The sequence below is a fragment of the Primulina tabacum genome, chromosome 15 (assembly GCF_025594145.1).
Source record: "Primulina tabacum isolate GXHZ01 chromosome 15, ASM2559414v2, whole genome shotgun sequence".
Taxonomy (NCBI): domain Eukaryota; kingdom Viridiplantae; phylum Streptophyta; class Magnoliopsida; order Lamiales; family Gesneriaceae; genus Primulina; species Primulina tabacum.
This window is the reverse complement of record NC_134564.1, coordinates 4262272-4406450: the sequence shown is the minus strand read 5'-3', so window position 1 is coordinate 4406450 and position 144179 is coordinate 4262272. Positions and strand designations below refer to the sequence as shown.

The 144179-nt window shown below is 36.4% G+C and overlaps 9 protein-coding genes and 2 non-coding genes across 15 annotated transcripts; 5 read left to right on the top strand and 6 right to left on the bottom strand.

Moving 5' to 3' along the window:
- The first annotated feature begins 25809 nt into the window (after nt 1–25809).
- LOC142527263 (transcription factor bHLH63-like) lies at nt 25810–28511 on the top strand. 3 transcript variants are annotated; one of them, XM_075632009.1, is made up of 7 exons: nt 25810–26532; nt 26660–26893; nt 27027–27161; nt 27249–27320; nt 27415–27615; nt 27692–27791; nt 28286–28511. In XM_075632009.1, the coding sequence occupies exons 1-7, from the start codon at nt 26116–26118 to the stop codon at nt 28321–28323; spliced, it is 1197 nt and encodes a 398-aa protein (XP_075488124.1). In that variant the 5' UTR covers nt 25810–26115; the 3' UTR covers nt 28324–28511. The 3 variants fall into 3 exon arrangements, with proteins under 3 accessions (XP_075488124.1, XP_075488123.1, XP_075488122.1); XM_075632008.1 differs by having other exon boundaries at nt 25812–26532; nt 27406–27615; nt 27701–27791; XM_075632007.1 differs by having other exon boundaries at nt 25814–26532; nt 27406–27615.
- A 1437-nt stretch (nt 28512–29948) lies between these two features.
- Nucleotides 29949–31781, bottom strand: LOC142527976 (syntaxin-112-like). Of its 2 annotated transcripts, none has more exons than XM_075632993.1 (2): nt 31617–31781; nt 29949–31050 (listed from the first exon to the last, which is right to left on the bottom strand). In XM_075632993.1, the coding sequence occupies exon 2, from the start codon at nt 31045–31047 to the stop codon at nt 30214–30216; it is 834 nt and encodes a 277-aa protein (XP_075489108.1). In that variant the 5' UTR covers nt 31048–31050; nt 31617–31781; the 3' UTR covers nt 29949–30213. The 2 variants fall into 2 exon arrangements, with proteins under 2 accessions (XP_075489108.1, XP_075489106.1); XM_075632991.1 differs by having other exon boundaries at nt 29949–31117; nt 31617–31780.
- A 15544-nt stretch (nt 31782–47325) lies between these two features.
- On the bottom strand, nt 47326–50186 carry LOC142526798 (uncharacterized). The gene is made up of 6 exons (XM_075631398.1): nt 50143–50186; nt 49861–50044; nt 49330–49419; nt 48912–49054; nt 48701–48827; nt 47326–48616 (listed from the first exon to the last, which is right to left on the bottom strand). The coding sequence occupies exons 3-6, from the start codon at nt 49378–49380 to the stop codon at nt 47624–47626; spliced, it is 1314 nt and encodes a 437-aa protein (XP_075487513.1). The 5' UTR covers nt 49381–49419; nt 49861–50044; nt 50143–50186; the 3' UTR covers nt 47326–47623.
- A 4539-nt stretch (nt 50187–54725) lies between these two features.
- On the bottom strand, nt 54726–59271 carry LOC142525806 (uncharacterized). Its single transcript, XM_075630096.1, has 6 exons — nt 58581–59271; nt 56387–57528; nt 56024–56314; nt 55490–55723; nt 55220–55358; nt 54726–55084 (listed from the first exon to the last, which is right to left on the bottom strand). The coding sequence occupies exons 1-6, from the start codon at nt 59269–59271 to the stop codon at nt 54726–54728; spliced, it is 2856 nt and encodes a 951-aa protein (XP_075486211.1).
- Nucleotides 59272–59401: 130 nt separating this feature from the next.
- LOC142528159 (small nucleolar RNA R71) lies at nt 59402–59508 on the top strand. The gene has a single exon (XR_012815640.1). It is a non-coding gene; the product is annotated as a small nucleolar RNA R71 (small nucleolar RNA).
- A 2035-nt stretch (nt 59509–61543) lies between these two features.
- Nucleotides 61544–63603, bottom strand: LOC142526799 (adoMet-dependent rRNA methyltransferase spb1-like). 2 transcript variants are annotated; one of them, XR_012815354.1, is made up of 6 exons: nt 63052–63603; nt 62499–62546; nt 62271–62426; nt 62122–62199; nt 61669–61826; nt 61544–61567 (listed from the first exon to the last, which is right to left on the bottom strand). XR_012815354.1 is itself a non-coding variant. In XM_075631399.1 (6 exons), the coding sequence occupies exons 1-6, from the start codon at nt 63523–63525 to the stop codon at nt 61563–61565; spliced, it is 888 nt and encodes a 295-aa protein (XP_075487514.1). In that variant the 5' UTR covers nt 63526–63602; the 3' UTR covers nt 61544–61562. The 2 variants fall into 2 exon arrangements, 1 of the variants encoding a protein (XP_075487514.1); XM_075631399.1 differs by having other exon boundaries at nt 62122–62168; nt 63052–63602.
- A 24704-nt stretch (nt 63604–88307) lies between these two features.
- Nucleotides 88308–88991, top strand: LOC142525804 (secreted RxLR effector protein 161-like). Its single transcript, XM_075630095.1, has one exon. It carries the CDS (start codon nt 88308–88310, stop codon nt 88989–88991), a length of 684 nt encoding a protein of 227 aa, XP_075486210.1.
- Nucleotides 88992–96447: 7456 nt separating this feature from the next.
- On the bottom strand, nt 96448–98278 carry LOC142527934 (small ribosomal subunit protein eS25-like). The gene is made up of 4 exons (XM_075632934.1): nt 98108–98278; nt 97930–98004; nt 97694–97828; nt 96448–96756 (listed from the first exon to the last, which is right to left on the bottom strand). Exons 1-4 carry the CDS (start codon nt 98108–98110, stop codon nt 96643–96645), a joined length of 327 nt encoding a protein of 108 aa, XP_075489049.1. The 5' UTR covers nt 98111–98278; the 3' UTR covers nt 96448–96642.
- A 2213-nt stretch (nt 98279–100491) lies between these two features.
- LOC142527902 (phosphatidylinositol/phosphatidylcholine transfer protein SFH3-like) lies at nt 100492–105585 on the top strand. Its single transcript, XM_075632895.1, has 14 exons — nt 100492–100696; nt 101248–101376; nt 101770–102031; nt 102226–102325; nt 102453–102719; nt 103062–103139; nt 103264–103365; nt 103463–103512; nt 103639–103738; nt 103847–103942; nt 104028–104126; nt 104517–104631; nt 104716–105113; nt 105307–105585. The coding sequence occupies exons 2-14, from the start codon at nt 101331–101333 to the stop codon at nt 105391–105393; spliced, it is 1800 nt and encodes a 599-aa protein (XP_075489010.1). The 5' UTR covers nt 100492–100696; nt 101248–101330; the 3' UTR covers nt 105394–105585.
- Nucleotides 105586–107864: 2279 nt separating this feature from the next.
- LOC142525803 (bZIP transcription factor 44-like) lies at nt 107865–108326 on the top strand. The gene has a single exon (XM_075630094.1). The coding sequence runs from the start codon at nt 107865–107867 to the stop codon at nt 108324–108326; it is 462 nt and encodes a 153-aa protein (XP_075486209.1).
- An 11014-nt stretch (nt 108327–119340) lies between these two features.
- On the bottom strand, nt 119341–119447 carry LOC142528167 (small nucleolar RNA R71). The gene has a single exon (XR_012815647.1). It is a non-coding gene; the product is annotated as a small nucleolar RNA R71 (small nucleolar RNA).
- Nucleotides 119448–144179: the final 24732 nt, after the last annotated feature.

The window sequence follows — 144179 nt, the reverse complement described above, 5'->3', positions numbered from 1 at the left end:
GTAATTTGCATTGAATTACATTACGTTTCCGCTTTGTATTTAAAAAAAAAATTAGACCCTGTTTATATTAACTGATAATTAAATCCCAAAGATGATTAAGAAGATGATTAGCGTCCGGGTCCCCACAATAATCAACGTGGATTTTCATTAGATAATCTTCTGAAATAGGCGTAACACAAGGTTGAAGAGTGGTTTCATTTGATTTTAAGCAATACGATTTTTGGCTTATGCGTCTAGTATAAGTACAACACTAACTTATGATACACGCATCATAATTTGTTTCTTGTTCGTTTATCTTCAATATTCAATAACAACTTTTCAATATATTAATAATATTTTAATTTTTGTTAATATAATTTTTCTCCTAGGTTTACATGATATAATATTTTTAAGTCAAAATAATTACTTTTAATTATAAATATATATCGAATCAACTCAAAGAGATCTTCTATTTAAAAAATTTATTAATAATGACTTATATTTAAATTATGTCTTTTGATTGTTGGATATGTCAATACTTCATGAGACACCCAAGTCATTATGGTCACTCCAACAACTATTTTTCTATTTAAAATTATTTATGGTTCTCCACTACTTGTCTTCAAAGCAAGATTAAAAAACAACCACGAAGTTTTCAACAACAAAAAAAGAGACCAAATTGATAAGAGTTTCATTTGATTAATTTCCATTGTCGAGTAAAGTTTTGAAATGTGTCATATATGCTACGTACACTTATTTCATGATTTATATACACATCACATGTATCCGACATTACCTAGTGATTTATATTATAAAAAAATACTATGATATCTCAAAATTATAATTCCGAAATTACCGTCTATCTCTCTTATTATAGAGTAACACAAAAACTCATATGAGACGGTTTTACGAGTCAATTTCGTAAGACAGATTTTCGACCTATCGCAGGAAAAATATTACTTTTATGTAAAAAGTATTATTATTCATGATAGTTATGAATCGAGTCAACACGTCTCACGAAAGACATTAAAATATTAGGAGTAAATTTGCATGATTATAGTCAGCTAGCCAGCTCTACTTATTACTTCGCAACATATCGAAGTTTTAATGTCATATTCTTTCCAACAAACAATGGAAAGCAAACATATTCCCCAAATTCTTTCACTTATAATTTATAAAACGAAATCGAATAAAAGAAGAGTTGGTCTTTTGTTAGACTCTCATCGATCTATTCATGTGAAACGGGTCAAACAGAGTCATATTTAAATTGAAAAATAATATTTTTAGCATAAAAATAATATTTTTCATGAATGGATCAGATTGGATATGTTTTAACAAAATTGATATGTAATACCGTCTCATCTGAAATTTTGTGATAAAGGCAATAGTGAGTTTTAATATTGTCAAATAATATTAAGTAGCCAAATTATTTCAAAAAAAAAAAAAAAAAAGTAGCCAAATGAGTTGCTGTTTTCACTCCCTTTCTCAGTCAGTTAGGATTCTCTAAAGTGGGCCTACAAATATACAATATAAAAATTCGAATGTTGACTCCCAAGTTGTAAAGAAATGTTAGGCCCATTTGATGTTTATCCAAATTCACTAATTTGCTTCACAACTAGATAAATTTATTTCAGTATTTTTAAATTTGTATGAGTTTTTTCAGGACAATTTGTATGTGTTTTTAAGGTTAATGGTCGAAGATAGATGCATCTATTGTTATGTAAGAATTTTTTTTAGTAGTTCTTTTATGAGACAGTTTTACAAATCTTTATCCTTGAGACGGGTCAACCCTACTCATATTTACAATAATAAGTAATACTTTTAGCATAAAAAGTAATATTTTTTCATCGATGATCCGAATAGGAGATCCGCCTCACAAAATTGAATCGTAAAACCGTCTAACAAAAATTCTGAGTTTTTTTTGTTGACGACTACACGATCAAGGGAGAAAAAATATTTCATGATGATATATAATTTAGGAAAATGTAGTATTCACTTCAAAATTCCATATTCAAAAATCCAATGAAATAAAACCATTACAAAAATAAAGTTCCATATCAAAAAGCCCAGTTGGTCAAAATCTAAAAGATTTTCTTACTAAATTATTGTTAATTAATATATTCGGAAGTTTTATCCATTTTTTAGTAAAATGCTCTAATCTGGTTAAATTTTTGTTAAAAATAATTATAATAATATTAAAAAAATGAACTAAATTAACCTTTTAAAAAAGAATCAAAATCATATCATACTATAACAATATTTAAAATTTTAATTATTCTTAAATAATCGATAAACTTAACGTAATTTATATGATTTTATTTCATATACACTCAAAGTTAATTTGAGATATTGAAGAAAAAATTGCATAAATATTTTAATGAGATTTATATTAGGTTTTTATGCATATAAATTATTAAATGATTTTTTAGTTCAATTTTCTACATTCCGTATGCTCTTTTTTTGTGCGAAATAATAATAATTTTTACAATATAAAAAAATTTGTATGGAAATTTAATATTTTAAATATTCAATTATTTTTGTGTTCAGAAAAAAAATCTTACATTCTTTGCCGTGCTTGCAAATCTCTTTTAATAATTTGGACTATAGAAATCATTTATTACGTACACCTGGACTTATATTAAAAAATGAGAAATATAAAATTTGAGTACGCTCGATTCTTGCGAGACGGTCTTACAAATCTTTATCTGTGAGACATACCGATATTCGCAATAAAAAATAATAATCTTAGCATAAAAAGTAATAATTTTTCTTAGATGACTCAAATAAGAGATCTGTCTCACAAAATACGATCCGTAAGACCGTCTCACACAAGTTTTTGGCTTCTTGAAATTACTGAAACATAGTTTTTTAAGCGTCTACAAAAATAAAAGATATCAGTTTGTTTCCTCATGTAAAATTACATATCAATTTACTCAATTTTTATGCACAAAATCCTTCAATTTTACCACCAAAACATCACTAAAATATGGAAAATGATGTTGATAACGTACATCTTTAAAAATTGAGACGAGCTCTGAGGTTGGACCGTAACAAACTCATTCCTATGTTAATAATAAAAAATGATTGATAAATAAATATGTAGAAATTATGAACAAAACTTTTGTCCAAAAAATTTAACAGTATTACAAATATTGAGTGACATGTATATTATGTTTAAGACTAAATTTAAATCTAAAAAATTTAAAACATTTCTTAATCACAAAATAAAAATCAAATCCCTTCGTTCAAATTTGATATATCTACACCACCCCATATCTTTGCTTTAATTAATGTAAATATGGTTAGGTAAATAAAACCCATATTTTGTGCCCAAATTTCGGGATAGGTTTCGAGTTCAAAGTCATTTATAACAAACTTTTCCGAGCTAAAAAAAAAAGTAAAATTTACGTGAGACGGTCTCAAGAGTCGTATTTTGTGAGACAGATCTCTTATTTGGGTCATCCATGAACAAATATTACTTTTTATGCTAAGAGTATCACTTTTTATTGTGAATATCGGTAGGATTGACCCGTCTCACAGATAAAGATTCGTGAGACTGTTTCACAAGAGACCTACCCAAAAAAAAAACCCTATCTTTTGTATATCCAATAATTTTTTAAAATTTTATTGATGTAAATCGTTTTCTTAACAAATACATTTGAAGATATATTATGAGTCATTTCAATAACCATTGATTAAAACACAAGCTAATTGTGAAATTAATTAACTACGACCACTCCATTAATTGGTAGTGAAAAAATGTATCTTGACTTCATTCCACGGAATGTCACTAATATCAAGATTTTTGAGAAAATAAATAGTGACATAGATTATTGATAAAATTGGATTTGGATCATGTCTGCGGATAAGCACGATATGTGATGTTGTGTGTTTCTTTTATGAGATAATTAATTAATCTTCTCTTTCCTCTCATATTGTCAGATGAATTTAAAATTTTGTCAGATGAATTGAGATAATCGATTTATCATCTTATTTTAAAAATACACAGCAACACATATTATGTTTATTTCCGTGATAAAGGATCCACATCTGAATTAATATTACATGTCTATAGCTAACCATACTTTCGTGGGAATTTAGGTGCTAGTTCTTCTTGCTATATTTCTAAAATTGGGCAAAAACTTGTGTAAGACGGTCTCACATGTCGTATTTTGTGAGACGGATATCTTATTTGGGTCATCTATGAAAAAATATTACTTTTTATGCTAAGATTATTACTTTTTATTGTGAATATCGATAATGTAAACACGTCTCAAAGATAAAGATTTGTGAGACCGTCTCACAAGAGACATACTCTTCTAATTGCTATGGTATAACTAGTGCATATACATTTTTATTTATAAATTTTTATGACGAAAAACAATAATAGTACATATTGATGAGAGAAATCAAACATATCGTTTGTGCTATTGTACTGAAAGATTTGAGTTGCATTCTTACATCAGTCATAACTTTTGACAAAGCAGCAAAAACTCGATCTAATGATTGCTATAAAAGAAATTCATGTGAATTTCAATATAATGCAATTATTGAGAATGCGATTGTTGAAAAATAATAATATTTAATATAATAATCAAAACATAGAATTTAAACTGTTGAACGATTTAGAAAATTTGAATTATATAATTATATTGGGTTGGTCGTAATTTTTTATGAAACTGACAGAACCTACATTTCAATTTAATTGATAAAAAGATATTTATGCATCTTGCTTGGGACAGAGCGACTAGTCAAATATTGTTGATTAAATAAATGTCCAGTTTCCACCTTGATTTAAATATTGATTTCAGAAATTTCAGCGCCCATACTTAACCTGGGAATTGATTTTTAAAAAATATATATAAAAATAAATGTTTTTTTATATATATAAAAAAGGATCCAAAGTAGCAATCAAAAGCATCCATTCAATTGGATAATAAAATAGGTTGACAGATTTGTTCTATAAATGGAAAGAAACCCCAAAAGAATAACCTAACCATCAAAACAATTTAATTTAAAATATAACAGCACATGAATTTTTGGGCTTTGCTTTAGTTGAATGATTGGAAATGATGAAAAGCATGAGGATAAGTTTGGATCACTTGATTGAATGAATATGTACAATAAGTTAAAACTGAAAATATTACTTTTATTTTTCAATAAATTAAATCACCCATGAAAAGATAGATGTAAGCTTTATTTTAGGACAAGGAGCATCTTAAATTAAATACAAAAACTTGTGTGAGATGGTCTCATGGATCGTATTTTGTGAAACAGATATTTATTTGAGTCATCCATGAAAAATATTACTTTTTATGCTAAGAGTATTATTTTTTATTGTGAATATCGGTAAGGTTGGCTCATCTCACATATAAAAATTCGTCAGATCATCTCACAAGAGACTTACTCTAAATTAAATTGGTAGATAAAAGTCACGTTTCATAATTTTTTTTTTTTAAAAATGAGAGACTGTTTTTATGTTTTAAAATAGTTTCACCGCTCAATCATCCACGTACCACTTAGATATGTCTTGTGGTCGGTCCCCTTAGCTGGCCATTTTAACGGTGCTACAATTAATATAATTATTACATGACTTGAAATATTTGAGTTTATGGTTACTGATATCAATAAATTTAGGTAAAATTAATGATAAATGTCCAACCTACATTAAATATTTTTATTCAAAGCTATAATCTGAAGAATATACACAAAATAATAATAATAACAACAATGAATAAATGGACTATTGTTAGGATCGTAGATAACAGTTTAGAGAGAGTGAATGAATTGTAATAAAATTATAATAAATAATGTGAAATTCAAAATGTGTTAACATCTCAAGTCAATATTCTAATCAGATTGAGTAAAGTAACCTACTGAAATACTTGATTGCAAAAACAACTCAAGTTACTAAGTAAATACGATATATGCAAGTGCAACAGATCAGTTTCAAGTTAGAGAGTCAACGTCACAGATGATTATATAAAAGATAAGTAATACGACTGGAAGTAAATAAGGACATGAGTTTGTTTATGGAAGTTCAAAAACTAATTTTTCACGTCTCTCATTCTTATGTTTTCAGAAGAGTTCACTAGAAAATTTTATTAGATATGACAATTACAGTGACTTCCACAATACTGTGAAACTTGTGTAATCGAAAGATGAGTGATAATACAAAGCCTACAATACGATTCTTAATCGATCTGATAAAACTTGCGGCTTAAAAAATAAATCGTGTTAGAGATGTTGTGCGATATGAGAATGCTTGATGAAGATCACTATAACAATAGTCTCTTCACTTCTGATGCATCCCATTTTATAGGTGTTGATCTCAAACGTTAATAAATATATATGATAATCACATATATAATGGATACCCGGAAATTAAGAATAAAATGTCACATGTCATTCTCATGTTTCGAAAGATAGTAACGGTTAATTCAAATTCCTTAGACACTAAATGAAATGGATAATCAACGGATTTTATTTTATCTTTACTGACAACTCTTGGAATAAACTCGGAGGTAATATGTTGTCTTCAGATAATATTGTCAGATTAGTCTAAAAGCTGATCTTTTATGCTCACATAATAAGTGCAGACAATTTGGTTACACTCGAGCTATTGTATATGCTTATCAGATCGGTTAAGTTGGACGACTTGATTTGTCTATGTGAGTTCGTCCGTTTCATCTTGTGTCTGGTGTTCTTTCATCGATAATTTTGTCAGTTCAGCTAAGTGATTCCTGTATTTAGTAATTTAGCCTAAGTCAATATCAGTTTAATTTGTGATCATCAAAACTTATATTCAAATTTTATCTTAACAACCCTTATCTCAATTGGTGCAGTTATCGCCCCGGTGATATGCGATTGTTAAAATTTCATAGTTAAATTATACTGTGACAAAAGGAACTCCCTTGATTTAACATAATTATCTAAAATTATTGTATATTTTAAAAAGTATAGATGTTAAATAAAACATATATAGTCGTTTGAGTTTTATTGACTCTTGTGTAAAAATAATTGTTTTATGGTTTTACCAATTATAATATTTATTTTATCTGTATACTCATATAAGCTATTTAGATAAAGTTCTTGAATATACAATAGTTAACATGACATCTGTATCTCTACGTAAGATCATGAAACTCATTATGAAGCGTACTATATATATTCTAAATCATAGATAAAATATTTGAATATATCATAGCACTATGAGATCTATCTTGGAATGTATATCATGAAATTTATTAAGACATGTACTGTATGTTATAAATTTATTCCTAATCTATTCAACCACCTAAAATAAGGACAAAGGTCGTTCGAACTTGAAACTAGCATTTGTGATGTTAACATCATGCTTCATAGTCAGGGACACAAATATGTCCAATCATACAGATGGGTGATCATATGATGACTGCATTGAACAACCCTCCATCGAACTTTCCAAGTGATTATCATTTTTCATATGGATTAGCTTGCGGTTATGGTTGCACACCATTAAACATTTAACCTGGGACAACATAGAGCCTCTACGCACTAGTGTTGCACTTTGACTTGTTTACAGACTCCACGATGGCCATCAGGTGACGAGGTTTGGTGTAGTTTCGATATACGTAGGACTCGATGAATTGTAGTCTGGGATTCATGTTAGAGTAGGTGCCCGACAAGCCAACTTGTGGCTCGAGCTTTATTGGCTCTAATGTAAAACAATCTTTATTTTAATAATATTTTACGATTTTATTCGATTATGGCATTATGCTTTATCTGTATACCCATGCAAGCTGCATAGATAAAGTCCTTCAATATACAATAGGTACCATGAGGTCTGCGTCGCAACGTAAGATCGTGAAACTCATTAGGAAGTGTACCGTGTATTCTAAACATGTTCTTAGTCAAATCAGCCGCCTAAAACAAGGATAAAGGTTGATAGAGCTTGAGACTAGCATTTGTGATGTAAACGCCATGTTTCATTGGCAAGGGCATGGAGATGTCCATTCACACAGATGGGTGATCATGTGATGATGCACTGAAAAACCCTCCCTCGTACTATCCAAGTGGTTCCCACTTATCGAGTGGAATAGTCAGCAGTTATGGTTGTACACCATTAGTCCTTTGACCCGAGACAATGTAGGGGCTATACGTACTAGCATGTACTTTGATCCGTTCACTGACTCCATCGAGGGTCATCAGGTGGCGAGGTTGGGTGTAGTTTCGAAATACGTAGGATAAAATGCATTGTAGTCGGGGATTCACTATTCGCCTACGGGTGAATATATCATATGTGATCTGATGAGTTAATATTGTAAGGAGTCTCTGGCCAGAGCAAGAAATGTGCTTTAGGAAAAGGAGTTTTCCTAGTGGCACATGTCATGCCACTATTATTACTCAAAGATAAATCGCATCGTTATCGAATTCATATGCAACTCTCGATATACCAATGGTTACAGATTCGATTGGGATATATGTGTTGAAAGGACCGTACTGTACGTTAACCATGACTAAAGGTTCTTGCAGGCACTATCAGTGATACCTAGGGGATCATGGGGCGATGCTACTAGACACTCTTACTATGATCCGATGGGTGCAATCAGAAATGAGTTCTGACATTCTTGATCAAGGAAGTGATGAAAAGAATGAGGTTAACTAGGGTAAACCCGAATAAGAATAAATGTTATTCTGAATCACATGGAGATGTGAACCCACGGCTAGCTGTATCCCTGAATCATTGAGGGTCACACAAGTATCGGATTTTGTGTTCCCGTTGAGATAGTCAAATTTCAAGGAGTTGGAATTTGGAGACTATAGTTTGATGGAGATCGAACAAGAAGCTTATGAAGGATTTTATGAGCGCTGATTCCATAAGATGGAAGAAGTGGAAGTTAGCATGATTGCTAAATAAGGAAGGAGAGTAGAACTGCCTGTTTTTTGAAGGAGTTCACTAAAACTGGCAGCTGCCACATATGATAACTGCCATATATGGTAAGTTCCAAATTTGGTAAATGAAAATTTTGATCTTCGAAATTTTCGATTTTCATTATATGAACAAGATTTGTATCCTTGGTACATCGGCGCTCTCGGATTGTCGTTCGGGGTTATAATGAGTTCGGAATCATTCTTTTTAGTGAATTTGTAATTTACTAATTAAATTATTGTGCTAGTAGTTGTGACTACTAATATGCACAAATTCCCATAAATATTCTAGAAGAGTCTAGAATTAAATTAACAAAGGAGTTAGGTTATAAATTAAATAAAAGTTATTTAATTTAATATACATATACATGTATATATTTTATATGGTGATATAAAATATGTGTATATGATATTATTATATAATGTATTATTAAAGGTTAATAAATACATTATATATTAATTATGTGAGAGTTTAAATATAATGAAATTATTAGAGTTATTGGGGGAGATGGACTCCTAATTAGAGTAGGAGTCTCACTCTATAAATACACCATTAGGGTTCATTGTTGGTTGATGAATTTTTCACACAAAACAAAGCTTTTCTCTCCTCCATCTTTGAAGTCACGGCCATGATGAGTTAAAGAAATCAAGTCATGAAATTAATTATGGATTAATGATTTGATGAGCTTTCTTAATTGTTGATTATGAATCAATTAATTTCCCACTTTGAAAAGGGTCTCGGACAACACAAGATTTGGGAAAAAACTATTTCGGCCTACTTTGTTGCTTCCACGCCGCGTCGCCGTGCCGCACCATCTTCGGATTTTTGGAAATTCGGACGTCACAGTCTCAACGCAAAATCGTTTGTGATTTCTAGCGCAATCCAAGCGAGGAATATAGCTTTCGATCGTGGACCTAATTAGGCGATCAAAGGAAGGATGTTCGTAGGAAATTACAAGAAGAGCTATATCCGCCTAAACACCGAAATAGTTTGGAGTCCAGCGTTAAGAACGCAAATATATAATTCTTAGAACATCCTATGAATGTTTTTGAACACACGACGCCAAGGAACAAAATTTTCTAACTTCCGCTGCATCTTGGGTGCGAAAATACGATGTCCCAACAATTCACCGTTCACCTATGGGTATGATAGGATATGCGATATGATGATTTAATAGTACAATGAATATCTGGCCAGTGTATGAGTTGTGCTTTAAGAAAAAGAGTTTTCTTTGTTGCACATATGATATCACTGTAATTACTCTAAAATACATCATATTGTTGTCGAATTCATTTGTAACTCTCGATATATCAATTGTTGCAGATTCGATCGAGATATATGTGTTGAAGGTATCGTATTGTATGCTAACTATAACCTATTGGTTTTTGCAAACAATATCAGTGATACTACCTTGGGAACCATGTCGCGATGCTACTAGACGCCATTATCACGATTTGATGGGTGAAATCAGACTTGAGTTCTCACATCCTTGATCAAAAAGGTTAATGAAAAGAATGAGGCTAATTATTGTAAGTTCGAACAAGTACAAATGTTGTTCTGAATCATATGAAGTTGTGAACTCACAGAGAGCTGTATCCATGAACCATTGAGAATTACATAATTGCTTAATTTTGTGTTCTCGTTGATATAAAATTTTACAAGCGTATTCAATATTTGGAATTTGTGGAAGTTAGATTGACTACTAATTTTGTGAGGATGGTGCAATTGCATAATTTAGTGAATGAGTTCTAAAATAGAAAGCTAACTACAAAAAATTATTGAATGAAAATTTTTTACTGAAAATTTTCACTTTTTATTATAATAACGAAATTTGCACCTTCTTCATATCAACGTTGTCTAATCGTCGTTTGAGATAATGGAGTAACAATTATTTAATTAGTAAATCTATAATATTTTAATTAATATTAATTAAGTAGTTTTGATTGCTATATAAAATTCTCATTTAATATTTTATAAGGGTTTAGAATTGATTGATTAAATAATGTTATTTAATTATGTCATGTATTTTCAAAATTTGAAAATACTACGTGAGATCATGACTCAACCATTTATTATTTGATTAATAAGATTGGAGAATATTAATACATCTCTAACTAGTAAGAGTTCTAGTTAAGCAATAAAACCTATTGAAAATTTTTGACAAGGTGAAAATTCTCAATTAAGAGTATCATTAGGATTCTAACTTAAGTGTAATAGTATGATTATAACTTAATCTATAAATATGACAATACATGTTAAATTTACTCCTTAATTTTTTTTCTCTCTTCACATCACACAAAATCGATCAAATCCTCGTTTCTTGAACAAGACCTACGGGCGAGACCAACTTCCACCATCGTCGACCGTCACCTACTTCTATGTAGCCACCACATCACCTCTCACTTATGGCGATTGACTCTCAATGCAAATTTTTCTAGATTTGCATTGAGATAAGATAAGGCCTGATGCAGTGATTATAATAACTATATATGGCATCGCCTCTGTAGAGGAGTAACAAGTAAGGACTGATAAGTATATCATGGATAAAGAGATGAATAACAGTTCTTTGTTTTGACACCTTGTTTCGAATACTGTTTGAATCATGTCTTGATTCATGTTGTGATATGTTATGCGACATTTTATCTTTGAACTTATATTTTATGTATATTTCGATATTCTTATGTACGATTGGCCTTCACATGCCGAGTGTTTCTCCAAACACTCACTCCTTACTTTCTTCCCTAGACAAGGGCAAAGATCAATTGGAAGATGATAAACAACAAATGTTTTGGGGTCGTGATCAAGTTCGGGACATGAAATTTCAAGCATCAATTTTAGTTTAATTTTTCATTACGTTATCCGCATTTATGTTAAGCTTTGTAAAAACAGTCTTTATTATTTATATAATAGACTGACTTTTGGTTATTTTATGTACTACGTAGTTTGTTGTTTCGCGATTTTAAATTGTTAACAAAGCCAATGACGCGTCTCGGTTTCGGGACATGACATTGATGGTGAGCCGGTGACTGTAGTAAATTATTCACGTATAATGAATGACAAAACATAAACTTCGATTTGTTGGGATACAAGCATCTACAATCCCATTTAAAGGCGGTCAATTGTCTATGGTCTCTTTACATGCTCATTGTAAATCTACAATTATTGATAATGATATTTCAGAGATTGATGTGATTAAATATAGTTGACATGTGGTATTGATTTTAATAAAAGGAATAATTTTTTCAGATTATCAAGGATGATCGATCATGCTTTTGTTTTTGCAACTACTCCGAGATATCGATAGAGTGCAATATCACAGTTGGGAAAGTACGGTTTCAACATTTTTATTTCACCATCTTGATGGAGTTCTGCGTTAAAATTGTCAAACTCCACCATTTATTTTAATTTCTAATTTTTTTTTTAAAAAAAACTTGAGATTTGATTAGTGCCTTTCATTCATATAATTTCAACAGGAAAAATGAAATTATCATTACTAAAGTTGATGAAAAGAAGTTTCAGTTAGAGGTGGTGGAGTGGGGTTACGATTTTTAATTTTTTTTAAAGAAAATTAAATTAATTTCAAGAATAATATAATGTGGCAAAACAAGGCACTGTTGATGAGTTCATTGTATTTGGATTTCAGGTCAAAAAATACACAAAGATGGGAAGAATTTGAGCAGCGAGAAGATTAGAAAATCAATAAAATAAAACTAGTGGCACAGATATTTAGTTTTCCTTCTGAATTTGCTGAAGCCCACATATAAATTTAATTCAAGACAGCGTCCCCATCAGACATTTCTTTCTTTTTTTTCGTAGGGTCATGTATAATTGTTTGCCAATCATTTTCCTATATTTTCTAATAAGAGTAGGTGAATAGGTCTCTGGTGAAACGGTAATCTTTATCTGTGAGACGGGTCAACCCTACCGATATTCACAATAAAAAAATAATACTCTTATAGCATAAAACGTAATACTTTTTCATGGATGACCCAAATAAGAGATCCGTCTCACAAAATACGACATATGAGACCGTCTCACACAAGTTTTTGCATTCTAATAATTCATTATTTGTTAATAGAATACACTAAGTTGTGTACATGAATAATATGATTTTTTGTTTTATTTAATATTTGACTCAAATTATAAAATAATTATGATTATCATCATATCACGTCAGTCAAGCGATGTCTTACTGTATTGATCGACATTATCTATTAGAAAAGATCGATTTTCAATTTTTCTACTTCTAAATTATATACATATATTGTTCATGAAATCGTTCTTTGACAATTTAGTTTTGGATTATCTTAACCCTACAATTCAAGTGATGTAAACAATTTTGATTAGTCTTCGTCAATTTCATTACACATATCAATCCTTGCATGATATATTTTATGTCAAGTCACATACAAAATTTACTACGAAATTACCTAAAATGCAAGGCATGTATCTTTCATATAACTTTAATTCCCATCTTTAGACATTAATCTATATGCAACAAATCAATCATATACTTTTTTGCTATTTAAATAAAATGTTATGTCCATGTCACGTTAATTCTCTATTCAAAAATTTGTGTGAGACGATCTCACGGATTGTATTTCGTGAAACAGATATCTTATTTGGGTCATCCATGAAAAAATATTACTTTTTATGCTAAGAGATTATTTTCTATTGTGAATATCGGTAGGGTTGACCGGTCTCACAGATAAAGATTCGTGAGACCATATCACAAGAGACTTACTCAATTCTCTAATGATAACGAAATTTATTCGTTAGTTACTGCTTAAATATGAAATTTACGAGAAGAATTATGGTAGTATTAGACGAATTCGTCTCAAAAAATCAAGTAATTATAAGAACGATGAGACATATTTTGTGTTCTATACTCAGTGAAATTTTTGTCTTTCGATGGGATTTACAAACATGGAGAATGTACAAAGGATTAGTACAAATTCAAGTCGGGTGACCGCCGGAGGAAACTACTTTTGCTTATTATTATTATGATTGCTTAAGAAATGTCTTTTTCTTAATCCAGGATATTTAATTTGTTGCTTAAGTCAGCATAGTCCCCAAAATTAGATATATCTAGTTCAACTTCTAAAGCAACTCTATATTATAAATTTTTAGCTAAAGTCAACCTATTCATTCATTAAAAAGACACCGTAAGTTTTAACTAAACACACAAAATTACAAGGGATAAGAATAAGGGTGCGGAAAAATACCGAAATTTCGGTATACAGAGGTTATCATACTGAAAAATATCCAATTTATCGAAATTTTCGGTATATCAAATATTTCGGTACCGTAAGCATGGTAACGATACCAGAATTTCGGTACAATAATGATATGAAATTTGAAAATTTTCGATATATAACAAAATATCAAAACAATATATAGAAATTTAATAAAAAAATTAATATTTTTAAATATTAAAGTAATAAATTTAAAAAAAATATAATGTTTTTCGTTATAAAACATTATATACAGATATCGTATCGAAATCTTTAAAAATTCGATATAATCGTTATACTAGTTATACGTACTAACCGAAAATTTTGATATGGTTTCGATATATATTTTTTCATACCATAATTTTCTATACGATATATAACTTTCGATATGATACAATACAGAACGATATAACACTCCAAAATAGCAAAAATGCAATCCAAATAACAACAACGACGAAACATTAAGTATTAGGATTAATTATCACAACCAAAAATATATATAATATTAGGAATCAACTTCCATTTAAAAGGTGACTAACTTATAAAAAAAATTAATTAATTAAAAAAAAACAAATGATATCTCGACTGGATTATTCTTGTCTCGTGACAAGGAACGTATAGAAACTACCCCGTGATCCACAGGTCAAATGCCCTAGGAATCTTTCCGTCCCGATGCTCATTTTAATCAGTGAATAAAAAAATTTATCTATATTTTCAAGAGAAATATATATGTAGTTAAGGTTTTAATTTTTTTATGGACCAAAATGAATCAAACCATTAGAAACTTACCACTAATATATATACCAACGATCGAAACACATATGTTTCATTTACAAAAATTACCGATAAATTTGGTTCGTAGATATTTGAGACATCATTTTTTTAGGTCTAAAATTGAAAGGATGTATAGCTGTTTAATTTGGATGGAAATTAAATAAAAAAAGTAAGTGAAAGTTTAATTAAATTTGTAATATATTTTTAATTTTAAAAAAATACGAGGAACGGTTATTGAATTTTAAAAAATATTTCACAAACACGCGAAAAACTAGTTACTCTAAGAGGTTTAACTTTTATTAACAACAAAGATGTGAAACCCCGATTTTTTCAGGAGATAATAATTTTGATGATAAGCCTAATTTTTTAGATAAATAAACCAAGATCTAAGATTTGATATGATACTGATACCATATAAAGATCTATGATTTGATTTGATATGATATTGATACCAGATAAAGATATAAGATTTGATATGATAATTATCCTAGATTTTAAGTTTGATTCAAATTTCAAACACAAGGATAATACACGATCATGATAGCAGCCAACCTGTAAGGCCCGAGAATCGGATTATCGTAATCTGAAATGATTTGGCGATGATTGATGTGATTATAGACGGAAAAGATTAGACCGAAATAGACGGATTAAAACACGAAATATGTGCGAGGACAGAACACCTCGCGCATATGCGAGACAAGGAGCCGCGCATATGCGCGCCAGTGGCAGAAGACCTCGCGCATATGCGCGATACGGGTTCGCGCATATGCGCGAGAGGTCCAGTAGCTAAATGTGATGTCCAGAGAAGTTGGCGCATATGCGCCGAGCAGGGCGCGCATATGCGCGAATGGTAATATGCCGAGACAGTAGGTCTCGCGCATATGCGCGAATGAGAGGCGCGCATATGCGCGAGTCACCGTGAAGCTATGCGCTGAGACTTTGTGTCTCGCGCATATGCGTGAGACGTGTATTGCAAAAGAGTGAGCCACATTTTTATACATGCACGGGATATATATATACATTACCTCCTTCATTCAGAAGTAAGGAAGAGGAAGGAAACGAGGGGAAGAAGCTCCAAGTCCTTACATGTGAGAATTTGAGTGTTACGCAAAATCCGTCTGTCTGATTTATAATCCGAGTACAATACCGAGTTCCTAGCGACGACAGCTACAACAGGACGTAAGTTTTATTGAATTCTAGTATCATTTGAAATTATGATATTGGGGGAATTATGATTTGACTGATATATTGTGTTCTGGGTATACTTGATCAGTATATAACTGAAGTCAGATCGAAGAACGGGCTGTGTATGTAATTGTTATGATTTTCTGAAGTAATATGATCGAGATTGTATAGATTTGATATCATGACCTGTTCTTATTGAAGATTATGATTCCTATTGATATCGATTATGAGTTATGGTATTATTTCTGTGATGTTGAGATTGACGAGGCGATCAAGACTGTATTATTATGCAATCGAAGCATCAGTAGATTGATTGTGATCAGATTCAGTATTGATTGAGATTATATCGTGATATCGTCGATATGGATTAGATTGTATCTTGATTCGATATTGATCAGATTATGTTTGATTTGAGTATTGATCAGAATAGATTTTGAATTGAGTTGCATATTGAGATTGTGCATATGCGATATTGTATTTCAGATTGATATGGACAGATTTGATTTCGAGACTTCGACTTCGTCAGACCGCGAAGACAAAGGTATAAATTTATGTTGATGTGAGATTGCACAACTCGAGTCCGATTGACTTGAGTTTCCCAAAATCACATACTTTACTTTATTGCATCGATATTTGCAATTGTATGAGGTTGATACCTTTGATTTATTGATTTATGTATTGAGTCATTAAGCGGATACGCTTAATTGTAAATGAATAATCTTGTGACAGTAGTGCCGGATAGTGATGGAATCGTCACTGGCACATTGCACATTGTCACATGATAGGATATTGGTGAAAATGCCAAAGTTTGTGACGGTTAGGTCAAGACACCGGACGTTTGGCTATATCTGGATAGAATTGGAGTTTCTTCTATTACTGGTGTTTGATATGGAAAGAACCAAAGTCCGTGAATAAGAACATGCCACCACCCCGATCGGGAATGTAGGTGGGTGTATGTTCTTATTCCGATCGGGATCCCTAGATTAGGACGAGTCGAGTCAGAGTGCATGAGTCACTGAGTGTGATTCAGAGTTGTGGTGATTCATGTGTCGGATTTGATACATGTTATATTCCGAGTTTATATTGATTCATGTTTTTGATTTTGATACATGTTATGAAATGTTTATTTCATGCTTTTATATTGTTTATATGAAATGCATGTATACATGGTTTATACTGAGAATATAATTCTCACCGGAGTTATCCGGCTGTTGTCTTGTTTGTATGTGTGCATGACAACAGGTGGGATAGGATCAGGGTCAAGACAAGAAGAGAGAGAGATCATGATTAGAGTGGAGACTACGGACTTGGATTAAAGATAGGGTTTGAACACTTGATAATTAGTTGTTAAAACTTAGTTTTTATTGAATGTAGATTGTACAGGACTTGTACTTTATTTTATACGAATATGTATATTAGTTCATTCCATTATGTTCCGCATTTAAAGAAATTTTTTTTTAATGACCCAAAGTACTTGAATTAGTAAATTGATCATAATGATGATTAAGAATTGGATTAGCGTCCGGGTCCCCACACAACCCCTATAAATAGGAGAGCCATGCCATTAGAAATTCACACCTCCATATTTTTGAAATTTCCTTTCTAGTTCTCCCTAGGAATTTTAGAGACTTTGCTCTCTTAGTGTGCCGAGTATCGAAGCTCTGAAGCACTCCAGATCCAGGCTCAGTTTTGAAATCCTATCATCACCAGATCTCTTTTTTTTTTTTTTGAATTATTCAAGGTAAGTGGGTTTTTGTTATACTATAATTTGCACACTTTTTCTTCGTAAGTGCGCTTTTGTTATGTATTTTCTTTCGTAAGTGAGTTTTTGTTTGCCACACTTATTCTTTGAAGTGTGCTTGCGTTTAAAGAAGTTATAATTTGTGTATGAATCTTCCTTCAGTTTTTGAAAGTTCGTTCGAGCATAATTCCTTGTTCATGATATATTTTCTTCAAGTTTTGTCAAGTTATTATGTTCAAAGCACCGTTAGGATTCGATTGGATATGGAAAAAGATTTCCGAACTATGACCCTTATACGATGGGATGGTAACCGTTGTACGGCCTCACTCCATAGAGGATTAACATATTGGACATGGCCTCACTCCTTAGAGGATTAACATATAGGAGACTGATATCAGGAAACCATGAAAATGAGATGACTTTCAGTGCTATATGAGTATGCTAAACAAGTATGATGTACGAGTATGATATGTGATGACATGTTATGATTATGAAGTATGTGTATTCGTTATTATTCAAGTTACGATATGCTATGTAAAATTTGAATTCAAGTATATGTATATGTTGTTTCATGTCTCGAACGGGTCCACTTGCTGAGTATTTCCAAAAATACTCACCCCTTACTTCCTCTCCACCCAGATAAGAACGAAGAACAAATGGATGAAGATGAGCAAAAGCAATTTTGGGGATGATAGAAGATCCCGAGTTATTCCAGAAGTTTTAAAGCTTAGTTTAAGTTTATCGCTTCCGCAATATTTAAAACATTTTTTTAATCAGTTTATTTTTGTATTTAAGTTGTAAAGACAATTTTTTTGTTGATTATGAGGAATAAACTGGTTTTGATATATACTGTACTACGAGGCTTGTTGTTTGACGATTATGTGATTGTTGAGCAACGCCGATGTCGACTAACCTCGGTCTCGGGGCGTGACAAAAGAAATATATGAGAGAGGTGAACACTATTTTTGCTAGCTATTTACATGGCTCTATATCGAATTCGTGACAATATTATGGTAAAAACCAAATAAAATTATTAGTGAATAACCAGATTGAAATATAATATCATATGACCATATGATATATGAGATTTTTTATATAAACAAACAAAATAACCGCAAAATAAAATTGAAATTGTTACAATCACTGTGACGCTGTGACATAAACTTATTTCATCATATGAATGATCTATGTTGCTAAAAAAATCCATTCCCATGCAATAAAAAACCAAAATACAAATAAAATTACTCAAACGATGTTCCTAGAATAGGATTCCTACTCTTGAGTGAGAGTATGTGAGACGGGTCAACCCTACCGATATTTACAATAAAAAGTAATACTCTTAGCATAAAAAGTAATACTTTTTCATGGATGACCCAAATAATAGATCCGTGAGACCATCTCACAAAATATCATCCGTTAGACCGTCTCACACAAATTTTTTAGCTTGTGTTATATGGTGACAATTAATGTGATATAAACTCTTCCCTGTTGTGAAAAAGTAAAAATTTATGGTAAAAAGTAAAAATCTCAAACTCTCAAAATTTACCAAACTACACACTTTATAATATTTTTCTCTCTACTCAATTGTGATTTTCTTCACAAATGAGAGATCTATTTATAGAAAATCTTTACAAATAATCCAAAAATAAAATACATCATTACCTACATCATAACACACTAATTTTCAATATTTACAACTCTTATTTTCAACATTCAAATATTCAACATTCAAATATTCAATACACACATTTTAAATATATTTTTCAACATTCCCCCTTGTGATGATGATCATAATGATTGTCTTCATTACGTGTTTTTATACTGCCTTGTTAAAAACCTTACTAGGAAAAACCCATTGGGATAAAAACCATAGCAAGGGAAAAAGAGTGCAGTCACGTAAACTCCCCCTCATGTTGACACGACAATTCTTCACAAATTTCGTAGATTGCGCATCCCAATATTATATATATGCTTTCTGAATATTGACGTAGGAAGCGCCTTTGTGAAGAGATCTGATGAATTTTCACTTGATTGAATGTGACGAACATCAATACATTTATTCTTCTCAAGCTTCTTGGTGAATGCGAAGAACTTAGGAGGAATATGTTTAGTTCTGTCGCTTTTTATGTATCCTTCTTTCATTTGAGCAACACATGCAGCATTATCTTCATATAGTATCATAGGCTTCTCATCAGATGATAATCCGCATGAAATTTGGATATGTTGGGTCATTGATTTTAACCACACACATTCACGACTTGCTTCATGTAGTGCAATAATCTCGGCATGATTTGATGAAGTTGTTACGAGCGTTTGTTTCTGAGAACGCCAAGATATTGCAGTGCCTCCACGAGTAAATACATATCCAGTTTGGGAACGTGCCTTGTGTGGATCAGATAAGTATCCAGCATCAGCATAACCAATTATACTTGGATTAGCATCTTTTGAATACAAAAGTCCCAAGTCTGTCGTTCCTCGTAGATAACGGAATATATGTTTAATTCCGTTCCAGTGTCTCTTTGTTGGATATGTGCTAAATCTTGCCAACAGATTCACGGCAAAAGATATATCAGGCCTTGTACAATTTGTAAGGTACATAAGGGCACCGATGGCACTTAGATATGGTACTTCTGGACCAAGAATAGCTTCATCATCTTCACATGGTCGGAATGGATCCTTTTCTATGTTTAATGATCTAACAATCATTGGAGTACTTAAAAGATTTGCTTTATCCATATTAAAACGTTTAAGGATCTTTTCTGTATAATTTGTCTGGTGAACAAACATTCCACATTCTTTTTGTTCAATTTGTAAACCCAGACAATACTTGGTTTTTCCAAGATCCTTCATTTCAAATTCTTCCTTCAAGTATGACACAACTTCTTGAATTTCTTTATTCGTTCCAATGATGTTTAAATCATCAACATATACTGCAATAATTACGCATCCGGATGTTGTTTTCTTAATGAAAACACAAGGGCATATTGAATTATTTACATATCCCTTTTTCATCAAGTGATCACTTAGTCGATTATACCACATTCAACCTGATTGCTTTAACCATATAATGATCTTTGTAATTTCACAGAATAACATTCCTTGGGTTTTGAACTTTGTGCTTCAGGCATCTTAAATCCTTCAGGGATTTTCATATATATATATTACTATCAAGTGATCCATATAAGTAAGCTGTAACAACATCCATAAGACGCATTTCTAAATTTTCAGATACCGCCGAGCTAATCAAATACCGAAACGTAATTGCATCCATCACAGGAGAATACGTTTCTTCATAATCAATTCCAGGCCTTTGAGAAAAACCTTGTGCAACAAGTCGAGCTTTATATCTTACTATTTCATTTTTCTCATTTCGCTTTCGAATAAAAACCCATTTGTATCCAACAGGTTTTACACCTTCAGGTGTAAGGACTATAGGTCCAAAAACATTACGTTTATTTAGCGAATTTAATTCAACCTGGATGGCATCTTTCCATTTTATCCAATCCTGCCGATTTTTACATTCACCAAAAGATTTTGGTTCATGATCTTCGTTATCATTTATGATGTCGATTGCCACATTATAAGAAAATATATCATCAATTTCATCTATATCTTTTCGATTCCATATTTTTCCAGTATTAATATAATTGATAGAGATTTCATGATTCTCGTCAGTTTGTGGTTCTGACAGAACATTTTCATCATCATGTGTTTCTTCAGGAACACCATTCTCTATTTTGTGATCATCATGTGTTTCTTCAGAAACGTCATTCTTTATTTTGTGATCATCGTGTTTCTCTATGAATTTTCTTTTTCGAGGATTTTTATCCTTGGAACCGACTGGTCTTCCACGCTTCAGGCGTTTAATGACATCATGAGTATCTTCCATTTGTTTCTTTGGAATTTCAATTCGAGCAGGGGCATTTGCAGCATGTATATATGATTTAGTTACCCCTTTTGTGTCTGCAAATGCATCTGGTATTTGATTTGCTATTCTTTGCAAGTGTACAATTTGTTGTACATCTTTTTCACATTGTTTTGTTCTTGGATCCAGATGTAACAATGATGATACATACCATGTAATTTCCTTTTCGGTATGTTTCTGTTCTCCCCCTAACATTGGGAAGATTACCTCATTAAAATGACAATCAGCAAAACGTGCTGTGAATACGTCGCCTGTCTGAGGTTCAAGATATCGAATGATTGATGGACTATCATAACCGATATAAATTCCAACCTTTCTTTGAGGTCCCATTTTCTTTCGTTGCGGTGGTGCAATAGGCACATACACCATACATCCAAAAATTCTCAGATGAGAAATGTCTGGTTCTTTACCAAATGCAAGCTGCAATGGGGAGTATTTATGATATGCACTTGGTCTGATGCGAATTAATGAAGCAGCATGTAAAATTGCATGTCCCCATATAGAAATAGGGAGCTTTGTTTTCATAATCATTGGTCTAGCAATCATTTGCAGACGTTTAATCAATGATTCAGCCAATCCATTCTGTGTATGTACATGAGCAACATGATGCTCAACAATGATTCTCATAGACATACAATAATCATTGAAAGTTTGGGAAGTAAATTCACCAGCATTATCAAGTCTAATTTTCTTGATTGTATAATCGGGAAATTGATTCCTCAATTTTATTATTTGAGCAAGTAATCTTGCAAATGCAACATTTCGAGTTGATAATAAACATACATGTGACCATCTGCTGGAGGCATCAATCAATACCATAAAGTATCTGAATGGTCCACATGGTGGATGGATTGATCCACAAATATCACCCTGAATACGTTCAAGAAACATTGGTGATTCAGTTTGGATTTTGACTGGTGATGGTCTTATAATAAGTTTTCCAAGAGAACATGCTTTACATTGAAACCTATTATTCTGAAAGATCTTCTGGTCTTTCAGTGGATGACCATGTGTATTTTCTATAATTCTTCGCATCATTGTTGAACCAGGATGTCCCAATCGATCATGCCAATTGGTTAATATCGAAGAATTATCAACTACCATGTTTGATTCAATGAGACTTATATGTGTATAATGCAATCCAGTAGGGAGCATTGGTAGTTTTTCAATCACATATTTCTTTCCTGATTTATATGTGATAAGACACATATATTTCTCATTCCCTTCATTCATTGTTTGAGTATCATACCCATGGGAATATATATCATTAAAACTCAACAAATTTCTTTTCGATTGTGGTGAATACAAAGCATCATTGATCAAAATTTTGTACCATTAGGTAACAAAAATTGTGTTTTACCACATCCTTTAATCAAGTCTACAGGACCTGATATTGTATTCACCGTTGTTTTTGTTGGTTTTAGTTCCAAGAAATATCTTTTATCTCGGAGGATAGTGTGCGTTGTACCACTATCGGGTATGCAAACTTCAGCTTTGCTCATAGCATTTTCCATATTTGAACTTAAAAAAAATATGCAATGAAATAAATTACTTGCAATATATATTTAAATATAACACAAATCATAATTATACAATAAAACATTATTCTATGAATACATGAAAAATAGATTATTGTACATTTATATTCTACCATTATATTGTTCATTTTCAGAGAAATCGTTGAGAAAATCTGCAGCATCAATATTGTTCATTTCTATCCCACCAACATATTGATCATTTCCAGAGAAATCATTCATAAAATCACCAGCATCAAAATGAGTTGAATCACTCAAACGGTCACTGCGTTCAGTGAAGTTGGTCTCCTTTTCTTTCCCCTTTAATGATTCTTTATAAAGTTTACAAAGGTGCTCAGGGGCTCGACAAACTTTGGACCAATGTCCTGGAGTACCACATCTGTAACAAGAACTTTCATATCTTTTTGAGTGCTTCTCATTAACACTTGTATTCTCATGATGCCTTTTCTGTGGATGGTTTGGGACGTTCTTTTGAGATGAGTTATAAAAATAACTATCTCGATTATTTTCAAAACCACGGCCTTGACCACGACCACGGCCAATTCCACGTCCACGTCCACGTCCACGTCCACGACCTCGACCTCGACCAAAACCTTGTCTTTGAATTTGATTTTGGTTTCCAGGTTTAAATTCATTTTTACTTACAGCATTTACTTCTGGAAATGCTGTTGATCCAGTGGGTCGGGACTGATGATTTCTCATTAATAGCTCGTTGTTTTTTTTCCGCCACAAGAAGACAGGCGATGAGTTCAGAATATCTCGCGAATCCACGTACTCTATATTGTTGCTGTAGAGTAATATTTGATGCATGAAACGTGAAAAATGTTTTTTCAAGCATCTCAGATTCTGTGACCTCATGTCCACAAAATTTTAATTGCGAGATTATTCTATACATCGCCGAATTGTAATCACTGACTTTTTTAAAGTCTTGGAATCTCAATGTATTCCATTCATCCCGAGCGGTCGGAAGTATAACTTCTCTTATATGTTCGAATCTTTCTTTTAATCCCTTCCACAAAGCCATGGGATTTTTTTCAGTCAGATATTCACATTTCAATCCATCGTCGAGATGTCGACGCAAAAATATCATGGCTCTTGCCTTTTCTTGTGACGTGCATATGCCATTTTCTTTAATGGTCTCGCTTAGACCCAATGACTCAAGATGCATTTCTATATCTAGAGTCCATGGCATATAATTCTTTCCCGTGATGTCGAGCGCAACAAATTCGAGCTTTGTTAAATTTGACATGGTGGTACTAAAAAAAATTACGATGCATTTTATTAGTTAATAATTATTGCAATACAAAGTAACGGATAAACAACAAGTACAAGTATATGTAAAAATAAAGAAAACGCACGAGGAGGATATTCTCCGATAAATACAAGACTCGTGAGTATGACGACCAAAATAATTAAAAATATCCTTGAGAAAGTCATCTTCTTTTTTCTTCGAAAAATTTGATGATGAATAATTTTTAGAGAAGAAGAGAAAGTTGGAGTGATGGAATGTGTTTGTGAGATCATATTTATAGGGCAAAAACTAGCCGTTTTTTACCATTTATGACCGTTGGGGTACAAAAAAAATAAAGGTATGTATTTGTATAATTTTATGGTAATAATATGATATATATAATATTAGACATGTTTAAATAATTATGTATATCATATCATAATATTATAATGAGTGTCATAATTTATTTTGTTTAAAAACCTTATAGGCTTTTATACTTGTCGTATCCCTTACCGGGAGTGTGAGATGTCGTCTTAACATCCTCCCAGGATTTATAACAAGTTTATGAAAAATTTATTTTTATTATTTCTAATAATAACATTATATTGTATATTAAATAAATACACAATAAATAAATAACAGTAAAATAAATATAATTATTTTTGTTACCTTTTTCTTCTGTTTGGAGCTTGGAAAAGTATGTAGGACTTTTAGAGTTTCGTGCTGATAACGTGTTGTGAAAAAGTAAAAATTTATGGTAAAAAGTAAAAATCTCAAACTCTCAAAATTTACCAAACTACACACTTTATAATATTTTTCTCGCTACTCAATTGTGATTTTCTTCACAAATGAGAGATCTATTTATAGGAAATCTTTACAAATAATCCAAAAATAAAATACATCATTACCTACATCATCACACACTAATTTTCAATATTTACAACTCTTATTTTCAACATTCAAATATTCAACATTCAAATATTCAATACACACATTTTAAATATATTTTTCAACATTCCCTATTTATTTAACTATGTAAACTTGAAACGTCAAAGAATATCTAATTTTATATAAATATTAATATTAAAAAACAATATATTATAGATAAATGTGGCAATCCACCTAATCTTAATAAAATAATGGCCCAAAACATATTTGGGCCTTGTACCGGTGTTCATGGCCCCTCGGACATGCCCACGTGGCTAGTCATGTTGATGGGCCCACACACCATGGCTCCATTAAATAATTTTCCATTTGCCCCACACCAAAATTCAAGTCTCTCTCTCTTATTTATTGCGGCAGATTCCGGCCATCTTTTTCAGATTTTCCCGGCACATCTCTCCCCCCAAATTATATTTATACCCAAGATTTCCTCACTCCCTAATCCTTAAAATTGCCATTTTTTCCTCAAACTTATCGAAGAACTCTACTAAAAATAAAGATCGAAACTACTTGCACAAAACAGGAAAACGTACACTTGATGCGAATTACTCATTTATTAGGCCAAGAAAAGTGCTTGAACTTGAAGTTAAAGCACACTTTGCACTATCTGTCTTCTTTCTACACTTATCTGCTAGATTATTGAAAAGGGGCTTGGGAAATGAATAGAGGTTCGCCGGAAATGTTTACTGGGAGTGCAGAAATGAGTGTGCTCGAGAGGCAACGGGCACGTCTCAATTGGCAGCAAGAGAACTTGATCCAACACCAACACTTTACTTATTTCAACGAGAACGAGCACTTCGATGGTGCTTTCTTGATGGGAAATGCCGATCAAGGTTTTGGTGAGCTGCTGATGGGCAGAGCAATGAAGCCCGACCCGGGTTTTGAAGACGGATGGAATGGTTTGGATTATGGGAATGTGTCCGAGTTTGAAATGAGTTGCGCTCTTCCTAGGACTTCTAGTTGCCCGCCGGCGGTGGTGGCTGATTGTGGCAAAGGAAAGGAGGCTGCTTTGAGCTCTGCCACCGGAAAAGAGAGTTTCAAGAAGAGAAAGGCTGATAAGAATCATATTCCTAAGGTGAGTTTGTAATTTCCATAGCGGCAGCTCGAGGGATGATAAAAGATTCAATTTTTATTTCCTATAATTTGAGAGTGTTGGGATGCAAATTTGGAATATGAAATATGGGTTTTTGGGATATATTCAGGTAGCGGCGGAAGAGAAATCCCAGGACAAAAAGATGAAGCGGGGTGCAGAAGAGGACACGAGGATCACAGAACAAAACAGCAACAGCAAGAGCACCATCACTACTGCCAACGACAATAACAAGAAAGGAACTTCTGACGAAAATTCGAAGCCCTCCGAGGCTCCAAAGCCAGATTATATACACGTTCGAGCTCGACGTGGGCAAGCCACGGACAGCCACAGCTTGGCGGAAAGAGTAAGGACACGAACACCCTATTTATCGGGCTTTCGGGTGGAGATTCCTCTGCTAGAAAACCCAGTAATAGTTTTTTTATCAACCTGTCGCATGTTCGAAGTAGTTTTGATGGATTTTTACATGATGTTGGCAGGTTAGGAGGGAAAAAATCAGTGAAAGAATGAAGTATCTACAAGATTTAGTTCCGGGATGCAACAAGATCACTGGGAAAGCCGGGATGCTGGACGAGATAATCAACTATGTCCAATCCCTTCAAAGACAAGTAGAGGTACATAAAACCAGAGCTCTTAGTTTCCAAATTCAGCAATTGTTTGCGCCTATAAAGATGAATTTGATCAGTCGATCGTTATGGCAGTTCTTATCCATGAAACTGGCGGCAATGAATCCGAGATTGGATTTCGAAACTGACAACTATTTGGCTAAAGAGGTAGAGAGAATGTTTTCCAATCCTATACATACCCCTTTAAGTCGGCTCACTGACGATTATGAAATGCATTACTCGGATGAAACAGATGTTTCAGGTTTGTGCATCTAGCATTCTCGCAATCGGATCATCGGCGGAATCTGTCAATCCTACTCATCTTCAGTTCAATGGATTTGGAAAAGGAGTTTCAAGTTGTGGCATAGAAATGGGAGCAAATCCTCCTGATGTCGCACTCCGGAGAACGATCAGTGCTCCTGTATCAATCCCGGATACCCTTTTCGTCTCATCCTGTTTGAACGTAAGTTTTGTTTCATCTAATTCTTGGTTCTAGCTACTTTTTAAGCATATTTTCTCAAAAACCAACTTTAATACAGCAAATTCAGCCATTAACTTGGGATGCTGAGTTACAAAACCTTTACGGTATGGAATACCAACAAGGAAGATCAACATCATTTGTTTCTCACCCATTTTCAGGTACTTTTCGGGCATTCTTTCAGACTTTGATCCCTGTTTTTTGATAATTTAAAGAAATAGAAAATCCCACAAATTTAAGGATGTCATCACATAATAATGTGTTCTTTTTTCTTTTTTTTTTCCCGTTGAAACCCAAAAAACAGTGAGACATACGTTATTAAAATGTCATTGTCCCTCAGGTTGTCCTCATGAATAAAGTAGTGTATTAGGTAGTTTACTTTTTGTCTACCACATTAAATGAATCAATGCTCAAAGACACCAGGCTTTTCAATGTCAATAATTCACAAACACAGTGCTGTAAAATACACAAGCAGTTCCGGCAAGAGTTCGGATACAGAATTGACAAATTGCGGCCAACCAATTCCTGCATCAACCATAAATGTTCTCAAATTCATACCATAGAATTCTAAATAATATTCTAACACTAAGACCCAAATCATTGTTTTCTTTTTTACATTAAGATTCGAATATTGAAACTTCAAACAATTTTGCAGGTTTCATCGATGCCAGCCATGTCAAACAGGAGATGTGAGTTACCACTACTAACTAGACGTTCCAGAACGAGCCCGCTCCCGAGCCAGAGCCCCGCTTCGTACTATGACGATCTCTTTTGGTTATCCAGAAGTACATGCCGTGTGTATCTTGTGTATACTACCCAGTCGAGAAATATGCATGATGATGAGCAAATGATAATGAGAAGTAGCCAAAATATGCTATTAATCATCCCTGTCAATGTGCATCTTCTTTCACTCACTCACTCACGCACGCACACTCCCCAAACTTGCCAATCAACCCAAAAAAATTAAACACTGATAGATGCAGCAAATAACAAATAAGCGAAACATTATCATCAGATTGTACAAGTTGTCCACACAATTAAATCTGAAAGCAATTTTAAGCAAATCCGTGGAAGATAAGACAAGAGCCAATCTGTAGAACGTAGATGTTTACTATTGCAAGATTAGAACGAGACCTCTCATTTTATCAGGACTTCATAATACCATTTAATATAATATAATATAATATTTGGCTTCTTTTACATAGAATAAATTCGAATTCTATACACAGTTTTTCTTCTGACTCTCGAAAACAATCAAGATCCAAGTAAAAGCTCCACCTTCCCAAAAATTTTAAACATTGATGACATCAAATAGTTATGTTTCCAGGAGGCGATGATGAGGTTCAAATTTTACCCATTTGCTAAAAGGACAAGGAATCTTGGAAGCCATCATGAATAACAGGACTAGTTCCAATCAATAATGTAAATGGTTGACCAAACGGTACAGGTTGCAGTCTTTTGAGCATCATAATTCAAAGATGGACTTCAAGAAAGGCAAAACTAAAAGGCACTTTTCTTTTTCCCAGCAAGAGGAAAATGTTGATGACAGTAATTATCACCACAAAAGATTCTTCTGACTCCCGTTTCTAGAATCAAGTGAAAAGGTTTATAACACTTTTGCACACTTAATTGAACCTTGTATCAACTAATAGGAATCTATGGACTTTTTTGGTGCGCCATTTTTCATAGAATTCGAGTTTCAACCCCCTGGCCTGAACCTATAATCTGCGCTTGTGCTCGAGATCTTGGATCCGTGTCGAATCAACCATGCAGCTTATAATATATTTAGTCTATACAATTTGTTGCAGTCATGTTCACGTTCTTATTTTCACTGAGCATTTGAGCGAATAAATGAGTCTTGACCATACAATATGGAGAGGTGATCAATATTAAACATAATTATTGTATATAGATGTATTGTGACGAGACCGTCGAGGGTGGAGCACTGTCCATACTAGCATCCACGAACAAATTACTCGAGTATGATATAACAATGCTAGAACTCGAATCAGAATGATAATCAGATTACTTGAATTCAATCAAAACCGATTTTCAAGTTGAGCTTTGATCAAGGTGCTTGTGTCCTATATATCGGCTAACATTGTGTAGAATTCCACCAGAACTCCTCGCGAGTGATGTGTAAATTTGATAAAGGGCAATTTAAATTTGTATTGTATCAAGTGGATTCTTGCCATCTGCCTTTTACGCGGCATGGATGTAGGACATGTGTTTATTAATAACCCCATTCAAAGAACAGAGCATTCAACTCTATGCAACAGAAAATTTGTACTGAGTTTAGCGCCGATAACCAAGATATTTCCAAACCTCTTAACCAGCAATTTCTTCACAAAACAACAATGAAAAGAATAGTGAAAATTAGCACATCACAAACCTCAAATGAATTGAACTGAACATATTGCTCAACTGTGATTCTAGCGATGAATACCATATCATCAAGCCTATTGCACTCCAAATAAAACAATGAAACCATTTCTTTACCTCACAAAATATAGCAGAATTTGAAACAAATGATCATTAATAACCACCATCATAATTCTTGGGAAGTTTTGCCATTAAAAGTTTTCAGAATAAAATTGCAATGAGGCATATCAGCATGAACACAAGCACCACTATACCGATCCAAAAGGCCCAAGTCCTCTTGTTCTTCATTTGCTTAGCTCGATCAAGCTCTTTTGTACCACCACTAATATAAGCTCCAGCATTAACCACATTTTGCTCGATATTATTCATTTGTTCTCCCTGCGTTTCAATCATAACAGCCATATCAAGAAACACCTGATGTAGTTCAACCAAGCTTCTCTGTATTTCCTTCACTGCCTCGTGCCTTTCGTGGTTCTCCAACATTAAATCTCCCTTTCCCTCGAAAAGCCCCTTGAGCCCACCTTCCGATATCATCTTTTCAACCGTTGCATCACTCGGTTGTTCCCCCGTGGCACTATAGTACCTCCTCTTGAGCCCTTCTTTGTGATCAGAAACAATTTTTTCCCTCAAACACTGAAAATCATTCATCATATCTTTCAACTTGACTCTGAGTCCATGAGTCACTGAGATTCTTGTGCGATCTATTGGGCTTCCTTCTCCATACGCAGCAGAGACACTGCGATTAGCCACATTGGATTTGTCTAGCAATTCCAATCTTGTTTTAATGATTTTGGCCTTTCTAAGAACAGTGACCATATCGGAATTTATCCGGTCCCTTAATCCTCGAAGAACCTTGGAACTTTGAGAGGATTTTGTCTCTTCATTAAGGGCTTGAAGATCAAGAAGCAGATTGGTTATCTCTTCCATATCAGCCTTGATTGTGCCCACTTCTTCGAAAAATTTAGACAGATTGCTTTCATCTTCAGGGTTGAGCTGCCCCATTTCAATATCTTGACCTGCCTCAAGATCCTTCATCGCCTGTTTCTTGAGATCAACATAACTTAGAAACGATTTTGTCATAAGATCGTTCATCTTGGCACAGAGTCTTGCAATACCAACAATTAAAAAAAAAACAAAGTCAGCCCTTGTGACATCAAAAAGACAGTCATATCACATAAAATACACACAAAAAATTATATGCCAATCACAGACAAGTCCAACCAAACCCCTCACGTAAGTCGTAAGAACAAAAAATTCAATCATGTAAAAGAAAATCCACGCAAATAAATTGGTTCAAGTCTACAAGACAAACCCAAAGCAACCTACCATTATTTCAATATCTAAATACAGTAAATGTAACAGCATAGTGAAAAAGAACTTTTCAACATTAATAAAACCAATCGATTATTTTATTGTCTACATCAATGATGAAACTAGCACAAATATATCAACTGGAATCAGAAAGAAACAAAAATCCGTCATCATCAACACTCATTATCTCCAAAAACCATTCTAAAACAACAGAATGAATAATTTCTAATCAACATAATATAACTAAAATCAAAAGAACAAAGACCGGCAGAAAAAAGAGAAGAAAAGAAAACCTTGACGAAATGGAGAGGCCAAATGAAGGGCGAAGGAAAGGGTTTTCCCCTTCTTGATCTGAAATGAATTCCGGCAGTGAATGGTTGATTGGAAAAACGGAGGTTTTAAAGGAATTATCTTTCTTTTTTTCTTTTTTGGCCGTTACAAGTTTTCGCCGTGTCTGGTTTGAAATTTAAATTTGGAAAATGGTTTATTATTTTAGATAGCCGTTGAAAATGTGCCTCCGGCCCTATTCGGAAATAGATATATATATACTAACAATCGGAACACATAATTTAAATTAGTACATCGATAGTATTACGTACTTGTATAATATTTTTATATTTCATTTGGTTTATATTAAAATGACGATCATAATAAAATTACAAGAAATAGTGATGGGCTGCACTACAATTTTGATATATAAATAAAAAAAATAAATAGAAAAAAGAAAAGAAAAAAAAAGATGGAAATAAGAATTTGGCAAAAACTTGGGTGAGACGGTCTCACGGGTCGTATTTTGTGAGACATATATCTTATTTGGGTCACCCATAAAAAAGTATTACTTTTTATGCTAAAAGTATTACTTTTTATTGTGAATATCAATAGGGTTGACCCGTCTCACAGATAAAGATTCGTGAGACCATCTCACAAGAGACCTACTCTAAGAATTTAGCCTACAACTTAATGCTTAAACAACAAAAACTCTATCCACTAAGCTACGTTTAACTTGTATTAATATTTTAACACTTTATTAACTCTAAGTTTCTCAAATTTAATAATATATTATAGATTTTTATTGTTCTATACAAATTTATGAAAAAAACATTTATTGTAAAAAAATTTACTAACTTTTAAAATTTAGATTTCAAAAACTCAAATTTTAGATTTAGTATGATTTGTCGTGTTTATTATAGTATAAATACAGATATAAACTCTTATGGGAAGATTAAGTATAATTATCTGAATCCATCTTTGATAATTGTCAAATTATATTATAGTTTCCCTCTTCATTAAAAATTGTTGAAGATTCTTAATTTCTAACAACCATTTAATCATCTTGTCAGATTTCTTAATTATTGCCAACATAAGTCTGAAAAATGTTAATGATGATCATCTAATATTATCAATGGTAGGGGACCAATTCTGAAATAAGAATAAAAATCAGATTTGTTATCTGTAATTTTAATATTCTATTGTTTCACAGTGGTGTGATTCCGATTAAATTTACGTTTAAATTAATTTAACTAAATTAAATTATAAATATAATTAAACTAATATAACAGTCTTTTTTTTTCCTTTTGAAACCACTGATAGAATACAGTTCAAAAATGAAAAATGCTAATTACAATCCTTATATTTAATAGTTTAAAATGTCATTTTGATTTGATTTAAGAAAAGTACATATATATAGTGTACTTACACTAATAAGAATAAATAATTTTTCCCTAAAAGATAAACAAATAATTTCGAATTTCATATGAAAAAACTAATTATTAAATTCAGCATATAACCTTCTTTAATATTTTAAATTAATATTCACTAAAATTGGTTGGTTTTTTATGAGACTCGAACGGACACGAGCCACGATTTCCAACTAAAGCAAGCTTGATATCAAGAACTCAGTGTTAAAAAAGGGGCTAAGAGGGTTTCTGGGCGTAATCTTTTCGATGTTCAAGTCAGATATGGAAAATATGAATATGTTAGCTAAGGCACTCCTGTCCCTTGAAAATGAGAGTAGACAATACCAAATGAAATCTTCAAAACTAACTGTTGTGCCTAAAATATAATCCAAGAAGCCCACTTTGAAGCCCATGAGCAATAGCTCAACAAAGGAAAGCCCAGGAGAATAGCGGTTGGCCCAAGGAAAAGCACGATGCACCATTACACGACGTGGAAATCGTGGGGAGGTCGTGGGATTTGGTTGAAACTTCCCTGTGGAGTGTGACAAAAGCAGAAGGATGAATCAGAAAGAAAGCCCCGACAAAATCAACACAAAAATCAACAGCAGACTTCTGCATAATTCTGTCATAAATTGTTCGCTTATTTTTCCCGTTCCAAGCAGTCTGTTTTAATCATTCCTTCAACTTTATTGTAGAATGTGGATCAAAATTCATAACAGCATATTTAAGTTTGATGTTGTCTATGGATTCCGTCTGTAATTTCTTCATTTTCCTTAGTTTACAAATTTAGCTTTGAAGCCATTTCGAAGGAGTAAGAACTTACAACCGAATCGAGACCTACAACGTTTGGTAAACGAAGTCAGATTATTTCACAATTTTGGTACGAACACGTGCCTGGCACGCATGCAAAATTTCGTGAAAAAAAGGTTGGCACGCCCGGTGGGACCAGATGCCTCCAAAGCGTACCGAGAAGAATGAAGGAATTCCTCCATCACGGGGGAAAGGTCATCATTCACAAGAAGAAGATATTGATGCTGATGGAAAATCAGTGGAACGACCGGTACACTGGTTCGAAGAAGAGGCAGTGAAGGAAGGAATTTCATTTTCTGGCGTTGAGAGACTTCCAGCAAACATTATGCTGTCCATGGAGAAAATATCCGTGGGAATCTCAATGAAATGACCAAAGCCTTTACTGCTGTTATGATGGACCTTATGAAAGAAATAAGGGAATGGAGGAAGTCCTTGAAGTAAGAGAACAAGTCACCAGAAGTGGGTAAACCCAAAGAAAATGAAACTAAGCTGTGTGAAGACCAAGGCCAGGGGCCGGGAAGTTCTCAAGCAGGTGGAAACCGCCGCTTGGAGGAATCTCTGACTCTGGGATCTCTTAGAGAAAGAAAGTATACTCCTCTACACAGAAAAGAAGATGAATTGGGGCCAAAACACCAAAGTTACAGCAGTGGTAAACAAGTAGCAGGTAATATGTTCGTTGTGACTTCTCCTAACATGCATCCGGGGATGTATGGTGATGGGAGAGTGCATGGGTATTCAGTTCCGAGTTCGGGGAATAACACTCGAGGGGCAAATTATTCCCCATACCCATTACGACAAACTCCAGTCTTGGGCTTCGAGGCTGTACATGATATCATCCAAGAGTTGTATGGCCCAGGGGTGAGGCCAATCAACCGACCAGAGTTCCACAAACCATACCCCGATGTGGTCGATCGTGAAAATCCTTACCCAAGAGGATATCACATTCCAGACTTTACTTTGTACTTGGGGGAAGACGGTCAATCTAGCGTGGAACATGTGGCGAGGTTTACAATACAGTGTGGGGAACTAGCGAATTTGGATAACTTTTTCAACTACAAGCTACGTTTGTTTCCCAATTCATTGACTAGTACTGCGTTTACTTGGTATGCCACACTGCCTCGGAAAATGATGTTTGAGGTAAAGGAGAACAAGACAGAAACTTTTCATGGAAAAGGCTGCTGTCACAGTGGAGATGATATGTATTATAGTGGGAGGAATATGAGGTACAGTAGGGGATCCATGGCCAAAAGGCCGGAGAACCAGTACCTCGGAAAGGTTTCGTTTCATGGGTCAATGAATGGCGAGGGAAGGAGTGACCGGCAGTCATTCCAGAAGCTAATATAGAGGCCACCACCTCTAGACACTGATAATAGATATGAAAGGAAATCTCGTTTTGTTATTCCTCCCAGAGCAATCCCCAATGGTGTATGGAAACAGGTGGAGCATCCAAAGTTCCCAAAACCGCTTTCTCGGACCCAAAAATGACTGTTGAGAGAAAAAGCTGCTGAGCGCAGATCTAAGGTGGAGGAATCACTCAGAGAGAAGGAAAAATTTGGGAGGAAGGCTACTGAAGATAAGGAAGAGGAAGATGATGACTTGTTGTCGGAGGAAGACAGTAACGTGGTCAAGAAAGCTACCTTCAAGGTAGGGCAGATTCATTGTCTCATTTGAGTGTGTCACAGGATCATTAATGTTACCAGATGAGTTCAAACTCAAAAGAATGTTTGGGTCTGGTGGATTTATAGGAAATGAAATTGCTACAGATTCCGTCCAGAATAATGTTTCAAAAGATTGTACTGGAGTTCTCGTTGATGAATAGAAAATAGTGGTTATGAAGAAACCTATCAATGAAATGACTAAACATATCAAACCACTTTATATCACAGCGTATGTTAATAGAAAAAATGTATCTAGAGTATTGATAGATAGTGGATCTGCTGTCAATATTCTACCATACAGAATTCTGCAGAAGTTGGGGAAATGTGTGGAAGACTTGATTCCGACAGAAGTCTCTATGACAGCTTTTACTGGAGAATCCACCAAAACCTTGGGAGTTTTAACAGCAAATGTTACTGTAGGATCTCGATCCTCTATGTCAGCCCTTTTCGTAGTCAATTCCAGTGCTAGCTTCCATGCTTTGTTAGGGAGGGATTGGATTCATTCCAATCATTGTGTACCATCATCCATGCACCAAATATTGTTAATGTGGGAAGGGGATGAGGTGGAGGTGATACAGGCTGATTCGCAGTCGTATCAATCTAATTCCAATGCCGTGGAAGCTAGATATTATGATGGAGCTTTTGGTCAAATTAAGTTTTGTAACTAAAATGTTCATGGACTACCAGAAGCAGTGTACATGGACACTCAAAAGGTTAAAGTAGCATTTGAGAAGGTTCTCAAACCCACCGCCATGGTCTCTCCTAGACCCATGGTCCGATCTATTATCGAGGAGGTCGATGATTAAGTTCGCTAAAGAAGATATGAAAGTGGCTGCAACTTCCGAATGGAAAGCCACATTGCAGCGGCTAGTGAACGAAGTGCAGTCTCAAGAATTGTGGGATATCAATGGAGTTGAAGTAATATTTGAGGAGGAATGTAGAGGTAGCGATGAAGAAGAGTTACAAACGAAGGATTTAATCTTAGCCCCGTCTCCGATGAAAGATCTACAGCCGGAGACAAATGGTTCATAAAGATGGAATGGATGAGAAGTATTGTACAAAGTAGGCTAGATGGCCACTTTGGTTAGTTTTGTCACATTGACTCATAAGAAGATTTTGTAAATATGTGAGGAATAGGCTTTTAAGCCATTCCTTGCTGAAATTATTTGTAAATAATGATGGAACATTGTGAATAAATAAAATGATTTCTCATGGAATCCGATGTAGTTGATGTATTTTGAGAGAAATATTTGTTGTGTTGGTTGGACAAATTGGTGAAAAAGTGAAGTTTGTTTATGGGATATCTGAAACCTTGGGGAGTATTGTTTGAAAAATGTTGTTTAACAGTTGATTCGTAACAAGCAGTGTTGACCCGCCATGTTTGCATCAATGTTGAAGAAAACAGGCTTTTTGCCGTTTGTTTAGTTTTTAGAAAATTTTGGCAGAGTTTCCCTTGTAAATGTGAAATGCCAAAATACAAATACATGTAAACAAATCCCAAGCAGCATGTATAAGGTAAACAACATGTTTCCAACAACAAAGTTTGGCTTTCAAGCCACTTTCCCAACTCTACACATCAGAAAAGACAGTTGCCAAACAATGACAAAAAACAAGTGTAAAAACAGTACACCTACTGTCCCTAGCCTACGTGTTTTATTTCCTTTCAATGTGTATGACACTCCATACATATATGTTTAGTCAGTTGCAAAGATATTCATCCAAGCTTGAAAACTTATTTTGGATTGGCCAGCGGCACTCCCAAGAGGCAAGATTTTCCATCTCCATTGGTGTTCAAGGTACTGCTGGCATTGACCTTTGAGATAAATCCTCGATTTCTCCAACTATGTTCCTGCGAAATAAATGTTATCACATGAGAAATAATGGAGTGTTGATCAACAAAATTATGCTTTGTGTGTGCTATATGTTGTCATTGATGTGGCACTTGTCACTTCTTTGTGAGATGGAGTGAATCTTGCCATTTTTGAATTTATGTCTTGCCAAAATTCTAAAAAATGGGATCTCATCCTCAGTGAATTTGGTGGAGCATCACAATTCCTTGTGCTTGTGCATTTCTTGTAAGCACATGGAAGATTACAGAAGTTGCACCGACTATAGGACCAAGCTCTGAATATTCACACCAAGAGAGCCGCTCTGTTGAGGTGCAAGCAGTGGGTGTTGCAAAGTGTTGCTTATCAAAAAAAACTCATTCAAACATATGCACAAACACCTTGAGTGCAGCATGAAATGTAGCAAATTCTACAATGTTTTTGTGATGGAGGATTGAAAAAATGGTGAATATACCTACCTTGAGAAGATATGGCTTGATGTAAAGGAGATTGATGATGACAATTTTCAGAAACTTGAATGGCATAACAAAGGCGATGTAATCGGTGATTTCTGTTGGAAGATCGATGAGAGTCGATGGAGATTTGGGGGAAGAGAATGAGGAAGAAAGAGATAAGGATGAGGTTCAGGGAATGAACACTCGGATTTAACCTATTGGAGGAAAAACATGTGTTTCAGCTGTCAATTCTTCTTCAAGTCCGTAGAACCATTCCTTTCAACATCACGTATCTGAATAGATAGAAGACTGAACAAAAGAAAATATATAGCAACCTTGGCCCACTGGGCCGAATTTGTCAAATCAGCCAATTGGCCAAATTGGCCATTGGCCCAAATTGGCTAGGGGGCAATTGTTGTGCCTAAAATATAATCCAAGAAGCCCACTTTGAAGCCCATGAGCAATAGCCCAACAAAGGAAAGCCCAAGAGAATAGCGGTTGGCCCAAGGAAAAGCACGATGCATCATTACACGACGTGAAAATCGTGGGGAGGTCGTGGAATGTGGTTGAGACTTCCCTGTGGAGTGTGACAAAAGCAGAAGGATGAATCAGAAAGAAAGTCCCGACAAAATCAACACAAAAATCAACAGCAAACTTCTGCATAATTCTGTCATAAATTGTTCGCTTATTTTTCCCGTTCCAAACAATCTGTTTTAATCATTCATTCAACTTTATTGTAGAATGTGGATCAAAATTCATAACAGCATATTTAAGTTTGATGTTGTCTATGGATTCCGTCTATAATTTCTTCATTTTCCTTAGTTTACAAATTTAGCTTTGAAGCCATTTCGAAGGAGTTAGAACTTACAACCGAATCGAGACCTACAACGTTTGGTAAACGAAGTCAGATTATTTCACAATTTTGGCACGAACACGTGCTGGCACGCCTGCAAAGTTTCGTGACAAACACTAACATTTAGAGGAGAATGATGTGGGGACCACATATGTTTGGTAGAGGACCACAAGCGTATAACTCACGTGCCTTCTCGGCCAGAGGCTCGTCCTCCTAGGGTTAGCCAAATAGAGAAGAGCTCGCTCATGGGCGAGACAAGACCTAGAAACTCTCATGTTAATTTCATTGGTCATGTACTCCACACTTCTAACTTCTCAGCACATCAACTCCTTCGCGCACTTTAACTCCTTAGCACATCCTCAGCTCTTCGGCTCATCCCTAGCTACTTAACATATCCTCAACTCTCAGACTTTTCAGCTCATCCCCTAACTCATCAGCACATCATCAGCTCGCTCATCTTTAGCTCATCCTCACCTGCCACACTCTTTAACATATCTCCTAGATCCATTCCTCACATGCCACACTTCGTACTATACTTCTTTGCACACTTCCACACAAGTCAATTCTAATATGCCATTGTCATCTCTCTTGGCTACAATTGACACAACTTCAACTCTTATTACAACTCTCTTTCTATATCATAATTCATGGCAGACTTCTTTAACACCTTAGCTTCTAGTCCTTCTACTATGGTTTGCCTCAACTACTCAACCTAGTGGACCGATTCTTCGACTTGGAAATGGATCCGATCTCGTCATTTGGTCATGGACCTATGTTGAACTTGGTCATACAATAGACCCACTTGTGGGGGTGAATATCACCATAAAATATTTGAAAATAATATTTAATGAGTTCAAAAAATTCATTTTCAAATATCTTTTTAAGTTCAATATATTATGATCCAATACATCATTTCTATTCGGCAGAAAAAAAGAAAGAAAGAGCATTTTCCGATGCTTAACGAAAGACGCGTATAAATAATTCAAGCTCTCGCGGCAAAAAATCAACGGCGAATACCGAAATACTGGTGATCAGAGTGAAAGGAAACCTAGGATTCAAGCTCGCGAAAGCCAGTTTAAGCGCATTGTATCCAACATCCGAACTCGTTAGAGATTCTGCATTTTCTGATCCGGGAAAGTTCGAAAAATTTGTTTCCTCTCCGATGTTGGTCTCCAAATTTTCAAGGCATGTCTCCTAAACTGTAATTTTTTGTTTTTTTTCTCGAAATGTTTGCATCTGATTGTTGTTTTTATGTTGCTCGTGATTTGACTGTTTGCTCTTAGGGTTCACTGCAATATGAAATTAGTGTAGTGGAAGATTTGAAGCAAGTGGATGTTGTAATTTGTGTCGTTTCTTCGAAGCAAGTAGTAGATCAGAAGCCTCTTATTTCTTCAATCAGACACGCCAGATGGATTAAGGTGTTATTGTTTATTTATTTTCATTCCACTTCTTTCACAATAATTGTTATCGATTTGGTTTAGCTGTGACTGTGGGCATACATGAAAATGTAATTGAACAATATTATAATTTAGAACTTCATAGATGACTAGAGTTTATTTTTTCGAATATTAAGTAGGTAAATTTGTTATTGCTATGTTTCAATATTTCTTCGATTTATTTCAATTCAAGATTTTGTGAAGAAGGCAATTTGATCGAATCACTTTTCTTTTTAGTTTCCGGGGACTGGGTGAATGCAACTAAACTGATAAAATAGAGTGTGATGGGTTGGTCAGTCTTGGTTTTCTGGAAACATTATTACATGTCCTAATATGAGTGGGGTGTACTCTGTTTTAATGGTAATTTGGGCTGATGCAGAGGTTTTTTCCATCTGAATTTGGAGCAGATCCAGACAAAATGCTGGTGTCTGACCTGGATAATGGATTTTACTCAAGAAAATCTAAAATTCGGCGTCTTGTCGAAACAAAAGCCATTCCATACACTTGCATTTTTGCAACTTTTACTTTAGTTACTTGCTCCCTTCCCTCATCCAGCCTGGCTTGAAAATCTCACCAAGGGATAAAGTTAGTGTATTTGGAGACGGAAATGTTAAAGGTTTCACTGTTTAAGCTCTTCTTCCCTAAATTTTCTAGTAATGAAATAGAAAATCAATGCATATTTGCTCTTGCATCACGTGGACTAGCTCAGGATCGGCTAATGTTCATCTGTTAGTTGACAGTGGATGATCATTTGGTTGAGACAACTTTGCTTCTACTTAGTTGTGGAAAGCGACTTATTGGAAATTGAGGGCAAAATTTCCGTTTTTACCAAAAATCACCCAAAAAATAATCAGTTTTTCTTGTTTTCACATGTGTGTTAATGAAGGACGGTGGATGATCCATGGACCTTGAATAAGGTGCTATATCTGAGACCACATGAAAGTAATATTTTCATGAATGAGCTCATTGATATTTGTGAGGATAAAATTGGGACAAAACTTGAGAAGATTTACGCTACAAAGGAAGAGCTTCTCAAGAAAATTCAATGTACATTGACTTGTTGGATCTCTTGCTTTGTCTGAACTTCGAATTTCAGATTTGACTTTGACATAGCGGTAATTCATGGGGTGGAGGGTGAAGCCAGATGAGGAGGGCTACCATGCCTTTAGAGAGGACAAAATATGGGTTTTTAAAAACTTTACATACAAATTCTTAAACTTTATGCAATCAGCAATTGTCATTACACATCACTGCTAGATCTGCTACAAAAGGTTGTGCAATAGATACACAAGAATGCCACTGTTGGATTCACCACTTGTCAAAACCAACCTCGGTTTATGAGTTTATATCTTTTTTTTTTTTTGCATAATGTAATTTATACAATGGGGTGTGGGGAAATTCTATCTACCAAAACCCATACAAGTGAGACCACTTGGATATTGGGGCTTACCTTGATGCTAGACCAAGGAATCATTGGTTACTTATATATAATTTTCATCCAAAATCTAGGTGATATTTTTCTCTTTTTAATGATATTGTCACGAGCCGCGAAGACGACATGGGCTGAAAAGGGGCTGTGGACGACATTGTGGAGAACGAGCCCAAGAATGTGGAGGACGAACCCAAGATGTATCAACGTTTCACACATAGGAAATTTAGGGTTCAAGGTTGAGGAGCAAGAAGATTTTTCCTTAGTTATCAAGGATAATTATTTCCTTGTTTAACTATTTCCTTGTTTTTGAGATTTCAGCATATCTTTGAAATTTGGTAGGATTTTCTTTCAGTTTGTGGGGATTGCATCAGTAGTATATGTAGAGATTTGGGGGAAATGGATTGGGTGTCGAAAAATTATCAATAAAAGTTTATTTTACAAGATCGGGTGGTTCTCTTGTTTTCACGAGCCCCAACTCTTCAACTAATCATAGGTCGTCAATGTCGTAAATCAAAAAACAGGAGTCCTACTCCGAACTAGAAGATTTCACTGTCCAACGTCCATAAGATGATCCCAAACGCAGGCCCGTAACATATTGGTATCAGAGCCAGCATTTATGGGGGACATCAGCAATCTGGAACAGCATTTTGAGGCATTCATGAACATGTACCAGGAGGATAAACGTGCAAATGAATAGTGGCAGAAAGAGATGGCCGCACAATTGCAGGAACTTTCACTGAGCTTGGCAAACACACATTCTGAAAATTCAAGTGAGCACAGCGGGGAAAGTAGCTACAAGGACTCGCGCATTCCGCGCCGTGAGGACTCGAAACACATCAACGAGGGAGAAGGTCGTAGGTATATTGCAAAATACTCAAAACTAGAATTTCCTAGTTACAATGGCCATGGAGACCCGTTGGGATGGATCCATCGGTGCGAGCAATTTTTTCGACAACAACATAAATCGGAAGAGGAAAAGGTGGAGTTAGCATCCTTCCACCTAGAAGAAGAAGCGCAAGTGTGGTTACTCAAATTAGACAGGGATAGGCCGAACTTACAGTGGGAAGAGTTCAAGACCCAATGCAATGTCCGATTTGGCCCAGACGATCCATAGCAATAAATTTTGAGAATTATCTAAGTTACACCAAACAGGAACCATAGGGGAATATCAACGCTGATTCGAACAACTGGCTGCCCATGCCTGTGCTCTCACCAGCGAACAAGAAGTAGAAATATTCATTAGCGGGTTAAGGGAGCAGATTGCAATTGAGGTGGAAATCTAGCAGCCCAAGGATTAGCAAGTACAATGAGCCTTGCTCGCCTATTCAAGCAAAAATAAAGAACCCAAGCACCGCGCAAACCAGGGGTTAATCCGAGTTCACCGCCGTTTGTTAAAATATTGAATCGAGCATAGATGGAGGAGCGCCGATCTCATGGGCTCTGTTTTATCTATGATGAAATGTATGTCCCCGGTCATCGATGCAAAAACTTGTTTTGGTTAGAAGTAACCGAGGAAGAACAAGGTGAATCAGATGAATTACACGACTTGGGGATGACCATACACGCAATTTCGGGGTCCTCACAAGCACAAACCATGAAAATTAAGGGGGCTATTAATGGTGTTTTGGTCTTGGTACTCATAGATTCGGGCAGAGCACACTGCTTTTTGGACACCAACTTGGCCGATAAATTGAAGTTGCCAATAGAGAATCCAGCAGTCCTTTGGGTGACAGTGGCCAGTGGGAAAAAATTATCATGCACTGGAGTTTGTCGTAACATAAACATCCAACTGGATCAACATTCCTTCTGTGTGGAATTTTTCATTTTCTCATTGGCTGAATTCGGAGCAGTCTTGGGCGTGAATTGGCTCAAAACACTGGGTCCTATCACATGGCACTTCAAGGATATGTCGGATGAGATTCTTGCAAGGGGGCACAATGATTGCATTATATGGCTTACAAAAAGGCGGTAATACAACTAGCCTGCATTTATCTACGTTGTGTAACAATGAATAAGACCCCAGGGACAGTTAGCACATTTTTTGGAAGATTTTTCTGATATCTTTGCCGAACTAGAGGGACTTCCACCTTCTCGCAGCGCCAATCACAAAATTATATTGGAACACGGTGCCAATCCCATCATGGTCCGCCCATATCGATATCCTCATGCACAAAAAGATGAAATTGAGCGACAATATGCTGACATGCTCGTGAAGGGTCTCATTCGGCTGTGCCATTCTCATCCCTAGAACTTCTAGTCAAGAAAAGTGACGACACTTAGAGGTTTTGTGTCGACTATCGGGCTCTTAATGAAAAAACAATCAAGGATAAATTCCTGATCCCGGTCATAGACGAGTTTTTGGAGGAGCTTCATGGTGCAAAATATTTTTCAAAGATTGATTTGCGAGCCGGATACCACCAGATTCTTATGGATCCTAGTTGCGTTGACATGACAGCCTTCCGCACCCACCACGACCTACTTTGAGTTTGTCGTAATGTCCTTTGGCCTTACCAAGCCCCTTCTATCTTCCAATAAATCATGAATTTGGTGTTTGGACGATATTTGAGGCAATTTATTTTGGTTTTCTTTGATGATATCTTGATCTACAGCCCAACGTGGGATGACCACTTGTGTCTTATTTGCACAGTTTTTTCGATATTATGGCAGCAACAATTTGTCTTGAAGCGATCTAAGTGTATCTTTTTCCAAAAAGGAGGTGGCCTATCTAGGTCATGTAGTCAATCAAACGGATGTAAAGGTTGATGATGACTAGATTAAGGCAATCACAAAATGGTCAGGCCCAAACATGGTTAAAGGGTTGCGAGGATTTTTGGGGTTCACCGGTTATTATCGTAAATTCGTCAAGGATTATGGCAGCATTGCAGCTCCCCTTACACAACAATTAAAGAAGAACTTCTTAAAGTGGAGCGACGAGGCTTCTCGTGTGTTTGACCTATTAAAAACTATGATGACAACAACCTTTGTTCTTGCTTTGCCGGATTTTTCAGCACACTTTGTGGTCGAGTGCGACGCTTTTGATACTGGGATTGGCGCAGTTTTGCATCAAAATGGGCATCCATTGCTTTCTTTAGCCAAACCTTAGCACAACGACACAAAAAGCTTCCTACATATGAAAAGGAGTTGATTGGGTTAGCTAAAGCGGTGCGCTATTGGCGACCTTATTTTTGGGGCAAAACTTTTGTGGTCGCACCGATCATTATAGCCTTAAATTTTTACTAGAGCTGTGAATTACGACTTCACCACATCAGCATTTGGTTAGCAAGCTTCTGGGTTTTGATTTTCACGTGGAATACAAAGCAGGCAGCTCCAATGTGGTGACAGATGCGCTATCCAGGCTGTGATGATGTCGAGGGCAGTTTACAAGATATCTCCATGCCGTAATCAGCTATTTTCGGCACCATTCGCGAGGAACATAGGGACACGGCCGAGCTTCAACCCCTTATCCAAAAAATCCAGCAAGGCGAAGATATAGGGCCTTGGGAATTCTGGGATGGTCTTATATGGTATCGCCGGCGTATTTATTTGCCAAAGATCTCTCCCTCCATTGCCGTTATCATTTCGGGGACCCATAATGCCTACTATGAGGGCTTCCAAAAAACTTTGCATCGCATTTCCCGTGATTTCTTTTGGACAGGAATGAAACGCCAAATCCAAGAGTGTGTGACTACGTTTTTCATATGTCAACGTAATAAGGTGGAAATTTTAAAACATGCAGGGTTACTCCAGCCCCTACTGATACCGCAGCATATATGGGCCGATATATATCCATGGATTTTGTTGAAGAGCTCCCGGTGTCACAAGGCAAAAGTGTGTTATTGGTTGTCGTCGATCACCTCTCTAAATATGCTCATTTTTTGCCCTCTCCCATCCTTATACCGTGGTGCACGTCGCTCGCATTTTCTTTGATCACGTGTTTAATTGCATGGGCTACCAGAGACAATTGTTACTGATTGGGATGTCACTTTTACAAGCTCCTTTTGGAAGGAACTTTTCCGACTGAGTGGTTCACAATAATGCTTTACGTCGGCATATCACCCAAAATCCGATGGTCAAACAGAGGTTGTTAATCGCATTGTGGAAATGTATTTGCTTGCTTTACAGGGGATTATCCAAAGAAATGGGTAGGTTGGCTATCGTGGTCTGAGTATTGCTACAACACCGGTTTTGATTTTTCTCTTCGCACAACGCCATTTGAAGCCATCTATGGGCGCCCCCCACCACGCCTGTTGTCATACTGCCCTGGTCTCTCATGAATTGGTTATGTGGATAAAGAATTACAAACTCGTGATCAAGTTCTCATGGAGTTGAAAAACGGGCTCTTGCAAGCACAAAACTCCAGGAAGACACAATATGATGCTACTCATGAACTCCAGTTCGACGTGGGGAACAAGGTACTGCTCAAACTACAGCCATATTGCCAGAAGTCCTTCGCTTATCACAAAAATCAGAAACTCGGCCCTCGTTACTATGGTCCATTTTCGGTAATAGTCGCATTGGCTCAGTCGCATACAAACTTCAACTCATAGAATCATCCGAAATCCATCCAGTTTTCCATGTTTCATCGCTAAAGAAGTTCAAGGGCAATCAGGAGGCAGACCCTGTACTTCCATATTTTCCCCTACAAGAGGTGAATAGACAACCGCAGCCCATCCTTGATACCCGCATACGCAATGGCTGCCACGAGTTATTATTTCATTGGCAAGGGATGTCACCATATGAGGCTTCTTGGGAAGCGGTTTCAGCCTTCACAGCCCAATTCCCTTCTTTCAAGTTTGAGGACAAACTTGCATCTCAAGGGGACGGCAGTGTCACGAGCCGCGAAGACGACGTGGGCCGAGAAGGGGCTGTGGACGACAATGTGGAGAACGAGCCCAAGAATGTGGAGGACGAGCCCAAGATGTATCAACGTTTCACACATGAGAAATTTAGGGTTAAAGGTTGAGGAACAAGAAGATTTTTCCTTAGTAAGCAAGGATAATTATTTCCTTGTTTAACTATTTCCTTGTTTTTGATATTTAAGCATATCTTTGAAATTTGGTAGGATTTTCTTTCAGTTAATGGGGATTGCATCAGTAGTATATGTAGGGATTTTAGGGAAAGGGATTGGGTATCGAAAAATTATCAATAAAAGTTTATTTTACAAGATCGGGTGGTTCTTTTGTTTTCACGAGCCCCAACTCTTCAACTAATCGTAGGTCGTCAAGGTCGTAAATCAAAAAGACATGAGTCCTACTCCGAACCAGAAGATTTCACTGTCCAACGACCCATAACACGATCCCAAACGCAGATACGTAACAGATGTATTCTATGTTATTTTGTTCCCATCTTACGCGCTTCATAAACTCCATATCCGGACATTTTGGAGATGGTTTTCATATACTCCATATTTGTCAAGGGAGATCACACATACTTTGACAAACTCATCTGGCGACGTGGAAGGGTCACAGTTGTATCCAAATATCAAGTACACAGCCATAAGCGACTACCTGAATACCATAGTGTAAAGTTTTATAAACATCTAGGACTTTTTTGTAGTTTCTTGGCCTTGTTTTTCTTTGTATACTCAGTTTGAACATTGAAGCGCAAATTGATTAATTGAATGGGTTAATATCAACTAATTTAAATTATAAGAAAGTGAACATTTTTATCAACATGCATTTGGCAAAACATTTCATACTACGGTTATTTAGATAAAAATGTTTTTACCAAATGTAAGCATCTAATGAATATATGAGATTATATAATTTGATCGAAAATGTAAAGATTGGGTAATAATCGTGCTTTGAAATATGAAGCGAACATTGAAAAGACTTGGACAAAACCACCATTGCATAGTTCTTCAATTCAACACTTTAAGAACTAACCATAAAAATCCAAAAAACTCAAGGGCATCCGTGATTCCGTATAGTTCATCTACCATTTGATTGTTGCTGCATTTATGCTTCATGAATTAAGTCTTACCATACATATTATTATCAGACGAAAGTAAAATATTTAAAAAACTTACACAAAAAAACAAACGTAGGATTAATACGTCCAGTATTACATAAAATGACTTGACCATAGAATAAACCCCCAAAAATTGATGTTTCCGTCTCGAACTTCCAGTTTGAAGTCAATTTCGGCCCCTCTTCTACCCCCTTCCTTTATTTCCTCCCTTTCCTTTAGTTCCTGAGCTTTTTACAGATCCTTTACCCTTTTGGTTTCCCTTCTTCCCTTTCCCTTTTTTGTTCATTCCCTGTTTTCTAGCATCCTTTTTCATCCTTGGATCAACAAGTACTTTCCTTTTACCAGGCCTCACTTGGACCCCTTTCTTAGCCACAACATACTCCTTTTCAGGTTTCTTGGGTGCCGCTTTCTTGTAAAGCTGTTCGATCATCTTCCTCTTTGAACGATCTGAGATTTCTGTCTGGTCTGATATGGAATTCGCCTTTTTCCGAACCTTCTCTAGCTGTCTAAAGGTTTCCCGTTTCTTTCGGGCTTTGGCTTCTGCCACCTTCTTAGCAGGACGTGCATCGATTTCTTTAAACTGCGCCCTCATTGCAGCTACTTCCTCTTTTGTCACAGGCTTAATTGGTTGGCGATGCCTTTTTTCTTCGTCCAGGAACCACTTTGGTAGCCCCTCATCGTGAAACATATATTTGTTATACGCATCATCAAGCATGTCTTCTCTCTGTTTTTTCGTCAGCATTTTTTTCCCGCATGCCAATATTTCTGCTTTTGTATCAATGCTATCATCATCTGAGTCATCCTCATATGATGAATCACTTGAATCCGTTCCTGTAGCAGGAACTATTTCAAAGCCATCTTCTACCTTGGATGATTGGGTCATCTGGGATCGGCTCTTCTTATGACCAATGGGTTCTTCAAATGAGTCTTCAGTTTTCTTCGCAGACACCCTATGTTGTTCGATTGGCTTATCTATCGGAGTTTCATCCTCGGAATCATCCTTCTCCAGTTCTTCATGTCCATCTGCATCCATAAAGACATCTTGACTGAACCATTGTGATGCAATTTCTTCTTGAGAAGGCGCATATTCATTCTGTGGCAACAATAGTGGATTTGCTTCACGTTCATTCTTTTCATTGTCCGAATCTTGACCAGAGTGAACCATGCTATCATCACCTGTAATAAATAGTACACCAATTATTTGTGGCAAAGAAAATCTGCTTAGATTTTTGTGCTACAGTTTTCCTAATAATGACAATACCTTCAAAAGTTGGTCATCATTTGAGTAAGCCTGCTTTAACCTTTTCCTCTGTTTTGTACTTCCTTCTTTTTTAGCCATAAACCTTTCGTATGCTTCATCAAGCAATTCATCCACGTGCTGATCGTACCTGAATGTAAGATGGATCCATTCAATTATTGAAGTACAAAGGCCTCTCTCAAATTGCTCAAGTTGACAAACATAAAAAGCTCACCGTTTACAATCTTCTCCAGAGTCCACATCACTGGATGTGTACCCTTCAGCTTCATCATGGCTTTCTTCGCTTTCAGAATTCCTCACTTCATCAATATCATCTTCATATTCATTATTTTCAACAGCCACGAGATCTTTCTTTCCCTGAAAAAAAATTAAAATAAAATGTTTGTCTATTCAATCATACATCCAATCTATACATGATTTTCTTTCCATTTCATTGTCCCTTTGGGTGAGGCAAAGGAGTTGCATTCACTGCTTGAATGGTGTCACTAAGACATGCATTAGTTTAAAGGACGAGGAAGTAAAAACAGAAGATCAAACTACGGAGCTGAAACAAAAGACGAGGCAAATGCTGAAACAAGGAAAACAATATCACTACCCAAAACAGTACCAAAATACCAAATTGAACAACATACCTTGATGGAAGTCAGAGAAAACAACTCCTGATCAATGTAACCATCTTCCATTGCATCTGTCTGCTTGCCCAACGCTTTACGAGCTTTGTCCTTCAAAAATTTGGATAAAAAACAGCCAAATCAAAGGCACATTTGAGCAATACAGGTAAAATTATTCAAATGAAACATAATATATTCAAGGAGAACGAAAAGATCTAGTGCAAATGCAACACATAAAAATGATTATGAGATGATGCAATGGATACACAGTAGAGAACTTCGGTATAGTTTATGGTAAATTTGATATCATATGAACAAAAATCAAAAGATTTGAGTGGAAATACAAAAGCTGGCACAAGAAGCTGTGTGAAAAAAGTGACTACAGCTCAAAAAAGTAAGGGCGCAAAAGATGTCAACAATTCACAATCAGCGCATCTTGATATGTTGGGGAAACCTTCCCAAATAATGACACACATCATTCATCATAAATCTCATTTAACATAAAAAAGAGAATAGAAGAAGGAATTTTTTTTTCATACAACTAGATATTACCTTGGATCGTCTTTTATTTAGCAGTTTCTTTGCTCATTTCTTCTTACGATCCATGGCATTTGTTAGCTCTTCCATTTCATTGAGAACTTTCTCATCTTCGTCTTCCTTTTTCTCCTGTTCAGGAGGAGTGGTAGACGTGCTCTTTTCTGAAAGAGACAATGCCTTCCTGATATGCATACGCCACCTGAAAGACAAAAGAAAACAATTGATGAAATTGAACAACTATCAAAGGAAACAATTGTTGTCCAATTTCTGATATGTTATCTATTCAGTAAATCTCACTTTAAAAGATGCTTAAAATCTTGCTTTCCCAGAACACGAAGATTGATCGAGCAAAACTTGCATATTTTATAAATGAAAGCTCGATTTAAATATCGCAAGTGCACGATAGTCAAGTTATAATAAACGTAAGTGAATACGAGTATCGTTCCACAAGGACTGCGTTACACTATTTTTTATTTTCAAGTAAAATTTCTTTAGCAACGATAAATTGAGTTGATGATTAAACTAATGTAAAGTAAACAATTAAAATAATTAAATTGCAAAGAAAACGTGTTCAAGAACGCAATGATTAATTTGGATTAAATCAAATGAGAAATGAATTGGTTGGGAATTATCAGTTCACCTACCACTCGTGATTAAATAATTACACTCGACTTTTACTCGTGCGTTCGACGGAATTCCCTAGACTAATTAATATACTATGTCGAGCTATATTAATACTAATCAAAAATATGCAGTACTCAAGTGTCCTCAAAGATTTAACAGTTCAAGATTGCATTACATTCTATGGAATCCACTAGCTTTCATTCGGGTGAACTATCACTATCGACACGTACCCAATTCCGTATATCTACTAAATTTATAAATCCGTGGTTTATACTATTTGATCCTATTGTTAACTATTCTATCGAACTCATCAACAACATGAAATAATCAAAGGAAGTTAGCTAGGCTTCGATTCAAACACGAAAGAACAATAGCATAAACAATTCACTAATGAAAACGTCGAGAAATAATGTTAAACACCGAGTACGGGGTAGGATCCCTTCAAATCCCAACAAATCTAGAGTTTAGCTACTGAAATTCATGATAAAAACCAACAATCAATGTAAGAAATAAAATACTGAATAATGAAAATACTAAAGATGACGATGGATGACAGCCACGACGCGTGGAAATCTCGAGGTCTTCGAAATCTCCTTTGCTCCTAGCCTCCTCTCCAAGAAAAATGATGAAAAGTCTGATAAAAGATGAAAAACGGCTGCTGTTCTCGTGTGTTAGGTTATGGTGTAGGATAGAGTCCCTAGAAATTTGGAAACAAATCTTTCTCAATCTCGCTTCTCGCTAGGGCGGTATATTTTGACCGCCCTAGCGAGAGGTCCTCGAATAAGCTTCCTCGAGCATGTCCCTGGTTTCGCCGGGGCGGTCACTTTTGACCGCCCTAGCGAGACACTTATGCAAAATAATCCTCGGCCAGACCACAATGCTCGCTGGGGCGGTCACTTTTGACCGCCCTAGCGAATCCTCTTCGACATTATGCCAAAGTTTCTCCCACTCTTTGGTTCAATTCCTACAAAATCACCACAAAATACACGAGGTCAGTCAAATGCTAAATAATGCTAAAAAGATGCAAAATTAAACTAGACAAATTAATATGATGCATGAATGCGACTCAAAACCAACACTAAAAACATGTAAAAACGAGTCCTATCAACCCCCTCATACTAACCTTTTGCTCGCCCTCGAGCAAAATAGGTTAAAGCACGAGATTCTAAACAAACACAACAAACACAAAATACTCAAACAAGAAATAACCAACACAAGTAAATGTCAATGGTGAGTTAACACTTTTATGCCCATGCCTCAGTGAACTTTCCCACATACAAATCATAATCAAGTCAAATCACAAACGAATACTCATTCTCATCTACACATAAATCTCGACACTAATTTGAACGTGTGTGTGTGTCATGATGGGTCTAGTCATTCGTACTTCAAATAGATCAATCATCCGATCATGCGAGTCACTCAATTAGCACTTCAATACAAGTCTCACTAGCATGCACCCCCGTGTCCATTTATCACTAACCATAATTTGAACTTTATTCGATTCTTAAGTGCAGAGAAGGGTGTCGAAAAGAAGGAAAATAAGCTCAAGTGGCTAACAGTCGGGAGTACACCGATCATTTTCATTGTGCAATCGTCAAGACTTTTCGTCTGACTTTCCTCGTCTCCTTACATCTCCAACTTTTAGCCCAGGAATAGAATTTCATTCTTTTTATTTCGGCTCCCCCTCACCTTACATCTCCACCAATTTTTTCTTTTTCGATATATTTTTTTTTTGATGCACAATTTTCACACGTGTACTCCCTAGGCTAAGAATATATACTTTGGATTACAGCTGGTTAGGAGTATGATATTTTAATTCAGTGCATTGAAAAAGGGGGTATATGTGAAGTTCAAGGCAAATCACATGTTCTCATTCAAGGTCCCAATTAGTGACTTATTTTCACGGGTTTACATCCTAAATCAACTCATAAATGATGCCTTTCAAGTTAACCACACAAAACCTTCAAATTTCACCATTATTCCTACAAAATTCTAGTCCCCACACATATGTGCTCAAAAAGTTCAACTTTGTGCCAAAATTCATGCTTTAACAATCAAGAGTACCATTCATGAGGTGACCCAATCAATACTTTTGTATACTATCAATTCAACATCATCATTGGCTCATACATTATGTCTTCTCACCATAAACGACACCAAATAAAAGAAATGCAACAATTTAAAACCAATTAACTAAGCAAACATAACAATCTACCCCCCTCATACTAAAGTTGTGCAATGCCCTCAGTGCACAAAACGAAACAAACACTAAAAACATAAAAAAAAAACTCATGAATTTAAATGCAAAGATAGAATATGCAAAATAAAAAGAAAGGGGAAAAAGTAAACTCCCCTGATCAGAAATCATCCTCCTCCTCATTCTCCGGCGGTGGAACTCCCTCTTCAGCTGCTGGGGGCATATGATAATTGTACTGAAATTGGAAGGGTGGCGGGTATGTGGGTGTAGGTGGCCGTCCGGAAGTTTCGATGCCCAAATGAGTTGAGATCCCCTGCACCAGGTGTTCGATGTTCTGAATATGTGCCTGATTAACGGCCCGGTACTGCGTCTGATAATGGGCCCAATCGCCCAATTCGGCGACGCGATCTCGCATGGCATGGCGGCGTGGCTGCGGGGGTGGTGGTGCATGTCCTAAGGCCGGAGGTGGTTGAGCTGCTATCCCATAATCGAAAAATACCTCCTCGGGCAGCTCAGCCTGTCTCTTCTCCCTCTTGGATTTATAGAGAGCCTCATCAATGGCTCTCATCGGCGGTAACCACTCATCATCATCTTCGAATATCACCCCCGCTCGGGCACACAGCTCAGTCACTATCGTCGGGAAGTAAAAAGCCAAATTGCTGCAATTAATGCACATGTTAAGCTGTCCGAAAATGAGCCTGCCCACATCAATCACCATCCAGTACAGATGGCATAGAGAACAACCGCCCGCTCACGCTGCACATCACTCGTATGACCGACCGGCATCAATCTCTTAGACAAGAATGCATACCACAATGCCCCTTCCACTTTCAAAAATTTTTCAAGAAAGACCGTGTAAGTCCCCGGTTGTTTCCACGTGGTGCCCGGATAACAGAGTGTGCGAATGATCAAATCATAATCCGGGTTAAGCACCCACGCCTGAAACACCGAATCGTCCACCGACGGTAAACCCAACATATCATTGATCGTCTTGGGATCATACGGGACTAGATGTCCCCTCACAAATGCCTTCGACTCATTTCCCTCGGGAGCATTGGCATAAAATTCACGCACAACCGGAACCACTGCTGCATTCGGTTGTGCTACAAAGGTATTCCACCCTCTTCTTTCTATTTGGGACTCCGAAAATTGACCGATAAGAAACGAGCTAAATCCACGCTCAGGGATTGGTTTCCTATGTAGTCTAGCATGCTCAAATCTCTCCCTAGCTTTTTCATTCACAAACATAGATGGAGTGGAACGAGAACTAGAAGCACCGTGAGTTACCTTAGATCTTTTGGGTGCCATGTAGAGATTGGAGTGCACAAAGTATCCAACCGCCGGAAAATTGTTGAGGGTCGCCGGAGAAGCTCACCGAAATATGTGGAAGATGACCGGAGTTGCTTGAAAGACCGCCGGAGAAGAAAATCTTGTAGCCTAAATGCTTCCTCGTGGAGTGTATGGACCAAGATTGAGTCTTTGCCCTGAAAAATCACCAAATAATAAGGATTGAGCACAAAAGATGGAGGGGGGGTGTCGAAAATCGGAGGGGAGTAGTAGGGTTCGAAGTGGGGAGGAAAAGATAAGAGAAAAAGTATTTATAATCCGCGCGACTCGCTAGGGCGGTCAAAACTAGCCGCCCGAGCGAGAAGTTTTCGGAAAAAAAATTTTTTTGTTAATCTGTGCGACTCGCTAGGGCGGTCAAAATTGACCGCCCGAGCGAGAAGTTCTCGGGGAGAAAAATTTTTAATCTGCGCGACTCGCTAGGACGGTATATTTTTCCCGCCCTGGCGAGACGTTTTTGCAAAAGACTTCTTTTTGTTTTTTTTGTTTGTTTTTTTTTTTTTTTTTTTTTAAAACGAGTACCCGCTGGGGCGGTCAGTTTTGACCGCCCAAGCGAGAAGTGTTCGGGAAAAAAATTTGAATGCAATGCCATGCAACTACCTAAATGCAAATGATGCGATTAATAACTAAAAAAAAATATAATCAAAATCAAAATAAGGAGTAGAAGTAGTTCTCAATTTATAGTCTAGAGCTCGACTCTTCACCCATGTCCTCAATGACTGTCATGGAGCCGAGTGACTCCAATTTGTGGCTCAATTGTGCCACCGATATAGTGCTTCAATCTTTGAGCGTTCACAGTAAATGTCCCGTCCTTGCCATCATGCAACACCACTGCACCCGATGGGAACACCTTGGCTATAGTGAATGGTCCTGACCACCTTGACTTTAGCTTGCCCGGAAAGAGTCGTAAGCGAGAATTGTATACCAACACCGCTTCACCCACTTTGAATTCCCTTCTTATAATGTGTTTGTCATGGGCTCGTTTGGTGCGTTCCTTGTAAGATAGTGCAAGATCATAAGCTCTTCCCCGAAACTCATCTAACTGATTCAACTGCAGCAATCGTTTTTCACCTGCAAGAGCAAAATCAAAGTTTAGTGCTTTGGTCGTCCAATATGCTCTATGCTCTAATTCGACTGGTAGATGACATGCTTTACCAAAAAGCAACCTATATGGTGTAGTGCCTATAGGTGTTTTAAAAGCAGTACGATACGCCCACAAAGCATCATCTAACCGAATGGACCAGTCCTTCCTATTCACATTAACCATCTTCTCTAAAATCCTCTTAATTTCTCGATTGGATACTTCAACTTGTCCACTAGTTTGGGGATGGTATGGAGTGGAAACCTTGTGGGTGACACCATATTTGGCCAACAGTTTATCAAAAATTTTGTTGCAAAAATGGGTGCCACCATCACTTATGATTGCACGTGTGCACCAAATCGATTAAAAATATGTTTCTTCAAAAATTTTAACACCACTTGTGCATCATTAGTGGCACAAGCCTCTGCCTCCACCCATTTAGATACATACTCCACTGCCACCAGAATAAATTTCTTTGCAAAAGACGCAGGAAAAGGACCCATAAAATCAATCCCCCACACATCAAATATTTCACACTCAATAATGTTATTTAAAGGCATCTCATGACGGTTGGAAATATTACCTGTGCGGTGGCATCTATCACAATTGAGAACATACAAAAGAGCATCCTTAAAAAGAGTTGGCCAATAGAAGCCACATTCAAGTACCTTAGATGCCGTCCGTATGGGTTCAAAGTGACCACCTACCTCACGGTCATGACAATGGTTCAGAATTTGATTGGTTTCCTCCTCCGCCACACATCTTCTTATCATGGAGTCTGCACAAATCTTAAACAAGAACGGTTCCTCCCAAAAATAATATTTCACGTCTGAAAAGAATTTCTTTCTTTGGTGAAACAATAAATTAGGTGGAGGTGTGCCAGTGACAAGAAAATTTGCAAAATCGGCATACCAAGGGTACGCATTTACCTCAAGCAATTGTTCATCAGGAAACCAGTCATCAATATCATCGTCACTGCCCTTAATTCTAACATGCTCAAGCCTAGACAGGTGGTCAGCAACTACATTTTTCACACCCTTTTTATCTCGAATTTCGAGATCAAATTCTTGCAATAATAAAATCCACCTAATTAACCTAGGTTTCGCATCTTTCTTAGCAAGCAAGTATTTTAGGGCAGAATGATCTGTATACACAGTTGCTTTAGACAAAACAAGGTATGAATGAAATTTGTCTAAAGCAAATACTATAGCAAGCAATTCCTTTTCAGTAGTAGCGTAATTCAATTGAGCATCATTTAAAGTCTTACTTGCATAGTAGATGGTATGAAATACCTTGTTCTTCCTTTGACCCAGCACCGCACCAACAGCTGTATCACTAGCATCGCACATCACCTCAAACGGTAGCTCCCAATCAGGGACAGTCAGAACAGGTGCTGTCACCAAGCTTTCCTTGAGTATCTCGAATGCATGTAGACAAGTAGAATCAAAATTAAATTCAGCATCTTTCATCAACAAAGAGGATAAAGGTTTAGCAATTTTGGAAAAATCTTTAATGAAACGCCTATAAAAACCAGCATGCCCTAGGAAACTTCTAACTCCTTTTATTGATGAAGGTGGGGGTAAGTTTTTGATTACTTCCACCTTGGCTTGGTCAACCTCAATTCCATTCTCCGATACCTTGTGTCCTAACACAATCCCCTCTTGAACCATAAAATGACACTTCTCCCAATTCAACACCAAATTGCTCTCCTCACATCTAACTAACACCAAGTTCAAATTCTCTAAACATTCATTAAATGAGGAGCCAAAAATAGAGAAGTCATCCATAAATATTTCAAGGAAATTTTCAGTCATGTCATGAAAGATAACGGTCATGCATCTTTGAAATGTTGCAGGTGCATTGCATAAACCAAAGGGCATACGCCTAAACGCAAAAGTACCATAAGGGCAAGTGAAAGTAGTTTTCTCTTGGTCCTCAGGTGCAATTGTGATTTTATTGTATTCCGAATATCCATCTAAAAAGCAATAAAATTCATGACCTGCTAATCGTTCAATCATTTGATCGATAAATGGCAATGGAAAGTGATCTTTACGGGTTGCATCATTCAATTTCCTATAATCTATGCATACACGCCAACCCGTAATAGTTCTAGTGGGAATCAACTCATTTTTTTCATTAGCAATAACAGTAATCCCACCCTTTTTAGGCACACATTGTACAGGACTTACCCACGTACTATCAGAGATAGGATAGATAATACCTGCATCCAGAAGTTTAATTGTTTCAGCTTTTACTACCTCTTGCATCTTTGGATTGAGTCTCCTTTGTGGTTGTGCTAGAGGTGAGTATTTATCTTCCATCAGAATTTTGTGCTTGCAGATCGAAGGACTTATCCCTTTTATGTCCGAAACCTTCCAAGCGAACGCTCCTTTATGCTCCTTGAGGACTCCCAAGAGCTTACTCTCCATATCATCTGTCAAAGAAGAGGAAATAATAACAGGCAATTTATTATTTTCTCCTAGATATACGTACTTGAGATGTGGAGGTAATGGTTTGAGCTCCAAAGTAGGTGGCTCCTCTAGGCTTGACTTTTGAGGCATTAAATCTTCTCTGTCTCCCAATTCCTCTAGTCTAAGCCTCACTTGCTTTCTCCAAGGTGGAATGGCATTCAAATGAGCTACCATCTCCATCTTTTCCTCTTCTAGCTCGTCCTCCTGCTTTTCAGTAGTGAGAGTGGCCTCCAATGGTTCTTTCAATCCATCCTGCACAAAATCACAAACAAGCGAATCCAAGACATCAATACGAAAGCAACTATCATTGTGCATTGTGTGCTTGAGAGTATTGAAAACATCAAAAATAATTTCTTCTTCTCCAACTCTCAGTCTCAATTTCCCCTCCTCAACATCAATCAGTGCTTTCCCTGTAGCTAGAAACGGTCTCCCTAGGATTAAAGGCATCTCTAAATCTTCCTCCATGTCAAGTACCACAAAGTCTGCAGGAAAAATAAACTTATCCACTTTCACCAGAACATCTTCGATAATCCCACGTGGATACTTGACAGATCTGTCAGCCAGCTGCAACGACATCCTAGTTGGCTTGGGTTCACCTAATCCCAGTCTCCTAAACACAGAAAAAGGCATCAGATTAATGCTCGCACCAAGATCACATAGAGCTTTATGAAAATTAATGTCACCAATAATGCAAGGTATCGAGAAACTCCCTGGATCTTTTTGCTTCGGAGGCATCTTGTTTTGAACTAAAGCGGAGCAATTTTCGGTCAAATTCACCGTCATATGATCTTCTAGCTTCCGCTTATTTGCTAAAATATCTTCAAGAATTTTGCATAACTTGGCATATTCAATAAAGCATCAACAAAAGGAATGTTAATATGCAATTTTTTAAATATCTCAAGAAATTTACCAAATTGTGCATCTAATTTAGCTTTCTTCATTGCTGCAGGAAAAGGTGGAGGGATAACAATTTTATTCTGTGCAATAGGTGTAGATGTAGAGTTAGAAGACTTACCTCCTCGATTTTTCACCTCATCCTCACCGTGCTTGGTCTTTTCCTCATTAGACCCGAGTGTTTTTCCACTACGCAATTCCACCGCCTTCACATGTTCTCTTGGGTTAGTTTCCGTGTTGCTTGGTAAAGTTCCTTGCTCCCTATTAGCAATCAGCTTAGCCAATTGTCCAATTTGATTCTCTAACCCCTTTATGGATGCATCTTGGTTCTGAAATCTCGTCTCTGTTGCAGAAATAAATTTAGTCATCATTTGCTCTAAATTGGACTTCTCCTCCCGAGACGGTTCTGGCTTGAATCCTTGGTGCATCACATATGGTGGACCTCTTTGTTGGCGATGTTGGTTGTTTTGACCTCCCCATGAAAAGTTTGGGTGATTCCTCCATCCCGGATTATATGTGTTCGAGTAAGGGTCATTTCTAGGACGGTTCTGGAATCCCACTTGTTTTACCGGTGCTCCCTCAGGCACATAGAATGGATTGCCATCTTGGCAATCCTGCACATCATGCTCACCCCCACACTTATCACAGAAAATTTCTTGCAGACGCATAGCCGACCCACTCATGCTCATCCCATCAATCTTTCTATTCAAAGCCTCTAACTGTGCTGAAACCGCCGACAAATCATTAACTTGATTAACTCCAGCACCTCGTCTCTGCCTATCAGACTGAGGATGATAGCTACTAGCAGCCATCTCCTCCAATAACTCATATCCTTCCTCCGCCGTCTTTCTCAGTAAGTTACCACAGGCAGCAGCATCTATCATAGTACGGTTAGGAGTAAGTAGACCGTAGTAGAAAGTTTGAACAACTAACCCAAGAGGCAGCTCATGGTGTGGACATCTCCTCAACAAGTCCTTGTAGCGCTCTCATGCCTCGTAAAGTGACTCTTGCTCATATTGAGCAAAAGTAGTAATGTCGGCTCTGAGCTTCATAGTCTTCGACGGAGGAAAGTACTTGATCAGGAACGCCTTTGCCATATCTTCCCATGTAGTAATAGACCCTACAGGCAAACAGTTTAACCACGACTTAGCTTTATCTCTCAGTGAAAATGGAAATAAACGCAAACGAACAGCGTCATCAGACACGCCATTAAACTTAAAGTATCACAAATTTCAAGAAAGTCAGCTATATGAGAATTAGGGATCGTCAAGTGCACTTCCCCCAAATTGGACAGTGTTCTGAATCATCTGAATGATAGCTGGCTTGATCTCAAACTGATTAGCTCGGATGACTGGTCTTACGATGCTTGGACGTGCTCCATCAAGAGACGGCTGTGCATAATCCAACATCGGTATACGCCTTGGCTCCTCTCTTTGTTGATCGCCTTCCATTCTTTCCTTCGCTCTTTGCTGCTGTAGTCGACGTCTAGCTGTGCGTTCGATCTCGGGGTCAAAAGGCTCAAGCTTAAACTCGAGTGATCTTCGCATGCACCACAAGAAAAATCTGCAACACAATGAGAGTATCAAATAACAATAAAATAAATAATACTAAAGAATTTAAATGAAAAATAAAAAATTGTGAATCAACAGTTCCCCGGCAACGGCGCCAAAAACTTGATCGAGCAAAACTTGCACAGTGAATAATCCCAAAATTTATTTTATAAATGAAAGCTCGAATTAAATATCGCAAGTGCACGATAGTCAAGTTATAATAAACGTAAGTGAATACGAGTATCGTTCCACAAGGACTGCGTTACACTATTTTTTATTTTCAAGTAAAATTTCTTTAGCAACGATAAATTGAGTTGATGATTAAACTAATGTAAAGTAAACAATTAAAATAATTAAATTGCAAAGAAAACGTGTTCAAGAACGCAATGATTAATTTGGATTAAATCAAATGAGAAATGAATTGGTTGGGAATTATCAGTTCACCTACCACTCGTGATTAAATAATTACACTCGACTTTTACTCGTGCGTTCGACGGAATTCCCTAGACTAATTAATATACTATGTCGAGCTATATTAATACTAATAAAAAACATGCAGTACTCAAGTGTTCTCGAATATTTAACAGTTCAAGATTGCATTACATTCTATGGAATCCACTAGCTTTCATTCGGGTGAACTATCACTATCGACACGTACCCAATTCCATATATCTACTAAAATTGTAAATCTGTGGTTTATACTATTGATCCTATTGTTAACTATTCTATCGAACTCATCAACAACATGAAATAATCAAAGGAAGTTAGCTAGGCTTCGATTGAAACACGAAAGAACAATAGCATAAACAATTCACTAATGAAAACGTCGAGAAATAATGTTAAACACCGAGTACGGGGTAGGATCCCCTCAAATCCCAACAAATCTAGAGTTTAGCTACTGAAATTCATGATAAAAACCAACAATCAATGTAAGAAATAAAATACTGAATAATGAAAATACTAAAGATGACGATGGATGACGGCCACGACGCGTGGAAATCTCGAGGTCTTCGAAATCTCCTTTGCTCCTAGCCTCCTCTCCAAGAAAAATGAATGAAAAGTCTGATAAAAGATGAAAAACGGCTGCTGTTCTCGTGTGTTAGGTTATGGTGTAGGATAGAGTCCCTAGAAATTTGGAAACAAATCTTTCTCAATCTCGCTTCTCGCTAGGGCGGTATATTTTGACCGCCCTAGCGAGAGGTCCTCGAATAAGCTTCCTCGAGCATGTCCCTGGTTTCGCTGGGGCGGTCACTTTTGACCGCCCTAGCGAGACACTTGCGCAAAATAATCCTCGGCCAGACCACAATGCTCGCTGGGGCGGTCACTTTTGACCGCCCTAGCGAATCCTCTTCGACATTATGCCAAAGTTTCTCCCACTCTTTGGTTCAATTCCTACAAAATCACCACAAAATACACGAGGTCAGTCAAATGCTAATAATACTAAAAAGATGCAAAATTAAACTAAACAAACTAATATGATGCATGAATGCGACTCAAAACCAACACTAAAAACACGTAAAAACGAGTCCTATCAAAGATGATCACATAGAGCTTTAACCTGTCACATAATTTAAAGAAAGCCGGAAAATTATTGAATAAAATATCAGCTGCTTGTTGTCTTGAAAATTAAATCATTTCGCTAATAATCAGGAGATATACCTCCTCCGTAGTCAAAGTATGTTCCTTCACTGGTGAACAGTGCAGGATCATCAAATGTTATAGAAGTGACTGAACCAAGAATCTCAAGAGGAGAGACGGACCATATAAACTCCGATGCTGAGCACAGCTTTCTCAAAGTTGTATCTCCATCCTCGTACCTACAAAAAAAAATTATAAACAATATGAACAAAAGAAATGGAAACAAGTTGCAATAATTGGCTCAAGCGTGTCAAGAAGTAGTCCTAAATAATCAAGAATAAAAGCGTAAAGAACAGACTTGATGCATACAAACATGACAAAAAACCAGGTAAAATAATTAGTACCGGATTGAGAATTATTGTATTCTATCTTGAGAAAAAAACAAAAATGATATGATAAAATAGTATGTTTAACACAATCATATGGCATTCGCTTATTTTTCTTTAATCCAAAAGCTCGTTAAGAAAAAAGTACCCGTCACGATGACGCTTTTGCTTTGTTCCTCTTAATACATCCACAACCTGTTGATTCCAATACCACGTACATGAGTATCTGGCACAAAATTTAACCGCATATTCAAAAATTATGAACATGTAAAGAAGTTCTGAGAGATGTCAAATTACCTTTGGAGGTTCTTTTCCTCCTTGGAATAGATGCTTTACATCCAAAAGACGAGGGTCAATCTTTGCAGGTGCTTTATACTTGAATCCAATAATATAAATTTCAGCTGACGTTGATCGACTAGCTTGTGGTTTGTCTACTTCAACCTTTTCAAATAGCTGCAGAGAGACTCCAAGCTCAGAGAATGCATGGTTTCAAAATATAAATTGCTCCGATAAAATAATGGTTACCTGTCTAAGACAATACAGAACAGCGGTGTAGTCTTGGGACCTGAAAACCTACAGGTAAACAGAACAGAATGAAGCTAATATTCATTTTTTTCATTCTTTCAAATCAGGTCTACCTGCTCAGATAGCCCGAAAGAGGTAGAGAGGGTACAACATAATTATCGATGGTAAAATTACAACATAAGCAACAAAAGGTTAAGGAAATTGGTCAATGAAAAATAGCAATTGTTAAATAGACACCAAACAAACATTCTTAATTCCCGAACCAAAATAAGTATATAAAAAACTGCTAAATTTCCATCTTTTATGGTCCTTTAGCACCACAATGGCTTCCCAATGCACAATCTCAACATGAGGCCAAATTTTCTGGCAGGCTGGCAGCAGGTCACGCCCTCTGAATTAAAATTAACTAAGATAATCTATTTTAACTTAATATTTTATCCATCGATTATAAAGCCTCACTTTGTGCTGTCAACTCAGGTACAAATTCATGGAAAAGGATAGCAATCCCTTGGCATGAACATAGGTGCAGTCTAGTACAAATTATAATCCACACCTTAGTAACAAATGTTCCTTTAGGAGCCAATAACTCCGTAGCAATCTTCACCGAATCAATCACCAACGCATTCTGATTAGTGGCCTCCTTTGCCCACGCGCCACCAACATTCGGCGATCCATCGTGTAAAATCAAATCAAACGCCCGGCTTCCATTCTCAGCCATAACCCGCTTAACGGAAGCTCGGCACTTCGGCTCGGTTATATCCTCCTGCAATGAAACAGCGCCACGTATAGGTCGGATATGATCCAGGTCGACGCCGATTACAAGGCTCCCAACTGGAACTCGCTCTACACACACTTGCATCCATCCTCCCGGAGCGGCGTAGAGGTCGAGCACCGAGTGAGCCGAGCGGAGGAAGCCGAATTTGGATTCGAGCTGGACCAGCTTCCATGCGGCACGTGATCTGTAGCCGTGCTCTTTGGCTAAGTGGTAGTACTTGTCTAGCCTGTGTTTTCCCTTCACTTTCCCCATGGTTAGAGTTTCCTGTTATGGTTTCAGATTAGGGTTTTCGAAGGGGTTTATTCGATGGATGGATCGGTCGTTATTTAGGGTTTGATATTTCAAAGCTTCGGGTAATTTCACTTGACCCGGTTGGAATCCTGCCAGTACATTTATTAAGCATCATCTCGCTCTAGTTGAAAGAATGTGTCTAGTGTATTTATATTATTTACTCTTTTTATTTTTTTTTAATGACATACATTCATTTAAAAAAAAAAAAGGTGTGCCTAAGACCTACGGGATCTTGGTTTTTTGGTTCATATCTTATTTATGTAAAGATTTTAGTTAGTTTAATTTTGATTTAGATAAAAAAAATCTTGGCAAAAATTTGTATGAAACGGTCTCACAGGTCGTATTTTGTGAGACAGATCTCTTCTTTGGGTCATCAATGAAAAGTATTACTTTTTATGATAAGAGTATTACTTTTTATTGTGCATATCGGTAAGGTTGAGCTGTCTCACAAATAAAGATTCGTGATACCGTCTCACAAGAAACCTACTAAAAAATCTTCACGCACATTGTATTGAAAAAAATACCGATTGGTTCGATTTTGATAAAAACTTAAACTAAACAAACCAAAAAATTTGGTTTGGTTCGATATCACTTGTTTTGGATGATCGATTTTAAATTTTTATTTTTTAATAAAATTGTTGTGTCCGAAAATTATTCCTTGAAGCCCATGAGCATTAGCCCAACAAAGGAAAGCCCAGGAGAATAGCGGTTGGCATAGAGAAAAGCACAATGCACCATTACACGACGTGAAAATTGTGGGGAGATCGTGGAATGTGGCTGAAACTCCCCGTGTAGGGTGACAAAAACAGAAGGAATAATCAGAAAAAGACACCCAAAAAATCAACACAAAAAACTCATAGCAACGTTCTGCAGAGTTTCTCTCATTTGTTCTGTTGTTTATTTCTATATCCATCAATCTTCTTCTATAGATTTTAGTATGTCCATCTAAGTTTCATGTAAAAGCTTTGTTCGAATTTATAACAACATAATAAATGTTGATGTTGTTTATGGATTTCTCCTTTAATTCGATTATATTCCTCATTCCGTGTTCATATTTTTGGAGTCATTTCGAGGGAATTAGAACGAACGATCAAATCGAGAGTCGCAATGTTTGATAAAGAAGTCAGGTTATTCTACAATTTTGGCACGAACACGTGCCTAGCACGCTTGCAATTTTCGAGACAAAAAAATTGGCACGCCCAGTGGGACCAAATGCCTCCAAAGCATACTGAGAAGAATGAATGAATTCCTCCATCACAGGGGAAAGGTCATCGTTCACAGGAGGAAGAGACCGATGTTGATGGAAGATTAGTGGAACGATTGGTACACAAGTTCGAAGAATAGGCTGTGAAGGAAGGACTTTCATTTTCTGGTGGTGAGGGACTTCCAGCAACTATTATGTTGTCCATGGAGAAAAATATCTGTCGGAATCTCAACGAAATGACCAAAACCTTTATTACTGTTATGATGGAAGATATGACAGAAATAAGGTAATGTAGGAAGTCTTCGAAAGAAGAGAATAAGTTACCAAAATATGATAAACCTAAGGAAACTGGAACTAAATTATCTGAAGACCAAGGCCAGGGATCGAAGAATCCTCAAACATGTGAAATTCACCGCTTGGAGGAATCGCTGACTCTGGGATCTGTTGAGGAAGAAAAAGTATACTCCTCCACACAGGAGGGAAGATGAGTTGGGTCCAAAACGCCAAAGTTACAGTAACGGTAAACAAGTAGCATGGAATATCTTCGCCGTCACTTCTCCTAGAAATCATCCGGAGATGTATGGTGATGGGGGAATGCATGTGTGTTCAGTTCCAGGTTCGGGGAATAACACTCGGGGGGCAAATTATTCCCCACACCCATCGCAAAAAACTCCATTCTTGGACTTCGAGACTGTACATGATGTTATTCAAGAGTTGTATGGCCCAGGAGTGAGGCCAATCAACCGACCAGAGTTTCACAAGCTATACCCCGATGTTGTTGATCGTAAAAATCCTTATCCATGAGGGTATCACATTCCATATTTTACTTTATACTTAGGGGAAGATGGTCAATCTAGCATGGAACATGTGGCCAGGTTTACAATTCAATGTGGGGAGTTAGCAAATTTGGAGAATTTTTCTAATTATAAGTTACGTTTGTTCCCCAATTCTCTGACCAGCACTGCTTTCACATGGTATGCAACGCTACCTCGAAACTCTATTATGACTTGGCATGATATGGAACGTCAGTTCCATACACAATTCTTCAGAACAGTGCATGAGATCAGTATAGCGGAATTGTCAAGGGTGGTTCAAAAACTGGGGATATCTGCTAATGATTTCATTTGTAAATTCAAGAAGTCGAGAAGCAGATGCCGAGTTTTCTTCCCCGAATCAGAATATGTGAAGATGACACAACGAGGGCTCGATTTTGAGCTTAGAAAGAAATTCCAAGGGATGTAATTCCGCGATTTTTATGAACTTGCTGCCAAAGTATCAGAGTATGAGGAATTGTTACGAGAGGAGAGTCATAAAAGAAAATGTACAGTGGGCTCTTATTTCCAGGATGATATGAATCTGACCGGGCATAACGTGAGTTCCGAAGGGTTCATGATGCATGGGATGCATGGGAGTGAGCTTGAAGGCCAAAAGAATACAATTAAAAAAAAGACCGAGTCTACACGGACCCCACCCCGGACCTGTACACGGGGTCCGTGTCAGTCATCCTCGAAGATGAGAATTCCCGAGCCTACACGGACCCTGCTCCGGACCCCTACACGGACCCTTACCCGGAGGCCTACACGGGGTCCATGTCCTAAGATATCCGCGAAGATTTGGCAGCAGATTTGGTTCAGATTTTGTTACAAATTATCTTTTTGATATCTTTTGATTTGTAAACAATATATACACGATTATTTATCATTGTAGACAATTAATTCATTGAGTTTTAATCATAGTTTTGAGTTTTTCTCTCAACTTTTTCAAAGCGTGGCTTTGTATACACATTCGTGTGTTTCTCAAATCAAACTTATCAAAGTTTAATACTTTGTGGCGTTTGTCGATCGTTCTTCACTCGGATTGTCAAAGACGAGTTCTTTGAAGGTTCGTTTTGAATTCCAATTGTTTATCTATTTAATATTTGTTGCTAAATTCTTCGTAATTTAGAGGTGAATATTACACACTTACTTGTTCAAAAAGATCGGGACAACACAACCGTTTCTTTGTTTCATCGAATCGAGGGCGTGACTCCGTTTTTGAGCGCGTTTGCTTTTCGTGATCGAAGGATCGCATCATTTGGTATTAGAGCTTTAGGTTTCCTTTGATTCAAGTAAGTTTATCTTTCTTATTCTCAGATCTGTGTTTATCCTTCATTTGTTATCAGATCTGTTTTATCTTTTCGTTCTTCGTCTTTCGTGAATCTTGCGATTCTCGAAATTTCTGAGTTGTGAAAAAAAAAAAGTAAAAAAAAGAACTCGCAAATTTTGCTAAAAATTTTTGTTGGTATTTTGTTCTATTCTCTTGTGGGAGCCATATTCAAGTGTCTCTCACAATAAAAAAATATATATTTATTGTGCTATTATTTAGTATTGAATTTTGTTCTTATCTCATTTGCGAGTCATATTCAAAAGACTCTCACGATAAAAAAAAATTCAAATTTCTTGTTTTACGCAGTCCGTGTAAGTCAGTTTGCAAGTGTCGTGGAGTTTGAACTTGCGAGTTTGATGCACACAAGCTACAAAGCCTGAAATTGTACCCCACGAGAGAATTTTCAAAATCGAGTGAAATACTTGAGTGTGAGCGTTTATTTCTTGGAGTGAAGTGTGAGGTATTTGTAGTGAGGACAAAAAAAAAGAGAGAAAAAAAAGGAGAGTCGAGTGAATTTTCATTGGAGTGATCAGTGAGGATTCGTGGTGAGGAAACTTTATTCTTTTATTGTTTTATACTAACCTTTTCTTTCAGGTATAATGATTGACGATCGTCAATTTCAATCAATGTTAAGATGGTTGGATAGAATGTGGGAGAAGGAGTTTAAGACTCTACGTGAGAGGTATAGGAGGTGTGAAGAAGAGGAGATGTATGATAGGCATGTTGATGGGAATAGACGAGGTAGTAGATTTGGATGGAATAGGGCGTCGCATTTGGATCGAGATGATGATAGGCGATGTGAGGATAATAAAGGAGTAGGCAGAAGAGGTGAACGTGGTGTGCATGGGGAGTCGTTGGCACCCACGTGGAGGACGAGCGTGGGAGAGAAAATCAGTGCTAGGCCAAAGAAGGAGTCGAGATGTGAAGCTAGCAAATATGAATATCGAAGTACATTTAAAAACTCAAATTCTAGTACTTGTGATATTATATGTTGTTGGTGTTTAGCCGCTGGTCATGATATTAGCCAATGTCCACGTGAGGAGGTGACTATAGTAAAATCACCGGTTGAGCTTAAATCCCAAATGGAGGTTGAGGTTGAGGTTGAGGTTGAGAGTGTAGTTAAATCTGAACCTCAAGTTGAGTCCGTAGTTGCACTTAAATCGGAAGTTGAGGCTAGATTTGATGATGTGGATATTCCACTAGTTGGTGAGTCGAATGATGTTGAACAACATATAGTGGAGGTTGAGTCATTAGATGGGGGAGAAGTATTTAATTTGTTTACTATGGAGGTGGAGAGTAGGCAAGGTGGAACTACCGTAGGTCAACTTCTTGAGGAACAAAATGTCTAATTTGTTCAATTGAATCCAAGTGTTCTTGAGGATCAATTGAAATTTATGCATAAATTGAGTGAAAAAAAATATGAAATGGCCGAAAGAAAAAATGGACAAAAGAGTGATATGACCATAAAAAGAAAAAAAGATGAGATGAGAGAAAAAGAAGAAGAAAAAGAGGCCAAAAAAAAAAGAAAAAAAAATGAATTAAAGGCCCAAAAGAGTGAAAAGAGTGAGGTAGATAGTTACTTGTTTTTGCATAAACCTCTTCATGTACCTTTGTACAAAGTGGTTTATTCTCATTATGATGATATCGTCGGTTCAATCCCGAGCATTGTTACTTCTTCTTTACAGGATTATGGAGATGTCATGATGAGGAGGCGAGCAAGAACTCTTGGTGGAGGATGGCCACGTGTTGATCGACATGATGTTGGAAGTAATCAAGGTGAGGTACGGTTATTTGCCAACGCAACAACCATGAGGTATGACTTCCGTCCTTATCTTAATTCTTTAAAGTATAGTTTCCAAGAGCTTGGAGAACATGTTGCAAATGTGGTGGTTAAGGGGTCGGATGTAAATTTACCGTTATTCCTTGATTGTTTTGAATTTGAGACCATGGATGAATTGCATGTACCTATTATGAATTTTGATGTCTCATTATTTACTAAGTTGATGTGGTTTACTTGCTACAATGGTTTATATACATTAGACTTAGATTTTTGTGGTGAGATGAGATATTACATGGATAGTACATTTAGTGTGTTCTATTTGCATGATTTATATTTGGTTGGTGATGACTTTGAAAGGTTGATGGTTGGACATGATAATTACTTCATTCATGATGAATTTATGTTTAGAGAGAATATACTATTTGGTCTATATTTATTTCATGATCAACTTGTTCTTGAGACGCATAATTGTGGTTTGATTGTTGATATAATTCATGATTATATGTGTTGGTTGCATATAAATAGGTATGTTAAGTTGTGTAGTGAAAGATGCATTGCATATAGGGAAAAGTCACTTAAGTTTAATTCTTATGTGTGGCATGAAGTAATTCTTATTCCTAGTGAACTATGGTTGTGCACTTGTGTAGAAATTTTTGTGTTGTTACTAGGTCTAAGAAGGGGATGAATTTAATTTTCGTGATGCTTAATGAGATTTTGTTAATGTCATTTTGTGTCATGTATTATTTATCGCATGGAACAATGTATGAATACATAGGGAAGGCGACCGTGAAGTTGGGAATTCCAGTAATGATGAAGCGAGCACCTGATAACGTCTACAGACTTGAGTTTAAAGGTAAGCATATTGATGATTTAATTCTTTTTATTACTAACGTGCTTCGTTTTTGCGTAGGTAGCCAAGATTTGAGGACAAATCTTCTTGAAGAAGAGGAGTATGATATGAATCTGACCGGGCATAACGTGAGTTCCGAAGGGTTCGTGATGCATGGGATGCATGGGAGTGAGCTTGAAGGCCAAAAGAATACAATTAAAAAAAAGACCGAGTCTACACGGACCCCACCCCGGACCTGTACACGAGGTCCGTGTCAGTCATCCTCGAAGATGAGAATTCCCGAGCCTACACGGACCCTAATTCGGACCCCTACACGGGGTCCGTGTCCATTGTTTTCCGGAGTGTATTTTTCCCGAGTATACACGGACCCTTACCCAGAGGCCTACATGGGGTCCGTGTCCTAAGATATCCGCGAAGATTTGGCGCAGATTTGGTTCAGATTTTATTTACAAATTATCTTTTGATATCTTTTGATTTGTAAACAATATAAACACGATTATTTATCATTGTAGACAATTAATTCATTGAGTTTTAATCATAGTTTTGAGTTTTTCTCTCAACTTTTTCAAAGCGTGGGTTTGTATACACATTCGTGTGTTTCTCAAATCAAACTTATCAAAGTTTAATACTTTGTGGCGTTTGTCGATCGTTCTTCACTCGGATTGTCAAAGACGAGTTCTTTGAAGGTTCGTTTTGAATTCCAATTGTTTATCTATTTAATATTTGTTGCTAAATTCTTCGTAATTTAGATGTGAATATTACACACTTACTTGTCCCTTTCTTGAAACGCAAAAGTGAAGAACTTTTCAAGAAAAACATTCCTCCAGTGCAAACACCCTATACTTTTGATGCATCAAAGACGGAAGAAATTTTCGATCACTTAGTGAAGGAAAAGTTTATAACATCCCCCTCAGATCACAAGCTACCCACTAGTGAGGAGTTGAAATGAATAGATTATTGTAAGTATCACAATTCCTTCAACCATAATACTAATGCTTGTTGGGCTTTCAAGAATGTTTTGCAGGAGAGAATCAATAAGGGGGTCCTGAAATTTCCCGAGAAAAATAAGCAATGATAGTGGATGAAGATCCTTTTCCCCCGGTAGCCAATGTGAACATGAGCAGTACTGACTTGCGTTTCTTGATCAATGAGAGGAGAAGGAGTGGAAATAGGGACAGGTCCATCAGGCCAGGAGTTAATATAAAGAAGTGCTGGGTGCCTCGGGAAATGATGTTTGAGGTAAAAGAGAACAAGACAGAAACTTTTCATGAAAAAGGCCGCTGTTACAGTAGAGATGATATGTATTATACTGGGAGGAATATGAGGTACAGTGGGGAATCCATGGCCAAAAGGCCGGAGAACCAGTACTTTGGAAAGGGCTTGTTTCACGGGTCGATGAATGGCGAGAGAAGAAGTGACCGGCAGTCTTTCCAGAAGATAATACAGAGGCCACCACCTCTAAACACCGATAAAAGATATGAAAGGAGACCCCGTTTTGTCGTTCCTCAGAGAGCAATCCCTGAAGGCATATGGAAGCGGGTAGAACATCCAAAATTGCCAAAACATCTTTCTCGGACCCAAAAACGATGTCTGTTGAGAGAAAAAGCTGCTGAACGTAGATTGAAGATGGAGGAGTCATGTAAAGAGAAAAAGAAATTTGGAAGGAAGGCCACTGAAGATAAAGAAGAGGAAGAAGATGACTTGTTATCAAAGGAAGATGGTGAACCAATCAAGAATGTTAATTTCAGGGTGGGACAGATTCTCGTTTCATTTGAATGTGCCACTGGTTTGTTAATGCTGCCAGAGGAGTTTAAACGCAAAAGAACGTTTGAATCCAATGTATTCACTGAAAATCAAAGTGGTACAGAATTAATTCAAACTAATATTTTGAATGAGAGCGTCGGTGTTCTTGTCGACGAAGAGAAAAGAGTGTTGATGAAGCGACCCACCAACGAAATGACGAAACATATCAAACCACTCTACATTGTAGCACATGTGAATGGAAAGCCATTGTCTAGAGTGCTGATAGATAATGGGTCTACTGTGAATATTTTGTCATACAGAATCCTTCAGAAGTTGGGGAAGAATGTGGAAGACTTGATCCCTACCGAAGTCTCTGTGGCAGCTTTTACTGGGGAATCTACAAAAACTTTGGGAGTGCTGCCAGCAAACATTACTGTAAGGTCCCGATCCTCGCTATCAGCTTTTTTCGTGGTACAATTCCAGCGCTAGCTTCCAGGCTTTGTTAGGAATAAATTGGATTCACACCAATCATTGTGTACCATCATCCATGCATCAGTTACTGTTGATGTGGAGAGGAGATGAGGTGGAGGTGGTACAGGTTGATTTGCAGCCGTATCAATCTAATTCCAATGCAGTAGAGGCCAGGTATTATGATGGAGCCTTCGGTCCTATTAAGATTCGGGACTACAAAGCGAATGGACAGCAAGGAGAAGTCTACATGGATACTAAAAAAGTAAGAGAAGCAGTTGAAAAAATTGTCAAACCCACCACCATGGTCTCTCCTAGACCCATGGTCCGACCTATTATCGAGGAGGTCGATGGATTATGTTCACTAAAGAAGAGATGGAAGTTGCTTCATCTTCCGAATGGAAAGCCACATTGATATGAGTCTAGCCAGCCACTATGCGTTCCAAGAACCAATCCCGAGAGGACGATTGAAGATGCTGAATGTTGCCCTTCATTCAACCAATGAAAGCTTGGAAATAAGGCTCGAGGGGTTTGGGTTGCATCACCATCAAGTAGAGGATGAATTGGAAGCTTGTGCTTTAGCGCGTTGCGGGTTTCATAAGCTTGGGAGTCATATGAACATTATAGAAGTGATAGATGACGAAGATTCCGGAAGCATTGGCGCCCGAGCGGTCAAATATTACCGCCCTGAGCGCCACACTTGCTGTCCAAACCAAAGTTTTTCCAGAACCATCGGCGCTCGAGCGGTCGAATTCTACCGCCCGAGCGCGAACAGTCTAGAAGACCTGGCGCCCGCCCGGGCGCGAGTGCTGCGAGGAGAATCCTAGTTTCCTAGTGTAGATTAGATTTTGAGTATCTTTTATTTTGAAAACAATATATAGACGAATTTTGATGATTGTAAACACAATTCAGATTATTATTGATATTTTTATCAAGTTTTTGAGTTTTCTCTCAACTTTTTTTAAGGCTTTGCTTTGTAAGTCAAAAATCAAACTTATCAAAGTTTTTAACTTTGTGGCGTTTGTCGATCGTTCTTACGCGGATTGTCAAAAACGAGTTCTTTGAATGTTCGTCATAATTTCGGTTGTTTATTTCGTGATTATTTGTTGCTAAACTTTTCATAGTTTAGAGGTGAAAATCACACACACACACTTGATTCAAAAGATCGGGACAACAACGATTCCTTGTTCGATATTGAATTGAGGGCGCGATTCTAAATTAATCGTGTTTGCTATTCATTCGTACAAAGATTCACATCACACATTACAACATCTAGTGAGTGAAAATGAAGAGTTACAAATGGAGGATCGACATCTGGAGACTCAAGATCCCTTGGAAGAAGCGAACTTGGGGACCATGAAATGCCCTAGAACCACTTATATCAGTATGTTGTTAGAGGAGGATGTGATGAAACAAAATGAGTTGGAACCAGAGCTTTATACAAAGACAATGATCATGGAGCTTGAAGATTTGGATGAGTTTAGAATGCAAACGTATAATGCTTTGATGCTTCAGAAATCCAAGGTGGCTAGAAGTTACAATAAGCACGTGAATAAGAAAATATTCGAGGAGGGAGACGTGGTTTGGAAGGTAATTCTACCCCTCGGATCTAAAGATAGGGAATTCGGCAAATGGTCACCTAATTGGGAGGGACCATTCAAAATTCACCGAGTATTGAATGGAAACGCATATTGGTCAGCGAGTCTAGATGGCAAGCCACACAGAAGATGCATTAATGGCAAGTACTTGAAACATTACTATCCCAGTAGTTGGGTAGGGGTACGGGAGACAGCTGGTTCATAAACTGAAATAAATGAGAAGTTTTGTACAGAGTAGGCTGGATAGCCACTTTGGCTAATTTTGAGATATTGACTCGTAGGAAGTTTCTGTAATATGCGAGGAATAGGCTTTTAAGTCATTCCCCGCTGAACTTGTTTGCAAATAGTGATGGAGCATCTGTGAATAAATAAAAAGAAAATTTGCTCATGGAATCCTTTGCAGCTGATATGTTTTTAAGAGAATAATGTGTTGTCTTGATAGCCGAATTGGTGACGTGTAGAGTACGTTTATTACATATTTCGATACTTTAATGGTGTTTGGAAAGTATGGGTGATAATGAGCAATGGTGATAGCATGTTGTGATAATATTGAAGAAAACAGGCTATTTAGCCGTTGTTCTTAATTTATTTTACAGAAATCTTGGCAGAGTTTCCCTTGTAAACGTGACATCCCAGAAATACAAATATGTGTAAACACATGTGGAAAAACCCAAGCAACAGACATAATATAATTCCATCAACAAAATTTGATTTCCAGGCATTATCCAACATCCAAAATTCAACATTAAGCCAAATCATGGCAAATAAAGATCTACTACAGAGTGGTCCTGAACATCAAACAAAATACCAAAATGAAATGTTAATGGTGATGCATGACCGCTTAAGAAAGGTCAAGACGGTGTAATTCTTCCCACTTTGATATGCACTCTGCCCGAGTCTGCTCCGCTGTTTACAAGGTGTGCTCCCACTGCTGGTAAGCATGCTTTGTTGCACCAGATCATCACCCAAGTGCTGGATATCGGCCTTGAGCTTATCGGAGAGAACTTTCAATGCTTCATTGTCATGCAGAAGGGCCATCATGTTGGTTTTATGCTGAGCGAGTTCGGCCTCCAATTTCTTTACCAGCTCTTCCTTGGAGTCAAAGTTCGCATTCTTCTATTGGAGAGTTGTTAGGATAATCTTTCTCTCAGAGAGCATACTGTCCAACCTCTCTCTCTGTGCTTTGAAATCTCCCAATTGAATCAACGTCTCCGAACAAGTGAGGCTTGAATCCTGAAAAGTTGAAAACTTTGAAAGCAGATTATTTAAGATATCATGCCGTGGGTGTTGCAAGGTGTTGCTCATCAAAAACTCATTCAAACATATTCACAAATACCTTGAGTGCAGCTTGAAGATGTGACATATCCTATAATGTTTTGTGATGGAAGATTGAGAAAAAGGGAGAAATATACCTACCTTGAGAAAGTGTGGCTTGATGCGAAGGAGGATTGGTTGTGAGAATAATGAAGAGTTTGAGGATTTTTGGGGTAAGAAGACAAAGAAGAAGTGTAGAAGGAAACACACTGTCTTTTTTCTTTCTCTTTTCTTTATTGTTTTTTTCTCTCCCCTGCCTCATCCTATATATTGTATTAGCACTTGGGCCCAACTTATAAATGGGCTAATACATTAGAATTATTAAATATAGCCTAATTGGCCCATGGGCCAAATTGGCTACGGGGGGCAATTGTTGTGTCCGAAAATTATTCCTTGAAGCCCATGACCAGTAGCCCAACAAAGAAAAGCCCAGGAGAATAGAGGTTGGCCCAAGGAAAAGCACGATGCACCATTACACGACGTGGAAATTGTGGGGAGATCGTGGAATGTGGCTGAAACTCCCCGTGGAGGGTGACAAAAGCAGAAGGAATAATCAGAAAAAGGCCCCCGACAAATCAACACAAAAAATCCATAGCAACGCTCTGCAGAGTTTCTCTCATTTGTTCTGTTGTTTATTTCTATTTCCAGTAATCTTCTTCTATAGATTTTAGTATGTCCATCCAAGTTTCATGTAAAAGCTTTGTTCGAATTTATAACAACATAATAAATGTTGATGTTGTTTATGGATTCATCCTTTAATTCCATTATATTCCTCATTCTATGTTCATATTTTTGGAGTCATTTCGAGGGAATTAGAACGAACGATCGAATCGAGAGTCGCAACGTTTGATAAAGAAGTCAGGTTATTCTACAATTTCGTGCCTGGCACGCCCGCAATTTTCGAGACAAACAAAAATATTTTAATTCATTCTAAACATATAGATAAACAAATATCGATATTCAACATGATGTTAAACCATTTAACGATGTAATACAAGAACAAATTTCGCATCAAAAGATATAAGTACTAAAACAAAATTCGCAAGTTTAGTTTAGGGTTAAAATATAAATTGTTAATTATAAGTAAAAATTGTGTATTGTAACCTAAATCAACGGACATATATCTTTCTTACACATAAAATGTGTTGGCTTAAGTATTTGTAAGCCAAAAATGTATAAAAATAAGCATCTATTATCAATTTATCGTACTGTTAATTATGTAATATAAACAAAATATCATGTATTGTTATGATCGATTTTTGACTTCTTAGAACTTAGAAGTGCTTCAAGATTGTGTTACCAACCTATGAAGCTATTATTGATCTAAACTGATCAATCAAATAACTTTATGTGAAGTGTCTTCAAAAATAAATCGAACTGTCTTAAATACAAAATATCATATAACAAGTAATTAAACTACATAAACTTATATCTATTATTTCATTATCTCATACCCCGAGCAAAAAGGTGTGGAGATGAGGGTATATTAAACTCATCCGAAATCAAATGAGCAAAAAAATGAAATGTTAATTAATGCAAAAACATTTCCAAATTCTACGTGACAATTTTTTCTTTTTATAGGTTTAATAGGAGGTGGGGATAAGATTGAAGCCACCTGCCCCCTGAGTTTTTTTTTTTTTTTTTTTTTCCAAAGGTTTTTATAGTTATAATTCCCAATTTATAAATTAAAATTGAGAGTTGCAGATTTCAGTGCCAAAATCTTAAATCTGGTCTTATCTCTTACAACCGACTCTCAGTGTTATTATTAGTTTGTGTGTTACAGATAAGATCTTCTCCGTAGAATTTTCTTTTTATTACCTTGTTTTGTTTTTTTATTAATGTCAACATCCGGGCAGAATCAAGATTGCACCACAGGGGCTAAACTAAAAATGACCATGTTCACGAACATGGTAATGAATGGCAATGAGATGAGTTTGGGATGAACTCGGGACCTGCTCTGCTGAAGGAAAATTAAGATCTTCCCCGTCGCTTTTTTAGACCCGACTGCATGAAATCCCGACGGATCCAACACCCATCCCGCCTCTTTTTTAGACATGTTCCGTGTCAAAACCAGGTGAATCCAACATGGATTCGACTTGTGGATCAGTTATACATTGAATTTAAAAACTTAAATAAATTATTATTATTAATGTATATATATTAAATGAAATACATATATACAATATATGTATATGTCTATATTTATATATTATGTGTATATATTTAATATAATATATCATATATGTATATATTATAAACAATATACCCCAAACTGGATGAGTTTAAAACTTGACTCATTGTCATCTCTATACATAACACGTAATCATGTTCCAAAAATGGGTTAATGCTAGCTAGAACAATATCAATTTTAGTCGTTGGAGATTTAGAAAGAGACGACATGGAATTAACATTCGGCCAAAATGTCCAATATAATATTTTTTTGTCCCAAAAATTCTTCTCAGACGGTTTCATTAGTCAATTTTGTGAGATGGATATTCTATTTGGATAATCCATGGAAAAACATTATTTTTCATGTCAAAAATATTACTTTTATTATAAATATAATTATATTTGGCTCGTTTCACAAACTATAATAAAGATTCTAGGCATTTGGTTCCTTTTTTAGTCAGCTGTTATTTTAACTAAATTTGTAATACCATATAGTTCAGCTTCGAAGTTCTTGTAACGTCAATTATTTTAGTTTTAACCGGCTTCGTAGTTCATATAGGCTCGTTATTAATTTTTATTATTATTATTTTAGTAAAAAGTGTCATAGAGATATTATTAGCTACTATATGATAAATTATTTTGAATTTTTTTTGTAGATATTTATATTGCATGATGTAATACATTGTATCGGGATGGAGCGAATCCTATGCAAGATATTTATTTCGAAGCTTTAGATATTTATGACTCTTAAATAGGAAAATTCATCTTACCTATTTTCAATTTTTCTTGCAAGAGAATTTAAAGAATCAAAAAATTATACGCAACAAAGAGGCTTATGCGTTGTTTCATTGGATGACAAAAGTTCAGGAGTATTGGATCATGTAGGGACTCTCAAATTGGTCAGCTGTTGGGATACACCAAGGGTAAACTACTGGTGGCTAGTGGCCATAACCAAATCAGTTACCTATAAGCTTGGAGTAGGTATTCAGTTGGACAGCTGATGTAGGCTTGGGAGGGACCAGTTGATAGGTATCTCAAGAAGACATGTATATGGATATATATATATATATATATATTATATAGTTGGGTTGAGAGACGAAACGACACACAAAAGGGACAACAAGCTCCATCATTGGGATACTCAGCAGTTTAAAGGAGTGCACTGATAGGAGCAAAGATTGAGAGAATTTGAGGGATAAATGATCAATTGTGATTCATCTTTTGGCTATTGTTTCTTGCACATGTAACTTTCTCTGTTAAGTTGATCAATAAAAACAATTAGCGTACTCTCTCGTGGATATAGGCGTCTCAACGCCTAACCACGTAATTCGATTATATTTTATCTTGTGTGCTTGTTGCGTTGTGTTCGTCATAAATCTTGATCGATAAAACCTTACAATTGGCACCGTCTATGGGAAGGGGAGACGAAGCCACGACCACGAAGTTGAAGAAGATGAGTTCGATCAAACTTGATATCAAGAAGTTCTCAGGAAGCAATGACTTCGGGCTATGGAGGATCAATATGAAATCCATATTAATCCAACAGGGGCTGGTAGAAGCTCTAAAGGGAGAAGACGGGATCCCAGATGATTCAAATGAGAAGATACAAATCCTTGCCAAAGCACAAAGTGCCATCATACTGTGCCTCGGTGATAAACCTCTCAGGGAAGTTTCAAAAAAAACTTATGCGGCAGCCATGTGGAACAAGCTGGAAAACTTATACGTAACGAAGTCACTTGCCAACAGACTGTATATGAAGCAACAACTATATTCCTTCAAGATCATAGACGATAAAAGGATCTCAACTCAAATAGATGAATTTGTTAAAACCCTGGATGATCTTGAGATATAGATATGAAGTTGGAGGATGAAGACAAGGCCCTGGTATTGTTAAACTCCCTCCCAAGTTCATACGAAAATCTACGTGATGACATGTCATATGGCAGAGAACAAAAAATATCTCTTGAAGAAGTTCAATCAGCTATACAAGCCAAAGAATTACAAAAGAAGATTCAATCCAATGGGCATATACAAGGAGAAAGCCTTGCAATTCATGAGAGAACTGAGAAGAGGCCCTCAAGAAAAGAAAGAAACCACTCAAGATCCAAAAGCATTAGTAAATATAGATGTTTCAATGTCATAAGGAGGGACACTACAAAAGGAATTGGCCTGAAAAGATGAAGAACTGGCAAGACGAATCAAGGGAAAATGCTGAAACTGCGGTGGCATGTGATGGCTATGACTCAGCAGAAGTACTGGCAATTATAGATCAAAGCCCTTGCATTGATTAGATCCTTGATTCGCGGTGTTCATTCCACATTTGTCCCACCATATCCTGGTTTGAGACATTCACCGAAGCAGAAGAAGGTTTTGTACTATTGGGAAATGATTTATCATGCAAAGTGAGGGGTATTGGTACGATAAGACTCAAAATTCATGATGGAATGGAAAGATTGATGATTGAAGTGAGATTTGTCTCTGATCTCAAAAGAAATTTGATCTCCTTAGGGACACTTGACTCGAATGGTTATAATTTCAAATCTGAAAATGGCATGCTCACAATACAAAAAGGGGTCATTAGTGGTCATGAAAGTGTCAGAATTTTTCTCAAAAATCATGTTTTTACGTATATATAAACATGATGAACAATATGCGGAAACGAATCGAGTGTTACCTCCGGCCAACGAGAATTTGCAAGTTTTCTGATTTCCTTCCGGTTGAAGCCTTCAAAGCACTTCACACTCTTTATAGATAGTGTATTTTTCTTATGAGATGTGTGCTTATGAACCTCAATCACCTCTATTTATAGGTGTTTCTCATACCATCAACGAAAAAAATCAGGAGTATAAATGTCAAAAAAAGAGGCGCATGCCGTCTCAATTGTCACAAATTTGATGCTGTGTGTAATATTCGTAAAAAATGGTTGGCTTCTTGCCGTCGCCAATTCCTACACGCTACTTCTTTTAATATGTGTCATATTTCTTACATTCTCCCACTTGACACATATATCTCATTTACCATAGGAGAAAATAAAATACATGAATCATGGCGATAAGTCATCTAAAAACGATTATTATCTTTTATGTACCACAATGTATTATATCTCTCAAATAACTTAATGAATAAACCATGTGTTTATTCGAGGTCCAACTTTATTGATATTTCTCAAATCAATAAATGTGTACACAACAAATATGAGAAAATATCACATAATAGTTTCATTAACTTTGTTCTTACAACAAAATTACATAAAGGAACCAAGTCCCATTTTTCTGTATAATCCTTGAATTTCAATGGTGGCATGCCTTTAGTCAAAGAATCCGCAATCATCAATTCAGTGCTAATATGCTCGATAATTAATTTCTTATCTTTAAAACATTCTCGTATGGCTAAATACTTAAAATCGATGTGCTTACTTCGACTAGCACTTTTGTTATTTTTAGCCATAAAAACAGCAGCTGAATCGTCACAATATATTCTTAATGACCAAGATATAGAATCCATAATTTTAAGCCTCGAAATGAAACTCTTCAACCATAAACTATGTAAGGTTGCCTCAAAACAAGATACGAACTCAGCTTTCATAGTGGAAGTAGCGGTCAATGTATGCTTTGCACTCCTCCAAGATACAGCTTCACCAACTAGAATGAAAATATATCCTGAAGTGGATTTTTGTGAATCAATGCAGCCAGCGTAGTCTGAATCAGAGTAGTCAATTACTTCCAAATTCTCAGTTTTTCTGAACATAAGCAGATAGTTTGGTCCCTTGAAGGTACCTTATCACTTTCTTTTCAGCTTTCCAATGGTCTAAACCTGTATTACTCTGACATCTTCCCAACATCCCAACAACAAATGCAATTTCTGGTCTAGTGCAAACATGAGCATACATCAAGCTTCCAACAGCAGAAGCATAAGGAATGTTTTTCATTTGTTCCCGCTCTAGATCATTCTTTGAACATTGGTTAAAATTGAATTTATCTTCTTTCACAACGGGAGCTATACTTGGTGCACTATTTTTCATCTGATATCTCTCTAAAACTTTGTTGGTATAGGTTTCTTAAGACAGACCTGAATACCTCAAATTCGGTCTCTATGTATCTTAATGTCAATGACATAATATGCATTGCTCATATCCTTCATATCAAAGTTTTTAGAGAGAAATTGTTACACCTCATATAACAAACCCTTGTCATTGGTTTCAACTAATATATCATCCACATATAGATTAAGAAACCAAATATTACTCCCACTAACCTTCTGGTATATACATTGATCCATGATGTTATCTACAAATCCGAATGAAGAGATAACATCATGAAATTTTAAATACCATTGACGTGAAGCTTGCTTCAATCCATATATAGATTTCTTAAGCTTACATACCAAATGCTCACCATTACTAGAGAAGAATCATTCAGGTTGTTTCATATAAACCTCTTCCTCTAATTCTCCATTGAGAAAAGCTGTTTTTACTTCTATTTGTTGTAAATCTAAGTCAAAATGTGCAACTAATGCTAGAATGATACGAAGAGAATCTTTCTTAGATACAGGAGAAAAAGTGTCCTTATAGTCGACTCATTCCTGCTGAGTGAATCCTTGAGTTACGAGTCTTGCTTTATATCTTTCAATGTTGCCTAATGAGTCGTTCTTTGTTTTGAAGACTCGTTTACATCCAATGGCTTTTACACCATCAGGCAACTGAACAAGAACCCAGACTCCATTAAATGCCATAGAATTCATCTCTTCTTTCATAGCATTAAACAATAATTTTAACTCATTACAACTCATGGCTTGTAAAAACGTTTCAGGATCATTTTCGGCTCTGATGTTAAAGTTTTATTCTTGTTAATACACAACATAATCACTAGATATAGTTGATCTTCTTATTCTAGTAGATCTCCTCAGGTTTTTTGGTCGACCAACAATTTCTTGTTGTTCTTTATTAACAACTTGATCTACTGGATATTCATCGGCGATTTGTGGAACTTCAGTAATCGATTGCCTAACACCTGTTTGATCTTGAGGGGTGTGAATAACGACCAATCTATCATTTGAATATGAGGGTTGTGAATTAATGTGATCTTTATCATGAACTATGTCGTTTGAATGATCACTCCCACTAATCAAATCATTTTCAAGAAATTTTGCATTTCTTGATTCCACAATTCTAGTGTTGTGAGATGAACAATAGAATCTGTAGCATTTTGATTTTTCGGCATACCTAATGAAATATCCACTTATAGTTCTTGGGTCCAGTTTCTTTTCATGTGGGTTGTAAACTCTTATTTCTGAAGGACAACCCCAAATGCGTATATGTTGCAAACTCGGTTTCCAACTTTTAAATAATTCAAATGGCATCTTTGGAACAGCCTTAGTTGGAACTCGGTTTAATATATACACAGATGTCTTAAGAGCTTCAGTCCACAAGGATTTAGGAAGTTTGGAGCTACTAAACATGCTCCTCACTATGTCCAATAATGTTCAATTTCTCATCTCAGCTACATCATTTTGGTCAGGAGAAACATGCATAGTATATTGGGCAACAATCCCATGTTCCTGGAGAAACTTTGCAAACAGACCAGGTGCCTGTCCATTCTCAGTGTATCTACCATAATATTCTCCACCTCTATCAGTTCTCACGATCTTAATTTGTTTAACACATTGCTTCTCCACTTCAGCCTTAAAAACCTTAAAGGGCTTCTAGTTCTTCGTTTTTGTTATAAAGCATGTAGATATACATGTATCGTGAGTAATCATCAATGAAAGAGATGAAATATTTCGGACTTTGCATGTCCATATCTGGACAAAAAATATCTAAATGTATGATTTCTAATATTTTTGTACTCCTCTTGGCATCCTTTTTAGAATTATTGGTCTGCTTTCCCTTTATGCAGTGTATACAAGTCTCAAAATCAGTAAAATCTAAAGTACTAAGTACTCCGTTATTTACTAATCTTTTAATCCTCTCTATGAAGATGTATCCCAATCTCATGTGCCACAATATAGATGAATCTTCATTTATAACACATCTTTTAATACCTCTCTGAACATGCATAGTGGTGTTATTATTTTGTAAAGAAATAGAGAAAACACCATCAATCATTGTACCATTTCCAACAATATTTGATTTATAAAATAAATTTATTGATTTATCCAAAAATTAAAATGAATAACCAAAGGGTAGAAGATTTGAAACCGAAATTAAATTCCTAGAAAAACTAGGAACATAAAATGTATTTTCCAATTTTAAAATAAAACAACTATCCAATATAAGGCAGCAAGTCCCAATCGCCTCCACATGCGAATACATCTTGTTTCTTAAATAGATGTTCCGCTCATTTTCTATAGGCTTCCTTAGGTTTTGCATATCCTGCAAGGTATTTGTAACATGGACCGTAGAACCAGAATCAATTCACCATGTGTTATAAATCATATCAACCATATTAGATTCATAACAGACAAATGAAGTAGGAATACCTTTTTTTTCAAGTCAATCCTTAAATTTATTGCAATCCTTCTTCATGTGTCACGTCTTTTTACAGAAGAAACACTTGGATTCTTTCTTGATGTAAGGTTGGGGTGAAATTATTACTTTCCCTTTTTCCTTGACTTTGACTTGCTTCTTATAATTTTCTTGTGTAGTCATAAATACATTATCACTTCTTTCCATCAACAACCTTCCTTCTTCTTGAATACACATGGTCATTAATTCATTAATTGACCATTTATCCTTCTGTGTGCTGTAGGAAAATTTGAAGGGTCCATATTATTGTGGAAGAGTGCATAAAATGCAGTGCACAAGAAAAGTTTCAGACATTTCCACTTCAAGTGTCTTTAGTCGAGCCACTATGTCCCGCATTTTTATTATGTGCTCTCGCACACCTCTCACACTGGTGAGCCTTAATGAAGAGAATTTCATAATTAGGGTGCTAGTAAGTGTCTTATCTGAAGACTGAAATTGTTCATCAATAGCCTTCAGTAATTCTCTAACATTATTATGCTGATCGACAGAACCACGCATACCAGCAGAGATTTTGGTCTTTATGAACATTATGCAGAGTCGATTAGATCGCTCCCATTTTTCATAAAGATCAACATCATCTGGAACGTTGTTTTCAGTAATAGAAGATGGTTCGTCTTTCCGTATAGCATAATCAATACACATCCACCCAACTGAACAAGAATTCTTTCTTTCTATATTTTATAGTTATCGCCCTTTAGTTCGGGAATTTCACATTTCATATCGGAAAAACTCGCAGGTTGCATAACTGAAAGAAATATCATATGCTTAAAATTTTGAGACAATATCATATTTTACCGATGTAATTCTTGTTTTAAAAATCTAGTGACAATATTTTCCCTTAACTCCTGTGAGTAAATTAAGAAAAATATAATTTGATATTTTAATCTAATTAGTATAAATATAAAAAAAATCCATGTGGGGTAAAATTTATTTTATTTATATAATTATTTACAATTGATGTCAATTATGTGATCCAAATCCACTTAATACATAATTTTTCATAATTAAGGATGTTGTGGTTATTTCTCAATTATTTAAAATTATACGGTTCACTTGAAAAAAATTTGGCTTCACTTAATGATTTATATAATAATTATTTAGTAACGCGATCAATATTTTCCAAGAGTGATCCCAGGAAAGATAGGTAGGGCTAAGGCCTTTTAAATACCTAACTCCTAAACAGAGCAATATTCCTCATGTAGACCAGTGGAAAATCAAGGTAGTTTAAACCGATCTATGAAGAACTCCATCAGATCATGTTTTCTTACGTCACCTTATAACTATTATTCAACTTAATTATCCACATTTATGTGAATTTTTATAAGCCAAATTTTTCATTAAATAATTTTATATTCACATTTTTACTTAGTATGAACAAATACGTTCTCTCTCAGTTTTTCTCTTCAATCAGAGTAGTGATAAAGAGAGGATCATATTTACGTGAAAATGTGGGCTCCTCATCAGTTTTTCTCTTTTATCAGAGTAGTGATAAAGTGAAAAAATTATTTGTTCATTTGTGTACATCTGAAATATTTTATTTTATAATATTATAGCACATCTTACTTAATATGTTCATTTCAAATTATAAACAAATTAATATAATTTAATATGAACATAATGTGAATATTGATGTACCAATTATTTTTTAATATTATTGGCATTTTAAACTTCAAGAATAAATGCAAACATAATATTAAATTTGCGTGTATACATCAAACACTTATCCATAATATTTGACATTATATCTAACATGCAAAAATAATTTCTAAACATGTATTAGAAATTACGTCGAACTTGAAATTATTTTAATGTGTACAAATTATTTAACCAAATGCTATATGTATACTGAATTATACATATAACTTAATTACATGTTAATTATTTATTTATTATTATTATTATTATTATCAAAAAATAATAAATAAATAAATTTTTTACCGACAATTGCCTCAACCGTCAAATTTGTGTAGGTCTCCCTCAACATTAATTGATACCAATAATATATATATATACATTAATTATTATTATTAAATAATAATAATAATAAATAATAATAATTTGACCAAATGGCCACCTACAATATCATATATTATTATAACGATTATAATATAATCATTATAATAATATTTTTTAAAAAAATAATAAAAAATATTATAATAATAAAAACATTGCATATAATTAATGATCCATGTGAATTCACGAGATATCTTGAATTCATATTAATTGTTTGAAATATGAAGGCAACTCATTTGAATATTTCATTGTCTTCAACCTCTCCACTTTCAGAAAAAACCAGTCACGACCTTCATGGCCTCATCCAGATTTTCAAAAAAAAAATTGTACTCAGCTCGTATCCAAATTTCCGAAGAGTTCATTATATATAAAATTCAGAAAAATGAAGAACGGTTATTTTCAAGGCAGAGGTATCACGGCTCTGATATCAAATGTCAGAATTTTTCTCAAAAATCATCTTTCTATGTATATATGAACATGATGAATAATATACGGAAGCGAATCGAGTGTTACCTCTGGCCATCGAGAATTTGTAAGTTTTCTGATTTTCTTCCGGTTGAAGCCTTTTAAGCACTTCACACTCTCTATAGATGATGTATTTTTCTTATGACGTGTGTGTTTAGGGACCTCAATCACCTCTATTTATAGGCATTTTTCATACCATCAACGAGAAAAGTCGGAAGTCTAAATGTCAAAAGAAGAGGCGCATGCCGTTTCAATTGTCAAAAATTTGAGGCTGCATGTACTGTTCATAAAAAATTGTTGGCTTATTGGTTGTCGCCAATTCTTACACGCTACTTCTTTTAATATGTGTCATATTTCTTACAGAAAAGACACAAAAGAAACTCGCTATACTTACTAAAAGGTACCACAGTGATAGGCGATTCTGCTATGGCACAAACCACCAATGATGCATCAAAGTTGTGGGATCTCAGACTAGGACACGTCTGTGAGCAAGGATTAATTCACCTATCCAAGCAAAACTTGTTGTGCGGAGACCAAATTCTCGGCCTAGGCCAGTGTGAATATTGCATCCTTGGAAAAGCTGAAAGAGTGAGGTTCACAAAGGGAATTCATAACACATCTAGACCATTTGAATATGTACACTCAGATTAATGGGGCCCCTCAAGAAATCCAACACATACTGGAGGAAGGTATTTTATGTCCATTGTTGATGACTTCTCACGAAGAGTCTGGGTATTCGTGCTTAAAACTAAAGATGAGGCACTGATGAAGTTTAGAGAGTGACTCATTGTGATTGAAAACAAACAAGACATGAAGCTAAAGTACCTAAGGACAGACAATGGACCAGAATACATGTCACAACAGTTCAAGGATTTGTGCAAATCAAAGCGAATCACAAGACACTTGACAGTTAGTGGCACCCCTCAACAAAATGGCTTGGCTGAAAGAATGAACCGCACACTTCTTGAAAGAGTAAGATGCATGATTCTAAATGCTGGACTCCCAAAGGCCTTCTGGGGAGAAGCCATTACCACTGCTTGTTACTTAATAAATAGATGCACATCTAGTCTATCAACTTCAAAACTCCAATGGAACTCTAGAATAAAATACCTGCAGATTATTCAAAACTAAGAGTTTGGGTGCCTATCCTATGCCCACGTTAAACAAGATAAGTTGGAACCAAGAGCTAGAAGGTGCATCTTCATTGGCTACCCTGAAGGAGTAAAAGGGTATAAATTCTGGAACCTAGAAATCACGGTACCAAGTGTTTCTATACCAGAGACATAACCTTTGATGAGTCCAAAATGGGATATCAACAGAAAACTAGCAGCCTTGCAGAAAATGAATTGACTACGTATTATGTACAAGTCGAGGTGGAGCCTCCCAAAAACATCTCAACCCTTGAGAATGAGCATAGCCATGACCAAGATTCGGAGCAAGAGGATCAAACCCATCAGACTGAGCATTATTTGAGATCCTACAAACTAGCAAGAGACGGATAAAGGAGGGAGATAAGACCTCCAGATAAGTTTGGTCAAGCCGATATGATCTACTATTCATTGTCTGTGGCAGAGCATCTGGAACATGATGAACCGAACTCATGCAAATAAGCTATATCAGATAAAGATAAACAAAGGTGGATTAAAGCTATGGATGAAGATATAACATCCATGTATACAAAAAAACATGGAAATTAGTGGAAATACCTAAGAACCAAAGGGTGGTCAGATGCAAATGGATATATAAAGTTAAAGAAGGAATTCTTGGTGAAGAAAGGACTAGATACAAAGCACAGATAGTTGAAAAGGCTTTTCGCAACAACAAGAGTAGATTTCAATGAAATATTCTCCTCCGTGGTTAAACACTCATCCATCATATTGATCCTAGCATTGACAGTACAATTAAACCTTGAACTTGAATAGCTTGATGTAAAGACTGCTTTCTTACATGGGGAACTGGAGGAAACCATCTATATGAACCAACCTGAAGGCTGTGTCACCCCAGAAACCAGTAGAAAGGTATGCCTACTTTCAAAGTCTCTTTATGGACTTAAGCAAAGTCCAAGACAATGGTATAAGAGATTTGATGAGTTCACGTTGAACAACAACTTCAGAAGATGCAGCTATGACAACCGTGTGTGTTTCTACAATCAAGAAAACGAGATTGAAACTTATCTCCTATTGTATGTTGATGATATGTTAGTTGCCAGCACAAGTAAGACCAACATGGAAGCTGTGAAACAAATTTTGAGTTTAGATTTTGATATGAAGAAATTAGGATAACCCAAACGAATTCTAGGTGTGGAAATTATGATAAACAGGCAAAAGAACATATTATTCTTGTGCCAAAACTCATACATTTGCAAAGTACTTCGAAGGTTTAACATGCATGAGTCCAAAGGAATACCCCTGCCCTAGTCCCTTAAACTATCTCAAGACCAATATCCTGCTAATGAAAAGGAAAAAAGGAATATGTTATACATCCCATATGCTAGTGGAGTTGGAAGTATAATGTATGGAATGATTTGCAGTAGACCTGATCTATCCTATAGCATGAGTGTGGTGTCAAGGTACATGGCTAATCCGGGCGAAACCCACTGGCATACATTAAAGGGAGTGTTCAAATATTTAAAGGGGTCTGCAAATGTCAGATTAATGTTTGAAAAACAGAATAGTCTGGAGAATCCTATAGTTGGGTATGTGTATTCAGACTTTGCTGGAAACATAGACACAAGAAAATTTCTTTCAGGTTTCACATTCACTATGTATGGTACAGCGGTTATTTGGAAAGCTACTTCACAATTTGTGGTAGCACTATCAACAACGCAATCCGAATACTTAGCTCTTTCTGAAGGGATCAAGGAAGCACTTTGGTTGAAAGGAATGGTGTCTGAGTTGGGTGTAAAACAGGATAAGGTTGTGGTGCATTGCGACAACCAAAGTGCAATACATCTATCTAAGCACCAAGTGTATCATGAAAGGTCCACACACATAAATGTGAGGCTGCATTTTGTAAAGGATATTATATCAAAGAGAGATGTCCAAGTGGAGAATATTGATACTAAGGATAACCCAGTAGATATGATGACCAAGTCACTGCCACAGAGCAAGTTCGTGCATTGCATGAACTTGGTAAAGGCATTAGCTTGGAACTGAGCTGGTAATAGGGAGAGGACAACCAACTTTGGAGTCAAGGTGGAGATTGTTGGATCATGTGGTTACTCTCAAGTTGGTTAGCCGTTGGGATACACCAAAGTTAAACTACCGGTGGTTAATGGCCATAACCAAATCAATTAGCTATAAGCTTGGAGTAGGTATTCAGTTGGACAACTTTCGTAGGCTTGGGAGGGACCAGTTGAAAGGTATCTCAAAAAGACAGGCATATGGATTTATATATAGCTGGGTTGAGAAACAAAACAACGACACACAAAAAGGACAACAAGCTCCATCATCGGGATACTCAGCAGTTTAAAGGAGTGCACAGATAGGAGAAAATATTGAGAACATTTGATGGATAAGTGATCAATTGTGATTCATCTTTTGGCTGTTGTTTCTTGCACATGTAACTTTCATTGTTAAGTTGATCAATAAAGATAATTGGCGTGTTCTTCCATGGATATAGGCATCTCAACGCCGAACCACGTAATTCGACCATGTTTTATTTTGTGTAATTGGATTCTTGATTGATCGCATGTTCTGCATTGTGTTCGTCATAAATCTTGATCAATAAAACCTTACAAAGAGAGAATACATTGAAAATTTGAATAAGTTCTAATGAAAAGTAGCACATCGACAAATGCCTATGATAATTATATATATTTAAACTATGATAACGACATGTAATAGCATGGCGACGAATTTTTTTGCTTTTCCGGACTGACTTCGAAGATAAGTCAACTGAGAAGTCAGCAGACGCAATGCTAAAAAAATTTAAGTTGAAATATTTGCTTAAATTGATTATTCGTAAACATTTTTAATGTTTTTTTAGCTTAGTGCTTGTTGTTTCGAAAGGTTATGATCCTTCTAGTGTTGGTGTTTTTGTTTTAAATAATTTCAATTTGGATCTTTAAATGAAATAATGCGTTTTTTATAGTAATATAACGAAAGTGAAATAAAAGTGGAGTTGTAAAACGATTTCATGAAAAAGTGAAGATAATACAATTTATAGTCTAAACAAGTGAAATACCGTGTTATATTGAAAATTTTGAAGGGGAAGTCAGTAGAGATTACAAGAGTTCTTGTACGAACTTTGACTGGAGCTCTAAGCCCATCCCAGGTTGTTTTGCATTAAAAATAAATGTCTCTTTTTTCGTTTTATTGTCCAAGTGCAAGTGAAATTCTGAAGGCAGAGTACTAACTGATTCCAAGTTGTGTATGGTTAAATGGTGCACCTAGTTCATGATACCAATGGAGGGAGGCAATCTTATCAATCCTCTTGAATGTCTCGTCGGATGAGAACAAGTTGTAATGTGACAGGGAAATCATGTGATTCCTCGTCTAATGCCTCTGTAAACAATCTCAACTACTTTATCAAGGATGTACTGGTGACATCGAGGTCTGTTAAGGGACTTGGAATGATAGAAACTATGACTTCTGAATTAGTGAATGGCAGTCAGAGACTGAGTTATGAAAGCTTGAGAAATGAGAGCTCCTGCAGTTATCTTTTCAAGGATGGTCAAGAAAATGACGATAAGGGAGCATCAGCTCATGAGATAGGTCGCAAGTCTGAACGTGGTAAAGCTATTTACCTGAAGAATGGCATTCAATTCCAGCCTGTGCTCCATGGTGTTCCGGCTTCCAATGGTACTTCATCTAGAGGATGTCATTTTCTTGATGCAGTTACTTCAAAGAACAATCAATTGGATCATGCTAACTTGAGAATGCTACAGCATAAAAGCTGCGATACTCTTAGCCAGCACACAGATTTAGATTCCGACAAAAAAGACTTCCAATCACGATCAAATATTTCCTTGAATGATAGTTTAGGGAGAGCAGTACATCCCTTTTGTTTTATACTCTTTCAGTGCAAGATCATCACTTCCCGAAGGTGTAAAAAAATTTGGGTCACGGACCATCTCCCAGTTAGTACATAGCTTCAGCGAAAACATGATCAAATAAATTATGTTGTGGAATGTTACTCTGTATAATTTGCCCCATTGCGTTCATGATGTGGAAACAATGAAAATAAGCACCACTTTGGATTCTGTAGAAGGCAAGTTTTCTCAGACATCTAACATTCTGTTAATCACGGTGAATTCTGGTGCGAGCCTGCCAAAAGAAATATACTTACTACTTGAAGAGTAGTTACTAAAATAAGTAGAAATATACCCAGTGATCTACATAGACTATCGTTATTTTTTTCTTATGTATTACTGAAAGATGGAACATTTTCGTGATATGCATTTTGAGAATTGATGTGCTTTGATCTCTGCATAATTCTTGAGAGTAGCATCATTTTTTGTCGCACATTTCTGTAAAATTCTGAGCCACTTTTTTTCCTGTTGTAGGCGGTCATTCTGCCTCATCATATAAAGCACTTTGGTTATGCCTGTAATTATAAATTATGCTTACATTTTAATCTTCCGTCAACATGGTTTTCCTATTGTTGAATACTTTCCAAGTGATACTCATGGGAAATTTTGGGGTCCGCTTCCAGCAAGTGTCACTAGTCCAGACGCAGGTTTTTGAAATTGTCTTGAGCCTGAAATCACAAAGAAGACCGTTAGAAGGGGGCCAGGAGGGTGTCCTGGCGTAGCCCCTCCGACGCTCAAGTCAGAGACTGAGGATATATGGGGGGAGCAGCTAAGAGCGCTACTGAAAATAATATAGTGAATGAATGAACTGAACACTCAAACCTGGTATTTATAAGAGAATACCTGGGCCCTTAATGGGCCTGTCTTCCATTTGGGCTAGGGATAGGCCAGGGGTAGTGGGCCCATCCCTGGGTATCACAAGTCTCCCCCTCCCGAGTCAAACTGAATTGCAGAGGAGCAGAGTGGAGAAGAAGAATTTTTCCTGCTAAGGCGTCGCCTAGCACAGGAGCAGAGTGGAGGAGAAGAATTTTATTTTCCTGATAAGGCATCGCCTAGCAGAGGAGCAGAGTGGATGAGGAGAAATAAATTTTCCTACTAAGGCGTCGCCTAGCAGAAAAGCAGAGTTTGAGATGAGAAAAATAAAATTTTTCCTGCTAAGGCGTCGCCTAGCAGAGGAGCAGAGTGGAGGAGAAGAATTTTATTTTTCTGTTAAGGCATCGCCTAACAGAGGAGCAAAGTGGATGTGGAGAAATAAATTTTCCTGCTAAGGCATCACCTAGCAGAGGAGCAGAGTTATGGAGGAGAAAAATTTTATTTTCCTACTAAGGCCCGGCTTAGCAAAGGAGTTATGAGATGATGAGGTGAGAATTTGATTTTTCTGCTAAGTTCAGCTTAGCAGAGGAGTTACGAGATGATGAGATGGAAGTTTTATTTTCCTGCTAAGGCATCGCCTAGCAGAGGAGTCAGGGGCGAGGAGGTGAAACATTTATTTTACTGCTGAGGTATTGCCTAACAGAGGAGTCAGAGAGTGATGAGTTAGAGGGTGAGGAGGTTGAAGTTTTATTTTTCCTGCTAAGGCCCGGCTTAGCAGAGGAGTCAAGGGCGCGAGGAAGTGGAAATTATTTTTCTTCAAAATCTTAGTAGATAACCTTGAGGATGGGGGCGACGAGGGCATACCGTGTTAGGAAATTTATTTGGTTTGCCGATAACAAACGATGTTTACCGCTGCGAAAATTACGGGGCGAGACGAGGGTGATAGCGTAGGGCGAGGCGAGGAGGGGTTGTGGGCGAGGATGGAACGTGGGGCGAGCATGCAGGTGGTTGGGGCGAGGCATGGGCGTGGCGATGGTGGGCGAAGGGCGAGCAGGAGAGGGCGAGCGTGCGCGGCGAGGGCGAGGGCGAGCGTGCGCGGTGAAGGACAAGCGGGCGGGGATGAGTGTGCACGAGGCGATGGGCGAGCTTACGGCAGGGGCGCTGGGCGAGCTCGTGGCAGCGGGTGAGCGTAGCGCTTGTGTGCGCGGGACGAGGGGTGAACGACTGTGCGAGCGCTCGGGCGAGCTGGTGGCAAGGGCGAGGCGCTGTCGGGGCGTGGCACCGGGCGGGCGAGGCGCTGTCGGGGCGTGGCACCGGGCGAGCGTAGCGCTTGTGTGCGCAAGGCGATGGGCGAGCTTACGGCAAGGGCGCTGGGCGAGCTTACAACAGGGGCGAGGCACTGGACGAGCGTGGCTCGAGCGTTGGGCGAGCGGCTGTGCGAGCGCTCGGGCAAGCGTGCGACTGGGGCCGGGCGAGCTTGTGGCAGGGGCGAGACGCACTTGGGCGGGCCTGCGGCAGGGACGCTGGGCACGCGGTGGATGAATTCACGAGAGTAGGTGTAGAGTAAGAAGGTGGGCAGCGATGGGGGAGCGTATGTGAAGTGCAGAGGAAATTCTGTATGGGAGAAGTGAGAATGAAGTAAGGAGGTGACCACAGCAGGGAGGAAACCCAGATCAAATCTTTCCCCGCAGAGCAGGATTGCGATTTGATTTGTTTCCAAATCTTTGGAGACTGACGAACGGCTGGAAGAAAATGCACAACTCGCACCCGGTAACCCGAAGACAGCACAGCTAATCGAACTTCGAACCTGCGATTCAGTTCGACTCGGGAGGGGAAGACTGGTGATACCCCATAGATGGGTCCATTACCCCTGACCCATCTCTAGCCCAAATGGAAGAAAGACCCGTTAAGGGCCCAGGTATTCTCCTATAAATATCAGGTTTGAGCGTATGATAATTAATTCAATATATTGTTTTCAGCAACACCCTTAGCTGCTCCCCCCATATATACTCAGTCACTGACTTGAGCGTCGGAGGGGCTACGCCAGGACACCCTCCTGGCCCCTTTTTAACGGTCTTCTTTGTGATTTCAGGCTCAGGACAATTTCAAAACCCTGCGTCTGTACTAGTGACACTTGCCGGAATCGGACCCTAAATTTCCCGTGAGTATCACCAAGTAGTGTCCTAAAAACTCCAGTTTAATTAATTTTACATGTGTAAGCTTTTTGGCAGGTTATATCATATCACCAATGCACAATGTTGAATTCCTGAATTATGGCATTTGCATCAACCTTGCTTGGAAAATTTTTAGTCCCCACTTAGAAAGTTCATGTTCCAAGACCATATCATTTTTTTTGGTTTTCACTTTTTATTTTCTTAACAATTCAAATATGCAAAACCATTAGTTCCATGTTAATGCCTTAAATTTGTAAAGGAAGATCTTTCCGGATCATTTACTTTTACCTTGTGTCTATTAATTCCAGAGTAATATTCTCGCATGCAAAATCTAGGAGGATGTAGTCAGCTACTGTATTTTTCCTGCTGCCTCAGTCCACAGGCTGTTTATTTTTGTAATTTTACATTGTTGAGACTCGACATTTAATCCGCGTGAGATGTTTTCCATTTGCAATACAAGTTCATTAGTAGAAAAAGCGACTGTCGTTGCGCGTTTCTTTCAAATTTTAGTATCAACTGGTTCTCATATTTTATAGTGTACAGGTTATATGTGATGCGGTTGTAACAGGTCAATATTGAATTTTTCTTGGCCATCAACACGGAAGCGAATTCTAAATTCTAGCTCCTCTAAGACTCTGGGTCTGAAAGTGGATATACCCATGGAATGCGCTGATCAGGCTAAACAAAAGTCTAATCTCTGCATGGATAATTCTCCCAATGCTGAGCCAGGCTACAGATAGGTTAAACGCCTTAAGCTGAGCTCCTCTGCTCGAGGCACAAAGAGCATAAATCTAGCTGAAAACTCTAGCAGAAAAAAGGAATATTTTTTTCAGCAGAATTCTTAAAAGCGACATCACAAGATCAGAATCTATTCTGAGGATACATCACGTTGAGGAATCAATGGCATTGGATAAGAGCATAAACTTATCCAAGGAAAACTTGGGTAATGATTTATCACTTTCACATGTTTGGATACAAAGTTGGCTCAAATATACCAGAAAGAATCCCTACACAATGGTGGATTGTGAGTCGCAAAATTTGAAATGGGCACTGGAGGACCTTCAGAAGGATCGGTCTCCCAGCATTAGAGCCATCACACTGATGGGAAGGGAAATCAAAAGTTTTCTACCATTTCAGCTCAGAAAGAGGTGTTCTTTAACTATTTGGAACCCGGAGGCTGTTTGAGAATGCTTCTTCTATTATTGGTGCTTGGTTTTATAAGTGTCATTTTAGGGACGTCCATGGCATTGGTGTGCACAGATCTCAAAAGGCGCTTTTTTGAAACATGGATTTCCGCCTTTAATTTACATTAATTTTACTCTTTCTATTGGGAAAGTATCTTTACAGTATGTGTGGTGATTGAAGCCTTAAGCTCCACTAGGTTTGCAACGCACTCTCGAATGAAAAAAGTTCAGATTTTTGTCCCAATAATGTTGACAAGAGAAGGGGGTATTTGCCTCCTGGTTCCTTTCTTGTGTAGTGGTACCATTCTGCGCTCGGACCATCATTCTCCATGTGCATTATGTGCCTCTCCTTACACAATTACTGCAACATTCTTGAGCTGTGCTTCTGAATCATGTGAGATGGAGACACCAAATGGTTTCCAACCATGAACATGGGCAGGTTTATAGAATATATAAACAAAAATATTTTCAACATATTACTTTAATTCGTGACATGAGACAATAAATGATTGCATAATAACAGATAATAAATTGGAAGTTATGAATAGTAGAATGAGGTGTGATTAAAATTATTGTAAATATCAAGTCAAATATAAGATGAAACGAGGATATGAAAACAATCAACGTCTCATCATTTGCTTATAACATTGTCGAAGAACATACTTTAACAGCTTAACTTAGGTTCCACAGTTACTGGCCAACTTGATCGAATTGTCTTGTAACAGCTAGTCATCCTTTTTGTACATACACCAATTCTGTCATTCGTTTTTTTTTTTTTAGCGGGTAACATCTACTTGAAAATCTTACTATCTCGAGTAGTCGAGGTGATCTATTTTACACTGAAAACGTAAAAGAGGCGAAGGGTTGTTTGAGAACTTGGATCGTAACATTTGTGGTTTTGGGTTATTTTGGTTTTAGCAAGAAATTCCTAGGAAAGTAGTGAATCCGATCATTTTCATGGTCATGTAATCGCATGGTGAAATTCATAGCTAGTTTGCAAGTGGCGGACTCAAATCTGTCTGCAAATATCTTCCAATTGGGAAAAAAACTTCTCTTCTCAGATGCCACGTCCTTTCTCACACTGGGCATATACAAGTCATCTTTGTAGATAAATAAAGGTACACGGACGGTTCATTAGTTAGCGGGTCATTCCTTCTCTTCAAATAAAAACTTATAATTTCATAAGCTATATTTAAATAAATAAATAAAATTCATCGCTGCTAAACACTGAACAAACTTCTCTCAATTTTCGCTATCGATCTGGTTCGGCATCTTCAGTTGTAACACGCTTAAGGAATAATGAAGCTTTTCCTTCGAGCTGAAATAGCTGTCATTGTGAACTCTGCTTTTTGACAAAGATAATCCCCATAACCATATAAAGTAAAACAATAATTTGACAATCTCAACGTGGAAAAGAAAACGGCAAAGATGATTACCACCATTCTTGTGGAACAGAATGAAAATACATGCCAATATTAAACTAGGTTTAGAGGATACCAAGGAACAATATCATTCAAGATCATTATCATTAAAGCTAAAAGAAACATGGTCCAAAACTAGCAAAATCCCATTTCAAACTCTCCGATAGAGAGAAAACCAACATCTAGGTGTTGGTGGCTCTGGTGTATATCTGCTGGCTTGAGTGAACCGACACCATTCTGATCAAACCTCGTGCCATCAGTTCCCTGATTGCTTTTCTAGCAAGTGATCCATTGATCTGCGAATATATTGATGATCGAGACAAACATCAATAGATAGGGGTAAGTTTGGTCGACCAACCAAATCAATGAAAATCAATATCATGTATGTAAAGTAAACCGGGCAATGTGATTATGATTAAAGAAATGTTTTTTTCTAATTGATGTAAGAGCTAAACAAGTTCATTAACATGATTAAACTCAAATACATTCCAAATCAAATCAGCAAATTTTGGAGTCCACAAGAAAGGTAAAAATATATTAAAGCATTTCACATAATTATAAGGTTTATCTTAAGAATATCCACACCATGTCAGCTAAACTTTCAGATCAGCCAGATCAATTGGTGAAATACTACCTTATACCAACGAGGGCACATAGGATGGTAGCAAAGATACTCTAAAATGATACAATTAAGAAGTCCAAGAGTAATACAGAATGTAAAGCTTCCGAAAGTCCAACGGTATTCCTTAAGGATTAATAAATACAAACAAGATAGTGCAAGAAGCATTCAAGAACACAGCAAGCAACTATACTAATACCACAAAATTAGAACACCCAATGCGAAGGAACTATCCCTACAACTGCACCATATTTACTCCAGTGCACAAAATGGGTGGGTGCTAAAACAGATGATTCTTCATACAGAAATATCACATGAGCGCCAATTTCCAAATATGGGTGGGTGCTAAAATGAAACTCAATACAGCTTTCATATATTCCTCATTTTCGTATTAGTACATAGAAATCACCACTACGTAAAATGGAAAAGACACAATAACAAAGTGCATTGCAAGTGCGTGGATGAACTGCAACGCTAATAAGACCAAACGCAGAGCATACAAAATGATGCGGTTACACAAATAAACCCAATCTAATAACAAAAAACCCAAAGAATCTTAAGATCAGTCAAACAAGTTAATATCCGATCTCTCTATATAGAGTACATGAACTTACTCTGAGACGATCTGAGAGAACTGAAGGAGTGATGAGCTTGTACTTAGGCGCCTCGGACAGCAACTTGTCGTAGGTTGCTTTATCAAACATCACCATGTTGTTTACCTTCTCCTTCTGCTTTCCCTTGCTCCACTTCTGCAAATTACAATTCGCCACAGCATTTCCACCATATCAGACACTACCTCACGCACACATCACCGATAACACAAACAAGAAGAACCGCACAAAAAATTGACCTTCTTCTTCTGCTTTCCTCCGCTGGACTTCGCCGGCTTGGATGACGGTGGAGGAGCCTTTTCCTTCTTCGGCGCCTGCAACGATAGGAAAAAAAAACAAATTAACCCATAGATAAACTAAATTAATGCCTTTTGTGGCATATGTGTGTATAAATCGTGCGGTTCGGCGGCGGCCCACCATCGTTAAGTAAATCTGTAGGCTGGGAACGGCGGGAGTTGGGGGCAGCAAGCGGAGGGGGGCGGTTCCACGATATATCTAGTTAGGGTTTTTATTTGCCATTCAGTGCAAACGACGTCGTGATAAACTTTGTTGGGCTCTAGCTTCGGCCTGTTTTTGTCATAGGCCCAGACCCATTAGAGCCACAAAATTAGATGGACTCTTTTCTGGTTGATTTTGAAATCTACTTAAATAAATCAAAATTGGTTTCTGTCTAATAAAAATATTTTCCAACATAATAATATATATATATATATACACACACACATATATACATATAGTTAAAAACTTATGTGAAACGATCTCATGGATCGTATTTTGTGAGACAGATATTTTATTTGGATCATCCATGAAAAAGTATTACTTTTTATGCTAAGAGTAATACTTTTTATTGTGAATATCGGTAGGGTTGACCCATCTCACATATAAAGATTCGAGAGACCGTCTCACAAGAGACGGTCTCACGAATCTTTATCTGTGAGATGGGTCAACCCTACCGATATTCACAATAAAAAGTATTACTCTTAGCATTAAAAATAATATTTTTTCATGGATGACCCAAATAAGAGATCCGCCTCACAAAATACGACCCGTGAGACCGTCTGACATAATTTTTTACCTTAAAAATTGAGCATATTGAAATCTAATTTATTTTTAAGGATCAAAAGACAAGAAATAAAGCATGTAATAATAGAAGATTTCAGGACTTGAAGAAGGTAAGCATATATCCAAATCCATATTCCATATATATTTCTAAAGGAGCCAACCTTCTTAGTTTGTAACTCATCTTCTTAATTATTTTAATTCAATTTATTTTTCAGATTTTAGTTATTGGGGAGAGTGGAGTACCACTAATTATTTCTTACATTGACCTTGTAAGTCATCAAATTAATACTCTCAAATATGTTTATTCAAACATATTAAATAAGTAAACGACGAGACTATAAATATAATCAATATTATAATTTTCAATGAGTTTTTTTTTTAATAAATCACATGTAAAATATAGAAAATATAAATTTTTTTCATTGTAAAAATCAAATAGACATCTTAGATCTTAATATTTTATAAAAGTTGCACAAGCACTTTGCACCAGTTGAAAATTTGAAAAGTTGATGTATTTTGATGATATATCATAGACCATTAATTAAAATAACAAGCAGAAAAAACGGTTAAAAAATAACTAAATTTTCTACAAGTCATATTTTAGGCCGGCTAGACTAGTTCGAACGTTATTTATACTAATCGGACGTTGTTGGTTGTTATTTTTTTGTCATTTAGCTTGATTTTGCAACATCCAGTTAGCATACATAGTATCCGAACTAGTCTAGCCAGCCTAAGATTTGTAGAAAATTAAATTTGTTTCTTAATTGTTTTGTCTGCTAGTCATTTTGTTCACTAGTCTAGATATCATTAAAATACTTTAATTCGTTAAATTTCTAACTGGTACAAGGGAGTTCGTGCAATTTTTATAAAAGATTAACGACAATTTTCGCATATGTTAGGCGAAAAAATAAAACTCATTTTTTGATACGTCGCGTATACTTTCAAATGCCCTTGGAATTTATAATTTTTAAAATGGTTTAAAAGATATTTAAGACGCCCTCAAAGATTTACAAAGCACGAAAATGAGTTTTTTTTTTTTTTAATATGAAAGTCGGATTTAAATATTAAGAAGTTGTACACTATATAATAATATATCAATAAAAAAATTCAGATATGATGCGTCTATAATAAATTCTACCTTTTAAAATAACACATTTTTTTAATTCGATTTGTACATGCACAAGATATAATTTCTCAAATATTATATTTTTATTATACGAATTAATTTTTAAATTTGTTATAAAGTTAATCTAAATAATAACAAAGTGATATTAAATTATAATAAATCAATAATCTCCAACAGATAATAAATAATTTAATTGAATCAATTTTTTATAAGTAGTTAATATAATGTCATTAATTTGCAAAGAAAACTGTAATTTTGACCGTTTAAATCATTATTTTTATTGAAAGTGTCGACGCACACAGCATCGTTATGTCGAAAAAAAAAATTAAAATTGTTATAAAAAAAAAATCAAAGATAGCTTAGTATGGATTAAAATTTGTGAACATCATGACAAAAATACAAAATTTATAAAGCTAAAATGCAATTTTACTTTAATTATCACAACATGCAATAGATTACGAGAAACCAACTGACAGCGACGCTGGTTAAATGGGGAGCACTTGGAATTTGAAGGGAGTGGCTTGCATTACGCGCAATAGATCCTCTCTGCATCTCAGGCACACACAATCTGTGTGTAAATTAATGGGAAGGAGACATGGTCAAAGTTAATTTCAAGAAATATGTAGATTTGTTCGAAACACAGATGTAATTATCCCATAATTCTAGAATATATTCAATGGTGTAAATGCTGTTTTGAAGAAAGAATGGGAGTGAATGAATAATGGGCAGCCATTGATTTTCTTGAGGAATTTTTGGTGTTGGTTAATTTAAAACTCTACCCTCCATTCTTTCTCAAACCCCGGCATTTTTGTTCACTGGTAATAAAGAAAAAAAAGCTCTCTTTTTCCTCTGTGTATTTCTCTCGCTCAATTTTCTTACTCGCTCTTTAATCCAAGAAATTGTCAAAGTTCTGCTCCTGTTTCGCGTAAATATTTCATATTCTTGTTATTTCTTTTGAATTGTTTATTGATTTTAAGGAGTTGGGAATGCTGTATTTTTTTTTATGGGATTGATGAGATCGTGCGTTTACTGAGTTTTTGGAAGATGGTGCTGTGGAGGGATTTGATCATGTTTCATTGGATTGATTTTTTTTTATGCTCTTTTAGTTTACTTGAGTTATATTATATATGTGTTTTCATCTTACTTGATGTAAAATGTGATATATGCATGTTTCATGGGATCAAAATTCAAAATGAAACGTCCAGAAAGTTTGATGTTTTCTTTTTGATGAAATTCGGCAAGAACTTTACATGAAATTGTTGGAAAACCATTACGAGCGATCTTTCTAGATTAATAGCCTTTTTTTGTGTTTTTTTCCGATTCTTCTATTATCACAGCTATTTTATCTGACCACTAATTCTTGCAAAAGGTGTAGGCAACCTGCAAGTTTGAAGCTTTCAAGATCATTGTATATACTTTCGTTCGAAGTCATCAAACTTGCGAACTGTAATCATGAGTGACACAATGTCTGGATCTCTTGAACGCCCCCTCAGGCCGAGTAAGTATTTTTGTGATATACAGCTTAGTTTTCGTTTTCTCTTCAATCTCGTGTTGAAACATAGACATGTTTTATCTTCATTCTTGAATTGTAGCCTTGTATACCCTTTCTAGAAATCTAGTTTGGTTTGAATCGTATTAACCTTGATCAATGAATCTCAAGAAAACGCCAGAATATTTATCTTGATGATGAAGATTACCATAATCATTTGAAAAATATGGCCTAAAATGGTTCTTGGAATCCTGCAGAGAAGGGGGGCAGACCCAAAAGGGGTGGTCAATGGAAAGAAAAACTAGATTTTGTGTTTTTTTTTTATAAAGAAAATCAAGTTTTGCCCCATCAACGGATCCATCCCTGGATACAGAATTTCACTGGTGGGAAAAATCTTGGCAGGTCTCGAGAAAATTGATTTTGAAAACACAGAGGACGAGAGGAAAACAAGGCTTGGATCTCTCAAGAAGAAGGCAATCAATGCCTCAAACAAATTCAGGAACTCTTTGACTAAGAAGGGCAGGCGTAACAGCAGAGTTATGTCTGTCGTGTTCGAGGATGAACGAGATGCAGAGGAAGTGGCAGCTGTTGATGCCTTGCGTCAGGTGCTTATCCTCGAAGAATTGCTCCCTTCAAAACACGACGACTATCAAATGCTGTTGAGGTAATTTGTGTAGGAGCAGGCACCTATCTCAATATCAAAAGCTATGTATGTGGTTACTGGTGCAAGTCAAATCTTTTTTTGTCATTTGTTTACCTAAGCTTCACTTTTCGGAGGCATCTGCTTATTAATCACATTATTTTGGTCGTTAAAGTTATGTTTCATTTTTTTTATATTATATATTTGGGATGATGTAGGTTTTTGAAGGCCAGGAAATTTGATACTGAAAAGACTAAGCAAATGTGGTCTGATATGCTTCAATGGAGGAAGGAGTTTGGTGCTGACAATATCATGGAGGTATTATATGATCTTACTATTATGCAGAAACTTTTTATCTTTACCTTCAGAATAAATAAATTCTTGGCAAAATTAGCTTAAAATATCATGGAAATTTGTCTCTAATATCCTTCAAATCTTATGCAAGGATTTCGATTTCAAGGAAAGAAGCGAGGTCCTGAAATACTATCCACAAGGGCATCATGGTGTCGACAAGGAAGGCAGACCAGTTTACATCGAAAGACTCGGTCAAGTTGATGCTACGAAGCTCATGCAAGTCACCACAATAGACCGTTATCTCAAATACCATGTTCAAGAATTCGAGAGGACATTCATTGACAAGTTTCCAGCTTGCTCAATCGCAGCTAAAAAGCATATCGATCAGAGCACCACCATTTTGGATGTCCAAGGAGTGGTACGTAGACAAGGCCATCTTTTGATTATTGCATGTTTCAGGGCAAAATGAAGAGAACTTTGTGGTCGAAATTTGGATAGTAAATGGCAAAATCTTTTTTCATAGTTAGGATACCAAAGTCGCCTTTATGTAATAATACTCTGTCTCACATTGGATTGTGGGTGAGAAGTAAACGACTTTTAATAGCATAAAATGAACACTTTTGGTAGTTTAATCAATTATCTTCTTTAATGGAGAATAGATGCGAAACAGTTGCCAGTAAATCTCATAAAGGCTCGTTTGTGCTGACTCATGGGCCTGAGATGTGTCGCCGTAATTTGACAGAAGTAAGTTTTTGTACAGGGACTTAAAAACTTCAACAAGGCCGCTAGAGAACTCATCCAGTGCCTGCAGAAGATTGATGGTGATAACTACCCCGAGGTACTTAGTTTTTTTTTTCTTTTTTCGTTTCTAGAAAACCAAATTGTCGTTCTTTTCGTTCTTAACTTAAAGGTATATCTGATTCTAATTTGTTCTGTTTTTTGTGATTTTTTTAAAAATTTAGACCCTATGCCGCATGTACATTATCAATGCGGGATCTGGATTTAGGCTCTTGTGGAACACTGTGAAGTCATTCCTTGACCCAAAGACTACTTCCAAGATTCATGTAAGCTAATAAGCTGCATTCACCTCCTCAAAGTTCATTGCGTATTCTTTTTCTCAAATTTCACCACTTTTGAGCCTCCATGCTCCCTTTTTCCCAGGTTTTAGGCAATAAATACCAAAGCAAGCTACTTGAAGTCATTGATGCCAGGTAAAATTACTGTAAAAATTCAAATACTCGGACTTTTACTGAGAAACTAGCCAACGAGCAGATGGAATTCATAACTATATATTTATGAATTATGATACAGTATCTTTTCGTTTGATCTTGTATCAGTGAGTTACCCGAATTCTTGGGTGGTACATGCACTTGTGCTGACAAGGGTGGATGTATGCTATCTGACAAAGGTCCCTGGAACGACTCTGATATCATGAAGGTATTTTGTATTTATTTACATAGTATCAAGCTCTTCAATCCAGATTTATTTCTAGCATTTGTTTCATAGTAAGAAATACTTGAAACTGGTGATTATTTTAATCACAAGATGGTCCGAAATGGTGAACACAAATGCTCAAACAAAATCGTCATTCCAGCTGTGGAAGAGAAAACTATATCTGAGGACGAGAATGCTACTTCCAAGGTACTTGTAAGCTTTCTACTTGTAGCCTGCGCTCGGTTTGTAATGGCTGGTACATATGAAATGAACAACCCATAATGAAACACAGAATGTGAAGAAAAACAACTTCGTTAGCTCAACGGTGGAGTCTCCAAGAGGTACCAAGGACTACGCTGCACATACGCAACTCTCCCCTGTTCATGAAGAAGTAAGTTGGGACAACCTTCTGAGTATGTTAGCATTACATTCACATCAAACATGATGCTATACACTTGGGTCGTTGATCAACATGAGATCACATGAAGCCCACATGGAGAATCTAAGCTTTTGATGATCTAAAATAACTGTTTTGTGGTCAACGGTGATGGAGGCGATATTTCTGGTAGGTCTCACATGATATAATAATGATCAACATATCTGGTGTATGCGCGAGTGTTGCGTTAAGAAAGTTAGAACTACACCTATATCATTACATTGATGGATGTTGCTTCAAAGAACTAATGTCAATACAAGTGCTTCTCAAACTCATGTAATTTCTTGCATTTACACATAAAAATGCATATCTAAAAGCTATCTTACTGAGAAAATAATCCTTCAGGTAATCAGAAGCTACCCTCGTTCATTTGCAAGTGAATACGTGCCTATGGTTGACAAAACTGTCTCTACAACTTGGGTTAAAGGAGCAACAAATAACAACTTTGTTGTTGCCAAAGGTACATAATCATCATTCTGTCATGCTCGTGAGATAGTTTAAAAACTAACTCACTGATTTTCCGACCACATATTCTGAATTTCAGCCACAGATTATATCCCGGTGCATGATGATTGCAAGCCATCCGACAAACTCAGCAACCATATCTTCACTGGAATGATGACTTTAGTTATGGGCGTTGTTACTATGGTTCGTATGACACGAAACATGCCTAAGAAGCTCACAGATGCAACCCTCTATTCGAGTTCCATGTATGGTGTTGATGTGATGGTTAAAGGTCACGCAAACGCCTATGAATTACCTGGAGCTGCCATTTCCAGTGCCGATTACTTCACCATGATGAAACGCATGAATGAACTCGAGGATAAGGTGGTTGTTCTCAGCAAAAAGCCTGTAGTTATGCCACCAGAGAAGGAGGAGATGCTGAACAATGCATTGAATCGCATTGATGCATTAGAGCAAGAGCTTTCTGCAGCAAAGAAGGTATCACCAGTTCTCTTATTATCTCCAATTTAGGCTGCTATATGCTACACTATTCACCCCTTGCTCACTAGTGCATCAAAGCACTTGATCTATGTTGCACATTCGGTAAAGAGCATTTACATGCATCATATCGCTTCCTTCACGCATATTTTGGACGAGTTCGTCTGTATGTTTTACCTTCCAATTTTTGCAGGCTCTCGAGGATGCACTCTCTCGGCAAGAAGAGCTGCTTGCCTACATCGACAAAAAGAAGAAGAAGAAGAAGTTCTTTGCTTTCTAAGTGCAGAAATCTAATGAAACTGTAACATGGTAGCGTTTTGGTCTTCTATAGACGGCCTTTTAGCTTCGAAAGATCGCCAAAACATTTGAGTGCACTGTTTTTGTTTTTTTTAAAAACTAAAATCGAAGCGTTTGTAAATTATAAAGAAGTATGCCATTTGTGCTAGTTTCTGAGTGATACTGTTTTATAGTATTTGTTTGCCTCCAATATTGATAGATCAAGCATCTTCTTGGGCTCGCTCAATTGTTTGTACTTGAACAATTTGCAGAATGTTTGTTTATTTTCCTTTTACTGTTTCGATCAAAAACAAAGAATTTTGTGAGATAAAATAAGGTTTTAATCAAATTTTTATATGAAATAATAGTCTTCGCTGTATAGAGTAAATTCTGTATGATTTTATTTAGTAAATATTTCATCCATAATGATTTTATAGTTGAGTAAGTCTCTTGTGAAATGGTCTCACGAATCTTTATCTGTGAGATGAGTCAGCCTTACTGATATTCACAATAAAAAATAATACTCTTAGCATAAAAAATAACTATATAAATATAAATATAAGGCAAAAACTTGTGTGAGGCGGTCTCATGGGTCGTATTTTGTGAGACAGATCTCTTATTTGGATCATTCATGAAAAAGTATTACTTTTTATGCTAAGAGTATTACTTTTTATTGTGAATATCGGTAAGATAAACCCGTCTCACAGATAGAGATTAGTGAGACCGTCTCATAAGAGATCTACTCTAAATATAATTGAGATGGTAGAAAATGTTTTTAAAATATGTGTGTATAAATTTATATCATGATAATGTTATTTTTGCTATCTTTTGGGTGTGTTTGGTTGATGTGATTAAATGAGGATAGATGAATAATCACATACTTATCTAATGTTTGGTTAAAATTTTAAGATATATTAATAATCATTTTGACCCGGTCTAAGACCTAATTTTATGATTAATTATTTGATTATTAATCTAACAAATTAAGTGGGATAAGTTATCAACACGCCGCAAATTACATTTTTATCCTCTTATCTCTTATGAAAATAAATATTTATTAAATTCTAATTTGTTGTGTTTAATGATTACCGTAATATTTTCAAATATATTTATAATAAATATATTTAAATTAAATTTAATAAACATAAATTATAATTATAAATATTTAATTATCTATTTAATTATTTTAAGAATATTTATAATTATTTTAAAAAAACAATAATATTATAACATCACTAAACTTTATTTAACATTAAAATTAATATTCAATATTATTACTACTATTTTAATTATTAATTATAAATATTTAATTATCTATCAAATTATTTTAAGAATATTTATAATTATTTTAAGAAAAAACAATAATATTGTAATTATTATTAAAACTTTATTTAACATTAACATTCAAAATATTATTGCTATTTTAATTATTAAAGTAAATGCATATTTACAAATTTATTTCTAATAAATATATTTAAATTAATTTTAATAAATATAAATTATAATTATAAATATTTAATTATCAATCCAATTATTTTAAGAATATATATTTAATTAGTATTTGGGGCATTTTGATTATTATAATAAAATTTACAAAAATAATCCATCATTTTAAAATCATACCAAACACCATGTTATTTATCTCATCATACTATTAATCTATATATTTCATTTTTTAATCACTCTGATTATTAATCATTTACTTATCGCACTTATCAAACGGATTCCTTTTGTATTGTAAATCAAATAATGTTCACAAATCAATGAATCGCTCTGAAAAAGTTAAATTCCAATCTATTAAACTATTTATTACTTTTAGTTTTAATAATTAATTAATAATTCTTTTTCCAAATGAGATTGAGTACGGACGAAGGAGTACCTGTTTTTTGCTCTATAAAATGACAGCAAAACCACCTTCCCAAACCCCTCCTTATTTCTTCTTCAACCTACGGTGCCCTAATTTTCTGCTGCTGTTCTTATAGATATATTTTTTTTAAAAAAAATTGAATTCAATTTCAATCCCGATCTGTTCCATTTCTCCAAACTCTGCTGAAATCTTTCTTGATTTCATAATTTAATTCGGCGACCTTTGAATCTGAGAACCGATTTAATACTGGGTTTTGGGATTTGATTTCAACTCAATCTTAATGTTCCAATCATCTGCCTTAATTTTTCATCTTTATGTCTGCGATTCTGACTGAACTCTTCCTCTCGGAGGGTTTTATGATAAATTCATCGTACAGGCGCAGGGCCCATCAAGTTCAGTCCTTCTCCGTCGTTTTTCTCTACTGGTTTTACTGCATTTCATGATTTTTGTTTTCTGAATTATATAATTATTATATAAATATATACATATATATATTATTAGCGGTATAAAATTATCGAATCAAGAACAAATATAGCTAAACTATTATCATCTGGGTCCTGCTGAATCGAACATTTTCAACAAATTTGAGCTTCGATTTTCCTACTTTAATGGACTCGTCAAGTGGGATCTCTTCAATTTCTTCCGGGTTTCAGAATTCAGGCTCCGATGAAAATATGCAGCTGCTACTGTTGGATCAACGGAGAAGAAAACGTATGATCTCGAACCGCGACTCTGCTCGGAGGAGCCGGCTCCGGAAACAGAAGCGCCTCGACGACTTGATCGCTCAAGTAGCTGAGCTCAGGAAGGAGAATCGTCAGATTCTCACCCGCCTCAATGTTACCACGCAGCATTACCTGAATGTTGAAGCCGAGAATGCTGTTATCAGAGCTCAAGCCGCCGAACTGAGCCACCGGCTCCAGTCTCTGAACGAGATCGCCAGCTTCGTGAGCGGCTGCGGAGGCTTCTACGCCGCGGCTGAGGAGGAGCTGGCCTGTGTGATGGCTGAATCGGCTTGGGATTACTTTGGTATTAATATGAGCCAGCCGATTATCATGGAACCTGGATTCTGATCTCCAATAATAATTATGTCTAATGGAGACAGATTAGTTAATGTAGGAAATATATTAATGATTATAATTATTATTATTATGGTCTTAATGTTCTTGTGATTGGTCTTTATATATAATGAGTGATTAAAGATTAAGTCTCAAAATATGTAATATACAGTTTATCATATGCAAAAAAATTAATTTAATCTTGGCTAATTATTATTTCTCCGATATCGAATCACGTTTATAGAGATCGTGTTTGGATCGACGGAATTAAAAGTAGAAAATCAAAATAAGTATAATCAATTTGTCCGGATAAACTTTGAACTGAATTATATTTCACGTGATAAAAATATGATTTGTAACTATAATTCGATTGCCTTAAGAGGCTTTCTGATGAATTTTAAATTTTATGTAATATATAATTTAGAGTGACGAAGAATAACTTTATATAATTTTTGAAAAAAAAAAAGTAAATTACTTTCCAGCTATTTTATTTATATTTATAGGATCTGACGTGCGGGGATCTTCACAAAGTACGATAATACACGTGAATAGTCCAATCATAATTAATTATTACTAAACTGACTAACTATGATACATAATTATGTATATATATGTACATATCTCTTTTTTCTATTTGGATGTTTAACTAGGTGGGATAAATGAGCGTTTGATCAATGTGATCAGTAATTTGATTGCACTATCAACATCTTTTCAGATGAGTTTTTCACATATGACTTGTCTAGTGTGGTTTACTTAGCTAACGTATTTTGCAGATTATTGTGTCAATCCAAAGATTTACCCAATGTACGCCGAAGAATAATGAATGTGAATTCTCGTATCATAAAAAAATCTACTTCTCTGCTAGAATTTGATGTGATTTTGTGACATCAATTGACTTTTACAAAAATATAAATTTTAATACATTCAAATATTCACAGTGTTATCTTCTACAAAATAATAACCATTTTCTGCGAATTCAAATATTGACGCATAACTTTCTAAAAATTACAAATTTAATATAGTTGGTGTCATCTAACAATAATTAAAATATAACAAAATAATCATAAATCCGATTAAAAAACAATACAAGGACACTAATATATATTATGTTAAGAAATTATTATTATCTTAAAGTTTTGGTGATTAACAAAATCAAAAGAGCACATAACTGTTTCAGAAAAACAACCGTTATTTATCTTGTATAACAGCAACAATTCAACCGCTTGGATTTGAACCGCTTGTAACAGAAGATTTCCGACCGGCTGCTCCAAGACAGACTACAACCGCTTTATTAAAGAATTATTCATTATTCACTTAATGAAAGATATTTTCTGACCGGTTCAAGATATTCAATGGTTTTGTACCGCTACAAGTCAACCATGTCCTGCAGCAGTCCCTATAAAGATCTTCATTAATGTCACTATCCCGTAATAGAAAGATTGTTTAAACATATGTTGGAAACTAAATTTCGATTGTTTGACAAACCAAATGCTTAAATCGATTGGATTAACCGATCAAGAAGTTTGAAAGTAACTGAACAAATACTCAACTGACAGTTGCCTTTAACTGAAGTTTAAAGCGCATATTAACAAAGGCAACTAAAACCTGCTGAACTGAACCTACACAGACAACTGACTGATCAGTTGGAAACTGATCAGTTGCTACATTCAGTTGTGAGCTTATCAGCCATTGCTTATAAGCTGATCCTTCAGCTGTACACTTCATCGATTAACGAAAAAGACATTCAACCGACAACAGTACAAAGCAGACTGCAACAAATAGTGGGAACGCCGCAAAGCTGCAGTGTACGAATGTCAGAAAGATATTGACGTGGCAAACAACGGATATAAAGATTCAAATTACATTGATTATTACCGTTGAAGAGAAGACTATAAATAGCAGAGAAGGGCAGTTGAAATGATTCTAACAATCAACGATTCACTATTCTATTAATCTTGCTGTTACTCTGCTGAAATTCTCGCTCATATTCAAAAGAATTAGAAGCTCACACTTATCATATATACTTGTAGCATTCTAGGCCACTTTTCGAGCTTACTAGCACAAATCATCTTGTTGTAAATTCGATCTTAAAAGAGATCAGTTGTGCTAAGTCCAGTTGAGTACTGTGAAACATATTGTAAACTAAGAGTTTCAGTTTTGACATTTTAAATCCAAACTGAAGTGAGTCTTTACAAATGTTTGTATTGATCAAAGTCTTTTAGTGGATATTCTATCCTTGTGATAGAAATGGTGACATATGAGTGATTGAAATCTCCAAACATCCATAAAATCTCGTGTATTCTCATTTCAGTTTTCATGCTATCTATCTGTCAGTTTATTTCCGCACTTTATTGTTAATTGATTGATATCGGCTGACAAGATTCTGAGTTTCAGTTTGTCACGAAACTGACTCAACTTTCGAAAAGATTGTGAAAATCGTGAGTGTTTATTAAACTCCCCTTCTAGACACTCTTTCACCAGTTAATCAATCATATAAAGTGGTATCAGAGCAGTTGAATCTTGTCCCGGAATATTCTTATTCACAAACTGATCACCATGTCTTCATTCAATAAAATACCAATTTTTTCTAGAGAAGATTTTGATGACTGAAAAATCAGAATGCAGGCTCATTTAGCTGCACAAGACAACGACATGTGGTATGTCAGTACTGAAGGGTCCCATGAAAATCTTAAAGGCAAATACAGCAGTTGCAATGACTGATGGGGCACCTCATCGTATTGAGAAGCCCAGAGAGAAATGGACAACTGAGGATAAAAAGAAAGTCAACCTTGACAATGTGGCTAAGGACATCTTAAATAAAACGCTGGATAAAGTCACCTTTAGCAAAATCAAAATGTGCAAAACTGCTAAAGAGATATGGGAGAAACTGATTCAGCTTTGTGAAGGAAACGAACAAACCAAGGAGAACAAGCTATCAGTCGCTGTTTAGAAATTTGACAATATCAAGATGAAGGTTAGAGAATCGATGCACGAATATGATGAGAGAGTCAATGGAATTATAAATGAGCTTAATGCACTTGAAAATGTGTATTCTAACAAAGAAATATCACTGAAGGTGGTCAGAGGTTTTTCCAAAGAGTGGGGCGTCAAGACTATGGTTATACGTGAATCAAAGGACCTTAACAAGGTTGAACTTCACGATTTGTTTGCTGATCTAAAGGCATACGAGTTTGAACTACAAATTAGAGAAGGGGAACCTTCTACATCAAATGTCACAACTGCTTTAACTGCTGTCAAGCTGTAACCAACTGGTTCAGTTGACAAATCTGCTGATCAGCTGAGCGATGACGTAATGTCATTGTTTGTTAAGAAGTTTGGAAGGTTTATGAGGAGAAATCAAGGAAACTTCTAGAAACAATATCAGAAAAATCACTCCAAAGAAGAGCCTTATAAATGCTACAACTGTGGCAAGACTGACCATTTCTTTGCTGACTGTCCCAAGTCAAAGAAGGACAGTCGAGGATCAACTGAAAAGGGAAAGAAGCCCTATGAGCACAGAATAAGAACCAAGGATGACAAGAAATCTCTCAGAAAGAAACATGAGGTGCTTCTAGCTGAGGAGAGTAAGTTAAAATGGGCAGAAAATGACAGTAAGGAGGCAGAACCTGAAAGCCAAATCAGTTCAAGTGATGATGAAGAAGAAGTCAGGTGCTTAATGGCAGATGATGTTGAACTAAAGTCAACAAGTGAACAGGTATTTGACTTCAGCTCTACTGATTTCACTCGTGAGGAACTCATTACCACATTGCATGACATGGTAAATGAGGATCACAAACTTACTCGATCTTTTGAGAAGGTCAGAGCTGAGCAAAATGATCCCAATAATGACAAAACTGAAGCTGATGAGTCAGTTGAAGTGCTGAGTCTAAAAAGGGAGATTGCAGAGCGAAAAGCTGAAATGATTGAGAACCAAGCTTTGATATATCAGTTAAAAACTGATATTTCAAAACATACTAAATTGATTCAAGCTTGGAACAAGTCTTCAGTTGCATTGATTGAAATGCAGAATTCACAAAAATCAGTTGATGATAAAATTGGTTTAGGCTTTAACAGTCATGACGAAAATTCTACAAGTGATACACAACCAATGTTGAATAAAAACAAAGGAAAGTACATTACCTTTGTAAAATCAACTATGGTAAATGAATTCTCAGAACCAAGTAAACCAACTGATTCAATCGACTAAAAGTAATAACAGAACCAAATGGTATGGAATTGGATAGCTCTGGGAGTTCAACTGATTCAAGAAACAGGTCACCTAAACGATTCAGTTACAAAAATCAACACTCAAGGAATGACTACTACAATTAATACAACGGTAAGCCAGTTCAGAAACGATATCAAAAGAACAATTAGTTGAAAAAGGGTATGAATCATATTATTTCTTCCTCACACCACATACTTAATATCCAAAAGATGAGAAAAACTATTTGAAACACAGTAACTGGAAAGTCAGTTAGACTGGTCCAAGTCTGGGTTCCTAAAGGACTAATTAATTTAGGACCAAAATAAATATAGGTACCAAGATCATATACTGTGTGTGATTGCAGGTGACAGGTACAAACAAGGAATCCACCTGGTATCTAGACAATGGATGCTCACGGCATATGACAGGGGATGCAAATCTGCTATCTCAACTGGTCAAATACACTGGACCAAACATCAGTTTTGGAGATAACTCCAAAGATAAAACTGTGGGTAAGGGTAAGCTTGTCCATGGTAACTTTACTATCAAAGATGTTTTACTAGTTGAGAATTTGAAGTATAAACTATTTAGTATCAGTCGGTTATGCGACAATAATTTCTCACTTCAGTTCGACAAACACACTTGTTCAGTTAGAGACTCAACTGATGAGGTCATCCTAACTGGCAATCGTTGTGGAAATACTTACAAAGTCAGTTGGACTGATCAACCTTATGCACCAGTTTGTTTCATTGCTTCCAAATCTTCTAAAAACTGGTAGGTTGAACCCCTTAAACTTTAAATCTATTACCTATCTGAGTAACCATGATCTTGTAACTGATTTGCCCAAAATAAACTTGTCAAAAGATAAAATTTGTTCAGCATGTCAGTTTGTTAAGCAAGTAAGATCTTCATTCAAAAATAGAGGTTGTAAATCATCCTCCCGATGCTTAGAATTGTTACATATGGATCTTTTTGTTCTAATATCAGTCATGAGTTTAGGGGGAATGAAATACACCTTAGTAGTTGTGGATGATTTTTCAAGATTTACTTGGGTTATCTTTCTCAAATCCAAAGACCAAACTGCTGTACAACTGATTAAGCTTTTAAAAGATTATTAAATGAAAAATCAGTTGGGATTGATCAAATAAGGTCTGATAGAGGGACTGAATTCATCAATCAAAATCTTTCAAAAATTTTAGAAAATGCTGAAATCAAGCATGAGCTCTCAGCAGCAAGAATTCCTCAGCAAAATGGTGTAGCTGAGAGAAGAAATCGGACCCTTAAAGAAGCTGCTAGAACAATGCTTGCTGATTCTGGTATTTCTCAAAGATTTTGGGCAGAAGCAGTAAACACTGCATGTTACACTCAGAACAGATCAATGATTCATAAGAATCATTTGAAAACACCATATGAGATCTGGCATGGACGAAAAAGTGTGGTTTCCTACTTCAAAATATTCGGTTGCAGATGTTTTATTCTTGATAATGGCAAAAATCATTTAAAAGCTTTTGATGCTAAATCTGCAGAGGGAATATTTCTTGGATATTCTTCAGTTAGTAAAGCTTATAGAGTTTTTAATAAAAATTCTTTAAATGTTGAAGAATCAATACATGTTGTATTTGATGAATCTGTGCTAACTGATAAGTCAACTAATCCAGTTGAGCTAGTTGATCAATTTACAGATATCAGTTTGGAGGATGATAATGAAGAAGAGTATCATATCAATCGAAACATTCTTCAAACACCTGAACCAGAAGTAATGGATCAATAAGTTGAACAAGAAGTTGTTCGTGATAATCAGTTGGTGGAGCCTATTGATAATATTCAGTTACCAACTGATACAGCTCCAACTGAAACTGAAGAAAACATTCAGTTGCCAACTGAAGCGGTTGCTGATATGAGCGCAACAAATACCGAGCTAAGATGGAAGAAATCACATCCTCCGGAATTAGTGATAGGTGATCCATCTGATCCGGTAAGAACTAGAAATCAAGTGCTTAATTTATTTATTCACTCAGCTTTTGTTTCACAACTGGAACCAAAGAAAACCGATGAAGCTCTTGCTGATCCTAACTGGATAAATGCTATGCAAGAAGAGCTAAATCAGTTTACCCATAACAATGTGTAACCATTTTCTAAAACTGTAATAGATACAAAATGGTTATTCAGAAACAAATTGAATGAAGATGGTTCAGTTGTACGCAACAAAGCAATACTTGTAGCTCAATGATATAGGCAAGAAGAAGGAATTGACTACGATGAAACATATGCACCAGTTGCAAGACTGGAAGCAATCAAAATGTTCCTTGCTTATGCATCATTCAAGAATTTTAAAGTCTACCAGATGGACGTGAAAAGTGCCTTTCTGAATGGTCAGTTACAGGAAGAAGTTTATGTTGAACAACCACCAGGTTTTATCAATCACTCTTTTCCTGATCATATCTATCATCTGAACAAAGCTTTGTATGATCTCAAACTAAGCTCCAAGAACTTGGTATGAGACACTTTCAAAATTCCTAACTGATCATGATTTTACTGTTGGATCAGTTGATAAGACTTTGTTCAAATTCTCTAAGAATGATAATATTTTAATTGTGCAAAATGATATTATTTGGGTCAACTAACCCCAAATTATGTGAGAAGTTTACCATGAGTTCATCAGTTAAACTAGACAATGATCAAGGGGGAATATCAGTTGAGACGACAATCTACAGAGGTTTAATAGGTTCATTATTGTACTTAACTGCTAGTCGTCCTGATGTTGTATTTGTTGTTTGTATGTGTGCTAGATTTCAGGAAAATCCTAAGCAATCGCATTTTTCAGCTGCCAAACGTATTTTAAAATATCTTAAAAAGGTACACAAAATATGAGATTATGGTATGCTAAAGACTCTTCTTTCAATTTAGTTGGATATTCAGATGCAGATTATGCAGGATGTAAGCTAGATCGTAAAAGCACCAGTGGATCTTGTCAGTTTCTAGGAGACAGACTGATCTCAATGTTCATCAAGAAGCAAACATCCATAGCTACTTCTACAACTGAAGCAGAATATCTTGCTGCTGGAAGCTGTTTTGCCCAACTGCTCTGGATTCAGCAACAACTGAAAAATTATGGAGTCAATGCAAAATAATCTCCAATATTTGTGACAATACAAGCACAATTGCGATCACATACAATCCAGTTCTTCACTCAATGACCAAGCACATTGATATCAGACATCATTTCATCAGAGATCATACTCTGAAGAAAGCAATCAGACTGGAATATGTGCAAACTGAACAACAAGCTACTGACATCTTCACCAAACCTTTACCAGAGACTAAGTTTTCTCACTTTCTCAATATTCTTAGTTTAATTGACTTTTCTTAATTATATAGTTTATTGTTGATATGCCAGTTGCTGTTTATTCAGTTAGTTAACTGTTTATCAACTAATGTCAGTTAATCATTTATCAATTACCTCATTCAGTTAGTTCTCTGTTTGTCAATTGATGCCAGTTAGTTTTGCATATAAGAAAAGAAACAACAACAATGAATCGTAACAAAATCTTATTGCTGATAAAATCGAAACCAAGTTACACGATCCATGTGTACTGCAGTGCATCTTGCCAAACAGTCATCCAGTTATTCAAATCATGACTCCTGATACTCCTGAAGGTTTCGGTAGTAGAAATACTTTCAAGCAAGTACCACTCCTTCCTGAGCATCATATGGATCAGCACATCATCCTTAACAAGCTCGGAAATATGATCGACATCAGCAAGTCTCTTATACTTCCTGGCAATTGATCTCTGCTTAGCAGGTAGCAGGAAATTCACCACTATGAATTGATTGGAGTTCATGAGCTGTGGTCCAAACGGACACAACTTCTAAAAAGACGTACTTTTCAACATCCTTCTTAAATCTTTGAAAGCGATAAGGTTTCCATGAAAGATGAGAGACGTGGGAACTGCTTTCACAATCCATCGGTGTTTAGATGTTATTATCAAATAAACAATTATCTTATTTATAGATAATCCTTAAAGAGACAGGAGGAAGACGAAGAGTCATCAGTTACCAAATAGATTTAACTGATCCAGACTAAGTTTATCTTACCCTTCTTTTAATTTTATGCATTTGTTGAGGGGGAATATCGAATAAATGGTTAACTGAGAAGACAATAGCCAGTTGGTCTTTAACTGAAATGATTCAGCTCATAACTGGTCACTCAGTTGATGACCTAACTGATCTTATCCAATAAGTTAACTGATTAATCGAATAATATTCTATATTAAATAATGTGACTGTTTGATTACACATTTAATTGCTGTCTTTCAATGAATAGTATTTTGAAACGTAGACCCATGTGATCCATTTATGTTCTACACCCGTTTTCATCGCACGTACACACGCTTTTATTCAAATTTTCTTGGACTGACACGTGTACAAACTTTGAACCGTCACATACATATGTACTATATCACGCCCCATTTCAGTTTTTTTTCTTACGCGCACATTAGCATTCAGACCAAATCATTACTCAAAGCTTATTCTCTTTCGCAGATTTCAATTAGCTCAAATGGCCAACCAAGTTCCTGCTCACATTCTCAATGCTATGGCTGTTGATTTTGCTTCAGTCTTGACTGTAAAGGATAAAGGCGTCAAGAATATCTTTCTCAAACTGGAAGCAGCCAGGCTGAAGGGATTTCTGGGAAAATTTTCCCAAGAAATTTATCTGAAGTAGATTCAAGACTTCTACGCCAATTGATACATCACTACTGATGGCAAGATCGCTACTACTGTTGATAAGTGCAATTTGTGCACTTAAATTAACCTTATAATGAATTTAGATAGTTAGTTTTCTTGAGCAGAATTATGCGTTTTTGTTATTTTTGGTGTGATTGCAGGAATCCAGGTAAGGTTACTACAGAGGCGTGAAAATGAACTAAAATGGCGCTTAGGAGAAGAAGTGTGAGCAAACCAAGCACTGAAGGCAGTGAGACCCGCGTATATGCGCCACTCAGGGCGCGCATATGCGCGCGAGACATAAGGCAAGACCAGAGAACCTCGCGCATATGCGCCGGACAAGGCGCGAATATGCGCGCTTGAAGAAATTCCCGATGCTCAAAACAGAAGACTCCGCGCATATGCGCGGAGCAAGGGCGCGCATGTGCACGTGAGGAGAAGGAGCTCAGCATAGAAAGAGGCGCGCATATGCGCGAGTCTTGGTCGCGCATATGCGCGCGGCGTGATATTCAGAATTAAATAGGTTTCGTCGTGGGCTTAAAGAGGGTGTCGAAATCTTTGAAGAGCAGCCAACATATCACTCGAGAAAAGGAGAGCAAAAGTCAGAGCACGGAAGACGGAACGCGAAGAACGGAGATAGAAGACGCTGAATCCGGATACGGAGACATGCTTTCATCTTTCCTCAACACGTTTCTAATTCGGTTCTTTACTTTTACGTTTTTAATGATTACAAACAGGTTTTGTATTGATTTAAATTCGAGTATGAACTAATTTTTTTTCTAGAGATTGACGTATTCTTGGTTGAACCTATGTTATTGACGTTTTGAATTTTCATTAAGTTAATTCATCGTGTTTATTTGTGATTTTCTTGTCGTTAATGCTTTAGAATTACTGGCCATAATTCAATTGATCAAATAATTAAGATCTAACACTCGAGAGAGGGGATTGAAATTAGAACAGTGGAAATCACATCGTTAGACATTTATAACATGCAAAAGACGTATAACTATGACGAATCCATAAGAGAACCTTGTTTGCATTTATTACGTGTTACGTGATTTTGAATAGACATATTAAAATCAGTAATAGGTAATACAGTTCTATTTACCACTTGAAAAGGGGAATAGGAAATTGCGAGTTCTTGATTAGTAAACATGATGCGATTTAATAATATGTTAGTCAATTTTAATTTAGCATAGGGGAGACCAGACAAAATCATATATCTAGATTGATATACTCATTGAACTTCAACTGCGTGCTAAGAATTCTCTGATTCGTTATTTGTTTTGAATTGATTATCAACTATCTATTTGAATTCTCTAAATAAAGTTGAACTATGTCAATTATGGTAATTAATATATAGTTTAAAATAATTACTCCTCGTGGGATCGATATCTGTACTCAAACCAGTACTAAAACTTGACACCGTACACTTGGGGTAGTGAAAATACGCAACAAGTTTTTGGCGCTGTTGTCGGGGAGTAAATTATTTAATTGCATATTGATATCGTTACTAAGTAGTCTAGACTTTAATTTAGACTTTATTTTATTTATTTATTTTGTTAATTGATAATCTTCTCTGTTTTGCAGTGCATGCGAAAATATCAAAATCCCGACTTGCTGATTTTTGATCCAGAAATCGAAAGAACTGCCAGGAGATTAAGGAAAGCAAGAAGGGAGGAAATGAAAGCAATGGCTGAGAACAGAGATAATCAGAATGAAATCCCGAGAGTGGTGCCAATCCGAGAACATTTCCACCCAGTCATCAACGCTCATTATTCTGGAATAGCTCGCGGAACCATTGCTGCTAATAACTTCGAGCTAAAGCCCACACTCATCAACATGGTTCAACAGAACCAGTTTGGAGGAGCAGCCACTGCAGATCCCCATCTTCACCTCAGAACTTTTCTGGAGATCACGGACACGGTAAAAATTAATGGTGTTTCTGAGGAAATTATTCGATTGCTTCTGTTTCCGTTTTCTCTCAGGGATCAAGCAAGGATTTGGCTCCAATCTCTACCTCTGGGGAGTATTACTACTTGGGCAGATTTCGTTACCAAGTTTTTGTCAAAGTATTTTCCTCCTGCAAAATCTGCTCAGCTGAAAATAGAGATCACAAATTTCAGGCAGAGGACACTCGAGGTGTTATATGAAGCTTGGGAGCGATACAAAGAATTACTCAGAAAGTGTCCGAATCATGGATATGCAGATTGAGTTATTTTACAATGGTTTAGATGGGCCAACTAGACGGAATGTGGATGCAGCCGCCGGAGGTACTATTTTCTCCAAAACACCTGATGAGGCATATGAATTGCTTGAACAGATGACCATTAACAGTTACAAATGGCCAAGTTAGAGATCTGGATCAAGGAAACTTGCTGGAGTGTATGCTGTAGATCCGATCACATCACTTACTGCACAGGTCTCTGGCATTGACCACACAGATTGCAGCGATGAACAAGGCAGGCCAATCTACGTCTGATGTAGCACTGGTGACTGCCGAAGAAGAGCCTGTTATGGAGGAAGCTCAGTACATCAACAACAATCGTGTCTATGGAGGATATCGAGGTAACCCTCCCCCTAATACTTATCATCCAGGTTTAAGGAATCACGAGAATTTTTCTTATGCGAACAACAAGAACGTGTTGCATCCTCCACCGGGTTCAATACACAGAAGGGGGAAGGAAAGCCATCTTTTGAGGATCTAGTCGGGACGTTTGTGACTGAGTCTGGGAAAAGAATGGAGAGAACGGAGTCTCGTCTTGATAGCATGGAGACACACATGGGAAACATGGGTGCCACGATGAAGTCCTTAGAAACACAGATTGGGCAACTAGCCAATGCTTTGAAAGATCAAAATAGAGAGCAGTTCCCAAGCAATACGGAGGTGAATCCTAGGGAGCAATGCAAAGCTGTCACACTGAGGAGTGGCAAGGAAATTGGAGTCCCAGACCCTACTGAAGACAATGTGAAAATTCTTGTTGAAGATGATGATGGAAAAGGTGCAAGTGTTGGGAAAGAGAACGTAGGGGAACCCAAGAAAGTGCTTGAACAGTAGCCTTTACCAAAGATGAATCTACCATATCCACAGAGGTTCAAGAAGAAATGGTTAGATGATCAGTTTGCGAAGTTCCTAGAAATCTTCAAGAAAATACACGTTAACATCCCATTTGCCGATGCATTGGAGCAAATGCCCAATTATGCTAAGTTCATCAAGGATGTGATGTCCAATAAGAGGAAACTTCAAGAGTTTGAGACCGTGAAACTAACCGAAGAGTGAAGTGCCACACTCCAAAGGAAGCTACCACAAAAACTCAAAGATCCAGGGAGTTTTACTATTCCTTATGTTATTGGTGGTTCTAGAGTAAATAGAGCTTTATGTGATTTAGGTGCCAGTATTAATTTAATGTTTTTTTCTATTTACAGGACCTTGGAGCTTGGCAAGGTGAAGCCTAGCACTATTACTTTGCAGCTAGCGGACAGATCACTTACATATCCACGAGGGATAGTAGAGGATGTGCTGATAAAGGTAGACAAATTCATAATTCCTGCTGATTTTGTCATTCTAGATATGGAGGAAGACCAGGAGACGCCACTTATCTTTGGAAGGCCATTCTTGGCCACCGGAAAAGCCCTGATTGATGTGCACAAGGGCGAGCTCACACTGAGAGTAGGTGGAGATGAAGTGGTGTTCAACATCTACAACATCATCAGAGGACCAAACAAGGTAAGTACTTGTAACTAGTATCGATATCATTGATTCATGCGTATCTCAAGTGGGTGCAGGTAAGTTGACTGAAAGACTCTTTGGAGAGATGCTTATTGGAAACAGCTTCCATAGTGGATGAAGAGGACTGGGATGTGCGGGAGGAGTTACTTGCTCTCAATGTGCTGCCTAAAGAAAAGATTGATGCCCAGCATGAAGAGTTACCTGAAGAGGCGAGTAAAGAGGTACCAAAAGCATCTCCTGAATTGAAGGAACTACCGAGTCACTTATTCTATGCATTCTTGGACGAGAGTTCATCCTATCCGGTAATTATATCTTTTGCTCTTACTATTGATGAGAAAGATATGTTGTTGAGAGTGTTGCGAGAGTTTAAATCATCTTTGGGATGGACAATTTCTGATATAAAAGGGATTAGCCCTACTGTTTGTATGCATAAAATCTTGATGCAGGAATCATATTCCCCCTATGTTGATCATCAAAGGAGGCTTAATCCAATCATGAAAGAAGTGGTGAGAGCTGAGGTATTAAAATTGTTAAATGCTGGTGTTATTTATGCTATATCTGACAGTTCTTAGGCTTTACCAGTGCAAGTAGTGCCTAAGAAGAGAGGTGTGACTGTGGTGAGGAATGAATTGATTTCAACTCGTCCAGTGACTGGTTGGCGAGGGTGTATAGATTACAGGAAATTGAATGATGCAACAAGGAAATATCACTTCCCCCTCCCCTTTATTGACCAGATGCTTGATAAGGTAGGTGGTTATCATTATTATTTCTTTCTAGATGGTTATTCAGGTTACAATCAAATTTTCATAGCACCGGAGGATCAAGAGAAGACTACCTTCACTTGCCCCTACGGTACATTTGCTTTCAGGAGAATGCCATTTGGACTTTGCAATGCATCTGCCACATTTCAGAGGTGTATGATGACCATATTTTCTGACATGGTGGAGGAAATCATGGAAGTTTTCATGGATGATATATCTGTATTTGGTTCATCATTTGATCACTGTTTGCAGAATCTGACCCTTGTTTTGCAGAGATGTCAGGAGAAGAATTTAGTTTTGAATTGGGAGAAATGTCACTTCATGGTGCAAGAAGGTATTGTGCTTGGGCACAAGATTTCAGCCAAAGGAATGGAGATGGACAGAGCCAAAGTCGCAGCAATTGAAAATCTCCCACCACCGAAGAATGTGAAAGCGATCAGAAGTTTCTTGGGACATGCCGGGTTTGATCGTCGCTATATTAAAGATTTCTTTAAAATTACTAGACCTTTATGTAACTTGTTGGAGAAAGATTCTACATTTACTTTTGACGATGATTGTTTGCAGGCATTTAACAGGATCAAGACGACGCTGATTTCTGCACCCATCATGATAGTGCCTGATTGGAAGAAGCCCTTTGAGCTCATGTGCGATGCTAGCGACTATGCTGTAGGCGCAGTATTGGGACAAAGGCGAGACAAGATGTTCAAGGCTATCTACTATACAAGTCGCACACTTAATGCAGCCCAACAGAATTACACAACCACTGAGAAAGAGATGCTGGCACTGGTGTTTGCATTCGACAAGTTCAGAACATATCTCATTGGCACCAAGGTAACTATTTTCACTGACCATGCAGCTATTCGTTATTTGTTTGACAAAAAGGATGCAAAGCCCAGGTTGATACGATGGATACTCCTACTTCAAGAATTTGACTTTGAGGTCAAAGACAAGAAAGGCTGTGAGAATCAGGTGGCAGATCACTTTTCACGCCTATAGCTGGAAGAAAGAACTGAAAGTGGAGCTATCAATGAGTCGTTCCCAGAAGAACAACTCTTCAAGGTACATGTTACACATCCATGATTTGAAGATATAGCTAATTTTCTTGCTGCAGGTGAATTACCACCAGATTTAACTTATCACCAAAAGAAGAAATTCCTTCATGATGCCAAGTTTTATCTGGCAAACGATCCCTTCGTGTTCAAGAGATGCGCTGATCTGATAATTAGACGATGTGTAGCAGAGGAAGAAGCAGGTACGATCCTAGAGCAATGTCATTCCTCACCTACGGTGGACACTTTGGAGCATCTAGAACAACAGCGAAGATATTACAATCAGGTTTCTATTGGCCTAATCTGTTTAAGGACAGTTATACCTTAGTAAAGTCATGTGATAAATGCCAAAGAGTTGGCAATATTTTTAGACGCACGAGCTACCACTAACAAATATTTTGGAGGTGGAACTCTTTGATGTCTGGGGTATTGACTTTATGGGTCAATTCCCATCCTCTTTTGGTCAATCTTATATCTTACTTGCTGTTGACTATGTTTCTAAATGGGTGGAAGAAATTGCCACCAGTACTAATGATGCTCGAATTATTGTTAAGTTTGTCCACAGGAACATCTTTACAAGATTTGGAACGCCTAGAGTCATAATCAGTGATGAAGGTACACATTTCTGTTACAAAATTTTTAACTCATTGTTGGCTTAATATGATGTGAAGCACAAGGTGACTCTGGCATACCACCCACAAGCTAATGGACAAGCAGAAATATCCAACCGGGAGATCAAGCAGATCTTAGAAAAACCAGTGAAGACAAATAGGAAGGATTGGGCGATTAAGTTAGATGATGCTTTATGGGCGTATAGAACTGCATACAAGACACCTATATGGATGTCTCCTTATAGGTTGGTCTTTGGGAAAGCTTGCCATCTACTTTTGAACTGGAGCCATAGGGCCTTTTGGGCTGTGAAAAAACTGAATTTTGATATGGGGGTATCTGGTGAGCAACGACTATTACAGTTGAACGAGATGGAGGAATTCAGGAACGATGCATACGAGAATGCAAAGATATACAAAGATAAGACCAAGAGATGGCACGACAAGCAGATTCTTCGACGAGATTTCGAACCAGGGCAACATGTGTTATTATTCAATTCTCGACTGAGGTTGTTTCCTGGTAAGTTAAAATCACGATGATCTGGACCATTCACAGTGAAAATAGTGTATCCACATGGTGCAATTGAGCTAAAGTTCAACAACGGTCAGACATTTAAAGTAAATGGTCAGAGGGTCAAGCATTACTTTGGAAGTGAGGTGCGACACATGGACAACATTCCACTTGGAGAACCAAAGTAGACAGGAGAAAGTCAGGCTGATGACTATAAACCAAGCGCTGTGTGGGAGGCAACCCACATTTATTTTTTGCATTTGTTTTGTTTTTATTATTTTATTTCAATTCCTGAGTTGTTAATTTTAATTTCCTTTATTCAAGTATTGATTAAAAGTATTTTATTTTTTCAGGTATTTAAAAAAAACGAAGGAAATGGATGGACAGTGTGCCTCGTGCATATGTGAGATTTATTTTCGCGCACATGCGCGAAGCCCAACTCGGAAGGTAGAGGGTGCCACGCATATGCGCCACTCAGGGCGCGCATATGCGCGAGAAGGCAAGGCAATTACACTCGGAAGGCAGAGACCTTTGCGCATATGCGCCACAAAGGACGCGCATATGCGTCACATGACGACTAAGAGATACAATAATCTCGGCGCATATGCGCCACATTAGGTCGCGCATATGCGCAGCGACCTAATTTAAGGAAAAAAAAGAGAGGACTCGCGAACCCTCATCAGAAAACAGCCGCTCCCCCTCACCAAAAGCATTGAACCTTTTTCTTCCTCACACACCGCCGTGACGCTCTCCACCACAATCGACCGCCGCCCCTTTCTGAAAGCCGACCACCGCCTTCAATCACCGCCGTGACTTACGACCGCACTCCTAATTCCGGTCATCTTCTAGTTCAAGTAAGGGTTTTCTCCAGATCTTGTTAAAATTTTCAGAGTAGTTAGAAATTGGTTCAAGCAATTTGGGGAACTCTTGATATTGTGAGTTTGGTACTTCGAATTGTTCTAAATCATTTCGTAACTGGGTTTGTACGTTGTGTTGCTAACCGGATTTGTTGGTGTGGTGAGATTATATTTGCTCAGCTACTATTTGAATTTAGTGTGTGGGTGTACTTTGAATTATTGATTCCATGGTGCCGAAAAAGAAATCGAAAAAGGGTGCCTCTTCCTCTTCAAGTTTTGATACTCACAGGTTTTGGAATGAGGAAGCCCAACAGGTATATGAGAGCTCCATGACAAGGTCAATCATCCCGGAAAGGGGATTTAATTTGTCAGTTCCCCGTGGTGTTATTGTGAATGAACTGGAACGACGACAATGGGTTGAATTTGCTCAACCCCCATTGGATGCCATTATCAGTTGTCCGAGAATTTTATGCCAATCTCCGTATACGTCATGACGATTCTAAAGTCTTGGTGAGAGGTAAATTGGTGTCATTTGACTCTCAAACGATCAATTTGATATATCAGATGCCCAGCTTTGACCATGACGAGTATAGTGAATTTCTTGAAGAAGGGGTTGATTATACAGAGGTCATCCGGAACGTATGTCAAGAAGGCGCCGCCTGGAAAATGAGCTCGAGCAGTCCTATTTCTTTAAAGAAATCCGATATGGGCCCTAATACGAGTGCTTGGACATCTTTCGTGTTGGCCCGGGTTCTCCCATCCTCGCACTACCATGATGTAACCAAAGACAAAGTTGCACTTGTCTTTGCTATTTTGATGGGCAAATCTGTTGACTTGGGGAAAATAATTTATGGATCGATTATGAGAGCCAGCACAGGGTTAGCCACGGTCGCTCTTCCATGCCCTCATATTATTACCGAGCTATGCCGACAGGCCGGCGTGGCATGGTCACCTGATGAGCAAGTTTTAAAGCCGAAGGCCCCCATTGTTGCCTTATTTGGAGCTGCCTCTTACATCCCCCATGAGTATCCGGTTGAAGAGGAGTACCCACAGCCACAGCTTCCACCACCACCACCACCTGCAGCAGGCAGACAGCGCAGGGGAGACCGATTTCATAGACTTGAGACTGAGATGCAGAACCATATGAGGTTATTGGTTGAGCAACGCCAGGAGCTGGATTCACTTCAGTTCCACAACGAAAATTTTATGGGATATATGATGGACTTCAACTCCGTGCTTGCTCAACGGTTTCCACCTATAGGTCCAGAGGATCCGATGTTTCCCCAGCCACCGGTATGGCCACCGCAGTACCCCGGACATGCCCCTTACCAGGTCCCACCCCAGAACATGGATGAGGATGACGACGATGGTGACGGCGAGCACTGACGCTCGTCGTGGGAGGTATGATTGTTCCGTTCCGTTCTTTCCTGTTTATACATTGAGGACAATGCATACTTCATGTTTGGGGAGTGATTCGATTTCGATGTTGATGTTGTGATGAAATTTTGATGCTTCAGTAGGATGCAATTTTTTTACTGAGTTGGTAGTGATATTGAAAAACAAGAAATAAAAAAAATCGAAAAATATAATTTATTTATTTGCCCTTTTTTGTATGCTTACATTGTCATAGTTGTGGAATTAAGGTAATAGCCAACCAATGATGAGATTTGACCCGACATAGATGTTGTCCATGATTATGAGTCTAAATACATGCTATTTTTACTAAACGTTTACACCTTTATTAACGATTGATATCTTGTTGATACATCCGATGTCAAGAGAGTGTTCAGGAGATTTGTGATTTGGAATTTGTGAATGGACTCTAAAACCTGCATGTTGATTACTTGTTGTTGAGTTATGTGTTCACTAACACAAAGATGATCCATGCAGTCTTTGAATTATATTGGGCCTGTTTTCCTTGAGTAATTTGTCAATTGCTAGCCCTTTGAGCCTAAATGAAAATGAGGGGTGATTTGTTCTGTTTGAGTATACCCCAAAAACATGATCTATCTGTGTTTGTTGATTGGTAGATTGAAGGTAGTCTAGAACTTGGTTTGGCACTCTTTGAGGCGAGATACGGGTATTGTGCGATTTAGGGATGATTTAGGCAATTTTTGGAACGTTTGAGCCTTTCAAGCCTACCCATAACATTGTATAAGACCCTAGTGTCCCATGTTTGAGCATAATGAAAATCGAATGGAGTGTGCCAAGGCACAGAAAAGCCCTCATTCGTATCAATTCTAAATCCCTACGTCAACTACCAACTTTTGAGCATATACACTACTACCTACCGACTGAGTCTGATTCTGAGAAGACTCCTCCACCCAAAATCACCAAGGAACCTCGCTCTTTGAAGACTAAGCCAGCAGTTGCTGTCAGCACCATTCCTACAGAGCGGCTGACACCATCAAGAGCCCAGCAGCCTATTCAGGCCATACCTCTGCAAGCCATTCCAACGGAATCTTCTATTGATGATCAGTTACCTCTTGCTGTTCTCGAGAAAATCACCAAATCTGGTGATGAGAAGAAATCGGCTCGAATCAAGGCTCCATTGATCATCATTACTGGCCACACTCCTCTACCGATTGCAAGACCAAAAGGAGTAGTGATCAGGGAGAGAATTGATGCAACAACTTCAGGGCTAAGCATCCCTCGTGCCCTAATTGATTCAAAAGGCAAAGGAAAAATGAAAGAAGAGCCTAGGCCAACAAATCCAATCCAAACTCACATTGATCTAATATGGAAAGAGATCAATGAGTTTTCATTGACAAAGCTGAAAGCCTACGATGAATGGCTTAAATTCAGAACTCAAGTTTTTGCTACGCAGCTTCTGAAGAAATCAGTTCTGGAGAGATTCATAAAGCTGGAGAAGGTTGTGCTCAAAATGGTCAAAGCTTCTTCAATTGTTCAAGCTCTGGAGCGAAAGAAATACTTCTTTGACCAGGTGCGTGAGAAGAAGTTACAGAAAATGCTTGCTCAGTTGCGACTCAGTTTTGATCCTACCAGTCCAACCGCATTCAATGATAAAGCTGTCTATGACCAACTGGACTCGAATCTTCTCTCGCTCCAGTTGGAACTCAAACAATGGGAAATGGACCAAGAGCTGACTCTACCAGTAGATTCCCAAGATCTCTCAACTCAAGAGCCAGCTGAACAATCAGCTCAACATCAGGAGCAGTCCAAAGAACCAGTTGCTGAGTCTTCTAAGCAAGCAACTGATTCCAGTTCCAAGGATGTACAACCACCATCCTCCGCTACTCCATCATCAAATGCTGAACTACAACTCTATTCACTGAATTATCACTCGCAAATGTTGATGAAGTGATAAAATTAGTTTCCATTGACATTCAGCTATAATCAACAAGAGCAGTTAAGGAGATTTTTGGAACAGAAGAACCAGCCGAACAGACATAAGAACTAACTATACAGACTTTCTCTCAATCTGAAGATCCAGTTCAGTCAGCTCCTATGACTGAACATGCAGTTTTTGAAGAAACTGACAAGGCTCAACTGGATTCGGCACAAACTGAAGAAGTGCTAGCTGAAGAGCCAGTTAATATTTCAGTTGTTCAACCAACTGAAGAACAAGATTCTCAACCAACTGATTCTCAAACAAGAGAGCCAACTGTTACATCTGTTGATCCAGCCAACTGTTACATCTGTTGATCCAAATCTTTCTTCTCTCCTCAACAGCTTCAACAGGAAGCCTTACCAGAACATGATTCAGAAATAGTGACACTTGAAACAGATACAACTGACAGGGCACTGATCATCTTTGATCAACAGAATAGAGAATAGGAACCAGAAACTTCTGAAGCCATGTCTCCTGGCATCTCGATAGCAACTGAATCCTTGCTCGAAGAAATTCAGGAGACCCAGACAAATCTCGTCGGTATAGTGTCTTCAATTTCAGATATCAAGTCAACCCAATTGTTGCACACTATGAGGTTTGACTTTATAAAGGACAATACCATGGGAAAATTGCAGCAAATTCAAAAGGATGTCACTTTTTTATTCCTAATGGACGAACTTTTGATAGACAGATTGTCAGCTGAAGCTCATTTCTAGACTCAAGCTCGACGTCTGGACTTTCTGGAAAGCACTATGTCCAAAAGAATGGATTTAGTGCAAGATATTCTATTAAATGCGGTGTCTAATCTCAACTCAGATGTGCGGATTTTATCGAAAAAGGTTGATGAGTTTGACAAAAAGGGGGAAGAACAAGAACAAGGAGGAAAGGATCAGCCAGAAAAATCTTCGAAGATCATCAAGAAGAAATAGAATATTATTTTATTATTTCTTGAAGATTATTTCTTTCTTTCATTCTTTGTACGAATCTGTACATTGAAAGGATTATTTTATCTACAAAGAATTCGAAGATAATTTTTGTGAGTTCAGTTGATCAGTTCATGTATTCTAAGTTTTGTCAAACACCAAAAATGGAGAAATTGATGGAACCTAAATTTCGGTTGTTTGACAAACCAAATGCTTAAATCGATTGGATTAACTGATCAAGAAGTTTGAAAGTAACTGAACAAATGCTCAACTGACAGTTGCCTTTAACTGAAGTTTAAAGCGCATATTAACAAAGGCAACTAAAACCTGCTGAACTGGACCTACACAGACAACTGACTGATCAGTTGGAAACTGATTAGTTGCTACATTCAGTTGTGAGCTTATCAGCCATTGCTTATAAACTGATCATTCAGCTGTACACGTCATCGGTTAACGAAAAGGACATTCAACCGACAACAGTACAAAGCAGACTGCTGCAGTGTACGAATGTCAGAAAGATATTGATGTGGCAAACAACGGATATAAAGATTTAAATTACATTGATTATTACCGTTGAAGAGAAGACTGAAACGATTCTAACAATCAACGATTCACTATTCTATCAATCTTGCTGTTACTCTGCTGAAATTCTCGCCCATATTCAAAAGAATTAGAAACTCACACTTATCATTTATACTTGTAGCATTCTAGGCTACTTTTCGATCTTACTAGCACAAATCATCTTGTTGTAAATTCGATCTTAAAAGAGATCAGTTGTGCTAAGTCCAATTCAGTACTGTGAAACATATTGTAAACTAAGAGTTTCAGTTTTGATATTTTAAATCCAAACTGAAGTGAGTCTGTACAAATGTTTGTATTGATCAAAGTCTTTTAGTGGATATCTTATCCTTGTGATAGAAGGGGTGACGTAGCAGTGATTGAAATTTCCGAACATCCATTAAATCTCGTGTATTATCATTTCAGTTTTCATTCTATCTATCAGTCAGTTTATTTTCGCACATTATTGTTAACTGATTGATATCAACTGACAAGATTCCGAGTTTTAGTTTGTCACTAAACTGACTCAACTTTCGAAAAGATTGTGAAAATCGTGAGTGTTTATTCAACCCCCCCTTCTAAACACTCTTTCACCAGTTAATCGATCCTATCAACATCCTACAAGTTTTGATAAAGGTAACAATTACTATAAAAGGATGCTTAACAGCTATCCTTCAAAGGAACAAGATTCAAAGCTGCACCAGCAAAGAGAACATCAAATGTTTACTGAAGAACATTTAATGTTGTTGCAGTTGATATTGACACTTCATTCCAACGCTACAGATTTACGTTACACGTCTTTCTCGACCATTGGAATGATACTCTATATAAGAAGAGTTGAAGATTACAGAAGACACATCGATCAATTAATCTTTTCAGCCGCACGATTGCTATATCATTAAGCTTGCATATTTGTAGATTTTTAGCGCACCTAAAGTTCATATATTTCATCGCTCATCAAGCACGCATTCAACAGAAAGATATCTGATCATTCAAGGATCATTTTTGTGCTACTCAAAACATATTATTTCTTTACATCAGTAACTTTGGTTATTTTATTTATTGTGTTGTCTGATGAACCGAGGGTTCTTAAATATCCAGAAGTGTAAAGTGATCACTAAGAGTTCCAAAACAGTCAGTGTGATAAGTCCTGATTGGAGTAGTCTTTTGCAATAAGTTTGTAAAGTCAAAGTCCTTTCGTGGAATTCTTCATAAAGAGGAAGAAGGGGTGACCTAGGAGTTTTATCTCCGAACATCCATAAAAATCATGTGTCTTTATTTTCCAGAAGCACTTACATTTCAAACCGTTTTTTGTTAACAAGCCAGCCAACTGGTTGAAGCTACCGTTAGAAATTTTGAACCGTTTTCAGGATTTTTCAAGTGGTTCATATTTCTAACCGTTCGAGAAAAACTTTCAACCGCCACGATCGAAAACAAATTTTAAAAACAACTATTTTTGAAAGAGTTTATTCACCTACTCTAAATTCTTTTCTGATCCTAACATATTATATACATGTATCGTATTTTAAATTTTAGTTTTTTATTATAACATCTAACTCTCAATTATCAACAAGTTAAAACAATCACTACTGTCCAATTTATGTAATTTCAATAACAAGTGAGCGCAAGACGGGTTATTAAATTTAAAACATATATACTTCAAGATAAAATTTTGGGCCAAATTGAAAGGAACAAATTTCTTTACTCAAAATCACCTATGTGGCTAAAAATTATCAATAATGTTAATTTTAATTATATTATTCTCATCCAAATTAAATTCTTAACAATTACGTGGTTCAATAGATTAAATAAAAAAGTTGTTCGATAATTTGACAAATCAATATTGGAAAATCCAATAGATTTGATTAAAAAAATATCAATCTTCTTTTTAGATTTTCATTTGAGGAGTGCCTCAACCTAAAAATAAAATTTCAACGGAGATCTCTATGGAAATAATCCAAAGATAAAATCTTCATGAAACCAAAAATAGATTATTTATACTAAAAATAATTATGTAACCTCGTGATAAAATTTCTTAAATTTCGTGTGGGGATTTGATATAATTAGTATGTCTTCTTTGAGACAGTCTCACAGATCTTTATCTGTCGAATGAGTCAATCATGCTCATATAATAATAATCAAGTCGTAGAAACAAAAGCAAATAAAGATACTATTTGTGATATCAATTGGAAAAAAAAAAAAAAAAAACCCCGACAAGCACGAAAAAAGTTGGCAAACATGTTAAAAGAGTTTAGAATATCGTTAATTATGGCCTTGTTGAATACACAAAAGTTGGCTCGAGTTGTTTGAAATAACTAATTTATTTAATAAACAGTGATAGATTGGTAAAATAATATTAAATATAGATACCGAATTATATATTTAGGATGTACATAGTATGATGATATATCATGTTAATCATATAAATTTCTAAAATCGACGAAAAAATTGAATTTAAAATAACATGGTATATCAAACAAGAAAGTTATCATTAAAGAACCCCATCATTTGTTGACGATGTAACACAAAAGAAGGGATAAAAAATGGACAATGACATACAAAACGTAGCCGATTTTCATTAGAAAGAAAACGAGTTATGCTCGTGGTCGTGTAGAGTGCAAGTTGATCGATGTCCTAAGATCAAAATAGGTTATGCAACTTCAAAAATAGTTAATAATTTATAAAGTAATATTAATTTCGAAAAAAATTGAAATGGATTTACTATTCCTCATATATCAGCAATACGTCAAAAGGAAAAAGATACATAACCGTTCTTTAAATTAAAAAAAAAAAAAGGAAAAAGAAATGAGTGTTTTATGCGTAGCCTCGTGGACAATGAGAGCAAGTTGGTTGATGTCCTGAGAGAAAAATGGGTTATTGCAGCTCTTTTAGATTCCAACAACAATGGCAACCATGTTTCAAGTAAAAAAGAGAACAAAAATGTGAAAAGATAGGAAACAAAATCACTCCCCATTTGTCCTTTGTATCTTATTTTCCCTTTAGCTAAGAAAGCAACCACTATAAAGAAGACAAATCATGTCAAATTGTGTCACAATCTAATGTCCTAAAACAAAAGTTCATCTTGTGCTACCATCTTTCTGTAAACCTTTCTTATCAGTACCATGTAAGGTAGTCAGTCACCATACATACATACATACATACATACATATATACATACATACATATATATATATATATATATATATATTGTGTTAATACAAGTTTTTTATTCCAAAATATATCAAGAAGCCGTTCATGATCACGAATAAAATCATATTTATTTGCTTGGCTCGGATATAAATAGCTGTTGAAAACATCCTCTTTGCGAGAAATTATCGAATGAAAACTGGTAGCGAATTAATAATGATAAAATTGGAACTTGGATCTAACTCAACGCCAAAAGTTGCCTAAGGGGGACGATTGTCTAAATCCACATATGCAACTCCATGAGATTTTATCTAACCGATGTTGGACAACTGACACCTTCTCACGTCCAAAATGGACATATGCAACTCCATGAGATTTTATCCACCTGATGTTGGACAACTGACACCCTCTCACGCCCAAAATGGACATTTGGAGCGTGAAATTTACAAATAACCCGATTATGGGCGAACCTGACCTCTGATACCATGTTAAGATTTGAACTCAGGCCTAAATTAACCCGAAAAACTAGCTCAAGTGGGGGATTGTCCAAGTCCATATATACAACTCCTAGAGATTTTATCCAATCGATGTCGGACGATTAACAAATCATATAAACTTGGAGCATGAACTTAGAGACGAATCTGTATCCAATAATCAAATTAATAATAAAAGTAGCAAGAGAAAAGATGGCGTGAGGAGTATCCAATACGAAAGCAATTGCACAACGAAAATAGAAACCACAATAGCAATTGGGAAAAAAAGCTTAGTTGTTTAAAAGAGGGGGAATATGAAAGTGGATGAACCAGTCAATTAATAAAGTAATTAAATCTCTTCGTTATGATATTTTTTCCCTTTTATTTTTTAAATTTAAAAAATCGTTTGCGGAAATTTCTTGTGGTTATTTTGATCATGCATCGAACGACAAATCTGGCGCAGCATTATAGCTACTCTATTTATTTATTTTAATTTAATGTTTTTTATATGTATTTTTTAAAAATTAAATTTTAACAATTATTTTTTATGACAAAAACTTGTGTGAGACGGTCTCACGAGTCGTATTTGTGAGACAGATATCTTATTTGGGTCATCCATGAAAAAATATTACTTTTTATGCTAAGAGTAATACTTTTTATTGTGAATATCGGTAGGGTTGACCCGTCTCACAAATAAAGATTCGTGAGAACGTCTCATAAGAGACATACTCTTTTTTTATTATTTCACAAAAATATAAAAATTGGATAACTTATTTATTTAAAAAGTATATATATATATATATATATATATATATTATTAACATGGTGCAATGTGTTATAGATGGACCGTTTGACGAGATGATGAAATATAGACAACATTATATTATTAAAGAAATTGATATGGATTTAAAATGATATTGATATTTTGTTGCGTAACGTAAATTGTATTTCACATTTGTACGTAGCTTTATGCTTTCATGACCATTATTTGATGCAAATAAATCTAATTTTATATTCTTCTCTTGATAGATTAACCATTTTGATTTGGGAGTAGGTCTCTTGTGAGACGATCTCACGAATCTTTATCTGTGAGACGGGTCAACCCTACCGATATTCACAATAAAAAGTAATACTTTATCAAAAAAATTAATATTTTTTCATTGATGACCCAAATAAGAGATCGTCTCACAAAATACGACCCGTGAGACCGTCTCACCTAAGTTTTTGCCTTGATTTGGAATAGGTCTCTTGTGAGACGGTCTCACGAATCTTTATCTGTGAGACGGGTCAACCCTATCGATATTCACAATAAAAAAGTAATGCTTTAGCATAAAAAATAATATTTTTTCATGAATGACGTAAATAAGAGACTCGTCTCACAAAATACGACATGTGAGACCGTAACACACAAATTTTTGCCTTTGACTTGAGATATGGTAATTACTCTGCATATAGATAAATCATAAAAACTCTTGTGAGACTATCTTGCATGTCAATTTTTTGAGGAATATTCTATTTGGATAACACATGATAAAATATTATTTTTTATGTCGAAAATATTACTTTTATTGTAAATATGAATATGATATATACAAGTCAAATAAAAACGAGAAATATGTGAGATATATAAATTTACATAAACTAACTCACTGGAAATTATATTGAATTGCCAAATAATAAATATTAATTAGTCAATAGAATGAATACCATCAGATTCATGGATTGGGTAAAGGGGAGAATATATTGGCTTTTCTTTTTTCATGATGACATTATCTTAATCATTAAAAGAAAAAGAAAGCGTATGCGTAATTAATTAACGACATTACGTACATAAAAATATGTGGACGACCTTGCCTTTCAATGTCATGTCGCACATGAATGTTGCAAACGTTGTGATCTTTCAATGTTTTGTTCAATGTGAATAATAATTATAATAATGTTAGGATCGATAGGTGAAGTGTTTAGAATAAAAAATTGAATAAAAGCTTCAAATTTCAAGTTCTTTTGTTTTTGAAAAGTGTGTTTCTTAAATGTTTTACAAAGTCAGAAGCTGGTCTCGTTCTTGAAAAGTGCAGCGAACTACTTTGATAAGTGCAGAAACGATCGGCAACATTTTAATGAAATTAAATGCAGTAGATGACAGTAAGACACAAAACTTGTTTTATTAAGTTTGAAGAATAAAATACTTCTATGTCTCTCCTTCTTCTGTTTCCAGAAGATATCATTAGAAGATTTTGATTGATATAGTACAAACCCAATTCAGTAAGTCTTACACTTCCCTATTAAAACTCATAGTATTGCAACACAACACTTTAATAGATTTAGATATTGGAAAGACTATTTTCACATATTATAAACACTTTAACACTTTACGATAGATGAGACAATGAATAAGTGTGAATAAATATAACAGGAAATGATTTTTTGGATTTGATATGTCTTTAAAGCGTGTGATAGTTTTCTAAAGCTTTAAAAGGCTTCGGTCTTTCTAACGATTGTATACAATAAACTCATAATTCGAGAGTTGGAGAACTATTAGTGAATCTTCAAGAGACCTTTATATAATACTAGCTAGAACAGAGTCTACTATTTCTGGTTACGAAATGTTGTAATCTAGTTTTGCTTAAAGTCTCATATTGACTATCTACCGGAGTTTCTTCTTACTAAGTATTTTGGTTTTATCTTAAACAACATCACAATAAAGACGACCTTATCAAATAATAATAAATTTCAAGAATTTACTTTAATTGAAAAACAAACTTAGTTACGGATAGATGCATCTCGAACGTTTATAAAGACAACGTTGTGAGATTTAGGCAATTATTATTTATTCTACCTAAAGGGAATATATATTCTTTTCGAGAGAATAAAAGAGTTAAATAGAGTCAAGTTCATGCATTCAACTTAAACATGATATAATTATTGCCAATTTGAGTGTGGTCCAATATGTTGGCTGTGTGCTACGATTCATATGGTGTAATTTTAATTGTGGAATTTTTTTGAGGGTATGCAACCATGCAGTCGTAGCATATAGTGTAATTTTAATTATGATACGTAAATTTTATTTGGGTCATTAATAAAAAAATAATACTTTTTATACCAAATATATTATGTTTTATTGTAAATATGGATATGGTTAACCCTTCTCACGAATAAAAATTCGTAAAACTGTCTCACAAAAGACGTATTATATATATTAGTAGATCTCGTATTCCAACTGTCTTCGTTATATAAATGCGTGACCCATTGTATCATAGACAGTCCATATCGATAATAATTAATATTGAATTATCGAATATATTCCCCAATCTTGTAATTTGGTGAAAAATTACAAAACCGAGCAAAAAGTAATTTTCACTTAAGATCATTTTATTTAATCGATAATAAATTATAAATAAAAACATGCCAGATAACAAATGAACGTATAACAAAAGCTCCAAATACAACCACATTTATTCCTAAAAAAAAAACTCTTATTTTGTGGTCAATCGCAAATTTGTAGTCTAAATCTAAACCGGACAAATTAAGTCCGAAACAATTCGCTGACTAGGTTACGAAAATAAGGAGTAATAAAATATCAAAATTATATTTCTTCGATATTTAAACGAGATATAGAAGGGAAAAAAATCGATCTTATAACATGCCTAACGCAGACGGAGGAATCGATACTGCTAAATCTAAACCGGACGAATTAAGCCCGAAACAATTTTCTAACTAGGTTACGAAATAAAATCAAAATTATTTTTCTTCCATATTTAAACAAGAAAATGCTAACACCGACGGAGGAATCGGAAAGTAGAATAAACATACTAGGTCTTCAAGCAAAATACATTAATCTTATGCATCTTATTGCTATATTTTATAGAATTATATAAAATTTAATGTAAGTTTTACAGATGTTATATGTATATTATTGATCTGTTAGATTACCAAATATAATAAGTTTCACATATGCGTGCAGCTTCATTCTCTAAATGGGCTTCTAACACGGGATTTCGAATACAGCAGAGGTGGGCTAAATTTGGGCCACGACCTTCGCTTATATTTGTTTAGGGAGTGAATTTTATTGTCCAACCAACTTCGGATTCAAGAATATGGCCTAATAATTCCAATCTTTAAGAGTTTATACGGATGCATTTTCGTTTGAGCAATGTAGAATTCGATTCTGATCTTTAGAATAAAGTTTCAGATTTGAGTTTTTATAAATGAAATACTATCTGTTAATCAAATGATGTGAATGTATAATATGAATTATAACAAAGTGCGGATATTGTGATTAATAGCATGTATTTCTTTGTGCAGATTGAGTATGAGTTGAATGTTCGATAGTTTTCTTGTTAATCACACTAAACACGTCCTTGATTACGAGATTAGTGCTTAAAGAGAACTTATTTCTTAATGAATCTAACACTACTCGAATTCGAATTTTATCGAAGAAAAGAAGCCAACCTAAGATATACTTATTCGTTACTATGTTAAATGTGTTCCACTCCGTTGGATAATCCGCGTTGAATAGTGAAATATGTATAAAATTTAAATGATAAGTTCGTTTTGAACATCTAGACCTAGCTATTTTAGAGACCTTTTGAGTTGGAAGTTTGCCAATACACTGTACTGTTCATGAATTAGATTGAAGATTTCACAACATAAATATATATTTTATAGATTATATAAAAAGAGTATTATTTATGCTCCAAAAAGTGTTAACAACACTCCATCTTAGCAAATTTACTTGTACAATAAAATTTTTATTTACCTTTAAATTATCAAATACAACGTTTTTTGTTTTTGTATGTCAATAACTAAAAAGAAATTTTTTAATATGTTTAAAAAACGTCATAATATTTTACCATATATCAAAATATATAAAAATAAAAAAAAATATATTAATTTTAAAATTTAATGTTATTTATATTTTATCCCAGGTTTTGGTATGGGATCTAAAATATGTTTCAACTTTTTCGACAAAAATACATAAAATATCGGGATGTAAAAAAAATGATCTACTAAAATTTTATTGAAGTGTGAGATAAAATACAATATATCTTAAAATCTATCTATATATATAAACAAAGTTGTTGGGTTTAGTAAAACTATTAATCTTGATTGTTATGAGTTTTTTTTATGTTTATAATATAATGTGGAGTTGTTAACTCAAGAGGAAGGTCGAAACTCGAATTTAGCCAAAAATAAAAATATAGCGAGCTGCAATCTTTTGATGATATCTCACCGCTCGTAATGCAAATGACCAACCGCCAAAACGGATGAATTAGAAAACTCAATTTCGGACAAGTCATATTTCACGTTAGTTGGGTGAAATCTGATGTAATCTAGGGAAAATGATGACATCAAAGTTCACCAGTATCAGTTTGGCTGATCAGCAACGATCATTTAGTATGTATTACGAAGCTAAGACGACGATCTACGAATCAATTTGACAAATAGAAGTCTGAATTAGAGATTAAGATGCTGATAATCACGATGAATTTACAAGTTTTGCACAGGCTGAAATCAACAAGGTTGATTTCCGCATACCTCATCAATTCGGCTTGGTAGCAGACCTCATCTGTTTGGCTAGTGAGTTTGGCTCCTCAGTCATACTCGGGAAAAAATTAGTAATTTCCTGTCAAAAGTAAAATTATATAAAAATAAATACTCATCAGTATTAATGTATCCACCTACCAGATAAAAAATTAATTTCAATATCTTTTAAATTCTTATTAGAATTCAAATTTTAATTTGATGACCTCTGAAAATATAAATACATTTAAAAGTTTGCATTGATTACGACATTTCATTAAATTCTCACTTTGATTTTCGATTTTTCTCTAATTTGTAAATTTAACTTTTTTTAATTGCATGATTTTTAATAAATTTAATTGATTTGTATTTTAAATAATTATTCAAACGCTCATACCGACTAATTTTAATCATTAATTACGTATAATAACACTTCATGCATCGTACAGACGAAACAATAATTTATGATTAAGATTAAGTTTTTTTTTTTTGTTATTTTATATTTTATGATGGGTTAAGTATGTAAGGGTGAGAAAAGTATGTGGGGGTGACTTCCTGAGAAATGCTTTTGTGCGTCATATAGCTGAAACTACTCTGTTTAATCTGATTAGTTAGGTAGACTGTGAAAGAAGGATGTCATATCTTAATGGGTACGACTGTCTGATAGGATCGATTAAGGGGGATAATCGTTGAGCTACAATAGCTCGGTTCTTGAAATATTGAACATCGTTGAATTAAATCGAGTTTCGTTTTCAAACCAAGCGGAAGACACTCGATATAATCTTTCGTAGAAACCGATTAAATAATTTGTAAAGAATTTAAAATATATGCAAGTTGAATGAATAAAAATATTTTGGTTGAAGCATTTTATTAAACACTTGGTATGCAATCTTTTGGTATTTGAAGAACACGTAAAATGCTTCAACAATGCATCTTTAAAACAATGAAAATGATAAGTAAATGCAATAAATAAATAGACGCGAATTTGTTTATGGATGTTCGGAGATTAACAACTCCTACGTCACCCTTTCTTCTCCTTGGGAAGGATCCACTAGAAGACTTTGATTTATACAACACCTTATACAAACTCATTTCAACTTAGGACTTTTCTCTTGACTAATTGAAACTCCTAGCACACTCTCGATTGTAGGCAGTAACCTCACAATCCACATAATATTAAACATCTCTTATGTCAAGACTACAAACACAACCTTTAATGTCTTTGTGTGAATACTCACTCAACTAAACTTTGAAGTTCAACTCTCAGTATATGTGTGAGTGATTGTGTGTGAGGAATTTATCATTTACAGTGTACATCTCAAATGTATCCTCACACAAGGGCTTGTACTCTCAACTAGCAGATTTCTTCATGCTAACTGCCCATGCTTTGAATCTCCTTCAAAAGCTCTTGTTTAATCTTCAAAATATTGTATTTATAGGCCCTAACTATGATATATACGTTAGACACAAGAATATGACCGTTTGGAAAGTTTATGTACTGTTTCTGAAATTGCAACGATTAAATTCGACTTGATGGATATTTTCCTGAGCCTAAATTGGTCAAATGGTCAACTTTAGTCAACTGGTTCTGCTCTACTGGTTATCTGCTCAACTGGTTCAGCTCAACTGGTGTGCTGAAATCATCCAGTTTGTGTAAGAACCGATTTTTTTGCATGCAATCAAGAACTATATGGAAATTTTAAGATTTGATTTATTGTATTAAACAAGATATACATATGGGAAAATAATTGATTTTTGGAATCTTAAGTCAATCCAATTAGGACCAAGGCATGCAAATTTCGAAATTTTGGGAAGGGGATTTGCAAGATTGAGATATCCCTCAAAATCTAGAAGATTGAAGCATTATATTACAAGCATTTTCGAAATCCTACAAGATTATATGACTAAATATTGTGATGGGTAGATACATGATAAAAAGGAAGCAAATCATCAAGGGTTGCTCAAAATCCTTCCCATCTAAGCAACCATATTTTTAGCCAAATCAAGAGCAATGGATTAGGGAATAAAAAACCTCACAACCTAGGTAACTCAATTTTCGAAATTGGGCAAGGATTTAGAGTCAAATTTGTGAGATATGGCATGAATTATAGTATGATTTGAGTGCCAAATTTAGACCTTTTCCCTCACCTATAAATACTCCATCATCCCTACTCATTCTCTACTCAAGATTTTTGAAATTCCCTTGCTGAAATCTCGAAATTCAGCAGCCTCTCTATAGCCAAACTCTGCCCAAATATCGCCCCAACATTAGCCTTAAAGTCGAACCGAAGCGCTGCCCGGACAAGGAGCGAGGAGCGATCTAAATCCCGAAGCCAAATCATCAACGTTTTTAGCAAGAAAATACACTGTAAGTGGGCTAGTTTTAAAAATTATAATTTCGGTTTATGCATATGTGAAAATTTTCAGTTTTGTTGTTTTAAAAATACGGTCGAGCACTACGTTTTTAGAAATTGTTACGTTATGTGGACACTGTGAGGATTCCCTGAAAATGGGTGGAATTCCAACATATGGCCCTTAATAGTGGGATAGAACTGTTTTATGGCCTCGCCCCCTTAGAGGATAAAAACTGTGAGGCCCGGGGCCGAAGAGGGCAGGGGGGTAATCGCCGGTGCCATGAGGTTGCACGGACAATGAGCGGCTCCTGGCAGGCTTCTAGGTGGAGGGGAACATGAACGAACCGACCCCACACCGGAATGAGAGGGATTCCGAGACTGTTCAATGTAATGAACTGTACAGTTGAAGAGGGCTTAAAAGATTTGATTGGTACTACTCATATCACGAAGGTGCATCTTCTTTTCGGTAGCTCATCACATAAAAAACTCCAAAGTTAAGCGTGCTTGACTTGGGGCAATTTTGGGATGGGTGACCTCCTGGGAAGTTTCCTAGGGTGCGTGTGAGTGAGGACATAAGCACGCTAAAAAAAAAGATTCGTCTTGATCCAGTGAGGACAGTCGTCGAATCTGGGGCGTTACAGTTGGTATCAGAGCCGACCTCTCTTAGTACGGTGTGGTTCGGGGACGAACCAAGCGGAAGCTGGTGGGCATGTGAGGCCCGGGGCCGAAGAGGGCGGGGGGTGATCGCCGGTGCCATGAGGTTGCACGGACAATGAGCGGCTCCTGGCAGGCTTCTAGGTGGAGGGAACATGAACGAACCGACCCCACACCGGAATGAGAGGGATTCCGAGACTGTTCAATGTAATGAACTGTACAGTTGAAGAGGGCTTAAAAGATTTGATTGGTACTACTCATATCACGAAGGTGCATCTTTTTTTCGGTAGTTCATCACATAAAAAACTCCAAAGTTAAGCGTGCTTGACTTGGGGCAATTTTGGGATGAGTGACCTCCTGGAAAGTTTCCTAGGGTGCGTGTGAGTGAGGACATAAGCACGCTAAAAAGACTCGTCTTGATACAGTGAGGACAGTCGTCGAATCTGGGGCATTACAGTTGGTATCAGAGCCGACCTCTCTTAGTACGGTGTGGTTCGGGGACGAACCAAGCGGAAGCTGGAGGGCATGTGAGGCCCGGGGCCGAAGAGGGCGGGGGGTGATCGCCGGTGCCATGAGGTTGCACGGACAATGAGCGGCTCCTGACAGGCTTCTAGGTGGAGGGAACATGAACGAACCGACCCCACACCGGAATGAGAGGGATTCCGAGACTGTTCAATGTAATGAACTGTACAGTTGAAGAGGGCTTAAAAGATTTGATTGGTACTACTCATATCACGAAGGTGCATATTCTTTTCGGTAGCTCATCACATTAAAAACTACAAAGTTAAGCGTACTTGACTTGGGGCAATTTTGGGATGGGTGACCTCCTCCTGGGAAGTTTCCTAGGGTGCGTGTGAGTGAGGACATAAGCACGCTAAAAAGACTCGTCTTGGTACAGTGAGGACAGTCGTCAAATCTGGGGCGTTACAAAAACTTAGGGACTGACGTCAGTAAACCGTTAAAGGTGAAAAAATCGCAGTGTTATTACGTTATGGAATTTACGTTATGATTATGAAAAGCATGCTGTACGTTTATGATATGTTTCGAAAATGTTATTAAATTGGTTATGTTGTGTTCAAAGTCCCCCATTTACTGAGTATTCCCAAATACTCACCCCCCTTACAACCCTTCCCAGATAAGTCCGAAGAACAGATTGAGGAGGAAGAATCCGAGCAGTTTTGGGGATAGTGAATGTTCAAGGAAATTGATTATGTTTAAGTTGTTATTAGTTAGATTTACGTTTCCGCATTAAAAATCTGTCGTCTTATTTAATTCGGTATTGTAAAGATAATTGTTATTTCATTGAGATTATGATATATAAACTGGTTTCGGTTTATACTGTGCTACGAAAGGCTTGTTGTTTTCAATTGTGTGATTGCTAAACGACGTCGGTGTCAATCCCGAGTTTCGGGGCGTGACATTTAAGTGGTATCAGAGCCGCCAGGTTCATAATCCGAGTGGAAAAATCGATTTAAAAAAAAAACCGAAAAATTTTCGGACGAATTTTGACTCGAGGCCGATGCTACCCCCTCCGAAACGGCCCAACGATCGAGACTCACCGCCCTAAAGTCGTGAGCACCAGGCTGAAATCGCGAAATTCCTCCGTTGAGGCCTCGGAAACGTTGTTTTTGCCGTTTTAGGAAATATTCGTAGACCCTATAACTTATCGTAGGAAATTCCGAATTCGATTCCGTCAATCGTTCCAGAATCCTCTCGACATATGCTTCGAACCCATATGTCAAATTCCAAACTTTCCATTTTTGGAAAAAAAAATATATTTATTTAAATTTCGAAAATTTCATATATATTGCATATTCTCACTTGTTATATACTGTCTATTTCGGATTCTGAGCATTTCCATTTTTATTTTCCAGGAAATGGCTCGTTTTCATGTCACTGCCCGTAAGAAAGTAACCCCGATTACCCATAGGGAGACTATTGAGTTGGATCACCACCAGCATCGCACCCGCGCTCAGGCTGCTATATATTTAATGGAATTGGCTATAGGACACCAGGATAGGACTATCAGGAGGCTGAGAGCTAGAAATCTTGAGAGGAGGCATCAAGTGGAGAATCTGACTACCAAGCTGATGGCAGCGGAAAAGAGGATAGATGAAGTCTTTGAAATGTTCGAGCTCGTTAAGGAACATAACTGCGAACTGCGAGAGTCATTACAAATAACGATGGGTCAAGTCAAGCAAGTTAAGGAGGAATTGGATAGACGCACCATAAAACTGTCTGAAGCCTGTCAAGCCCGGCTGAGGGTTAAAAAAAAATTGAAGAGTCTTGGAATGTGGTCATGCAATTATCCGAGAATAATCAGAGGCTATCCATGGAGGTAGACGAAAGGAAAGCAAATGAGAAGGAGCTCATCCAGAAGAATAAAGCAAACTGCGCATATGCAAGAAATGAATTGAATGATGTGATAGGAAAGATTCT

Coding starts and splice junctions, on each gene's coding strand:
- LOC142527263 (XM_075632007.1), top strand. CDS start 26,116: ATGAATAGAGGTTCGCCGGAAATGTTTACTGGGAGTGCAGAAATGAGT. Junction 26,894..27,026: donor GCCACAGCTTGGCGGAAAGA/GTAAGGACACGA, acceptor TGATGTTGGCAG/GTTAGGAGGGAAAAAATCAG. Junction 27,792..28,285: donor TGTTTCTCACCCATTTTCAG/GTACTTTTCGGG, acceptor ACAATTTTGCAG/GTTTCATCGATGCCAGCCAT.
- LOC142527976 (XM_075632991.1), bottom strand. CDS start 31,104: ATGAACGATCTTATGACAAAATCGTTTCTAAGTTATGTTGATCTCAAG.
- LOC142526798 (XM_075631398.1), bottom strand. CDS start 49,380: ATGGAAGATGGTTACATTGATCAGGAGTTGTTTTCTCTGACTTCCATC. Junction 49,055..49,329: donor TTTCTCTGACTTCCATCAAG/GTATGTTGTTCA, acceptor ATTTTTTTTCAG/GGAAAGAAAGATCTCGTGGC. Junction 48,617..48,700: donor ATGATGACCAACTTTTGAAG/GTATTGTCATTA, acceptor CTATTTATTACA/GGTGATGATAGCATGGTTCA.
- LOC142525806 (XM_075630096.1), bottom strand. CDS start 59,271: ATGGCTGCTAGTAGCTATCATCCTCAGTCTGATAGGCAGAGACGAGGT. Junction 57,529..58,580: donor TGAGGTGAAAAATCGAGGAG/GTAAGTCTTCTA, acceptor CTTCTTTGACAG/ATGATATGGAGAGTAAGCTC. Junction 55,724..56,023: donor CTGATGAACAATTGCTTGAG/GTAAATGCGTAC, acceptor ACTCTTTTTAAG/GATGCTCTTTTGTATGTTCT.
- LOC142526799 (XM_075631399.1), bottom strand. CDS start 63,525: ATGGGGAAAGTGAAGGGAAAACACAGGCTAGACAAGTACTACCACTTA. Junction 62,427..62,498: donor TTCTGTATTGTCTTAGACAG/GTAACCATTATT, acceptor GTCTCTCTGCAG/CTATTTGAAAAGGTTGAAGT. Junction 61,827..62,121: donor CAAAAGCGTCATCGTGACGG/GTACTTTTTTCT, acceptor TTTTTTTTGTAG/GTACGAGGATGGAGATACAA.
- LOC142525804 (XM_075630095.1), top strand. CDS start 88,308: ATGTTATACATCCCATATGCTAGTGGAGTTGGAAGTATAATGTATGGA.
- LOC142527934 (XM_075632934.1), bottom strand. Junction 97,829..97,929: donor GAGGAAAGCAGAAGAAGAAG/GTCAATTTTTTG, acceptor TGTAATTTGCAG/AAGTGGAGCAAGGGAAAGCA. Junction 96,757..97,693: donor TTCTCTCAGATCGTCTCAGA/GTAAGTTCATGT, acceptor ATATATTCGCAG/ATCAATGGATCACTTGCTAG.
- LOC142527902 (XM_075632895.1), top strand. CDS start 101,331: ATGAGTGACACAATGTCTGGATCTCTTGAACGCCCCCTCAGGCCGA. Junction 103,739..103,846: donor ACGACTCTGATATCATGAAG/GTATTTTGTATT, acceptor TTTAATCACAAG/ATGGTCCGAAATGGTGAACA. Junction 105,114..105,306: donor AGCTTTCTGCAGCAAAGAAG/GTATCACCAGTT, acceptor CAATTTTTGCAG/GCTCTCGAGGATGCACTCTC.
- LOC142525803 (XM_075630094.1), top strand. CDS start 107,865: ATGGACTCGTCAAGTGGGATCTCTTCAATTTCTTCCGGGTTTCAGAAT.